The sequence below is a fragment of the Salvia miltiorrhiza genome, chromosome 5 (genome assembly GCF_028751815.1).
Source record: "Salvia miltiorrhiza cultivar Shanhuang (shh) chromosome 5, IMPLAD_Smil_shh, whole genome shotgun sequence".
NCBI lineage: Eukaryota > Viridiplantae > Streptophyta > Magnoliopsida > Lamiales > Lamiaceae > Salvia > Salvia miltiorrhiza.
Window position 1 is genome coordinate 5,244,011 of NC_080391.1, and position 127,968 is coordinate 5,371,978.

Sequence of the window (127,968 nt, forward strand, 5' to 3'; positions counted from 1 at the left end):
TAAAGGATCTAGCTTTCCACCAAATTTACCAGGATCGAGTTCTCGATTGCTCAAAAAATACTTTAAATAAACAGCGAAGTGAGTGAAGGCATGATGAAACGAACCAGAATGAGTAGAAAGCTGCGATGATCGCTTAGTGAGAATAACCCTAAACTCCCCATTATCCCCTTCGAAGAGGCAGATCAGAACCGCCGCCCTTTTCGGCCTGAACCGCTCAGCAGGCCGTACTTGCGCCACAGAAGTTGCGGATTCTGCGAAACCCACTTGCGCAACCACTTTCTCTGCACTCTCCTCCATCCTCTGCTCCTCCTCGTCGTCATCCGATGTCGGCGGCGGCTTGTACAGGCGCAATTGTTGGGCCAAAACCACGAGTCTCCCAGAATTGTGGGTTTCCATGATGATGAATTTAGAGAGAGAAATTGGGAGTGGAGACGAGGATGGAGGGGTTAGGGATGACAATATTGAGGGAAATAAGGAGGTTGAGGTTCTTCTGAGTAATGGGAGCATGTGTACTAGCTGCATAAATGGCCGTCGATAAATCGGCCATAAAATTATTTCATGTATCAATGCATCTAATTACACTACTCTACGGCCTATATGTATATCCCTCCACTTCTATTTAATGTAATTTTGTATATGAAATCAATAATTGGCTACCCACAAAACCCTCTTTTTGCTACTTCTGGTTCTACTTCTATCCCATTGCAAATTTTAAACTGAAATTTTGTGTAATTTATGACCCAATTATCATCAAATACTCTCTCCGTCCTAGAAATAAGTTCCTCTTTTTCCTTTGTGGGACGTTCCCAAAAATAAGTTTCTCTTTCTTTCTATTTTTGGACAACTACCCCACCACTAATAATACTTTATTTATTCTTACTTTTCACTTTTTCACCACTTTCAATAATAATTATACTCCCTCCGTCCCAATAAAAGTGGCCACTTTTTTTTGGGCACGGAGATTAAGAAGGAGATTGTTATGTTTTAATTGAGTGTGACCCACCAAAATTAGTGAGTAATTTTTAGAAAGTGGCCTACAATTGTTGACCAAATTAGTGAGTAATTTTGACATTTTTAGAAAGTGGCCTACAATTGTTGACCAAATTAGTGAGTAATTGTTGACTTAATTAAAGTAAATTTTTGCCATTTTTAGAAAGTAGCCACTTTTAATGGGACACCCAAAAAGGAAATGTGGCCACTTTTATTGGGACGGAGGGAGTAACACTTTTTCACCACTCCCAATACTAATTATAATTTATTTTTATCCACTATCAATACACTTTACCACTTTTCCTTAAAATTCGTGTCGTCCCCAAAGAGGAACTTATTTTGACGACGGAGGGAGTATAACTTATATATTTTCTTTCAAAAAAAAAAAATCAATTTAATTTACAACTTTTCCAGCTAACCGAGGATGGAGGGTGTTAACTAATTTTTCGTTTGACCCAACTTTTGGGCTATCCATATTGGGCCCCACCTGTTTGTGTACGAAGCCCAATCCTATGTGAGGGCCCAACAAGGTCATTTACTGTCTATTTTGGGTTGATGGTACTTGTCTTTCAAACCCAAACAACCTTTCCAGCCTGTGATTATTTTTACATTTTTTTTTACTCCCTCCGTCCCGCCCATATTCCTTTTCGGACCGTCCCAACGAAGATGCTACATTTTTATATTTGACAAAAATAAGAAATTTTAAACACTTAATTAACACTAATTAAATATTTCTTTATTACCTTATCTCTCCTATTTTATCACTTTATTACATTCTCTTTTTTACTTTACCACTTTATTAATTTCTCTCTCTTACTTTATCACTTTATTATTACATACTTAAAACATTAATCTACAACTCCTTAAATCCCGTGCCAAAAAGCAAATGTAGTGTCTTAGCCGGGACGGAGGGAGTATAAAGTAATAGTATTAAATAAAGAAATTTAAAGGTCACGCCACAAGAGACTCAAACCCAAAACCTTTGTTCTTGGGCATTAACCCCTTACCGTTTGATCAATACACGCACACTTTTACATTTTACTTTTAGGGTGCGTTTACTTTGATGAATGAATTTATTCATAGAAAATGATGTATAACAAAAATTTATGTCTTTAAATGTCTCTTTTTTTCCACATTTTAAACAAAAGAGAAGTTCACCATTTTTCCTTCTTTATTTTCACTTCAAGGATGAATAATATTATTACACCAAAAATGGAGGAATACTATTATTCATCCTTGAATTGAAAATAAGGAAGAAAAAATGGTAAACCTCTATTTTGTGTAAAATGTGGGGAAAAAATTGAGACATTTAAAGGCATAAATTTTTATTATCCATAATTTTCCTACATATATAACATGTTATTATCTCGTTTTGTTGTGTTATGGACAGAACAAGACTCTAATCAATTTTCTGGTATATAAGAATTAAGTGCTATGTTTGAGGCAGATAGATCCAGTGTCCCACAATTTTATGTGTGCCACAGTGTTCCATGTTTATATTTATTATTTTAAAAATATTTTTTATAAAAATAAAATTTATTATAATACTATGAATTATATTTAATTTTTATTTCAAAAAATTAAATTTTTTAAAAAGTATATACTATGACTTTGAATTTATCAACTTATTATTAGCTAATAAAAGTGAAATTAAATGATAAAAAATAATTATATACCCTAGATTGATGGAATAAACCCTAGTTAATAATCACAAAATTAAACTAAAACATATAAAGTTGAAATTGAAGAAAATATATATAAGAAATTACATAAAATTGAAAGTGGAACACAAAGTGGGACATAAAGTGTGGTACACTAAATCTCATTCCGTTTGAGGCAGATAGATTCATAAATTAAAACTTAATGTCATGCTTCTAAAACAATCTCCATGCAACAGAAGGCGCAGTTCCAACTAGGCAACTAGTCAGATTCGTCTATCACGGTCGATATTATTTTTCTAGCATCAATACTCTCAGATGTATATTTGTGTATGATGTTACAAAAAATGAAAATAAGAATCCTAAAATTAGGTCATCATATTCATGCCGACAATAGAGTTTGGGCTACTTCTATTGTAATTGTGCTGCTACTACTACTACTACCAAAAAAAAAAAAAAAAAAAACTATACGAATGTCATGAAAACGCGTAACTATTATACTTATTGTTAGTTGCTATTATCAATCACACTCATCATTGCAATATTAGCGTTTTGGTGATGTTGCAATAACGTCACATGCATAAGTTTGTTACATGACCAAAGCTCATGTTTTCATTTGTAATTTTATATTTTCGCATGTGAATATCGTACGCGTGGTAGTTCATGTGATATTTTCGTATAATTAGTGTGGTAGTTTATATAACGCTCCCGATAAATTAATTTTATGAGTGAATGTCGTTCAAGAAAATGTACATTTGATTGTTTATAAATTTGCACTAAACATGTCTACAGTGGAATGTTATTGTTTTGGCCTATTTTAATTTAATGTAATGTTGAACACATTATATAAATCTACTTTATGCACCTAATTAGTGCACAATGTATCTACTTTAGTTAAATCTTATTTGTGTTTAATAATAAATCTTAATAATAGATCATAATTTAAATTTAATAAAGAGTAATTAGGAATTAGTGAATTCAAATTGAACTCGATTGTTTATAAATGGTATAGATGGTGATTGACAAAGAAGTTATACTTAATTCTCACACCGACAAATTTTGATTCATTGTTTATAGACAATGTAGTCGAATTAACTTTGAATGTAAATGAAAATTGTACTATATAATCAATATATACTCTAGTGTGTAACTAAGTATCTGTATTGTTAAAAATCAGCGGTGGAAATGCGATCGACAAAATAAAATTCAGTGTACCACAATTTATGTCCTACTTTGTGTCTCACTTTCAATTTTATTTAATTTCTTATATATTTTTTCTTCAATTTCAATTTTGTATGCGTTAATTTAATTTTGTGATTATCAACTAGGGTTTATTCCATCAATCTAGGGTATATAATTATTTTTTACTACTCCCTTCGTCCCGCTAAAGTTGGCAACATTCGTTTCGGCACGAAGATTAAGAAATTGAGTGTTATATGTTTTAATAGAGTGTGGCCTACAATTGTTGACCAAATTAGTGAGTAATTGTTGACTTAATTAAAGTAATTTTGGTATTTTTAGAAAGTGGCCTACAATTGTTGACCAAATTAGTGAATAATTGTTGACTTAATTAAAGTAAATTTCTGCCATTTTTAGAAAGTGGCCAACTTTAGTGGGACACCCAAAATAGAAATGTTGTCAACTTTAATGGGACGGAGGGAGTATCATTTAATTTCACTTTTATTAGCTAATAATTGGTTGATAAATTCAAAGTCATTGTATATACTTTTTAAAAAAGTTAATTTTTTGAAATAAAAATTAAATACAATTCATAGTATTATAATAAATTTTATTTTTATAAAAAATATTTTTAAAATAATAGATATAAGCATGAGACACAGTGATACACATAAAATTGTGGGACACTGAATCTCATCCGAAAGCGTGGTGGATAGTACTATAGTAAATATAATCTGCAATATCCAATGAGATTTCGCTCTAATTAAGCATCATATCCATACACTCTACAGTAAGTTAGTAACAGTGGTAGTGTGCAGAAAAAGTCACATGGGGCGCATGCCTTGTTCCTGGAGTTGAGGATGAAAACCTTGTGTTTCACAACGAGACAACATGTATCCACGCTCCAAACAGTAGCCTCACAACTTTTTCCCAACAACGTACCAATAATTACTGCAATATTTCCCTTTCAACTCCACCAAATCATTAAGATGCATATTACGGCTACTGATGCGCTGTCGCAATTCCAACGCACCTACACACTGTAGCTTCTCCTCAGCCGTCTCCCAACACTTGCAAACAGTAGTGAGAAATGATCACAGTATTTACATGTACATGTACTATACTATATCCACCATTCCTCTCTCTATATATCCATTCAGATGAAATTAATGGAAGCTGCCACTGCCACTCTCTCTCTCTCTCTCTCTTTATGTCTTATTTTTGCATAAGTATAGGCTCCGCCTTTAGCTTGCACAAAATTACTATATGGATAAAATGGGAGACGTAACGGCGTCAGGTAACGGAAAAGTAGTCCAGCAGGCCAAGAGAGGCACCAGCGCTAGCGTTAACGTCGTGCGAGCTGCCGCCAGAAAGGATAGGCACAGTAAAGTGTGCACGGCGGGGGGCACGAGGGACCGCCGCGTGCGGCTGTCGCCCAAGACCGCCATCCTCTTCTACGATTTGCAGGATAGGCTCGGCTGCGACCGCCCCAGCAAGGCCATTGATTGGCTCATGGCGGAGGCCAAAGCCGCCATCGACGCGCTGGCCGACACTCCCGCCGCGGCTGATCCGCCGCCGCCGCCGCCGCCGCTGGAGGGACGAGAAGATTTGTCCGCGCCGGCTCCTGTGGAATTGTTTGATGCCAATTCTGAAATGGTTAGGTTGCAGAGAATTTTTTCCTGGAATTATGGAGAGGATTACTCCTCTGCGCCGCTCCATTATCCGGCCGAGAGGGAACCCCTTCAGTCCACAAGAATTAATGCCAATTATTATCCTCAATTTCAAGGCTTCGGATTTTCCGATCAGGAGCTGCCAAACTTTTGCAAAGACATTGAGATGCCAGTCTTCAGCAAGTCTTCTTCGTTCCTGGATTTTGAAGAATAGAGAGATACCGCATTCCGCATTCTACCTAGCTATAGGGTTTTAACATATCGCTGTAGCAATTGCGTTTCTTGCATTTTTTGTCAACGTTGCTGGTTTTTAATTAGTTACGATTATGTATTCAGGAATGAAAATGGAATGAAATGAAATAAAGAGGTGAAATGTTAACAATAATTATTACTTTTATTAAATATTTAGTTTAGCAATAAAAATAAGGGACTATGGCCAAAAAATACATGAACTTTGAAAAAAATTGCAATTTTCACCTGAACTTTCAATTAAGCCTCAAAATACATGAATTTATATTTTTGTTGCAATTTTCACCTAAGTTTGACTTTCAACGAAATTAGAGCTTAATTGACAGTCGAAAATTCACCTAATGTCGGTCTAACTTCTAATGATCATGAGTATTTAGAAGCTCGGAGGTCTAAGAAGACAAAAATTAATATATTTGACTTAATTTCGACTGTCAAATAAACTCTAATTTCGTTGAAAGTCAAACTTAGGTGAAAATTACAACAAAAATATAAATTCATGTATTTTGGGGCTTAATTGAAAGTTCAGGTTAAAATTGCAACTTTTTTCAAAGTTCATGTATTTTTTGGCCATAACCCCTAAAAATAAATCACTAATAAGGGATTTTTTTTTTTTTGAAAGATCAAGATAGAACTTTATTTAAATGAAAGAGTACAAGAGGTACTCATCCCTTACACAAAGCAAACACTGAAACATTACAAAATAGAAAAGAAGCAAGCTTTCGGGTAGAGACACTAATTTGAAACTTATAGTGCGTTTTCTTTGGTTGTAAATTTATTATGAGAAAAGAAGGACAAACAAAATTAATTAACCTTTTAAATCATTCATTTCTTTTTCCACATTTCATACTTGACCCTTACTCATTCCTCATTTACACTAATATTATCCCTCATTTGTAGTGTAAATGAGGAATGAGTAAAGGTTAAGTAGGAAATGTGGAAAGAAATGAAGGATTTAAAGGGTTAAATTTTGTTTATCCTTCATTTTCCCATGATAAATTTACAACCAAAGAGAACGCACCCTTAGTAGCAAAAGGAGTCCGAAAAGTTTGCACGAAGCCATCTCCAACAATTAATAAGAGATTCTCTTTCTTTTGTTTTCCTTTTATTTTTAAGGGTAACAAATTAGGTGATTGGATTACCCTTAAGTAAGAGTAATGGTTAACACATTGCCTAGACCAAATAACAAGTAACGAAATTAATAAATTTAATTAATCGAATCTATTCCCAACCTCCAAAAATACCCAATTGAACACGGGCTAAAATTCAATTACCATAATTTTAGAGAAATATTCTGAAACAAACTTCTTTTTTCTTTACCCGTAACACGCTGGATGGACTGAAACCCATATGTATGGCCGAGGCATTCAACTTTTGAATGATTCATTATCAATAATTTAAACAATTTTTCATTAAAACTCGTGTTGGAACGGCCATTCATGCATATTTATGACGGGACGAGACAAGTATATTAATATGGACAATATAATAACATAACTAAATCTTTTTTATTTTTAGAAAATAAATACTCCAGTATTTGTTTTTCTATTTAATTAATCTATAAATGACCACAGCAATATAACTATTTAGCATAAGTCTAGTCAAAGCTTATTATTGAGCATGCATGTAAAGAGAGAATCCCTTTAATTAGTTATGGCTGAAAAGTTGTCACTTTCTCGCATTCCATCAATCCATTGCGCAAAACTTTAGAGGTCTAAAAGGAATGTGAAAATAGAGTGCAATTAGGCATTGGCTCCCATGTGATAGGCTAAGCTGGCAAAATTATTAACAAGTGCAGCCAACTGATGCAATAATTTTGCTTCATTTACTAACAATTACTACTATTATGCACAACCATTTTATTCTTCCTAGGCGTTTTGCATCAATGATCAATCAATTATCCCATATATTTGACAGCTGAGTCTGCTATTTAAGTTCAAATTAAGGAGCTCATACTAATTCGGCTGTCAATTATATTGTCTAAAATTAGTTTGCAGGTGGGAAACTATATATGGATGGTAATAAATTGATATGAATTAAACCAGGTTAAAGAAGGAAACTTACTGCTTCAATTTCTTTTAGACACGAGAATTAAGATGTTGTAACTGTAAGTAATGGAGTTAAATTACGTGAACACGAAAATTAAAATGTTCTTATCCTCTAATTTTGCCCTTAAAACGAAAATAATAGAACAATCCAATAATAAAAAAAAAATGGGACAAGAACGATAGATATGACCACGAGGTGCATCTACTTTTATTTTATCATAGATCTTGCATAAAATGACTTTCAATATGTATGAAAATCAAAGATATACTCAATCCATTAGTCTTGGTAGTAGTTCATAATCATCAAAGTCCACTACAAAAAAACGCGCAAATAGCGACGAAAACTACCGACGGCGGCGCCGCCGCCGGCAATTACCGACGGCACGGCGGCGGCAAAAACGGCGACCCGCCTTTTGACTATTACCGGCGACTTACCGACGGCAAAACGGCCGCCGCTAATTAGCGGCGGTTACGCCGTCGCTAATTTAAATATATATTAATATACATATATATTATTTATTACCGACGGCATTTGCCGTCGGTAGTTACCGGCGGCAATCGGCCGCCCCTAATCGCCACCGCCGGTGACATCCGGCGATAGCACAACCGCCGTCCGGCCAACGTTACCGACGGCATTTTTCCGCCGCTAATTACCGACGGCAAATGCTAATTACCGACGGCATTTGCCGTCGGTAATTAATTTTATTTTTTTATTTATTTTTTATTTTTTTATTTTTTTTCATTTTTTTTTCATTTATCATCTAATAAATTGATCAAAGATAAAAATACAAAAACATTGAAATCAAATATATATTGAAATACAAGTGAAAATTTAAACATTGATTATTACTAATCTAAGATTATTACTAAGAATTCAAGATTCTTGGTAAGAATCTTATAATTATAACTTAAGAATGTTAATTTGATTAGTGATTCACTCATCAATCATCACTAATCCAAGATTATTACTAAGAATTCAAGATTCTTAGTAATAATCTTATAATTATAACTTAAGAATGTTAATTTGATTAGTGATTCACTCATCAATCATCATTAATCCAAGATTATTACTAAGAATTCAAGATTCTTAGTAAGAATCTTATAATTATAACTTAAGAATGTTAATTTGATTAGTGATTCACTCATCAATCATCACTAATCCAAAATTATTACTAAGAATTCAAGATTCTTAATTATTAAGAATCTTATAATTATAACTTAAGAATGTTAATTTGATTAGTGATTTACTCATCAATCATCACTAATCCAAGATTATTACTAAGAATTCAAGATTCTTAGTAAGAATCTTATAATTATAACTTAAGAATGTTAATTTGATTAGTGATTCACTCATCAATCATCATTAATCCAAGATTATTACTAAGAATTCAAGATTCTTAGTAAGAATCTTATAATTATAACTTAAGAATGTTAATTTGATTAGTGATTCACTCATCAATCATCACTAATCCAAAATTATTACTAAGAATTCAAGATTCTTAATTATTAAGAATCTTATAATTATAACTTAAGAATGTTAATTTGATTAGTGATTTACTCATCAATCATCACTAATCCAAGATTATTACTAAGAATTCAAGATTCTTAGTAAGAATCTTATAATTATAAGAAACTTATAATTATAACTTAAGAATGTTAATTTGATTAGTGATTCACTCATCAATCAACACTAAGGTTATGAATGGTGTATAAACTAGATTGATAAAAAAAAAAAATCGAAAATTAATAATAAATTAATTAATAAATATTTTTCCGACATAAAAATAAGAACGGAAACGAGCCCAATCCGTAATTAACAACATTTTTTGTATATCATCTCGACATATTCTAAGGTTATGAATATATATGATATTGTATATTGAAGTAGACTTTAAATGAATTAATAGATACTATATATATCAATAATACGAGTGTTCTGTACTGGTGACCATTCGAAAAGAACTTCAAGGTTAAGCGTGCTTGACTTAGAGCACAACTAAGATGGGTGACCGACTGGGAAGTTCGTCTAAATTATGCAATACTGTATAAATACCGAAATAAATTGTGGATATACAATAAAATAAATAAATAAATAAAAAATAAAAAAATAATAATAAATTAAAAAATATTACCGAGGGCAAATGCCGTCGGTAATGCCGTCGGTAATTACCGACGGCATTTTGCCCTCGGTAATATCGTGAACAACTCCGGCGTGTGCGCCACCACCGTCCGGTGGAAATTACCGACGGTGATCTCGCCGCCGCTAATTACCGACGGCAAACGCCGTCGGTAATTTTCCGGCAACTCTCCGCCGTTCAACGGCGGTATTTAACGGCGGAAATGCCGGCGGCTTCGCCGCCGTTAGTTGCCGGCGGCGGCCGATCGCTGTCGGTAATGGCGTTGCCGACGAACCGTTTAGCGACGGCGAGTTGCCGCTGGTAACGCCGCCGGTAACACTATTTACCGGCGGCCGTCTTTTGTTACCGACGGCATTTCGCCATCGGTAATCAACGATTTTTTTGTAGTGGTCAAACCGGGATCCTATTAGTGAACCAAATTTTTTAAAACAAAGATATTACTTCTTCCGTTTCCATTTTTTTTTTAAAACAAAGATATACTTCTTTTCGTTCTCAAAAAATTGTTTTAGAGCGGAACAACACGAGTTTTAATATAAGCGGTTGCGTGTATTGTAAGTAGAGAAAATTTATCATCTAAAAAAATAGTACTCCATCCGTCCATAAAAAACTTCCTAAGAGGGACGGGTTTAAAAAAAAGATTATTGAATATGTTGAGAGTGGAGAAAATGTTGTTGAGTGTATCGAAATTGTGAAAAGTGTTGTAATTATAGTTCAAAAGTATGTATGAAGTTTTTTTGTGAACGTCCTAAAAAGAAAAAGTGAAAAGTTATTTCATGGACCGATATAGTACAAATAATGATAATTAAGTGTATTATGGTGGAGAAAAGAGCTCATCAAATGATATATACATTGAGTGTAATATGGTGCACGGCAATGTTTACAAATGAAAAATAATTTTTTTTTGTGAACGTACCAAAATAACAAAAAATTAATATATTAAATTAAGGGTTAATTGCATATAAATTACTGATCTTTCAACAAATTCTCATTTTGCACATGAACTTTAAAATCTTTATTAAAATTACTCAACTATTAATCTTCTCATTTTACATATTTATCCATTTTCGGACCAAACTTTGGGCCTGAAATGACGTCGTTTTCATCCAATTATACATTACAATGTTAGTTCTATTTTTCCACACGGTCATATTTATTACGCAAGCATATTCATGTCAGACGAGTATATTTATGCTATGTCACCACAATGAAAAATGACAAATATGCAAAATGAGAAAAAATTAATAGTTGAGTAATTTTAATAAAAATTTTAAAGTTCGTATGCAAAATGAGAATTTGTTGAAAGTTCAGCAATTTATATGCAATTAAACCTTAAATTAATTATTTAATAGCATGCTTCATTTTTGTTGTACACAATAATTTTAATGACAAAGAAAACAGAAACCCTTTCATATAAACTAAATTTTTAGAGCAAGAGTACGTAACAGATTTTCATAACATAAACCATAACTGAGTTAGGAGTTTACAGTAGAAACAAAAACACTTCATTTTACAGAAGAAACCATCTCACCACAAAATCCTTTCATCGGTTTCCAAGTACAAAACCAGCAAATATATATACGTTTCAGATACAATACATAATTAACGATTAATTACATAAATATACGACAATAACTTAATAAAAAAATTAATAAAAAAATCACAGTAACGTAAGACAGAAAAGAGAGCATTTACTGTAAACAAGACTCGATTTTTCCGTTGATCATTTGAATCAACTGGAGTTAGAGCTTTCCTTTTCATTCTTAGTTTTCTTCTCTTCACTTTTCACGCTCTCTTTTTTAACGGCAGCTGCGTCGTAAGACAGTTTGCGCGCTTTTCTGGGAGCCTTTCCATTAGGACTAGGAGAGATCAGTTTGACCTTTCCTTGCGCCTTGCTCGCAGGGGAAATGGTTTTCTTAACTGCTTTTCCGTTAGGAGAGATCAGTTTTGGGTGTCGGGTCGTCTGTGGCCTTTTGGTGCTATCGAGCGCTGCAACTCGGCTTTCCCAAGGCCGAGCAGCAATCCAACGGTCCATCCAGCTCCACCCCCAGTTTGCTTTACTGAGGTCTTTATTGCTTGGTCCAAAACTTGGGATCATGTTGGCTTTCCACTGCACGTGTTTTTTTAATCTTTATTTCTTGGTTTGAGAAATGAAAAGGAAGACGGTAGATACTAGAACTCGACAAACCTGACGAGTAAAAGCATATGCCAGAGCTCGCTCCCTTCTCACCGCTGCTTCTTCTCTGTGATGTATTTTTGCAAGAGCTTCACTCACTGTTTCAGAACCACTATTCCACTCCACCTGTCCCACATTTCATTTATGGAAGAAATGTTCATGTTAACTGTGAAGTTTCAAGTGACAAAATGCTTAGGTAGGCAAACAAATTACTATTATTTATTGCTATTTCAAGAAGAGCCACTTTAAAATCAGAAATTGAGATTTATCAGAGGATATACAAGGCTTCCTATGCATAGGAGAGATTGACTGATCGGCCGATCCTACTACTAATGATACATGTAAAGAAACGGCATTGATGTATCTTTCGCTTTTCCTCTTCCTTTGTCACACACTGTCTTGCATCTTTTATCTTGGTTACTTTTTATCAACAAGGAAAAGGAAAGAACGACAATTTCATTTATGATTATTCCTCCAATGTAAAATTAGGCAATGTTTCCTCGATGTTTTGGTGCTGCATTTCATTCTTTTTAGTTTTCCCCATAATGTACAGACACTAAGGATAAATTTCGGAATACTTCCATATCTCTTCTTATCTGAATTAATGGTCTAAGTCGTGGTTGATTTAAGGCCTTCGACCAAGAAACTGGGTAAAAATCTCATCAACTACACCATAGAGAAAGTTGTTGTATTACCTCAAAGTCATGAAGCTTTGCTTCTAGCTTCAACTGATGTTCAAGCTTCTTCTGCTTAAGCTGACCTTCCATAACCATATTAGCACGACGTGCTCTAATCTGGGCCTGAGTCTTGGTCCATGAATGCAGGCGACTCAACGTAGCTGAGGCTTGATTCTTAACAGAATCACACTGCGCCAGTTTCTGTAACCTTATGGTTCCTCTCATTCGATGAAGACTTCGCCTTGCCTAAAGCAGGAGAGGAATAATACAGTCAAATCTAGAGTTTGAGAAAAGAAAACAAAAAAAATCATAAGATTGACAAATGACTTTAGTCAGGGTATCCATCCATCTATCATCTACTAAGGGCAGATAATTAGGCAGACAATTGTATTTCATTTTACTACCTACAATTATTGTGCACACAAGATGGTGATTATTATCAGAATGATCCTTCGGATTCAGTAGCCCAAGCACGGTTACTGGGTAAGACAAAATAAATAATGAACCGTGTAAACTAAAGCGATAGCGATTGATAGCAGGGAATGTAACATACAGCATGTGCACGGTATGCAGTCTGAATCTTTCTAGCAGCAACATATTCTACGGAGAGAACAACACTGCCCTGATTATCGAGACAAGCACCATTGGCTAGTGCTAGACACCCTTTGAGAGAGCAGAGATCCTCTGTGCAGCCAGTTATGTGTTGAAAAGACGAATATCTCTGCTCAACAATATGGAAAAAGATAACAATATCAGAAATCAAGGTGCCCTATCCCGTGTAAAATGCCATGGATTCAATCAGGGAACTTAAAACAACTGCACGAATCTTCAGATATCTTGAATAGTTACATAATAAAACAAAGAAAACCAAAGATTTGGATTAGAGCTTCAAACCTTCACTTTCCGTGATTTCTCTCCCTTCACTTTCTTTTTTCTGATTATATTCTTAAACCAAACTCCAGAACCCATACTCAATGCTCGATGCCTCAAACTGGTAATTGAAAGACCCTATAGAAATCATAGATCACATCAGTTACATGCAGTATATGAAACATCTACATTACACTTGCTCACTCTGTCACTCATCAATTATATATCGATGAAAATTTTCCTCTAGTAAACTCAAAAACCAGCAACCTGAAAGGATGAACAATAAAGAAGAAAGCTTATGTTCCACCTCAAGATGGCATATGTGAATAAAACAGTACCAGAATCGAAATTTAGAACGAAAAAATCTGATATTAATTTTTGTTCTGTCTCAGTTAATAACCAAAGAGAATTCTCAAATCCAGGCTAATCATCAACAAGCAGAACAGGGATCATCAAACCTCGCATAAAAGCAAAAGAGGGGAAAGAAAGAAGCTGATAGATAGTGGATCAAAACTGGAATTATGTGGCAATAGAAGGCACATCAAGTTCTCAAACTAATGAAACTGGGATTTCAAAGATCCATTCATAAAAGGGACTAAAATCAACAAAGTGTTAAATAAATTCCCTCAGGAAATCAGATTCAAACTAGTATGAAAGACTTGTCTGTTCCAATCTAACAGGCAAGTTTCCACAGAAAGTAAATGCAGTATAAGTCAAACTGATTCGGATCCTCTGAAGAAACACACAAAGCTGCCTGTTTTCTTTCAGTATTAGTTGAAAAAACACTAAAAATAAAAGGATACCGAACATTTTGTTCACTTGAAGGTATCACAGACACATCAAGAGACATTCTTGAAACTTGAAAGGAACAAACAACGTGGGCAATTCAAGAATCTCACATACCAAAGAAGTGGCCTCCACAGAGTAAAGACTCCTCCTTTTGGGCAAAAGGGTTTCTCTCTGAGCTGACAAAAAAACCAAGCAAAATAGAAGCTAAAAGTAGTGATGGAGATTGGAGTCGGATAGACAAGTATGAGTGAAACAGAAGAAATACAAAGGCAGAGGCTTATATGTACAGACTTGAAGTAGAAGGTAGAGAGGGAAAGAGAAAGCGCACAAAGTGGGTAGCTTTGCCGATATTTGCCATGGCCCAGCGGCTGCTCACCTCAAAACACAATAGTTACAATAATCAACCTAAAAACGTCTCAACAAATAAGAAATCCATGGCCTGTCGCTTTAGATTCCAATTATTTGAAGAAAATTAATGTATTTATTTTCCTCCATCAATGGGTTTAACCGACACCTCCAAAATCCAAATTTGCATGAAATTCGTAGTTTTATGCAAGTTAATTTATGGTTATAGCGACAGCGGAACCAACCCTGATCCCCTTCAATCATTATTCGCAATGGCTCCTCTCATTTTTATAATACTCTGTTTTGTCAAAATACAGCAACTCTCACCTCCACAATTTGTTGATTTAATTTGGCTTGCTAATTGAGTTGTAACTAATAATTTCATGGCTGCAAGATATGCAAAATACTACACCATGACTCATCTAGTATTTTGCGTGTAAGAAAGACACTTGGTAGGGACTCAATCAATAGTGATAAACTGATAATTGCAAAGCAAATCAATAAATCATTTTCATTTATGAAAAACAGATCACGTAGGCACCAATAGAGACTAAATTAAAAGGTTAAAATTGGAATTTAAGAAGAAATTTTTTTTATAAACACCATTCCTACAACACTGCCGATAGTTCATTTTTCTTATTTTTGTATACTTATATTTTAAATAAAATATGCATTATACATCTTAAATACATGAAAATGAATTTAGGTTGATACATGGTACGAAAAAAAATAAATCAAAATAAGTAAGTTAAAATTTCAACATGTTTATGTGAATAAATGCATATATTTTTATCATTTTAAAAATATAAATTGAACAAATGCTTTATTTGCATGTATTAAACAACTTCAAAAAATGGCATACATATTTAGTATTTAGCCTCAAGTCATAGTGGATGATTATTTTTGTGATAAATGAGAATAATGAATAAGTCAGTATATAATATTGAATAAGTTGTTTATAATTGATGAAATTTTTTCTCTCTCTAGTATTCGAACCCAAATTTGAATGATCATTCATACATTACCAACAACTTATTTAATATTATATACTGACTTATTCATATCAAAAAAATATTTGGTACCTCAGCTTTACCGCTTTAGTTAGGCCTCCTTGACTCATTTTCAAAAGAGTTAGTTATGCAAATTTCATAACAATTTAGAGGGCAATAGACAAGATTAAACTTATCTATTCACTTAAATCTTGGGTTCAGCCCCGTCTGCATGCAGTATAGTATTTTTTTCACATTTATGTGATAGTGGTTCTGTTTGTGTGTGGTGTAGTATAAGGTGTAGAGGTCTCGTCTCACAAAAACATGAACATTTTGTTATTTTTTATTGTCACACAAAAACATGAACATTTTGCTATTTTTAGTCGTCTCAAAAAAATATGAACATTTTTATTTTGTTCCCTACCACACCACAATCTTTTTACTTTTTATCTCTATTTTTCATAAAGTAAAACCCTTTTTCACTTATAATACATTTTTATATAATATTTTTTAAAACTCGTGTCACTTTCAAATATTCATATTTTTATGAGCAGAATGAGTATATCTTATATTATGTTGCTAGATGAAAATAAAAGTTGAAACATTTACAAACATTAAAAGTTAAATTTTAATGTTTTCAAATTAAACTTATAATCATAAAATATTTCATATATATTGTAGGATAAAATTTTAGTCCACGCGGGCGTTCATGTTTTCTTTTTGGTTCACGTGGACGTTTATGTCATCTAGGAGAAACTAGCTAGGGAAGTCCCAATTGCAAAAAAATAAATATAAAAATTGATATTATTCATAAAGATTAGAAAATGAAATAGAAATTATAAAATGAGTATAAGTTTATAATTTATTTTGCAAATACCGATTTAGCAATATGTCATTTCATATAGTGAGGTGTATTAAAAAGCAAAAGAATATTTTCTTTAAACAATCAAAATACCTTGAAAAAAGCGCGTTGGGATTTTTTTTTTGACTTTTGGGGGAGTTGGGGGTTTGAACCCGGGACCTCACTGTTCACACACAGGAGATCGCACCACTTGGTGTCCCATTGGGACAAAAACAAAAAACAAAAAAAAAGCTCATTGGAATTATATTTAATAAAGAGCATTCACCACACCAACCAATAAAATACAAGTATAAAAAAATCATTACTAGTTTGTCTAATATCAATACTTAAGAAATGAGAATATAGAACTCTTCAAAAAAAAAAAAACTCCAACATTCTGATTTAAAAATTATTTTAAACAAATTAACTAAAATGGGTGTCGCGAAGCAATGATTTATAGGTGAGAACGAAAACGCTTTACTTATGTTTACGTGTTTAGGCCGTCAGGTGGCAACTGGCATTATCATCGTATTAAATTGCCCACTTTTGAATAATTAACTCATTTTCTAGAGGAATGATTAAACTAATAGTAAGTATTTTGAAGAAAAAATGAAGAAGAAGAACTCATAAGTATAGTTTAAAATTTTAAATTAATTAGGTTAATGCGAATTGCATGTCACGTAGTTTTCTCTATAGCATCTGCCAGTTTTGGAACAGCTGGAACACCAATGTAATATGCTTATTTATTTTCGAGAGCTGTTTGTAGGGTCTGAATTTCTCAGTCTCCGAATTTCAATTAATGTGTGATAAAGCATCGCCCAAACGATCGAGACTTGCTTTTAGATATTCGATTTGGTTGGATATAACAGATTAATTATATCCTAATTCTTTATTTTCTAAATACTGATTATTGCTATGGGAATTAGAATTAGAAATATATATTATTTCACTGAATCACCGACGATGATTGATGAATATGTGTGCGAAGAATTTAAATTTTGACAATACATACCCATACCTTTCTAAAAAATCAGAAAATGACGATATTGCTAACGAGGTCTAGTTCAAGTGGTAAAACTAATAAAACTCTCTTTTATGAGAAATCTTGAATTTAATCCCGCAATGTAATGCCAAAAAAAAAGGCGACCTTCTAAAAACTCACGCTTTGATTATATTGTAATTGTTTGTTGTTTTTAAAATTTTTCCAATTTTCTTCATATTTTAATGATATATTATATCGATCTTAATTTTAATTTGTGGTGCATCATTTTCATGCTTCAGTATTTTTATAAATAATTATTAATCAGGTTAATTATTTCGCGATTAAGTATCACGTACCTTTCTTTGTTCACAAAATGAAAGCGTGCGTGGAAGAAAAAATAAACTCTTGTATACTAAGTTGGCATACCATTATTTCCAATTTCGTTATAAATCAATTTCATAATAAATTTGCTCTAATATTATTTAATTCTTAAGTTATGAGTACAGTCATTTAATTTGTATAACCTTTCAACGTCAAACTAATTAATTTATTAATTAGACCTTGTATGATGATTATAGGATGCAACGAATCTTTCATACATAAAAATCTTGAAGTTCAACTAAAATACAGTATGTTGAGGTGAAATCAAGAGCCAAAAATCATAAATAAAAAATATACAAACAAAATTGACTAAGAGGACGTCTACTTTAATTTGAAAATTAGCTTAAATTCCTTATTTATTTAAATGGATTGAAAATTTTGAAATATCCCAATATCTTTTGATTATTTCAATCATTTAAATTAATTTTGCTTGATTTATATCTCAATGAAAGAATGAAATTGAAAAAAATCCTAATTTTAATGATAAAAATATTCAATTATATATTTTATCAATCATGTAAAATAAATATATCGTCAAATAAGATAATTAAACCCATCTTTATTTAGGTTACGTCAATCAATAACGGTTGGTGATTGAGTACAAATTGTGGAAATTTGATAACATAAATTATGAAAGAAGGTTGAGGGTTTTGATGTGGAATATTTAGGTGCACCGTGCATTTTCGTCTTTATGGGAATAAAGTATCACAAATATCATTGGTCGATTACCAACAAACAAGGATTCCATAAGTCTAAATATATTCCCATTGTTCTATTTTTATTTTGTTATTTGCTTCTTTCTATAATTCTTAAAGACACTTCCTTTCCTACCTCTAGGTACCATACACCATACAACTTAGATAATCATGCACAACCAACCTATCAAGGGTGGATGCATTAAAAAATTTATCAGGGAAGCGGTATATAAGAGCATCCACAACAGGATTCGACCCCCCACCTCGACGAGCCCCGTCCCCGGGCTTGAACGCAGTTCGATTTCATGAGCCGGGCTCGATTTATATGAGGCACATGCAATTAAAAAAGAAGATTTTAAATTTTGATTTTTATCAATTTTTTTATTTTTTTCGATTTTAAAATTCTGATTTTTTTTTTCATTTTCTTTAAGTTACCTTCTATTTTAACATTGTAATTCTGAAATTTAAAAATTTATTGAAAATTTTAATTTTTTTGAAATGAATTTTTTTTATAGAATCCATGTTGTGGAGGGGGTGGTTCTGTAGAGAGATTGCTCTCCAAAAAGCTCATAAGAGACGCTTTGACGTGGATGTTCTAAGTATTTCTCATTCAGAAATTAAATTTTCCTATGATTTAATTTGACAATTTAGAGTGTTGTAAATTCGCCATTTAATGGGATTTTGTATTTTCAAGTTCGAAAAGTAATTTTTTTATATGATTCAGTCTGATGATGGAGAGTTTTATAAATAAAATAATCATTTAAGAGGTTGTGTATTTTGAGTTCAGTTTCTCCATAATTTTGTTTGACAATGATGATGACTTTTACAAAAATGGTCAGCACATTTTTAATATAAATCATCACCTAAAGACTAAATGATTTTAAATATTATATAAATCATCATCTATGTAAAGACTAAATGATTGTAACCATTACTATAAAAATCAAAAAAAAAAAAAAAAAAAGGTCATCAGATGAAAGGAGCTGTGTATTTTGTAACCCATTAACAAAATAAATTCAAAAAGTTGGTCCCGGCGGGGCTCGAACCCGCGACCTTCGGCTCATAAGACCAACGCTCTAACCAACTGAGCTACGGGACCGATGTTTATTTAAGTTACCTACATTTCATTTATCAATACTCGAAGGAGATTGACACGATTTCATTTCTTTTAATTTCTCTCCTAGTCTGCCGCGCTCGACACTTGCTAGTTACAAGTTGCGAAACATCAATATCCACCGCATATTGTGGAATGAGTAAGATTGTGGTAAAAAAATTATGAGTTCCAATTTTTGTGGTCGAGCCCATGTCTGTAGTTGCAATTTATCAATATTCTTGTGAATGATTTACCCCTTAACAAAATTTTCTTAGAACATGCAATTGCATATTTCACGTTATCACCCAAAAAGAAAAAAGAAAAAAAAAAGAGTCTAATGGTGTGGGCCTTTGGAGTCTCTTACACTGGCTATTACTATTAGCCACAAGAATACTTTAAATCACATATGACCAATGCTTGCTATTTACAGCTGAAAAGGAAGTAAAATTATACTACAAGAAAATACAGCAAGGAAACTGAATACTGGCAAATATTATTGTGTCTTCTATTTGCTACCAAATAGATAGACTAACATCAGCAGTTACTAGTATTGCTGCCATAGCACTACAAAAAATGAAAACACAGCAAAGATGAAGATTCCAACAAATTCTTACCAATCAACTTCATTCCACCAAATATATTCTTGGATTATAGCATCTAGAGTTCTTGTCTATCAACATCATGTAACTCAAAGTTTCATCAATACAATAGGTCATGATGCTCAACCACAAAATAGTTTGAGCTTTCTGTTTGTTTTGCAGCTCCAAAATTGAATAGTCGAGTACAAAAACCTTCATACCAAAGATAAACCTTGCACTGGAAAAAAAGATAAAAATTTACCTCCCTCAGGTAAAAACTTCGTAGAATTTCTCAATCACGAGTAAGCCCGAGTCGATTGACTCCAGAGGATCCTTTCTAAGTCGGTGTCTTAAGCAGTTGGGGATGACAGTTGCAATGTCCTCTGCTGTTACTTTATCTCTTCCTTTGAGAGCAGCCAATGCTTTTGCTGCCCTATTGGAAACTATATCACCTCTCAACCCATCCACATTGAGCTCAGCACAGACCTTGGAGATTTTTACTCGAAGATCATGATCTAATGTAACGGAGGGTAGGGCACTCCTGGCCGAGTCAATTTGTTGCTGGAGTTTCTCTTGCTCTGCTATGTAGGACTCCCGGAATTCTTTAGGATTCTTGTCAAATCGTGCTCTCTCCTCAACTATCTTCACCCTGAGCTCGGCATCCTTCACTGTTCCAACTTGGGCGTGCATTCCAAAACGATCAAGAAGCTGCGGCCTCAGTTCTCCCTCTTCTGGATTTCCAGATCCAATGAGTATGAACCTGGCTGGGTGTGAAATCGAGATTCCCTCTCTTTCCACAGTGTTCCAACCCGAGGCAGCAGAATCCAACAGAACATCTACTAAATGGTCATCTAAAAGATTAACCTCATCAACATACAGAATTCCTCTGTTAGCTTTTGCCAGGAGACCAGGCTCAAACGCCTTCACGCCTTCAGTAAGAGCTTTCTCAATGTCGATGGTACCACAAACTCTATCTTCCGTGGCACCCAAAGGCAAATCAACCATATTGATTTTGGTCGAAACAACAGGGAGTTGTTCGCCTTTCATGACTTTGTCACGTACTTCTGGCCCCTGCACCTCAGCATCCTCTGGATCCGAGTTAAATGGATCCCCATAGACAACTTTGATTTCAGGGAGTAAATCGACTAAAGATCTAACAGTCGTAGACTTTCCAGTCCCCCTATCGCCCATGATCATCACCCCTCCTATCTTGGGATCAATCACATTCAACAACAGGCACAGTTTCATCTCATCCTGCCCAACTATAGCTGCAAATGGATAAACTGGCCTCTGGTTCTCCTTTGAAGAAGCTAGCTTCTGAACCTGATCATAGCCATAATGTAAACCCAGAGTTTTTCACTTAAGTAGTAGATACTATCTATATCTGATAGAGAATGTAAGGAGATGTTGAACAGATCACTTGAGATTGTAGTGTATTATGAAATGAGTTATCCTTAATTACCAAAAATGAGATAAGATTAATTTCTTAACCAAACATTGCCGTTAAAACTCAATTAAACTCATATCTACAGCATGAGCGCATGCAAATTTAGGGCACACTAAAAAAATTAGGAATTATTTTACAAGTAACAAACACTATCCGAAACCAAAAAGGAAACAGACTATGGAATATGAAGAAATTAGTACCTCTTGTTGAGCAGGAGACGTGGCGACATTGGAAATTGAGACATGTAAATGAGAGCGCCCTTTCTTGAAGGGGACTGCAACTCCTCCGTAGAATTTCCTCCCTGAACTCAGCCCTACATCAATTAATAAATAAAGTTACTTCTATTTCTAGTCTCATTCAAATTTCAAGAAAAGTTGAAGCTTAATCGGACGCAAAACAGTAAACAAATTAACAGATGAATGCGACATTGTAAATTAAACACAAAATTGAAGAACAAGTCGGAAACGGAAAGGGTTTGTGGAGACGCAAATGTACCAGGAGATAGTTGGAGGGAGAAAGAGGGAGTTATTGATGAGTGAGAAGAAACGAGCCTCGAGGCAAAGATTGCAGCAGTGGAGGAAGTTCCGACTATCCCAGCCATGTTCAACTCAAGAGATAGTGTGTGTAGTGTGTGTAACTTGAATTTCAATCTGTTGGAATTGGAATGACCCACATCCAAATGGGAGGTATCCTCCGTGTGTTGTGTGTGGTGAAGATAAGAGGATCAGATTTCCTCCCGACCCACGTTACTTGTAATTTGAGTTCGGATTCTTATTTTTTAGCTACTTTCATTTTGCAATATCTAATTAAATAATTTTCATTCATAATATGTGTGATTTAAATTAGGGTTAAGTACCAAATACCCCCAACGTTGGGGCTCCTATCGCGTATAGGACCCTATAGTCAGGGTCCGCGCTGTTTACTACCTCAACGTGACTAAACCTAACCAAATCCCCCCCAACGTTGGGCCCCTATCGCGTATAGGACCCTATAGTCAGGTATTAAGTACCAAATACCCCCAACAGTGACTTAATGCAGGGGGTATTTGGTATTTGAGGGGGGGATTTGCTTAGGTTTAGCCACGTTGAGGTAGTAAACAGCGTGGACCCTGACTATAGGGTCCTATACGCGATAGGGGCCCCAACGTTGGGGGTATTTGGTACTTAACCCTTTAAATTAACATGTTTATGTCCAGGAAACACCAAACGGTGCGACCTGACCTCCTGTGTTTGAACAGTGATGTCCCAGGTTCAAACCCCACTGCTCCTCCTCCCCAACTCCCCCAAGTCAAAAAAATAAAAATAAAAATAAATAAATAAATTAACATGTTTATCGCAAAAAGGTGATTGGATTTAATCTCATAGAATAAAAAATGTCCAAAAATAAAATGCTAAAAAAACCAAAGTAAATTAAAAGAAATAAAAAGAGAATTCGAAATAAATTTATACAAATCGAATCCAAAAAAATAAAACAATCAACCTAATTAACAGTAATGAAGTAAAAATACTAAAATTAAAAAAGGGTAATTCTATTCATAGCCCCATTTTTACTCCTTATAGCCTTTTCTTAAAAAATAAAAAATAAAAAAAATAATGAATGTACTATTTTATCCTTAACTATTATTAAATTCCTAAAAATCCATAAAACCCTACAGGCTGTAGCCACCACCATATTTCCAGAAATACGAACCTCAAATGATCAAATTTGGGAGAAAAAAAAAACAAAGAAGAAGAAGAAGAAGTGAAAACTTGTTGAAATAAGAAGCGAAATAAGAAGATAATCGAACCCCGTGTTGAAATGGATTGATTTCATAATGTATAAATTGCAATTGTGAATTAGCATAATTTTATCGAAGTTCATTTCTTCATCCATCAATGGCGGGAAGTCGTGCAGCACTCTCTCTCTCTGTAAATTTTAGGAGCATTTAACTTCCCAATGTTCAAATCATAAGTCTTATCAATATGACAATCAGAACGGAAACGGCGAAATTTGACGTAAATCGCAGTTAAAAATGTCTGAATTTGATAATCTTTGAAGCGATGTTTCGACCAAAAAAAGAAATCAGAAATATTGTATTACCTTATTTTCCTGTTCTTGTTCGAATTGGACCATAAAATTCAAAGTTGTGTTAGTTGCTCTAGGTTCTCGAAGCCATGAAAATGGCAGTAGTTTTGCAGAAAGCCACGAGTTGTTTTGGGTTCTCAAAGTCATTGATAAATATTTTTTTCTTTTACAAAAGAAGTATTCATCTTTCTCTGTGCATTTAAGGAGCTCTATAACGTGTTTAATATTTTATCAAATTTTCGGGCTTCGTGTATTATAGAATTTGGGGGCTACGAAATTTGTAAGATGAAGAAACTGAATTTGGGAACAATGAGGTTAAAATAGTATTTAAATTATTATTTTTAATATATTTTAATTAAGGGGTTATAAAGAGTAAAAAGTAGGCTATGAATAGAATCACCCATTAAAAAATATTAAACATTTGCGTATTTTTAATTCGAGATAAATCTATCCAATGTCCATAAATCTAGTTATTGGTTTCGGTTTTTCGGCTACAACATATTGGGCTTGGGCCTATAGCAGTACATTAAGCGATTTATCGATGATGATTCTATTCACAGCCCCCATTTTACTCCTTATAGCCTCTTATATTAAATAATAATAAAAAATAATTATAAATTTATAATTTTATCCTATAATTTATATAGCCTTAATTATTTATATAATTCATTATAATCAAATTAAAATCTAAATTATGTATAGCCCCAAACTACATTTAATTCAAGCAAGTCACAAATTCTGCTATGTTCTGCAACAGAAAGAGAAGGAGAGTTTCTGGCAAGAACTTTCCAATCGAGCATTGTTGAAAATCACTCCAGTTTATGAACATCAAGAAAAGCAATGCTTTAACAGGAGCACATCTAACGCCAAGGTCGACATCGAAGTGGTAGTCGGCGACACTCCTTCGCACCACAAACAAAACCTTACGGGAAGAGTCCTTCGCTTACTTCTCAACGATGCCGCTTTTCCCATCTTGAAAGCCACGGTGAACCATAGCAATCTTCACATACCTTATTAATATAGCACTTGTATTTTTCATTTGGTGTATGAACTATAACTATATAGACAAAATCTTTATATCTTGCAAAAGTTGGCCCTTTGTTTTGGCAGCATCGGCGGCGGCTCTGCTCGTCGTTGTTACTATTTGGACCGTGAGAGGGTGAAGGCAGAGGCGGTCGCGAAATTGAGGAATGAGGCACGATGGCAGAGAACGAGAGGCGAAGAGGCTCTGGGCAACGTGCGACGACCCAAACGTGAATTAGAGAAAGAGAGGCGAAGAGGCTCTGGGCGACGGTGGCGGTCCTGCCGCTGCTGTTCATCGGAAATCTGAAGGGGGCGGGGGGTCACGGTGAATTTAGGAAGAGGGGCGGGCCAGTGTCTCTTTGTGTACGTGCGTCAACTGGGTCGCGGGAAAGAGATGGTTAGAGAAAGAAAAGAAGAGGGCCGATGGTGGTGGTCGAAGCGGCAATGATCTTCACCGGAATAGGAGACAGTTACAGTAGATTGGAGAAGATGAAAAGGGGTTAGATTGGGGGCTATACACACATGAATTTGATTAAGGAGATGAAGGGGGTTTCCTCTTAGATTGGGGCTATACAATACACACGAATTTGAATAATTTAGCTAAAATAATAATTATATTTAATTTAGAGATTATGATTTATTGTGTATAATAGTAAATTTTGTAATTATTTTTATTATTATTTAATATGAGAGGCTATATGGAGTAAAATAGAGGTTGATAATAGAATTACCCTTTATCGATTCTCATTAATAAACTACTCCCTCCGTCCCACGAATCTTGACACGTTTGATTTTGGCACGGGAATTAAGGAGTTGTAGATTAGTGTTTTAAGTGTGTAGTTAATAAAGTATAAAAGTGATAAAGTAGGAGAAAGAAGATAATAATTCATATTACCTTGTTTGAAAATGTGTCAAGATTTGTGAGACGGTCCAAAAAGAAAAACGTGTCAAAATTCGTGGGACGGATGGAGTAGCTTTTAAGCAATTTATCGGTTCTCAAAAAAAAATCTCATTAATAAACTAGCTTAGTATTCTTAGATCCGAGTCTATCGAACTTTGTCTTTCAAAGTATGATTCACCCATTTTGCGCGATTTGCCTAACAAGAATGAAATATATGTTCATCTCACTTTGTATTTGATCGAAGCCAAAATGGAGCACAATTATTTGTGAAAATTGTTGCTATCGCAAAATAGAGTATAATGGACTAATTATTTAGAAAATTATTGCTAAACAACTTATAAGCTGAGCCGAACACCCTCTCAGTTGCTCGATTGGGTTTAATTTGCCCAGGGTTGGCTACTTTTCTTCATTGTTGGCTCTTTTTTGGCCAGCTTAGGGTGACTTTATATATATACTCTCTCCGTCCTATTTCAATAGATTTATTTTTTTTTAGCATAGAGATTAAGAAAATTTATTTTTTAGTAGAAAAATGGTAGAAAAGTGGTATGGTCCACACCAATTAAGTACACCTTTTTTACTCAAAATGGAAAACGAGCCTATTAGAGTGGGACATCCCAAAAATGAAAACGAGCCTATTGAAGTGGGACGGATGGAGTACTATCTAACTTTTGTTTGATCAGATGTATATACTATCTAACTACCTTCGACTTTGATCACCTTCTCCATTTACGTCGATGTTCAATCCTCGTATCAGTTCTGTAATACTTTCTCCGTCCCACGAATCTTGACACGTTTGATTTCGGCATGAAAATTAAGGAGTTGTAGATTAGTGTTTTAAGTTTGTAGTTAATAAAGTATAAAAGTGATAAAGTAGGAGAGAGAATGTAATAATTATTACTCCCTCCGTCCGCCAAGATTATGTAAAATTGCTTGGACACAAGATTTAATAAAATTTGTGATTATTTTGATGTAATGGAGAAAAGGTCCCATCACTTTATGAGATGTGTGGTTGAGATTGAATTTGGGATGAGTTTTTTGTAAATAAAGAGGGTTAGTAAGGATAAAATATTAAAGAGGATGGTGGGACCATTGCCTTAAAAGAAAAGTGACATAATCTTGGCGGACGCCCGATATAGTAATTTTTACATAATCTTGGCGGACAGAGGGAGTACCTTATTTATAAATGTGTCAAGATTCGTAGGACGGCCCAAAAATGAATACGTGTCAAAATTCGTGGGACGGAGAGAGTATTAGAATAGACTCCTTGCAAGATATACTCATTCATGGATAATTTTATGAAATTTTCTATTACAATAATAAGACCATAATGTCATCCACATCATTCCGGTGGACATGTGGTTAAAAATGTCCAGCAGAATAAGAGCTAGAATTCTACTGCACAACGTTGTCAAATTTCCTATGAATATTTATGTATCCTAGTTTGTTAAAGCAGTCATTATATGGATATTGGGATAAATTTGATGTAAGCCTAGTTAATAAACTATGCTGCCTGTCCAATGAGTTCTTGTTCGGCATCACCATCTACTCAAACACTTGATGCATTGCTGTAATTTTGGGCTTTGTTCAACTCATCAACCATCAGCTCTTTGCTGAAAGGTGCTTTTGGATTGCATGTTTAGTTTAATGGCCACATCATGCGCATAAGCTACTGCTGATTTGTTTTTTTTTTTCAACTGCAAATGAGGCTGTTAAACAAAACTAGAGAGTGTGTTGATATGATATACACAAAAAATTCTGGCTTTTGAATCAGTTTCTCTCGCTTTAGAGGAGTCTAGATAGAGAAGGCATCTCACTCACAACAAAATAAAAGACTATATATATATATATAGGACTATAGGAGTATGTTAGTTGTCACCTTAATTATATATCTATACCAGACTTGCATTAGACACTAGAATATTGTTAAGAAGAAAAACCATCATGAAGTTTTCCATGTGGCTTATAAGTTTGGTGCTCGTGTCTTCATGTGCAGCGATTGTAGGTGGCCCCATCACCAAGCCTATAACGATTGCCAGACGCGAATTGGAGGCTGAGTTTAGGATGAGCCCAAGTCAGCATGAGTGGCCTCAGAGATCAAGCCCTGGAGGGCCTGATCAGCACCATCATCGCAGCCGCCTCTCATCTTCAAAACAAAGAAACCAGATTGATTAATGAGGCTTACAACGATCGTGCTTTGCGAGTTGTACTTTGCCCAGATTCTCAGCAGAGATTGGTGAATAATGTAGATTTTACTGGTTCAATCATAGATGTTGATGATTCTCTCCACATGATCTTGGAACATACTTTTCGAATATCTGTTATCTGTTGTATGTGTTTTTTACTTCAAGAACAAGAATGTGTTGCAGAAATCTCAACTAATTAAGCAGTAAGTATTAACAGATGCTAAAGATGGAAAAGGTTGTGCAAATTCTGACCCTACCGTGGCTTGGCTTCTAATGAGCCAAAATGGCCACATTAGTAGTTATTTGTTGATTTTTTAGAACATTTTTCTTTTTGGAAATTCAATCTATATATATTATGTGAACCATAAAGATTGCTGGGAATTTGATCTGATGTCATTTCTGTTAAAGAAAAATGCACATGTTAATTGGGATTGACACGTAATTATCGAACTTGAGATAGTCATTATAAAATCGCTTGAAAATTTAGTACTGTTTCACCTTTTAATGTTCTCCGTGTAATTTTTTTTTAGAATGAAAAAAAAAAATAGTTTGATTTTTGTAATAAATACTTATTTGGATTAAAAAAAAAATAAAAAAGTAATTTTTCGTTTTTTATAAAATTTCAATTTCTTGTGTTTTAGTTGGATTTTTGTAATAATACTTATTTCAAAAAGTTAAATTGATATAATAGTAATAGATAATAATTAATATCTGTAACTAAAAAATAAAATTTTAAAAAATTATGTACACTTCTTAATTATTATGAATTTATCAATTTTAATAATCAATTATCATCAACTAATAAAATTGAAACTAACTAAAAATGATAGCCTATTTGGGGTATGATAAATCTTAATTAATAAGTAGAAATGAAACTAAAGCAACATAAATTGCAATTAAAAAAATATATGTTTTTTTTTTTTTTTTCTGAAAGTCGTACACAATGGGACATTGGATCTCCAAGTGCTTTTGTCGACACTTATCTCAGTATGTATCTATATTATACGTCCATTAAAAAAAACATTTATTATATATATACGTACAAAACAAAATGAAAAAAATTCATAATTACTGTACAATTAAACCAATCGAGCCGCCACTTGAAAGATATATAGGGATAGGCCTCCATTTCCACTAACACCAGTCCACCACCTTCTATAATGGATAACCACTTTCGACGTCCATTCAAATACAAATTAAACATGCATATATCCTAAAAGCTCAATATACAAAGTGCACATTCTTTTTGGAAAGGACCCTACATCTACATTTAATATTTGCCCGTCGCGATTCGACTCCACTAATATAATCTACTATTTATTGGAGTGGGGATACAATTGTGGCTAATATATATAAATCTAAATCTCACTAATGCCTTATATGTCCAATTAGTTTGCGGAATGTTACACATGCAGCAGCAAAACTTTCGAATAAATATCATGCTTTCTCCGCCTACCAAATCGTGTTTTAATTTGTCATTTTGATCCGTTCATCAATTCATATCCTACTTATTTTAATAATTATTTTCTTCACAAATATTTTTTTTGTAAAAATCGTGCCCCTCTCTCCACACAATAAATAAACAATACTCGCTCCATCCCACACTATAAGTGGCTCAAAATTTTTCGACACGATAATTAAGGAGAAAATGTAAATGTGTTAAAAGTGGTAGAGTCCATATTTTTTTAAGGGTTAAACTTTGCTATTTGTGAAAATAGGCCACTTACAGTGGGACGGTCCAAAATGGAATACAAGCCATTTTTAATAGAGCGAAGGGAGTACATTTTTTCATAAAACATGTGTCCGGCCCCTTCTTCTACTAGGACACGAATTGGTGGATGGAGGGAATATCTTATTAGCTTACAAGGTGTTTGACTATAAGCTCTTCAAAATTAACTTATAAGTTAAGCCCCTTCAAAATATTTGGCAAAATAATTTCATAAACGACTTATAAATTGTAAAAATAAGTTTCTCAAAAAATAATTTCCTCAACTCCAATTTCTTTTTTTTTTATGAATTTATGTGCAACAATTATTTTACAAATATTATTCCACCAAAGTTTGTTATTTTCATCGCATATTTCAAAAAAATGAAACAAAAAAATAATTATATATACTCTAACTTGGAATTTATCAATTCTAATTGGATGGGATAAATCCTAGTTAATAATTACAAAAATAAATTAAAGCGTATAAAATTGAAGAAAAAAAAATGAGACATAAAATAGGATAATAAATGTGGTACACTGAATCTCAAGTGCGTTTATAAGTCGAGCTTCCACATAAGTTTGTCGGCGCTTGGAATTGCGACTCCTCGTCAGAGGATGAAAATAAAAATAAGAGATGAGTAGACAGCAACTAAGGAACCTAATCCTAAATTTAGGATTATGCAAGACAGATGATTATTGGAAGAGGTATGTTAATTATCACGTATAAAATATGTCCATTTGCAAGAACTCTTGGACTGTTATGAACTGCCGACATCAACAACATTTGAGCTGCATCTCTTCTGTCAACATGATCCAATCTTTTTCTCTCTTGAAATTTCTTTTATATATCCGACCCCATTCATTTTCGTCTACTCCTACTTCAAACCATTTTCTAGCTCCAGCTGCTTTCCCTGTTTCCTTTCAAGAGTAGTTTGCAAAAAAATTCAAAAGGATGGCAGTTTCAGCTTCCACATGCATCTCAATGCTGATCATAGTAGTGGTAATATTTTCAAGTGCAGATAGTATTGTAGCTTTGAGCTGTCGTCGGCTTCTAAGTATACGTAAAGGGTTAGATAGAAACCAAATTTTACATGAATTATTGGAGTCCAAAATCTCAAAGATAGAGCAAAATAGTAGGAAGGTGATGGTGGATACCCATAGAGTGGCACCAGAAGGGCCTGATCCTCAACATCACTAGAACTACATATTTGTATTTTTTGGTTTGTATCATCATGTTTTGCAGAAGACTTAAACATTTAGTTAGAAAAAGTTTCGTTGCGCCAAGAGCCGTTTCTTGTTTTGTTTAGATAAAGTTGTGTTCCGGTCCTATTAGCAACTGCCATGGAAGATTATATATTCAGTTTTTAGTAGTTTAATGAGTAAACACAAATTCTAGCTAGCAATTATTAATCCGAGTCAACACTATATTAATGTTTAATGGCCTAAATTCTTTGATATATTTCTTGAACAAGATATATGGGTTCACAGCAGGAATGTTCAAACTCTGATAATGACGACCGGTTATATACATACCATCAAAGTTTGCTAAATTGTGATAAAGGGATTATATTATACGTTGCCATAACATAACAATATTCAACAAACACAGAACTTATGTAGCAACTTATAATATCGATAGATTAAAGTCTACAAAAGGAAGAAGACAAGAACAACACATATAATAAGCTAGCTTTTATATCCAGGGTCTTGGTCTTGGTTTAGTTTGGTATATATAGAGCTATATTATTCCAATCGATCTACTGCATTTCCCACATATTGTGAGCAGAAATTAAAGCTTGAGCAAAAGGTCGTCCTCCTCCGTTTAGTTCGTGAACGACTTGAGTGGATCATTAGGGTCGATCTCAGATATGAGCGGGAAATCTGCTGGCAGCGTCTGGAGACTTACTTGTTCTTCAGCAAGTAGATTAATCACTTCCTCAAATACAAACTTATTGCCTTGCTGAGTGAGATGCAGGCCATCACTGCGCATTTGGAAAGGATGATTTCTCTTTTTAGGGTTGGAAAAGATTATATGGTGAGAGAGAAGAGAACTGAACCTCAAAAGAGCCTTTTTCCAGTCAGGAAGTTGCTGCATTTTTTGCCAGAGAGGGATAGCTGGAAGCCCACATTCAGCTGCTACGTCGAGGCACTGTTTGGCATATCGACCAGCAACCTCATTTGTCCTCTCCGGCAGCCCGGAAGGGTTGTTGGCAAAAGGATTTCTATACAAAAATAGATTAGCAGATTACATAAAAATTACAAAATGCTGTAGACATAACAAGGAATGTATTACAGGAGACGTGCATCTTCATCGATTGGAGGAGTCGTGATGAGGATGATGCGCGTGGACGGCCATTGCTTCTGCAGTCATCATCAGCATTAATCTATGATAAGCCTACATAGATAGAACAAGCACTACTACATTCTGTATTAGACAAGCAATGCAAGGTTCTTACATCAACTCATGTACTGATCAGTACTACAAATTCTCAATAACAGTTAAACCATGTTTCCTCAAGTAGCATGATGACAGGATTGGATTAATCAAGAAAAGGGCATAACAACACAACGGAAACCAATAATTATTAGTGAGTGTTAATAATTCACCAGCGGTTTTTCTAAGTATGACATACTAAGAAAAAAACAGAAGAATTTGCAATGGTCCACATTATTGAATAGTAGCATGCATGATCCAGAGTCTACCGATGAAGAAAAACATGAAACAAAATAATGATTAAGAAAACTCATGTGGGGTGCGATGCAACTATAATCCTAGGGGACTACAGTAATTAAAAGGGTAGTGAATTGAGCGGGGCAACTCCATGCATTAATTTGCCTATCTTGAGAGTAGCAAAAGATGTTATCAAGTGGCAAATAATGATAGCGATAACTGGGCCTTCTTGGGCATTTACTTACTGTATATATGCATCTTTTCTAAAGCCCATTCTTCCACGAGTTTGTTCAAAATAAGTAAAGATATTACACATATAAAAACAAAGTCTAATTAAGAATGCACTCTTTTATAACAGCTATAATTGCGCAAATACTTTCATATTCAAGATTTATTTATTTCTTTTTTTATAAATTATACAAGTATATAAAGAAATTTAAAGACCGGACACGATGGTGGACTTGAACCTAGGAGTTTGAGTTCTTGCACATTAATCACCTCCGATAAGTTAACACATCCAGACCAAGATTTATTTATTTCTACATTTATGATAGTTCATGAGTCATTGTCACATCATCAATCAATATGGGTAAACTGTCATTATCCAACATATGTGCAAAGTAATTACTACCGCTGTTTCCAATAGCCATATACTCCCTCCGTCCCATTGATCTTGTCCCGTATTCCTTTTTGTTTGTCCCACTGATCTTGTCTTATTTCTATAAATAGTAGTAACAATTAATTAAACAATAAGAATTCTTAATTACATTCTTCCTCTTACTTTATCACTTTATCACCTTAGTTTTCCTACTTTATCACCTTCGCTTTCCTACTTTATCCATTTATTACATTCTCTCTCCTACTCTCCTTAATAACCGTGCCGAAACCAAATGGGACAAGCCCAATGGGACCGAGGGAGTACTAAATTAATACTCCCTCCGTCCCAAACGAAATGTCTTATTTCTTTTCGGCACGGAGTTTAAAAAATGTGTATAAAGTAGATAAAGTGGGTTGGTGGAAATTATTTAAATATTAAATATAGAGAGAGAGTGTATTGCCAAAAAAGAAAACATGACATTTCGTTTGGAATAGCCCAAAAAGAAAAACATGATATTTCGTTTGGGACGGAGGGAGTACTAGTAACTTTAGAAGAGAGCAAAATCATCCATTGTCATATCAATGATGGCCGCATGCAATAATGAAACAAAACATAAGATTGGTATACTGTTTAAATTAAATGAAGGATCTCCCATATTCCGTGCCTTCTTTACTTTATTTGTTGGATAGGGGAGTGAATTTTTTTACGCATTTAGTTACTATTAGCAAAAAGAGCGTACGTTGTATACATAATTAATATTATTTTATTTAATAAAATAAAAAATGAAAATATAGTAATATTTATTATATTTAACTTTTTAATTAATAATTTGGTCTATTTAATTCTATTATCTCTTATAACAATTTCTCTAGAAAATCTATTACTTCATTATTTTTACTAAATACTCCCTCTCCGTCCCCAAAATAAGTTTACCTTTGGGGACGGCACGGGTTTTAAGGAAAAATGGTAAAGTGTATTGATAGTGAAGAAAAATATGTTATAATTAGTATTAGGAGTGGTGAAAAGGTGAAAAAGTGTTATATATAATTAGTATTGAGAGTGGTGAAAAAGTAAAAAGTAAGAATAAATAGAATATTATTAGTAGTGGGGTAGTTGTCCAAAAATGGAAAGAAAGAAAGATGAACTTATTTGGAGGACGTCCTAAAAAGGAAAAAGAGGAACTTATTTCAGGGACGGAGGGAGTATAATTTATTGAATAAATATATTTACTTATAAGCCTTATTAATAGCTATATACATATGTCACATAAATTTAGTGTAATAGCTAATGAATTAATATATTCTTATATTCCCTCCGTCCCGTAAAAGTGTATCGCATTTTTCATTTTCGTTTGTTCTATAAAAGTGTATCACTTTCATTTTAGGACATGGTCTCACTTTCTCTTTTTAACCACAAGGTCCACGACCACTCATTTTTACATAACCCCACAATCAATTCAACTACAACCACTCATTTTTACTCAACACATTAATTACCAACTTTTTTTTAAAACCCACGTCGTCTCATATGTGATACACTCTTTTGGAACGGAGGTACTCCCTCTGTCCCAATATTGTTGGCCACATTTCCGTTTTAGTTTGTCCCACTATTGTTGGCCACTTTCCTAAAATGGAAATATTTATCATATTCAATCTCTTACTTTATTACATTCTCTCTCCTACTTTATCATTCTCTCTCCTACTTTATCACATTCTCTCTCCTACTTTATCATTATCTCTCCTACTTTATCACATTCTCTCTCCTACTTTATCATTTTATACTATATTACCCACACACTTAAAATACTAATCTACAACTCCTTAATTCCCGTGCCGAAACCAAATGTGGCCAACAATATTGGGACGGAGGGAGTAATATTTAATAGGGATAAAATAGACAATCCACATTTTGTGCCTAAGGCTCTTTTTATATTAGTATAGATTAACATTCTCATAAACTAGCCTTATCTATTTATCCAATTTTTCTAGGTGTAGTAATCAACCACCCCCATTAGTTAGTTAACCAGAACTAATTTGTTGACGCGAGCAACTAGGGGTGGTAATCAGTCCGATTCAGTTTTAACTGAATCAATTTTTTGATTAACCGAAATCGAATTAAGGTAGGACGATTTCATTAAGCACTAACAGAACTGATTAGAGGTTCGATCGGTTAATCAATTAACCGCAAATAACCAATTTGTTTAATTTTTTTAAAAATGTGCTTCCATGCTACTCGAGGGATACGAACTTGTGGCATCAAAAAAAAAAAGTAAAGTCTTATCCACTCCACCAAATCATCATTTATGTTTACATAGAACATAAAATTACTTTATAGAAACTTGTAATTATTTTTTATTACTTTGTTTTAATTTTAATTTTTAAAATAAAATATAATATTATAATTATTAATTCGATTAATCAGTTTTAACTGATTGATTATCGATTAAACCAATTAACCGAATTTTAGAAAATTCGATAATCAAAAATTGAACCGAACAGGTGAAAATCGGTTATCAGTTAACCAAAAATTTGATTTGAATACGGTTACAACCGATAACTGAACCCATTTTACCACCCGTACGAGTAACCATCGCATAAATTTAGGTACTAAAATAAGAGAAAGACGTCTAAAAATTATTTTTAATTTTTTTTTTTAGTTTTTGTGGTCACCTAAAAAGGGGATAAAATTATTTGTAAAATGAAAATAAATTGATAACCACATTCGTGTTTCCATGACCCACCCCCACAGCGGGCACGCCCTTGCGGTGGATCGGGCACGTGCGGAGTGGTTGCAGAGTGCAGTTGATTTTATTTTTACCTTGAAAAAGGCAACAATGGCGAGAAGATTCTGCTTGTACTCATCAAGCGGCACGTGTAGAAACCCGCCGTATCTGTCCGGTAGCGCTGCGTCATTGGCCCCGAAGAACACCGTGACGGCGAGCGGAGCGTCGCCGCCCGCCGGAAAGACTTTGTGGATGACCTTGAGAGCCCATCTGGTGTTGTAACCGTCATAGCCTCTCAACACCACATCCGCCTTGACCCATCAAACCATAACATCGCATCAATAAAAGCCACACGCATACAAAATCAATAACACACACACACATATTACCTGGCGAGCAAAGTGATTTACGAGAGAAGCACCCCATCCGCCGTCGCCGAAGGACATCTCAGTGATTGAGTCGCCGAACAGATAAATTTTGGGCCTCATTTCTCCCACACTCTCTCTTGTTGTTAATCTTAATGAATCGTACACTAATACTAATATCTTCAAAGTGAACTAAGAAAAAATAAAAAGAAAAGCTAAATGAAGTAGAAGAAGAAGAAGAAGAACTTGAATACAAACTTGAAGGATAGAGACCACTATATATATATAGAGAATAGAGACCAAATCAGAGCCATTGATCTCACCAAAATCAATGAATCAGATTCTATCGAATTCTTCAAGTTTAGGAAATCCCGTAAATTCCTCATTTTTCAATTTTGGGAACCAACGAACATACTAATGTTTGTCGATGTGTTCGTATAAAAAATAAATGAACATACTAATGTTCGTCGAGTCTTACTCGAATTTTCGGGTAAGGCTCGTTTGCTTTTTTCTCCATGCGTGTAGTACACGCGCAGAAAATAAAAATAATAATAAAAAAAATCTGAACATTACGTGGGCTAAAAATATTTGGGCTTCCATTTTAAATTAGTTTTAATTTAAAATTTTAATTGGACTAAAAATATTTGGGCTTCTCTTTTAAACGAGTAGTAAAGAAAAATTGAAAATGTTTGGGCTTGTATTTTTTATTGTAATTTTTTAATTTTATAATTTTATATTTAAATTTTTGTAATTTTGATTTGAAATAATTGTGTTATTTAAATTTGTGCAATTAAATTTAAATGAAAAATACAAAATCAAAACTAAAAAGATCAAGTCATCCCACTGTGACCTCCTTTTGTGGTCCCCCTTCTATCAAGTAAGCTATCAAGTCATCCTATTGTGGATGCTCTAATATCCGTTATTTATAAAGATTTTTATATTCGTTGTATAATTTGTTATAGATAACGATTTTTTTATACTGTTCCAACTACAACTAGCACATTTAATATTTTTCCTCAATTTTTATGTCATTTATCTCAAGAAATAAATAAATAACTTTAAAACAACAAAATGATCAAATCAGCAATAACAATATATTATCCAAAATATTAATACATTATCATCCAAATGAACCAAGTATCAAATATATAAATATATCATCAGCATTGCATATTTCGATTCAAAATTAAAAATACCAACTATCTTATAATTAAAACAAACACGATGACAACAACCGTAATGGAGTTGCTGCTAGATTCCGGAATAGAAGGGTTCCGGACTGAGCCTGTTGGGTAACATCAAGCCCTTTGCATAACCTATATGAAGAAGAAAGGCAAAATGTTATAAACAACATTCAAGAACAAGCAATTGAGATTAAAACTTAATGGGTCCTGTAAATTTCAAACAAGACAGAAGCCATAGCAGCCATACCATATGTTGCATCTCAGCCAAGAAGATGGCAGAATATTCTTCAATCTCTGGCTATGACACAACATGATAACTAACTCATGATGGATATCTATACAAATATACATGCATATATATTGCACTGCACATCCACTTAACTATCAGCAACAATTTGTTCTACTACATGCATAGACCAACTAAACCCAATTCTGGTTTGTCTCTTAGCTATCTGCACCAATTTGTTATACTTCATAGACAAACTAAAAACACCAATTCTAAACATTGATGATTGCAGAAGCTATAAAGGCAATTAAACTGAGCATAGACCTAATGCGTAGAGCGATTTATCCATGAAATGCTTCCCAACATCTTTAAGTAAAGGTCCCACTCTTCTGCTGCTGAAACTAGCAGAGAGAATATGAAAGCCTAGTACTGCGCAGCATATGTATAGAATTAGCATTCCTCCAAGACTATACCTCAATTTTCAACAACTGGAAATGAACTGTCCAGGCATATGGAATGCATGTTTCATGCAAGCCAACAAGAATAATGCAAATATATTAAACATGTAAAATATATGATCCAAGCATAGGAAAGATAATACTAGTAATTTTAAAGGGTCAAGTGTACAAACCAGCATCAGCATGTCAAAACTCTGCAGAAAATAAATATCTACTAATGTCTATTTATCTGAATCAGAAGCACAAATTCAAGAAGATATAAGCCTACAGTCCTGAGACAACAAGATATGAACAGAATAATTTTCCCAACTGTCATAGCAAGTCACCATATTCAGAGGTAGACCTCTTTTTTCTAGATTGCCAATGCCCCAAGAAAACGAATGTCTTTGATATTCTTATCATCTATTCGAGTTGCCGGAGTCAGAAAATCAACACCTCTTTTCTCTTTTCCTCGTCTCGGGTTTCCAGTTTTCGTTAAGCAGAGTTGCAAGTCATGATTGGCGTAAAGGAATTAGCTTAGTACTGCAAAACTAATTACTTAGAGACTTCCATTCAAATCCCAACATAATTCTCATCATATTCTTCACCCATGATTGTCGTAGATTCAACAATACTAATACGAAAAACAAAGAGAAAACACCTGACCAAGGCTAGCAGCTGCCAAAGGTAGGCCCTCAAACTCCTTGAACAGCACGTGAACCGGAGTTCCCCGCACACTCACAACTGCAATTAAATTATGCATCTATATTGATGTTGAACTTTTGGCTTTGATCTTTTTTCTTTTAACGATAATTTTTATCTTTTCTTATCATTTGTTTTTGTTTAAGAGATAATTACATCAAAATATACAAATTTTTTGTTTTGCCAAAAATAAGAATGAGAGATTGCTGCAGTTTGTGGCGGTGGAAGGTTTTTGTTGGTGGCAAAAGTGATCGGAGGAGATGACTTTCTACATGCCGACAACATGAGAAGGATTTGCATCAGCAAACTGTAACTTATCATTATACATGCGGGAGGGATTTATCATTATTTTATGGGTTATTGTATTTATAGATTCATTAGCCTCATTTTATTTTGGAGGCTATAAGTCATAGAATATAATTGTAAATTTATAATTAATTTATATTTAAAAAGCTATAGTAAATAAAATGAGGATTATAAATAAAATTATGGAAGAGTTAATTAATGTTGAGGCCCAAAGGTGGAGATTTGGTACATTTTTTATTTCTTATTTTGGGAAAAGGTGCAGATCGGCCCTTGAAGTAGTAGCCCCTATAGCGTATAACCCATCTTACTCACTGTGTGTGCAAAACCCCCGAAGTCAAAAAAAACTGTGCAATTAGGCCCATTTGATTTAACGATGTTTAACTCCCTTTAGTCAACTCTCATCTCTCATCTCGCTCGCTCAGCTCTCTCTTTCTCTCGGCCACTCCACCGCCGCCGCCACCTTCCACCACCATCACCACCAGCTGCTCCCCCACGACGCAACCGCAGCAGCTGAACGGCAGCAACAATAGCAGCCGAACAGAAGCAGCAGCAGCCGCCGAGCGCAGCAACAACGCGTGAACTCGGCCGCGCCGCCCTCGTCGCGCCGCCGCCTCACCCTGCCACCGCCACGACCCTCCTACGCCACCACCCTCGCGAAACCAGCCAAGGAGGCCGTGGAATCGCAAGGGAGACGCCAGAAAAACCCCCTGCTCTCTCGCCTGAAACTTGAACAAGAGCTCAAGTGGGCTCTCTTCACATGTTTATTTCGTCGCCGATCGGCCACTGGGCCACGAACCGGCAACGCGTAGCCGTTCACCCATCTTCAAGAATCGAAAAGCTCAAAAAACTCTCTACATCTCCCGAACCAACAGCCGCAATACCCTTCGGCGAAGCGACGTCGGTGAACAATCTCTTGTTTGCAGTTCCCGAAGTTCGAATTCTATGATCCAAAGACTCCTTTCTACATGTCGCCCCAGTTCCTGCCACCAACCAAAATCGACAATTTCAAGGTAACTATGATGGTCTTCAGAAAACCACAAAGGAGAAGGTGGTGATGGTGGATTGCGGTGGTGCCGAGCGGCGGCTCCAGGGCGGCGGCGGACAGAGGTCGCGAGAGAGAGAAAGAGAAGCGAGAGGTGGTGGTGGTGTCGGAGCTAAGGCGTGGCTATGGCTAAGAGCTACTGCAACTGCGGTGGCTGCCGACGAAGGGCAGCGGTGTGGTTGAAAGGAGAGAGGCCGAGCGAGTATTTTGAGAGAGAGAGGGCGTTTGGGTGATTGAAGTGAGGGCCCCACACATTTGAATTTAAAAAAAAATAATAAAAAAAATCTTACTAACGGGAGTTAAACGGTGTTAAAGCAGAGGGGCCTAATTGCACGGTTTTTTTAACTTCGGGAGTACTATAAAACAATTATAAATCACGATGTAAAATAATATATGTCGAATTTCGACGGGTTCCACTCTAGTTCATCACATTCATTATAAGGCTATCTTCATCGCTACTTTAACGATGAAGCTAATTAAATAAGATGAACGATTCGTATTAGCTTTAACCATTATATGACTGTGACTAATAAAACTCACGTACTCAGGTAAGATTAAAATGAATATTTATATATTTTGGTTTGTATCATCATATTTTGCAGAAGAAATAATTACTTTTAAATATTTAGACTTCAGGTAAAGTAAAAGTTCAATAGAATTGTTGCGCCAAGAGCTGTTTCTGGTTTTGTTTGTAGATAAAGTTGTATTCCGGCCAGATTAGCAACTGCCATGCCGGATGGCCACAATTTAGTGTGTCTCGCCTTCTACGGTGTACCACTCTTAATCTTTCTATTTTATAATAGTTTAATGATTAAACAAAAATTCTAGCTAGCAATATTAATGTTTAATGGCCTAAAATCTTGATATATTTCTTGAACAAGATAGCTAGATATGGGTTCACAGCAGGAATATCCAAACTCTCTGATACTGACCAGTTATATATACCATCAAAGTTTGCTAAATTATGATCAAGGGATTATATTATAATGCAGCAACTTATACTACTGATAGATTACACACACCATCTTAAAGTCTACAAGAGGGAGAAGAGAAGAAGATCGAACACATATAAGCATGCTTTTCGATCCAGGTGGTGTTGGTTTAGTATGGTATAGAGCTATATTATTTCCAATCCGCTGCGCTTTCCACATATTGTGAACTGAAAGCTTGAGCAAAAGGTCGTCGTCCTCCTCCGTTTAGTTCGCAAACAGCTTGAGTGGATCGTTCGGGTCGATCTCAGAAAAGAGCGGGAAATCTGCTGGCAGCGTCTCCAGGCTTACTTGTTCTTCAGCAAGTAGATTAATCACTTCCTCAAATACAAACTTATTGCCTTTCTGAGTGAGATGCAGGCCATCACTGCATATCCAAAGGATAATTAATTTCTTTTTTTAGGGGTTGGAAAAGACTCGTAGTCATGTATGGTGAGAGAGAAGAGAAGAGAACCTCAAAAGAGCCTTTTTCCAGTCAGGACGTTGCTGCATTTTGTCGTAGAGAGGGATAGCTGGAAGCCCACATTCAGCTGCTACGTCGAGGCAGTGTTTGGCATATCGACCAGCTACCTCATTTGTCCTCTCGGGAAGCCCGGAAGGGTTGTTGGCATAAGGATTTCTACAAAAATTGGATTAATTAGCAGATTACATAAAAAAAAATGACTACAATATGCAGTAAAAATAGTTCAACAAGAAGTGTATTACAGGAGACGTGCATCTTCATCGATTGGAGGAGGTGTGATGAGGATGATGCGCGTGGATGGCCATTGCTTCTGCAGTCATCATCAGCATTAATCTACAATAAGCCTTTGAGACTAAAACACTACATAACTGATCAGTACTAAAATTCTCAATAACAGTTAAACCATGTTCCCCAAGTAGGATGATGACAGGATTAATCAAGAAAAGGGCATCACTTGGAGTAAGAGCACCTAATATTCCAAGTCACAAAACAGAGCGTTTTCGAGCAAGAATGCCTCCTTGCTCGAGAGGCCATCTTATTAGTGAGTGTTAATAATTCACCAGCGGCTTTTCTAAGTGACATACTAAAGAAAAAAAGAAAAGAAGAATTTGCAATGGTCTACATTATGCATGATCCAGAGTCTACCGATGAAGAAAAACATGAAACAAAATAATCATTAAGAAAACTCATGTGGGGTGCGATGCAACTATAATACTAGGGGACTAGAGTAATTAAAAGGGTAGTGAATTGAGCGGGGCAACTCCATGCATTTGCCTATCTTGAGAGTAGCAAAAGATGCTATCAAGTGGCAAACAATGATAGCGATAACTGGGCCTTCTTGGGCATTTACTTACTAAATTCATCTTTACTAAGGCCCATTCTTCCATGGGTTCTTCAAAATAAGTAAAAGATATTACACATGTAAAAACAAATTATAAGAATGCCCTCTTTTATAAATGCCACATGAGCAGCTACTTTCATGTTCAACATTAATGTTTTCTACATTTATATAACATCATATGAATCATTGTCACAGCAGCAATATGGATAAACTGTCATTATCCAACGCTATCACTGCTAGTAGCCAGTACTAGTAACTTTAGAAGAGAGCAAAATCATCCATTGGCATATCAATGATGGCCGCGTGCAATAATGAAACAAAACATAAGATTGGCATACTGTTTAATTTTGTTTCCGAAAGGGGCTTACTGTTTAAATTAAATGAAGGATCTCCCATATTCCTTGCCTTCTTTACTTTTATTTGTTGGAAAGGGGAGTGAATTTTTTTACACATCTAGATACTAATAACACTCCCACAAAATATACTATTAACATTTGTGCACGGAAAATGTTTTTATATTTATAAAAAATTGATGTCAACTAAATTATCATATTTATAAATATAATAAAAAAAATTAATTTTAACTGAATATATTTCAGCTGAATATTAAAAAAATAAAAATTAAAAATAATAAAAATAGATTTATTTTTTTAAAAAAAGTACTCCCTTCGTCCCGCCGAGCTTGAGGCGTTTCTTTTGAGCACGAGAATTAAGAAGTTGTAGATTAGTGTTTTAAGTGTGTAGTATATATAAAAGTGATAAAGTGGAAGATAGAAGATAATAAGGGTACAATTAATTTTGTAAATTAGTGCTTTAAATTACCTAATTTTTGCCAAAAAAAAAAAAATGACACAAGCTCGATGGGACAGCTCGAAAAAGAATACAACTCAAGTTCGATGGGACGGGAGAGTAGTATAAAAAAATAATGTTTTTTTTTTTCCAATTTTTGTGGTTACCTAAAAAAGGGTAGAGTATTATCTGTAAAATGAAAATAAATCCATAACCACCACATTCATGTTTCCGTGGCCCACCCCCACAGCGCGCACGCCCTTGCGGTTGGACCGGGGCGGGCATGTGCGGAGTGGTTGCAGAGTAGTGCAGTTGATTTTATTTTATATTACCTTGAAAAAGGCAACAATGGCGAGAAGATTCTGCTTGTACTCATCAAGCGGCACGTGCTGAAAACCGCCGTATCTGTCCGGTAGCGCTGCGTCATTGGCGCCGAAGAACACCGTGACCGCGAGCGGAGCTTCGCCGGTCGCCGGAAAGACTTTCTGGATGACCTTGAGAGCCCATCTGGTGTTGTAACCGCTATACCCTCTCAACACCACATCCGCCTTCAACCAAACCAAAACTTCGCATCAATAAAAAGCCACACGCTTACAACATCAATAACACACACACACATATTACCTGGCGCGCGAAGTGATTTGCGAGAGAAGCACCCCATCCGCCGTCGCCGAACGACATCTCAGTGATTGAGTCGCCGAACAGATAAAGTTTGGGCCTCATTTCTCCCACTCTCTACTGTTGTTAATTTCAATGAATCGTACACTAATACTAATATCTTCAAAGTAAACTTAGAAAGAAAAAACAAAAGCTAGATGAAGGAGCAGAAGAAGAAGAAAACGTTTTCGGCAGTTTCGGAAAGTTTATTAAGGTACAGAACAGCTGAACAGGTGGTGGTGATGCAAAAAGGCTGGATTTTGTGAAGACAAAGGTGTAAGAGTTAATTAATCGTTGATGGGCCAAAGACGGCAAATTTGGACTTTTTTTATTTTATAAAATGGAGAGGTTCGATTTTAGAGATCTGTTTGATGTGGTAGGTTTATTTAGACAGGGTGAATGCAACATTGGATGTGTCATGTGTGTTATGTGAAATACATACTAATTTTAATAAAATGGTTGACAAATGTGCTTCCTCCGTTGCAATAGAAATAATCACTTTTCTTTAAGCACGAAGAATAAAAAGTTGATTATTAAGCTTTAATTGAATATGGCCCACTAAAACTTAATGTTATTAAATGTAATTTTTTTATCTTAATTAATAAATTAATTAAGATATCATTCTTCAACCTATCGTCTTGTTCTTGAGCCTGTCCCATCTCTAAGCCATAGGCCCATAGTTTTGTGCAATATTCAAGAATTGCAATCAAGTTTCTTGAAAATCTAGCACCAAGTTACAAATTCTAAAGAAATTTTGACCTCATCACAATGAAAAATGATATTTAGTAAGCAGCAAGATTCACACCCCACATCATACTGACTCAATCAGCATCAGGATCGAAGAGAGAGAGAGAAAGAGACATCGAGAATAGTAGATTTTCATCGACGACACCAATGAGAGAGACATCGGATCACAAGGTCACTATAATCGACTGTAAAGCAATCACCTAAACAATTCGATCGGAGATCGCCGCCAAAGTCAACCGCCTCTTCGAAACGTACGACAAGCTCTCTCTCTTTCTCATTGGATTTGCTTAATTTGTAGCTTTGATTTTAGCAAGAATGCAAAATATTCTATTAATTGTAGGTTTTTAGAGTTTATTTTAGGTTCATGGTTTTAGTTGTTGTGATTGTGGGGCAAAAGAAGGATTCATAGAGGCTAGAGCTATGTGAATATGAAATGGAACGCTTGTGCAGAAGTTGGAATTAAGTCGCTTGATGTGGACCTACCAGAAAAGGTGGGTTTAGTGTCGAGGACGCCGAAGAGAGAAACGTCAGACCCTAAAGAATCGAGGGTCCACGACGGAGAATCGGAGCTTCTCTGTCTTTTCATGGTGCGGCGGACAAAGTGAGGCGAAAGTGTGGCTAGGGTTAAACTTGTGTGATAGAATAAGTTTTAATTAGGAACTCTAATTAAACTAATTAATTGAGTCATTTATAATGAGACAAACAAAAGTAGTACTTTTATGGGGACAAGCAGAGTTTTTTTTAGTGTAAAAAAGGTCCTATAAATATAATTATTTTTGTTCTTTTAATGGTATTGAGCCTATCAAAATAAAAAAATTAAAGAACAATATTTTTGTAAATATTAAGTGTGAATGAGATTTAAAATATAGGAGATAGTTTTTCATAAAAGAAATAATACAATTTTCGTCCAGAAGACGAAATTAATAATAAAACAACAATCTCTCTGGACGAAGATGACAATGGATATTAAACTCCATTTACCATAAATCCAGATCTCTATTTTGAGATTCAGAACTTTGACTTAAATCTCGATTAGGAATTTCGGATTTTAATTTGGATTCTAATTCTTCAGATCCACACTTGGTCCAAATCACTCGTTCTTTACAAATTACGTAATTTTATATAGAATTAATTAATATTTTATTTTTAATATATAAAAGTAAATAATTTCATATATTGATTCAATATTCAACCGCTCAAATGGTGGTTGGATAAGTAGAATTTGATACTCTATTTAACTAAAAAATAAATAAATCATTAAGTGGAATTAGAGATTTTGTTGGAAAGGAAATAAGGAATGAGTGAAACCTCAATCACCACTCCTGGTTTCTGAATCTGAGATTCAACTTGGACTAATCATCTCCTTCTTTGATATCTAAATGGGAAGAAAATGAGGCATGGCAGGTTTAGCAATATCAGTGCCCTAGTTCAACCCACAACGAATTGCCCACGAACAGAGCTCAACTCTGTACCAGTATTTTCTGTGGCATCGGAGCTGCAAAATTACATAAATTCCGATCACCCCTCTCAAGGCCAGAAGATCCATTCCCGCATTCTCAAAATCGGGTTCATACCCAATGTCAACATCTCCATCAAACTCCTCATCCTCTACATCAAGTCTTCCTGTTTATTGTACGCGCGCCAGGTGTTCGATGAAATGCCTCATCGAACTTTATCGGCCTACAATTACATGATAGCGGGCAACATAAGACATGGCTTTGTGGAAGATGCATTTGAATTGGTGAGAGAACTCTGTCTTTCAGATGAGAAGCCTGATGCTTATACATTTTCGATGATTTTAAAGGGTTCAACCAGCGGGTTATCTTCGCATGCTGTTGCGAGGGAAGTCCATGCCCAAATCGTGAAATCTTATATAGCTGGTGATGATGTGCTTTACACCGCGTTGGTCGACTCGTATGTGAAGACCGAGAGCATTGCTTACGCAAGGAGAGTGTTCGATTTAATGTTGGATCAGAATGTGATTTGTTCTACGTCGATGATCACCGGTTACATGAACCGAGGCCGTTGGGAGGAAGCAGAGGATGTGTTTGACAAGACTCACGAGAAAGATGTTGTGGTTTACAATGCCATGATTGAAGGATACAGCAAATCGGTTGAAATGGCGAAGAAGGCTTTAGAGATGTATATTGAGATGCAGCGTCTGGATTTTAGGCCTACCATATCTACGTATGCAAGCGTTATCGGCGCTTGTTCTCTCCTGTCCGCGTTTGAAGTCGGCCAGCAGATTCAAGGGCAGCTGATGAAGACTGAGTTTTTGCCTCACATAATGATAGGCAGTGCTCTGATAGACATGTACTCCAAATGTGGTCGGACCGAGGATGCAAGACGCGTTTTTGACTACATGCCTAAAAGGAATGTCTTCTCATGGACTTCAATGATTGATGGATATGGGAAGAATGGAAGCCCAGGAGAAGCTCTCGCACTCTTTAGTAGGATGATCAATGGCAGCCGCATCGTCCCAAATTATGTGACGTTTCTTGGTGCACTGTCTGCTTGTGCCCATGCAGGGCTGGTTGCTAAAGGGATGGAGATCTTTAAGAGCATGGAAGGAGTTTATTCGATGAGGCCAAGAATGGAGCATTATGCTTGTGTGGTTGATCTGTTAGGACGCGCAGGAAGGTTGAACGAGGCGCTTGAGTTTATAATGCAGATGCCCGAAAAGCCCAACTCCGATGTGTGGGCAGCGTTGCTGAGTTCTTGCAGATTGCACGGTGATGTAGAGCTCGCTAGAGCTGCTGCAAATGAGCTTTTCAGAGTGAAAGACAAGAGCAGGGCGGGGGCGTACGTCGCATTATCCAATACACTAGCTGATGCTGGAAGGTGGGAGGGAGTGAGCCAGTTGAGGGAGCTGATGAAGGCTAGAGGAGTATCTAAAGGCACAGGGTTCACTTGGATAGGGACAGATGCAGGTTTGGAAGCTTTCCATGCTGGGAGGTCCTAGTAAAGAGTTCAGCATATTTAACGATTACCATTATCTAAACTATTTATTTCGAGTATGTTTATGGATTACGAAAATCCTTTCCTTCTTGCACGTAGTTGGTGTTTGAAAAGTTCTCAACATCTCTTTGATGAATTGGAGATGAAGATGAGGTATAAATGCATAATATTAATAGAGATCAACAGTAGCGTATAATTTATGTTCCAATTGGATCGGCCCATCATGAAGTAAGCTGCCAAAATCTCCACTCTTGTGCCTAGTCCACTATTTAGTACTCTATATAAAGCCCATTGGGCCTGATTGATTATTCTATTTTTGGTACTCGGTCCTATTATTTTTAGCTTATATTGATTTGGTCCATTTTTATAAAAAATAACAATGACGTGAATTCTATTATTTTTAATTTATTTATATATATTTTTTATTTTCGTGTTTAAATTAAATATTTTTAGCCAAAAGTAATGGGAGGGGGGAAGTATACGAGAAATCCATAACCACCCGAAAAAGATTAGAGAGATGCTTGTATATAGAATGGTGACCGACGCGAGGCTTGTATTACTAATACATTATGCTTGTATTAGTAATATATTATGTTGACCGACACAATTGCATATGTAATGGTCAAGAAGATATTATTTAATAAATAGAATATCAGACATGATTCATTGATTCTTCAACTGGTCACAGTGCACCAATACATCTTTACCGATTCTGATATCTTGTTTTTTCTCATAGACTTTAGCGTTCTACTGATCAAACTTATTATATAAATAAAAAATATTATCGTTTTAACTTTTACTATTATTTTGATTCATCTATAATATTATTTTCACTTTTATTAAAAAATATTATCGTTTTAACTTTTATTATTTTGATTCATCTATAATATTATTTTCACTTTTATTTATAACAATATGATCTACAAACTCCACTCATAATAATAATAAGACTCAAACTCCACTCACAGCAATTGTGGAACGTTCCTTTTGGACACAAAATTTAAGAAGTTGGTGTTTAATGAAAAAGTGAAATGAAAGAGAGAGTTAATGAAAAAATAACTTTAATTTAATTCAAAAGAAAATGACTCAACTTCGTTGGGACGATCTAAAAAGAAATACGACTCAATTTCGTTGGGGCCGGAGGAAGTATTATCTATTATTTTCTTAAAAACTCGTGTCGTCCATAAAGTGGAAACGATATCGTGCACATGTGAAGTATTATATAATGAAGTTTAATTAATATTTTTTACTACAAATTGAAACTTAAAGAAATTATATGCTCTAAAGATTACTCAATTATAATAATCAATTATTAATTAAGCTATTATAATTTCTAACTAGACTAATTAAATTTGAGCACAAGAGGTTGCAATTGAAGAAAACAAATGGTTAAAACTTAATAATAATAATAATAATAATAATAATAATAATAATAATAATATACGAAATGAGACATAAAACAATGTAATAGATGAGGCCTTGTATTGGAATGAGCCGCCTTGATCATCAAACCACCTACGCTTATTTGAAACCAATAAGCACCGCCTCTGGTTTCCCCAGATGCTTGCTAAACCACCATTGTTTTCCACCTTTTTCTTTACTATTGCTCCACATTATTCACCCAAAAAGTCTAAACAAACATAAAATAATCACACAGTTGCCTCCTTTAGTCCTTTGCGACGAACAATACCGCTCCACAAATCAAACACTAAATTCTACACTGTCTTCTCCTCGTAAACTGCCCACAGTGTTCAGTTCCTTGAAAGCTAACAACAAATCTCAACCTCTCCTATAAATCCACCCCTCAACTCTGCCACCTTTCCACCTGCAAACGAATCAATATTCTCAAAAACTGATCGATAAATGGAAGCTAGTAACGTGATCCGCGCCGCCGCCGTTACCCCTGCTCCCGCCGCCGCCGCCACATCGTGTGGAACGCTGGGGCGCTACCTGGCACGGCGGCTGGTTCAGATAGGCGTGAGCGACGTGTTCGCAGTCCCCGGAGACTTCAACCTAGCCCTGCTCGACCACCTCATAGACGAGCCGGGGCTGAAGCTGGTCGGCTGCTGCAACGAGCTGAACGCGGGGTACGCCGCCGATGGGTACGCGCGCGCCAGGGGAGTCGGCGCCTGCGCCGTGACGTTCACGGTGGGCGGCCTCAGCGTGCTCAACGCCATCGCAGGGGCCTACAGTGAGAACCTTCCCGTCATCTGCATCGTCGGCGGCCCTAATTCCAACGATTATGGAACTAATCGGATCCTGCATCACACCATCGGCCTGCCGGATTTCAGCCAGGAGCTCCGCTGTTTCCAGACCATCACTTGTGCTCAGGTAAATCGGCTTTGATTTTATCAGCATTTAGTATTAATTTGGGGAAACAGAGGTATTAGCGATTTCAATAGTTTGTGTGATTACAGGCTGTAATCAATAACTTGGATGATGCGCATGAGTTGATAGATACGGCGATTTCGACTGCTTTGAAGGAAAGTAAGCCGGTGTATATAAGCATAAGCTGCAATTTGCCAGGAATTCCTCACCCCACTTTTGCAAGAGAACCTGTCCAATTTTCACTCGCACCAAAGTAATTTGATTGCTTTATTAATATCATTATCATCAAAGATTGCATGCTTGGTTAATTGTTATATTATAAAGAAGGTGGAACAGGGCATTAGTATGAAAATGTAGCTGTTAATTTGTGACAGGGTGAGCAATGAGCTTGGTCTTGAAGCAGCTGTGGAAGCAACAGCTGAGTTTCTGAACAAAGCTGTTAAGCCAGTGATCATAGGAGGTCCAAAGCTAAGGGTTTGCAAGTCGCAAGGGGCTTTAGTGGAACTTGCAGATGCTTGTGGCTATCCAATAGCCGTGATGCCCTCGGGGAAAGGGCTTTTCCCCGAGCAGCACCCGCACTTCATCGGGACTTACTGGGGCGCGGTCAGCACCAGCTTCTGTGGCGAGATTGTGGAATCTGCTGATGCATATGTCTTTGTTGGCCCTATCTTCAACGACTACAGCTCGGTTGGCTACTCGTTGTTGATAAAGAAGGAGAAATCTGTGATCGTGCAGCCAAACCGCGTCACAGTAGGCAACGGCCCTTCCTTTGGTTGGGTTTTCATGACAGATTTCCTCACTGCATTGACCAAAAGGCTCAAGAAAAACAGCACGGCCATGGAGAATTACCGGAGGATATATGTCCCTCCCGGCATTGCCTTAAGACGCGATAAAGATGAGCCCTTGAGAGTCAACATTCTCTTCAACCACATACAGGTAAACATTAATGATACTACTAGATTGAAGTGGCTAGAAAATCTCAAGTACTGGAATTCATTGCAGGAAATGCTGAGTGGCAATAGTGCAGTGATTTCAGAGACAGGAGACTCATGGTTCAATTGTCAAAAGCTTAGCCTCCCAGAAAATTGCGGGTACTTCATCTCCCTCAAAGTGTAATATTATATTGCTTGCAAGAATTTCAACCCCTTTAATACGAACTCGTTTCCAAATTCTGTACAGATATGAGTTTCAGATGCAGTATGGATCAATTGGGTGGTCAGTTGGAGCAACTCTTGGCTACGCTCAGGCTGCTAAAGATAAGCGCGTCATTGCCTGCATAGGCGATGGAAGTTTCCAGGTGAAGTGCAATTCACTCTAATTTAGAATAAAGTCGATCTCCATGAATGCATATCATGAAGCAGTAGTAGCTATTGTGACACAGGTGACAGCTCAAGATATTTCTACCATGATAAGATGTGGACAGAAGAGCATCATATTCCTCATTAACAATGGAGGATATACTATTGAAGTCGAGATTCATGATGGCCCCTACAATGTGATCAAGAACTGGGACTACACAGGCCTTGTGGATGCTATTCACAATGGACAAGGCAAATGCTGGACTGCCAAGGTAATTAGCGTACACATGATCATCTAATTAGTGGAAGTTGAGCAAGTCCTACTATATATACTTTCATCTTCTCTAGTTTGTAACATGTTATTCTTGGCAAGATCAGGTGAAAACGGAAGATGAGTTGGTGGAAGCCATAGCAATGGCGACAGGCACGCACAAGGAATCCCTGTGTTTCATTGAAATATTTGTTCACAAGGATGACACTAGCAAAGAATTGCTGGAATGGGGATCTCGTGTTTCTGCTGCTAATAGTCGACCTCCCAATCCGCAGTAGATCATGGGACTTCACTCTATCATATGCTCAAAACTAATTTATATTGCTTTTCTGTAATTAATTTCTCAACTGTGTCTCGTTTTTTTGCTTCTTCAGTTTTCAACTAGTGAAATAAAATAAGATAGTATTAGCATCTTGCACCAACTCTATTTACTTGCTAAACTAAAGAATAGAATGTACTCCAATAAGTACTCGTATCCAAGTTTGCAACATCATCTAGGTAGTATGGATAGTCACATTTCACTTCATTTTACAATCCAACTCAAGGGCATGCTGAGCTCAAACATGGGCAAAAAATGACTTTATTATTGAAGGTGTGAACAAGCAACCCTAATATTAATAATTAAGTAAAAGTTACAATTTAAATGCTAAGGTGTACTAATTATAAATTCTAACTGGATATAAAGGATCAACAGTAGCAAGCATTAAATTAAATTAAATCACAATAAACTGAAATTGAAGAAAAAATTAAGGAAAAAAAAATGTTACGCTATTTGGGGAATTCTTTTTTGGGTGAGGAAGATGAAGTTTGGTTTGGGTGAGGAAGGTCAAGTTTGGTTTTTAGTGATAGACGAACATGTATTGAGGAAATTGGGGTGAAAATTGGATTGAATGCTATCCAGATTTTGGTGTTATTTCACAGGGAGCAGTTTCTGCAACATGATTTTTGGTTTTTGATTTTTGGTTTTTGACTTTTTGTCCGATTTTTCGATTTGATAGAGGGGCGAGGGACGATCGCCGGCGTTGCCATCGCCGTCGCCGGCGCCGGCGGTCAGAAAATGGCTCAGATGCAGTGAGAAGAAGAATGTGGACTACACTTCATTAATTTTTTAATTTTGTTGGACCACACTTAATTAAAACATAACAATCCTTTTCTTAATCTCCGTACCGAAAAGAACGTGACCGCTTTTAACGGGACGGAGGGAGTAATAATTTATATTTTTATGATAATTTGTTATTAAATACTCCCCCGTCCTATTTGTAATGTCTCACTTTCCTTTTTGGGTCGTTTCATTAGTAATGTCTCATTCCTTTTATGTCACTATTCTCTTTCTCTATACCTAATATTTAAATAATTTTCATCAACCTTATCTTCGTATCCAAAAAAAATAAGACACTACTAATGGGACGTAGCGAGTACATATTAAAGAAAACAAAAATATTAGTGAGAAAGTGGAAAAAAGGAAGATGACACAACTCATCTCTGTCAATTTTTTTTCCAATAATCCACTATGGTGCTACCCCATAGTGGTGCCACATGTGTGCCACCTCAACAACTACCTCCTTTTCCAACTACCTCATATTTTTTTCATTGTGCCACTACCTCATATTTAACTATTCATGGACCCCACTATCATTATTATTATATTTACCACTATACACACACACACATATATATATATATACATATATATTATTTATGTATTTTAATTTTTGTATAATATTTTACTTAAATAAAATTTATGTAATTACACAAATAAATTAAATTTTTAAATGATTTTTCTAATAATAAAATATAATTTAAAAATTATAGTTATGCTAAAAAATGAAAAGAAAAATAAAACAGAACCTAAAATTGTAAAATAAAATAAACAAAAAAAAAGAGAAAAAAATTAAAATAATTAACTAGAAAAACAATAGAAACTCAGAAAAATAAATAACAAAAGGCAACTCAAAAGCAAAATATAAAAGGGGTTTAGAATTTTAAAACAAAGGTAAAAATAAAAAAGAAAAAAGAAAAAACAAACTAACGAAAGAAAAAACTAAAAACTGAAACAAAATAAATAAAGAGCCTGCACAAAAAGAAAGCAGCAAAAAAAGAAAGAAAAAATTAAAACAATAACATACCAAAATTATAAAAAATTAGCATGGGACTCATTTATGACACAAGAAACCGGGTAGCAACATTGCTACCTCAATTTTTTGCTACCCCATTTTTTAACCCCTCCACTATGGAACTATCCTCCAACTACCTCCTAACTTCCTACTTTCTAGCACAGTGGATGGCCTGACCGGTTGATGCAGGAATTTGTTGTGGGCAGAATCATGCGTACACGTGGACGTGGTAGTTAGCAGATGGAGTATATTATCATACGAGTGTTGCGAAGGCTCCTCCTCTCCACCTAACTCGTGCTCCCTAAAATGGTGGCCCTTGCTGCAACTATCTTGACTTTAATCGCCGTACTCTCCTCGTCGGCTAGCAGCGAATCGGCGGCCGGATGCTTCGAATCCATCATCAGTTTCGGCGATTCGCTCGCCGACACCGGCAACCAGGGGCGGAGCCAGGGGGGGGGGCAGTGGGGTCACTGGACCCCCCTGGGATTTTATGATTTTCGTAGGGGTATTATGGTAATTTCAAATATATATGAATAAAAAATAGAAAAATATGGTTTTGGGATTAATTTTCAGCTTGAATACCCTAGCCTCTGAAAGTTTCCACACTCTTGAACTTATGCGAATTTAATTAGCTTGAACTTGGCAGAGAACATTGTGCTGAATTCATTAGTAGCTTTAATCATCTGCAAATTCAAACATTGACAAAGAACATTGTGCTGAATTTAGCTTGAACATATGCGAATTTTTTAAAGTTTCAGATTTAATTCCTTTAAGTTGTATGTGGCCACCAGTTTATTGTATGCGAATTTTTTTAAGTTTCAGATTTAATTGTCATGTTGTATTTTCGAAAATACAATAATTAAACAATCTGGAAATATAAATAAAAAGTAAAGTTAAAGAAAAAAAAACATTTTCCTTGTTAAAATTAAGAACAATAAAAAAAAATCCTTAAATACACTATGTAGAACACACACCTTTATCTTAATTTTCGTGCAAAAAAAGCACGTATTATAAATAATGGGACGAATGGAATATTATTTATTTTTAATTTAATTTTTTATGTATTATTTGATTATTAATTTTATCAAAAAAATTTGGACCCCCCTAAGACAAAAGTCTGGCTCCGCCCCTGCCGGCAACTATCCTCTGCTCTACGGCGCCGACACCCCAATGCACTTTGTTCACCCGCCTTACGGCCGGACTTTCTTCCACCGTCCCACCGGAAGATGCTCCGACGGCCGTCTCGTCATTGACTTCATCGGTATGTTAAATATATAGATAATTTCTATATTTAAAGTAGTGGAATCCATCTCAACTCTCCGCGAATCGACTGTCCAGCTCAAAGTTTGAGGCTGCCGTTGGTGCAGCCGTACATTGCGGGAGGAGAAGGCGGCCGGAGCTTCAGCAAAGGGGTTAATTTTGCGGTTATTGGAGCTACAGCTCTTGATTTCCAATTTTACGAGAAGATTGGATTCCCCAATGCTTATACCAATGTATCTCTTGGAACTCAACTGGATTGGTTCAAACAATTTTTGGCCACAATTCCAGGTATAAACAAAAATGAAAGCTTCAATTGGGAATAAAGTTTCTACAAAACAATGAAAATTATTATCACTGACATGATCAGATGGGAGAAAGTTTCTCCAAAAGTCATTGGTTTTGATGGGAGAGATAGGCGGAAATGATTACAATCATCCAATAACACAAGGCTCAACTTTGGAGGCCATCCAACCCCTCGTTTCGCTAGTGATTGGCTACATTGGCTCCACAATTGAAGTAAGTAGACATCAAATTAATAGCAGATTTTACAGAATTGTACAATTAACTAGTGATTAGCTCCAATAATTAGGAATTGATCAAGCTTGGTGCTGAGACGTTGCTGGTCCCGGGAAATCTACCAATAGGCTGCCTTCCAATATATCTGACAGAATTCAAGGCAAGCAGCAGTGCCCAAGACTACGACCCCAAAACAGGATGCCTCAATTGGCTCAACGACTTCGCCATCTACCACAACCAGCTGCTCCAGAAGGAATTAAACCGCATTCGACAGCTTTATCCTCACACGCTCCTCATCTACGCAGATTATTACAACGCTGCATTGCGCTTCTATCTCTCACCATCTCAATTCGGTGCATTTCCCAAACCATTCTACATTTAGTTAGTTTCCGGTAAGATATTTGAATTAGCTTATAATTAATTAGTTGTGAGTGCAGGATTTTCGGAGGAATTAATTCTGAGCGCTTGCTGTGGATCGGGAGGGCCGTACAACTACAACGATACGGCGGTGTGCGGCATTCCTCCGGCGAGTTCCTGTGATGATCCGGCTTCATATGTTAGTTGGGATGGCTACTTTACAGAAGCAGCTTACAGACTCATAGCGCAAGGTTTGCTTCATGGACCCTACACCATTCCTCATATCACCACTGCTTGTCCTTCCCTAAACACGGATGCTCTACTTTATGAGTATTCCTAATGAATTTAAATGAGGCCTTTATTAATTTGTAAGAGATCATTGCAATTTAAATTCCAAAATTTGGACTTTATTCCCAATTGTACTCGTTCTATAACGCATCTTAGTAATGTCCAAATTTTAGTAAAAATGAATGCCATAAATATATTGGAAATCAACAAATTCAATTCGCAAGAGAATTTGAAAATTTATACTAAATGGAAATATAAAAATACGTTCATTAATAATATTCCCCTCGTCCCCGAAGATTGTACGGTAGAGTGAAGGACACCAATTATAATAAATTAATACTCCATCTGTCTCACCTATCTTGAGACATTTTTTTATTTAACAAAAGTTTTATCCTTCACTTTTCACCTATACAAAACATTATTTTCTTAATTTTCGTGCCCAAAAAAAAAATCTAAAGAAGTTGTGTATAAAGTGTGGAAGATGGTTATCAAAAACAAGTGGAGGAAGGGACCATCAAAGTTGATGTGTTAAATGGTTGAATATTTTATAAATATTGAGTGTGAACGATATTTAGAATATAATGGATAGTTTCCAAAAACAAAAAAGCGTATATTTTTTACACAAATACTCATGTGGTTGCATTGTGCATCTGGTTTCCAGAATGATACTACTTCATTCGGAAAATAATCATTCTCATTATTAATTAAAATAAATAAAATAAAAATACAATTTATAGTTAAATATAGGAGAGCAAGTATGTGGTAGTTCAAAAGGTGAAATTAAATGAATTTTGTTTTTGTATAGACAAAAAAAGTTGAATTCTTTTTCGTGGACAGATAAAGTAATAGAAAAATATTCTCTCTTCGTTCACGATAAGTGTGTTCTTTTTATTATTTTCGTCCGTCCATAATAAGTATGGTCTTCTATCTAGAACATACAAATTATTTAGTCACATGCAAATTATTTTGCCTTTATGGTACTTTATTTCAAGTCACATGCAAATTATTTATTTATTATCTAATAAATCAATTCGATGAGACTTTTAATTCATTTTGTACACATCTCTTATTTTCTTAAAACTCATGATATCACAACAACTGTGGATCAACGGAATAATATTCTATTCGTCCATGAAAAGTATGACACTTTTGTCATTTTGGGTGTCCACGAAAAGTATGACAGTTTCCATTTTAAGACATGACCTCATCACTTTTTCTTATCTTTAATCCTTACAAACACCTTTTTTTAATTAAATGACGATTTTATAAAAAAAGAAAAGAAAAAACCAAAAAAACCCTTGAAAGCACAGAAGGAGCAGACTAAGGGCCGAACCTCATTAAAACCTTTTCACTGAAAACCCAGTGGGGAAAACCGTGAAAAGGAAAAAGAGTACTCGTCTAAACACAAAACGAAAGTAGGGAAGAGCGGAAGGGAAAGTTTCCGGAACTCCGGCCTAACCATCGTCCCCAAACTATCCCGGCTCTCACCCCACGGGAAAAAAAAAAAAAAAAAAACTAAACGGGCGGTTAGAACCAAACAGCCACCCATCAGCCCCAACTACCGTTTCTGACGCAGATGGCTATGCGAAGCCATGTCAAGACGAACCGCAGCCCTAATCTCCTCAATCTCGTGCGGCCACCACCCTTCCGAACGTTGTTGGTTAGCCATTATATCGGCCGCCTTGTTTCCTTCTCTAAAGATGTGAGAAACCTGCAGCGAGAAAGCATCTAACATCTTTAATATTCGAACTCAGGACCATAATCCATACAACAGGATTACGAATCAACTGTAGATCTTGATGATCTAAGGGCTGAAAATGATTCTTATTTTATATCTTAATAAATACTCTTATTTTAGTCATTCCCTATATATATATATATATATATATATATATATATATATATATGGATATATATAGAGGGGCTACGGTAAAAACAACGCTTAAAATAAAAAAATACTAACCAACAAAAATGTATGAATTCGTCGTGTAAATATAAAATAAGAACTTTCAGCCCTTAGATCATCAAAATCTACGGTTGATTCATCACTTTATTGGATGAATTCATTATCCCAAGTTCGAATCACATTGGTAGCAAAAAATTTATTTTTCGCAATTCATACACTTACACAACGAATTTATGTGTTTTATTTAAAGTATCACCAAAAAAATAATCTCTCCTTTGTTTTTTCTCTCCTCCCTCATTTTCTCTCTCATTTACGGCTACCTCTCCTTTTTTTTCTCTCTCTCATCTTTATTCTGTCATTTTATAATAAAAACTGTATTTTCATTATTATATAGATATAGATTTGTATTTGTGTTATACTAAGAAGTTGAAATAATAAATAGTGTTTCCTCCATTCCACTATAAGTGGCTCAAAACTTTTGGGCACGAGAATTAAAGAGAATGTGTTAAAAGTGATAAGGGTCACACTTTTTAAAAGATTTGAAATCTCAAGTCTATACAATATAGCGCAGAAAATCTGACTCCGGATAGTGATCGTAGAAATTCTATACCTATCTCAAGTACGTACAGTTTTGAGATTTAATTAGTCTATAGTATTTTATTGATTTGCTAAAATATTTTATAACTAATTAATTAAGAAACATGTCTTGTAAAAATAATATCTTAATTATGAAACCATAGTTGCCGACAATTTGTATGATCTCAATTCATAGTTGATTTTTTGTTTTTAATGCAATGAAAGGAATGTTGCATGAAAAATATATGACCACTATAATAAGTAATACTCCTAATAATAAAAATAGATTGAGACCCGAATATCAAATGCCTGGCTAAAGGAATTTCATCTAATTTTGAGAGGATCGGGTCCCATTAATTAATGCCCTCCCCTAAGTCAAAAATAAATAAATATACATACGCTGCTCCACACTCTATATATTGGCAGTGATAACTCCACCACTGTCAGTGGATCTTTTTCCAAGAAGAGGATGAATTACCCATTCGTTATTATCCTGATTTTGGTATCACGAAGCAACCACGCTTCTTCTGCGTGCTTCAAATCCATCATAAGCTTCGGCGATTCACTAGCAGACACCGGCAACTCAATCCAATTCGCTCCGTCTCAAGCCGCCGCGGCGCCACCCTATGGAGAAACTTTCTTCCACCGTCCCACGGGGAGGTGGTCCGACGGCCGCCTCGTCATCGATTTTACCGGTTCGCATCCACACTCTCTCACTCGGCTTATTTTTCTTTCACCATAAATTTTTTCATCACTCATATGCACCTTCAAAATTTGCAGCTGAGGCTCTGGGGCTTCCATTTGTGCAGCCATTTTGGGGTCCGAGCAGCAGAGGATTCGACGGTGGTGTGAATTTCGCGGTGTCGGGTTGCACAGCGCTGCCGGACTCATTTTTTGCCGAGGAGGGGCTCCAGATTGAACTTGCAAATACATACCTAGCTGCTCAGTTGAGTTGGTTTAAGGAACTATTCTTGCCCAAGTTTTGCCACACACCTTCAGGTAATATTCTTCCCCAAATTTTCCTAGAATTTTTTGATGACATTGAAAATTAAAATCAGGATCAATTTCTATGCGTGTATTTACGCGCGCCGCCTGTGTGATTTTACGAATGATCAAGTTTCAAGTGTTTAATATAGATAAGCAGAATGTCCCCAATGGTTATGAATTCGATGTATAAATGTATGAATTGTGAATAATAAATTTTTTTTACTTTGGGATTCGAACTCAGGACCATAATCCATCCAACAGGATTACGAATCAACCGTAGATCTTGATGATCTAAGGGCTGAAAATGATTCTTATTTTATATCTTAAGAAATGCTCTTATTATATATATATATGGGGTGCGGTTATAGTGAGAACCACACTTATCGTGAGAACATAAGAACCATTAAAATCAATGCATCTACTATATAAATTAATGCATTCGCTATTAAATTTAATGCATCCGAAAATAATAAATTTTTTGCTCCCTTCAGGATTCGAACCCAGGATCTGCATTCATCCACCAAGATGATGCATCCACTGTAGATCTTGATGATCGAATGGTTTAAAATGGTTCTCTGTTCTAATTTTATTTAGTGGTTCTTATTTGAACCTCTCCATATATATATATATATATATATATATATATATATATATATATATATATATATATATATATATAGGGGGCCGCTCCAATGAGACCCCCTAATTTTAGTGAGATCTAGGGCACGATCTGGTGCGTTTATTTTATCAATCCTATGACTGATATTGTATCTGGAGGGTGATTTTTTTTCACAGGGTTCGAATCCTGGAGGGAGCATAATATTTTAAATTTTGTTATTCATCAGCATATAGTGCATTGTTCATCAGTATATACGGCCCTGTTCATCAGTATATATGTCTTATTCATTACGAATTTTTTAAATTTTATTTTTCATCAGTATATACATCTTGTTCATTAGATATACGTTTTGTTCATTAGTATTATATGTCTTATTCATTGTCCTAGTGTTTCACGAAACTTATGGGGTCTCACTGGAGCGCGCCCCTATATATATATATATATATATATATATATATATATATATATATATATATGAAGGGGCTACGGTAAAAATAGCTCTTAAAATAAAAAACGCTAACCAACAAAAATGTATGAATTCTATGTAGAACACGTATGAATTCGTTGTGTAAATATAAAATAAGAACTATTTTCAGCCTTTAGATCATCAAAATCTACGGTTGATTCATCACTTTATTGGATGAATTCATTGTCCCAAGTTCGAATCACATAGGTAGCAAAAAAATTATTTTTCGCAATTCATACATTTACACAACGAATTTATATGTGTTTTATTTATAGTATCACCAAAAAAATAATCTCTCATTTGTTTTTTCTCTCCTCCCTCATTTTCTCTCTCATTTTCGTCTACCTCTCCTTTTTTTCTCTCTCTCATCTTTATTCTGTCCTTTTATAATAAAAACTTTATTTTCATTATTATATAGATTTGTATTTGTGTTATACTAAGAAGTTGAAATAATAAATAGTACTTCCTTCATTCCACTATAAGTGGTTCAAAACTTTTTGGCACGAGAATTAAAGAGAATGTGTAAATGTGTTAAAAGTGATAAGGGTCCACACTTTTTTAAAAAGATTTTAAATCTCAAGTCTATACGATATAGCGTAGAAAATCTGTGGACTCCGGATAGTGATAGTAGAAATTCTATACCCATCTCAAGTACGTACAGTCTTGAGATTTAATTAGTCTACAGTATTTTATTGATTTGCTAAAATATTTTATAACTAATTAATTAAAAAACATGTCTTGTAAAAATAATGTCTTAATTATGAAACCATAGTTGCCGACAATTTGTATGATCTCAATTCATAGTTGATTTTTTGTTTTTAATGCAATGAAAAAGGAATGTTGCCGAAAATAATTTTTTTGCTCCCTTCAGGATTCGAACCCAGCACCTGCATCCATCCACCAAGATGATGCATCCACCGTAGATCTTGATGATCGAATGACTTAAAATGGTTCTCCGTTCTTATTTTATTTAGTGGTTCTTATTTGAACCTCTCCCTATATATATATATATATATATATATATATATATATATATATATATAGGGTGTGGTTATAGTGAGAACCACAATTATCGTGAGAACATAAGAACCAATAAAATTACTGCATCTGCTATACAAATTAATGCATCCGCTATTAAATTTAATGCATCCGAAAAAAATATTTTTTTTGCTCCCTTCAGGATTCGAACCCAGCATTTGCATCCATCCACCAAGATGATGCATCCACCGTAGATCTTGATGATCGAATGGCTTAAAATGGTTCTTCGTTCTTATTTTATTAGTGGTTCTTATTTGAACCTCTCCATATATATATATATATATATATATATATATATATACACGCAGAATCTGTCTCAAAATATATATATATATATATATATATATATACATACTCAGAATGATGAGACTTAATTGAGAAATATTCTTTGATTTCCACCAATGATTGACACCAAAAAGATAAGGTTTCTATCAAGACAATACAGTGTAGCATTTGCAACCGTACCTGCACGCACGCCACAAATATAATTGATACTAATTCAATTTACATAAAAAATTATAAATATAATAAAAAATATTGTATATATGAGTTTAATACATAAAAAAATAAAAAAGAATTCACAATAATACAAATTGACATTGTCAAAAAGAAGAGGGATTGATCTGCAATAATCAATTTAGGTAATCGTGCGACTCATATATGTATATACTCCCTCCGTCCACGAAATGAGTACCCATATTTCCTTTTTCGTCCGTCCACGAAATGAGTACCCATTTCCCTTTTTGGCAAGTATACCCCACACATCTCTTTAATTAATACACTCAAAAAGTGGGACCCTTAAACTATTCACACTACACTCCATATATTTCTTAAAACCCGTGCCGTCCACAAATGGGTACTCATTTCGTGGACGGAAGGAGTATATAAGAGTGTGTAGCTGAGTTCATAGCGTAGAATTCATGAGCACACACGATTACCTAAACTGATTGCTCTCAATAAAACATTACCACATAAATCAAAGTCTCATTTCTTATTTCTGCAAATATATATGCTTTTAAGAGTTGCATGGGATTAGGGTTTGTAGAATAAATGAGTGTTTAATTAGTTTGATCCTTGATCAAGTTTGCGATATCTTGCAATGTAAATACTAACACGATGTGCACACAAATACGTACTGTTTCATCAAGTTGATATCATAATTAAAGGTTATGTCGAAAATATTGATGCAGATTGCAAGAATTTCCTAGAAACCTCCTTGGTTTTGGTGGGAGAGATAGGAGGCAATGACTACAATCGTGCATTCCTCCAAGGGAAAAACGTGGAATCAGTACAATCAATGGTTCCTAAAGTTGTTAAAGCAATAAGCTTAACAATCAATGTAAGCAACAACCCTAATTGAGCAAACTTATCAAATTCGAATTGATGATAAATTGAAAATGTATCTTTGATGTAATGCAGGAACTGATCAAGCTTGGAGCTACGACATTAATGGTTCCCGGGAATGCTCCCATAGGATGTTTGGTAGTTTATCTTACTTACTTCAAAAGTTCAAATCAGACATATTACGACTCCAAAACAGGTTGCCTCAATTGGCTAAACAGGTTTAGTCGGCTCCATAACAAAGTGCTGCAGGCCGAACTAGAACGCATCCGACAACAGAATCCAAACATCAACATAGTCTATGCAGATTATTACAATGCCGCAATGCAATTTTATCGTTCCCCACAAAAATATGGTTGATTCAAACACTAATAATATAAATGGTTAATTGCTACAAGTTTTGGATGGAGTGACTGATAAATGAGATATATATATATATATATATATATATATATATATATATATATATATATTGCAGGATTCTCAGAAGGAGGTCTTGTAGCTTGTTGCGGCACTGATGATCATCCCTGCGGAACTGAAGGATCCAAGACGTGCGCGGATCCTTCGTTGTACGTGAATTGGGATGGTATCCATTTCACTGAGGCAGCTTACGGATTGATAGCAAATGGTTTGTTGCGAGGAACTTTTACCATTCCTCCGCTCAATACGTTTTGTGCTCCGACTTCAGATATATAATGCTGCCCAAATTATTACTGAGGCATCTATTTTATTTGCTTCTAGGAGTTGGTAATTTTTTATAAGACTTGGTGGGGATAGAGAATTTATTAATTATTACTGTGATTATTTATGTGATCTCTTGTTGGGATTGAATTAAACTGGTATTTTAATTTAATAGAATAATTGTACGTGTGGATTTAATTAACGTAATTGCATTTCCAATTATCAGTATTATTATTCTTGAATTTTTGTTATCTGATTTTATTTATTTACATTGCTTTAGTTCATCACTATTCCTTTGTTTCTTTGCCTGAATATTGAGTGAGTATTTGTTTTAAATTACTCATTGTGTTTTCATTATATCAGTCTCCGTAGATACAATATTCGATTTGCTATATATACTATGATTACGTTATATTAGTTGCAGTTTTTAATTGTTAATAAAATAGTGGTCAACTTTTTGATAGCTATTATAAATTTGAAAAAAGAAAAACACGCTGGAATACACGTCTGGATCCATCCAATAATTTTGTCTAATTACTACAATTTCGACGGATAAATCTAAAATATACCAATCAAATGTCAACCATCCAAGTCTGAAGCAGCAAATCGGCCAAAACAATAATCTAATTCAATGTAGAAACCAGCTGATTTGTCTAAAAACTACAGGATTCAACGGATAAATCTAAAATATACCAATCAAATGTCAAGCATCCAAGTCTGAAGCAGCACCAGCCAAAACAATAATCTAATCTAATTCAATGAAAAGTAGTACCATGAAACCATTACCAGGAGTATTTTAGAATCTATTTCGATCTTTTCTTAAAATCATCAATCAAAATAACAAATAAGTTGCAGATATTTTTAATAAAAGAAGAATATCAAATTTGGAAATAGAGGATATATGAGTAATTAAAGTAAGAAAGATCAATTGAAAACCCCAATTCGCATGGAACACACGACCCGCAACTCAAAGAACAAGGCAATAATTAATTTTTTTTTTTTTTTGAGGGATGGCAATAATTAATTTATGTACTTGACTTTTCTTGTTTTATAAACACATGCAACTGCAATTAAAATAAACATAGAAATGCTCGTGGCTCCATCTATCTTGCAAATTTGTGAGACACAAATCCAAGACAAAAGGGTTCAAGCTTTTCTCTAAACTTCAAAAAAATGCAAGCTTTTTGAGGGAAGAAGTTATTTTATTAATATTTTTAATTAAAGGTTATAAGAGTAAAATAATATTTCATCCGTCCACGAAAGAACTTTATAGAAGTGGGTGACACGAGTTTTATGAAAAATGTTGTTAAATGTATTGAGAATGGAGAAAAAATTGTTGAGTGTATCAAGAATAGTGAAAAAATGTTTTAATTAATATCGGAAATGATGAAAATGTGAAAAGTAAGGGTAAATAAGATATTTATAAGTGGTGTGGTATATTCTAAAAGTAGGTAGGAAATTATTTTGTAGACGTCCCAAAAAGAAAAAATAGAAAGTTCTTTCATGGATGGATGAAGTATAATTATTATTTTTTAAATTATAGTGGGTAAAATAAAGATAATAAACAAAATCATTTTTAAAAGTATTTGTCAAAGTTCTCCATTATGAACTTAAACAAGAACCTGTATTTATATGGTCCAACTAAATTATCGGTGATTTAATTTTCCTAACCCCAATCATTTAATTTCCCTAGACGACAATAAAATACTCCCTCCGTCCACTAATTGTTGGCCTAGAAGGCAAAACACGGATTTTAAGAAAAAGTGTAGTGAGTGGAGAAAGGGACCCACAAAATATATTGTTTATTAGTTGAGTGGAGAAAGGGACCCACAAAGTGTATTGTTTATTAGTTGAATGAAGAAAAAGTGTATTGTTTATTGGGACCCACCAATTAAAAAATTATAAAGACTTACTATAAATGGGTAGGACATAAATTGGTGGACGGACCAAAAAGGAAAGTAGGCCAACAATTAGTGGACGGATGGAGTAATTAATATTGATGTTACAATCGAAAAGTCTTAAAAGTCTAAATGAAAATATCGGAATTGAAAGTTGATCATGCAATTATTAATTTTAGCTCAAAGTTCGTAAATCATTATATACTTCATCCGTTCCACTATTATTGTTCCAAAATCTTTGGACACAATAATTAAGAAGAATGTGTAAATAAATTGATAAAAGGTGATAGCACCCACACTTTTTGAAGAATTATTTATTACTCCCTCCGTCCCAGTAATCTTGTCCCCTTTCTTTTGGGCACGAAAATTAAGGAGTGTTGAGTTAGTGTTGTAAATTGTAAGGTCCCACTTGTTTAAGAAAAAGTAAGTATGAGCTAATTATCTTTGTGTTTGACTTCATTAAAATATTGACTAACTTATTTTAAATTTAACAATTTACCTTATTTTTAAATTCAATTAAATTATAAATATAATTCAGTTTTTTTTTTTTACTGAATTCAATTAAACTCAATCTGAAACTCAATTAAATTATGCAATGCATGTCGGCTGTAATAAAAACAGGCGCCAATCTAAAACTGTTTAATGCCAAAAATATAAACTGCAATCCCAAAAATAAAAGAGAGGGAACATTTGGCTGAAAATTAAAATTTCATTCAAGGATCAAATTTTCGAAAGATTCAAAGTATTCCCACCAATAATAAGGAACAACCTCGTCCCAATTTTCCTCACAAAACAAGGAACCATCATCAAAATCAGAATTTTCAGGTTCAAATGAAGGGTAAATAACAGATATAGATGGATTTAAAGGCATGGGACGCCTAAACAAGGACCACCATGGTTTCGCCGGAGCAAGGGCTCCGGACGACTCACGCCCAGCTTCTGCCTCCTCCACCACTTCCGACTCCTCCTCTATCTCCGAGAAAGTCGCCGAGAACGGAAAATCCACCACCGGCGGGTCACCCCACAAAGTGTAGTCCTCATCTTCCGTGTCTGGAATGTAGGCGTCGCTCAGGTAGGCTTCCCAAAGGTTGCTCATCACTGCGGTTTACCGATCGAAGCCGGCTTGGCTAAGATCTGTGTCGATCTGAACTTACGGCGTTACCGAACAACAGCTACAAGGTGTCGCCGAGAAATGAAATTTTTTCCCGCGTTACCGATCTAATTAGTGGAAGTTGAGCAAGTCCTACTATATATACTTTCATCTTCTCTAGTTTGTAACATGTTATTCTTGGCAAGATCAGGTGAAAACGGAAGATGAGTTGGTGGAAGCCATAGCAATGGTGACAGGCACGCACAAGGAATCCCTGTGTTTCATTGAAGTATTTGTTCACAAGGATGACACTAGCAAAGAATTGCTGGAATGGGGATCTCGTGTTTCTGCTGCTAATAGTCGACCTCCCAATCCACAGTAGATCATGGGAATTCACTCTATCATATGCTCAAAACTAATTTCTATTGCTTTTCTGTAATTAATTTCTCAACTGTGTCTCGTTTTTTTGCTTCTTCAGTTTTCAACTAGTGAAATAAAATAAGATAGTATTAGCATCTTGCACCAACTCTTATTATTAAAATACGATTTTATAGAAAGAAAAAAAACTAAAAAAAACCCTTGAAAGCACAAGCGAAGCAGACTAAGGGCTGAGCCTCATTAAAACCTTTTTTACGGAAAACCCAATGGGAAAAACCGTAAAAAAAAGGCAAAAAGAGTACTCGTCTACTAGACGAAAGAACAAACCAGGTGGAGGGTCGGAAAGGTTACCAGCACTCCGGCCTAACCGTCGTCCTATAACCAACCCGGTCCCCTCATCCGAAAACAAAACCAACAAAAAGAGAAGGCGATAAAGAACTACAATGCTATTGCAGAAAACGTTTAGATTCATCCGTAAAATCGCAGACATTCCAAACGATCAAAGAAAACTACTTAGGCGTCATGGACTGGGCTTTCCCCATCTCCATTTCATCTCCCCAACGTTGATTCACCACGTTATCCATAGTTTGCAAACTATCCGTATGTCTGCGATCAATAACATAGTCCCGTGGCTTATGCCCCGCATCAACCGCCTTTCTCAGACGATTCTTAATGCTCTCCTCTTGTTGCAACAGAGCTTTGTTATGATTTCGTGTTTCCTGCTCCTGCTTAGTTGGCCTACCTCTTCGTCTTTTAGGCGAAGAAATAGAATCTTGAAAACGCTGCACTTTCATTTCGTTTTCAATCGCAATTCTACATTTTTCTTTTGTGCTATCGGCCGAAGGAAGGACCCTCTCATCCTGCTGTTGCTTCTCAACATCTTTGCTTTCCACCCCTCGCTCATTCTGCTGTTGCTCCACAGCCTGATGTTCTTCCATCCTATCGGCTCTCTGCAGATTCACCGACTCCATAGCCTCAGCCTGTTCGGCCATGTGCACCAGCGAGTGTTCACTCGTTTGCCCATTCGTGAAGCACACCTGCTCATTAGCACCAGCCGCCACCTGTTCGCTCAAATGCATCAAAGAATTTTTAGTAAAAAAATTCTCCCTGCCACCTGTACGCAGAAACCGCTCATCCTCCGCAGCCTGAGCCTCTTCCCTAACGTTAGAGCTCCTTTCATGAGGAGGCGAAGCCTCCTGTTCACAACTCTTATTCGCCTCCAACACCACGCCATCTAAGACCGCGAAACGATTGATGTTCTGAGATGCCGGACTGTAAGTCTTTGTAGTCGAGCTAATGTAGGCCTCAAGAAGATCTGGCCCTGAGAGCTCTTTGTTCTGCCCATCATCCACCGAATTGTGCCCATGGAGCTCATCCTCTGTGGCAGAAACCGAGGCTTCCCTGACATCCAAACGCTTATCCCTCAAGCTCTTCTCCTTTCCAACAACCTGCCATGCCGGTTCTTTAGGCTTCACCAATTCCACTGCGTCCTTGGTATTCTTCTTCCCGCTCCGACAATTGTCTACCGAATGACCGGTGATCCTACATTTCGTGCAATAGAGCGGTAGATATTCGTAACTGAATTCTATATCAAACGCATACTCACCGCCATCTATAGTCATAGTTTCTGGCAAGATTTGCGAAAGATCAATTTCCACCAGAATTCGAGCAAATTGGGCCACTTCATCATCAATGGAATTACCATCAACTTTTAGCGGTTGTCCCAACCAACGTCCAATGCCGGTTAAAACTTCAGGATGCCAGAACTCCACTGGCAAACAATAAATCCGGACCCACACTTGGGCCAAAGACGATGATTCCTTGTATGGGTTAAAGAATCTGACCCACTCGCGGAGCCTTAGAGAACCAGCCGAAAGCTCCCAGAACATATGAGATTTAGCGATAGCTTTATCTTCCTTATTATGAAATTTCAGCGTATAAAAACCCTTTTCCCATTGGCATTAAATGCCAGGTCGATTTAATGGTCCAAATCGACTGCAGCTCAGCCTTGATCTCATGAGTAGTTTTAGGTTTTTCTCCTTTATTCATCATGAAACGGCCAATAAGTGCGAACTGAAACTTTGAAGCTTGAGAAAGTTGAAGATCCATGGGGACTTTAAGAATACCATGATCAGCCTGTCGAAACGGATGGAGCGCCTGGAACTTATGCGCCGGAAGGTCCGGCTTTTTGACCTTTGGCGGCGCAGTAACTCTCGCATAAGAATTCACCGGGGAAGTGATCTTCGTGGCCGTGGTACCAGCAGTACCAGGAAGCATGGATCCATTCAGAGCAGGGGATTTATGGATCGCCGAAGTCATATTAGGGCTAGAATTGCGTGGCCCCCCTTCCTCAGCAGGAGAGTCCAAGTGATGTCGAAAGTTGTTCGACACCGTAGGGAGGTTCAGGCCGCTTCTATCAGCCGGTAGCCGTGGTTGTTCGCCGGAAGACATGAACGGAAGACGGAAAAAATTAACGTGCAAGGATTAGGGTTAGGGCTCGGTTGAGAGAAAAAACGTCATGCTCCATCAATTTTTTCGGTTCAATTCGCATCTTGCACCAACTCTATTTACTTGCTAAACTAAAGAATAGAATGTACTCCAATAAGTACTCATATCCAAGTTTGCAACATCATCTAGGTAGTATGGGTAGTCACATTTCACTTCATTTTACAATCTAACTCAAGGGCATGTTGAGCTCAAACATGGGCAAAAAATGACTTTATTATTGAAGGTGTGAACAAGCAACCCTAATATTAATAATTAAGTAAAAGTTATAATTTAAATGCTAAGGAGTACTAATTATAAATTCTAACTGGATATAACGGATCAACAGTAGCAAGCATTAAATTAAATTAAATCACAATAAACTGAAATTGAAGAAAAAATTAAGGGAAAAAAATGCTAATAATAATTTACGGATATGACATAAAATCCTGAATTTTGGAATCCCATTTGTGTGCCACTTTCATTTTTTTAGTTATTTTTTTCGATTATACTAGTACTCCCTCCGTCCCGGTAATCTTGTCCCGTTTCTTTTCGGCACGGGTATTAAGAAAAGTTGTATTAGGAAAAAAAGTTGTATGGCCACATATATTAATTAAGTTTAAGAATGGTTAACAGTCTCCTCTTCAATTTGTTGCTGCCGTCAGTGGCGGGCCGCCGGAGCCGCCGGAACAGTGAATTTCTGAGAGCCGCCGGAACAGTGAATTTCTAATTTCAACAGTAAGTTTAAGAATGGTTAACATTCTCCTCTTCATCCTCTTTAACAAATTTCTGCAAATTAATTTCAACAAGTTTCAGATTTCCAAATTTTCAAGTATTCTCAAAATTTCCAAGTATTCCCAGAATCAGAAACCATTTAATGAACAACAATTTTCTACACAAGATCTGCCCAATTTTTGAAACAAAATTTTCTACACAAATTGTCGTTCATCACCATTTATACTCCTTCATGCCCAGTTATTCAAGACGAGAGAAACGAAAATAGAAACAAAAATTAAAACAAAAATTGAAAGAAAAGAAACAAAAATCTAAACCCAGAGAGAGAGGCGGTCCAAAGGGGGCGGATGGCGGCTGGTGGATGGGGGTTCTTTGTGTGGAATCGAAGGGTTGTATTGTTGTATTCTGTGTCGGCGAAGGGCGGTGGTGGTGAGTTGCCACCGTCTGAGGGGAGAGAAAAACACAGGGAGGCTTGGGTGGCGCCTCTATGTGGCGAAGGCGGGAGGACGAAGGCGAAGAGGTGAGAGGGCGGCGGAGGCGAGCACTAATTTCTGAAGAAAAAAAAAGAAAACAAAGGAGAGGCGAAGAGGGCGGAGGCAGGAGGGCGGAGGTGAGAGGGCGGACAAGCTCAAAGGTGCCGGTACACAGAGGGGAGGCGGCGCCGGCGAAACAGAGGGAAAGGGTGGAGGCGGCGCCGGCGAAACAAAGGGGGGAGAGGGGAGGCGACGCAGGCGAAACAGAGAGGGAAGGGGGGAGGCGGCGCCGGCGCCAGTGCCGGCGGAACAGAGGGGGAAGGGGGAGGCCGATTTACAGAGGGGGGAGGTGGGGAAGGCAAGAGGACGGAGGGAGGGGGAGGGGGTCGAAGGGTAGAGAAGAGGGGGAGGCAAGAGAGTGTGGAGAGAGAGAGATAAATTAGGGTTTAGAGGGGGGAATTAATTAGGATAGTGTTTAATTAGTTCCTAAAACTTTCCTAAAAAGGAAATGAGACAAGATTATTGGGATAACCCAAAAAGGAAAGTGGGACAAGATTATTGGAACGGAGGGAGTACTATTTAATGGAATAATTAATTATTCCATAATCATGCTACATGGAGTAATTTTTGAAACTTATCAACTAGGGTCCATTATATTATATAATTTATATTTTTATGATAATTTGTTATTAAATACTCCCTCCGTCATATTTGTAATGTCTCACTTTCCTTTTTGAGCTGTTTCATTAGTAATGTCTCATTCATTTTATGACACTATTCCCTCTCTCTATACCTAATATTTAAATAATTTTCATCAACATAATCTTCGTATCCAAAAAAAATAAGACACTACTAATGGGACGTAGCGAGTACAAATTAAAGAAACCAAAAATATTAATTACGTAGTGAGAAAGTGGAAAAAAAGGAAGATGACACAACTCATCTCTGTCAATTTTTTTTCCTATAACCGGTTGATGCAGGAATTTGTTGTGGGCAGAATCATGCATGAGTACACGTGGACGTGGTAGTTAGCAGATGGAGTATATTATCATACGAGTGTTGCGAAGGCTCCTCCTCTCCAACTAACTCGTGCTCCCTAAAATGGTGGCCCTTGCTGCAACTATGTTGACTTTAATCGCCGTACTCTCCTCGTCGGCTAGCAGCGAATCGGCGGCCGGATGCTTCGAATCCATCATCAGTTTCGGCGATTCGCTCGCCGACACCGGCAACTATCCTCTGCTCTGCGGCGCCGACTGCTCATTGCACTTTGTTCTCCCGCCTTACGGCCGGACTTTCTTCCACCGTCTCACCGGAAGATGCTCCGACGGCCGTCTCGTCATTGACTTCATCGGTATGTTAAATATATAGATAATTTCTATATTTAAAGTAGTGGAATCCATCTCAACTCTCCGCGAATCGACTGTCCAGCTCAAAGTTTGGGGCTGCCGTTGGTGCAGCCGTACATTGCGGGAGGAGAATGTTGAAAATACTAATCAAAGTCAAGAAGCAACTACATCTAGAAGTATAGAAATATTTAGCAAAAGTCAAAAGATATATTGTGTGTGACTTTAGTGGGATTTTGCAGGACTTTGCTTCATTTTGTATTCTATAAATAGATATCAGTGTAATATGAAGAGAGATCAAGCAATACAACAACAATCATCTTGCTTCTCTTTATCTTGCTTCTCTTTATCTTTCTCTATGCATTATGATAATAACATGTTTTAACATGGTATCAAAGCAGGTTTAATCCTTGGAACTCAAAAAAAAAAAAGGGCAGCAATACCAAATTCAATTTCCGCAAGCTTCCTCTTCAGATTTCTTTTCAAATTCCACCCAAAATCAAAAACCTAAAAAAAAAACCTCACCAAAATATGGAGAGTGGCAGCGACGCCGCCGTTGTGGGTGAAAGCCGCAGAGAGCTGTTGGGCGACGATACCATAACATGGTATCAGTGTCGTCGGTGTCAGACGACTCCGGACTGGGCACTGGCTGCCGAAGCTGCTACTGTCCATGGTCGACGGCAGTGTTCCTTCAGTAAGGCTCCTTCTGTCGACGGCTGCGGCGGCTCTGAGCGAGGCGGCGCTGGCGAGATACTGCTGTCGGCGAGCCAGCGGTCGACAACGCTCCTCCAGCGAGCGGCTGAATCACCGATCTCAAGCAGTAGCAGCAGCAGCAGCAGTAGGCTGCGGCGGCCCTTCAGCCAGACGGCTGACCGTCGGCTCCGGGCGAAGCAGCAGCGGCTCCAGCCGGCGACTTCAATCGGAACGCGGCGGCGGAGTTGGACCTTCGCCGGAGCCAGAGGCGAAGCCGTGTGTGGGTGTGCTGTGTCGGTGGCCGGGAGAACAACGGCGGTGGCCGTGGACCGGTCGTCTCCGGCTGGGCAGAATGGAGGCAGCGGGCGTGAGGGGGAGGCGGCTGGTGTGGTTTGGGGAGAATTAAAAGCAGGTATAGGGTTTGGTGTTTTCACACCAAACCCTCCATCTTTTCCTTATTATCATAAAAGACCCCATGTTATGCAAAAAGACCCACCTACTCTTATTAAATATCAGAATAGCCCCCATTTGCAGCCTAGTCCCTCGAAATTTAGGGATTTATATAGTATACCCCATTTTATGCAAAACCAACCCCAAAAAATGCATAATCATGATATTGACCCTAAAAGGCCTTCAAACTTTTCCGCTGTGTACCAGATGTCAGGTAATAATAGGGATAGAGATAAAGGGTGGATTTTTGATTGTGGAGCCACTGATACAATGACTTTTGATAAAACTGATATTATTAAGTCATCAACATCACATCGTACGCATGTTCAGACTGCAAATGGTGATTTGACTCGTGTTAAAGGAGCCGGAACTATAGAAATTTCCCCTACTTTACGTCTCTCAAATTGTCTTTATGTCCCGTCTCTTTCACACAAACTCTTATCTATTAGCCATGTTACAAAAGAATTCAATTGTACCATGATAATGCATCCCCACTTCTGTTTGCTTCAGGATATCAGGACGGGGGAGATTATTGGGCGTGGCACTGAGCGGGATGGATTGTACTATGTGGATGAGATAGCTCAACAAGGCAAGGTGATGCTGGCTCACGGAACTGCTGACCGGGAAGCCTGGCTTTGGCACCGTCGGTTAGGGCATCCATCCATGGGGTATCTTAAGCTTTTGTTTCCTAAATTAATAAAAAATGATGAGAATTTATCTTGTGAAACTTGTGTTTTAGCTAAAAGCCACCGAAAATCTTTTAAGCCTAATGACACACAAGTAAACTCCATATTTTCTCTTGTTCATTCTGATGTTTGGGGTCCTTCACCCGTGGTAGGGGGACAAGGTTTTAAATATTTTCTGTTATTTATTGATGATTGCACTAGGATGACATGGGTATATTTTTTAAAACACAAATCTGAAGTTTTTGAAAAATTTACTCATTTCCATACTATGGTTCAAACTCAGTTTCAGAAAAATATCCAAACCCTTAGAACTGATAATGGGGGGGAATTTGTTAATAATTCCATGAAAATATTTTGTCAAACAAAAGGGATTATTCATCAAACTACTTGCCCCCACACTCCTGAACAAAACGGAGTTGCCGAAAGAAAAAACCGAATTTTACTTGAAATGACTCGTTCTATGATGATTGAGTCTCATGTTCCCTCCTCGTTTTGGCCCGAGGCCGTGAAAACCTCGGCTTACCTTATTAACCGTCTCCCTACTAGGACTCTTAAACTTCAAACACCATTACAGAAATTGTCTACTCTGGCCTCCATACCTCTTGCCCTTACACTTCAACCACGGGTCTTTGGGTGCTCTGTTTTCGTTCACATTCCTAAACATGAACGCACCAAACTCTCTCCTTGTGCAGTCAAGTGTGTGTTTGTAGGTTATGGAGTTAATCAAAAAGGATATAGGTGTTACAATTCCAAAACCCGTCAAATCATCACCACCATGAACTGTGATTTCCTTGAAACTGAGTATTTCTACGATAACCACCTTACCAGTCAGGGGGAGAGTGAGAGTGAGATCGACTTGTTAAGTTGGTTACCAATGCCAGTCTCGGAAGCAGATCCAACAGAAAAAGTTAGCCTTGCCACCGAGCATGTTTCATCCACTCCAGAACAATCTAGTCTGCTGCATGAGCCTATATCTTCTCCGCCGCTGATATCTGAGGTAAGATCTTCTGAACCTACTATTGTGGCTTCTGATTCTGCTGATAATATTTCTCAAGTCATTGAAGAAGAACAGGAGGATAATACAGTAGATGGAGATACTGGGAGATATGTGCTACCACCCAGGAGTAATCGGGGTGTACCTCCTAAACGGTATACCCCAGAGAAAATTGTGAGGAATTCGCGATACTCAATTGGGAATATCGCCAAGGGAAACTTGTCCAAAAATGTTAACATAGTGAGAGTGAGATCGACTTGTTAAGTTGGTTACCAATGCCAGTCTCGGAAGCAGATCCCACAGAAAAAGTTAGCCTTGCCACCGAGCATGTTTCATCCACTCCAGAACAATCTAGTCCGCTGCATGAGCCTATATCTTCTCCGCCGCTGATATCTGAGGTAAGATCTTCTGAACCTACTATTGTGGCTTCTGATTCTGCTGATAATATTTCTCAAGTCATTGAAGAAGAACAGGAGGATAATACAGTAGATGGAGATACTGGGAGATATGTGCTACCACCCAGGAGTAATCGGGGTGTACCTCCTAAACGGTATACCCCAGAGAAAATTGTGAGGAATTCGCGATACTCAATTGGGAATATCGCCAAGGGAAACTTGTCCAAAAATGTTAACATGGCATTTGTAACATCGAACTGATGAAGATCGCAGTCCTTATTAGCAGCAATTGAGAGAAGCACCCTGACAGTGTTCATCTTTGCCACAGGTGAGAAGGTCTCCTCATAGTCGATTCCATACATCTGTGTGTATCCTTTTGCGACCAATCGAGCTTTGTAACGCTCAATAGATCCATCTGGTCTTCTTTTGATTGTGAAAACCCATCTGCATCCCACAGTTTTCTTCCCTTTTGGCAACCGACACTTCTCCCATGTGTGATTCCGGTTTAGGGCTCCTATCTCTTTCTTCATAGCATTTCTCCAATGCTCGATCTTCAGGGCTTGCTCTGCTGTTTGTGGAATCTCCTCATCATATAAGGCTGCTTCATAGGCTGTGGACTTCAAAAGTTTTTCAGAAGTTCTCTCCAAGTTGAGTATCGGAAATCCCGTCACTCAACTTGAGGGGGAGTGTTGAAAATACTAATCAAAGTCAAGAAGCAACTACATCTAGAAGTATAGAAATATTTAGCAAAAGTCAAAAGATATATTGTGTGTGACTTTAGTGGGATTTTGCAGGACTTTGCTTCATTTTGTATTCTATAAATAGATATCAGTGTAATATGAAGAGAGATCAAGCAATACAACAACAATCATCTTGCTTCTCTTTATCTTGCTTCTCTTTATCTTTCTCTATGCATTATGATAATAACATGTTTTAACAGAGAAGGCGGCCGGAGCTTCAGCAAAGGGGTTAATTTTGCGGTTATTGCAGCTACAGCTCTTGATTTCCAATTTGACGAGAAGATTGGATTCACCAATGCTGCTACCAATGTGTCTCTTGGAACCCAACTGGATCGGTTCAAACAATTCTTAGCCACAATTCCAGGTACAAACAAAAATGAAGCTTCAATTGGGAATAAAGTTTCTCCAAAACAATGAAAATTATTATAACTGACATGATCAGATGGGAGAAAGTTTCTCCAAAAGTCATTGGTTTTGATGGGAGAGATAGGAGGAAATGATTACAATCATCCAATAATACAAGGCTCAACTTTGGAGGCCATCCAACCCCTCGTTTCGCTAGTGATTGGCTACATTGGCTCCACAATTGAAGTAAGTAGACATCAAATTAATAGCAGATCTTACAGAATTGTACAATTAACAAGTGATTAGCTCCAATAATTAGGAATTGATCAAGCTTGGTGCTGAGACGTTGCTGGTCCCGGGGAATCTACCAATAGGCTGCCTTCCAATATATCTGACAGAATTCAAGGCAAGCAGCAGTGCCCAAGACTACGACCCCAAAACAGGATGCCTCAATTGGCTCAACGACTTCGCCATCTACCACAACCAGCTGCTCCAGAACGAATTAAACCGCATTCGACAGCTTTATTCTCACACGCTCCTCATCTACGCAGATTATTACAACGCTGCATTGCGCTTCTATCTCTCACCATCTCAATTCGGTTCATTTCCCAAACCATTCTACATCCGGGAAGATATTTGAATTAGCTTATAATTAATTAGTTGTGAGTGCAGGATTTTCGGAGGAATTAATTCTGAGCGCTTGCTGTGGATCGGGAGGGCCGTACAACTACAACGATACGGCGCTGTGCGGCATTCCTCCGGCGAGTTCCTGTGACGATCCGGCTTCATATGCAGGTTGGGATGGCATACACTTTACAGAAGCAGCTTACAGACTCATAGCGCAAGGTTTGCTTCATGGACCCTACACCATTCCTCATATCACCACTGCTTGTCCTTCCCTAAACACGGATGCTCTACTTTATGAGTATTCCTAATGAATTTAAATGAGGCCTTTATTAATTTGTAAGAGATCATTGCAATTTAAATTCCAAAATTTGGACTTTCATTGCCAGTTGTACTCATTCTATAACGCATCTTAGTAATTGTATGGTGAAGTGAAGGACACCAATTTTAATAAATACTCCATCCGTCTCATCTATTTTGAGACACTTTCTTTTTTGAGCGTCTCACCTATCTTGAGACATTTTTTTATTTGACAAAAGTTTTATCCTTCACTTTTCACCTATACAAAACACTATTTTCTTAATTTTCGTGCAAAAAAAAAAAGATCTAAAGAAGTTGTGTATAAAGTGTGGAAGATGGTTATCAAAAACAAGTGGAGGAAGGGACCATCAAAGTTGATGTGTTAAATGGTTGAATATTTTATAAATATTGAGTGTGAACGATATTTAGAATATAATGGATAGTTTTCAAAAACAAAAAAGCGTATATTTTTTACACAAATACTCGTGTGGTTGCATCGTGCAACTGGTTTCCAGAATGATACTACTTCATTCAGAAAATGACACTACTTCAACATACAATGATAATAATAAATATACAATTTTTATGGACAAAAGGAGCAATATACAAAATAAAATTATCATGTCGTTTCAGTATGCTAAAAAATAATTTGTAATTTCCTAACAAAAATTTGTAATTTCTCAACTGTTTGTCAAATATAAACACAAAATCATGGGACTTGAGTAGGTAATTACGTGCACCACAAATTTGCTGCTAACCGACGAGGATAGTACGGCGATTAAAGTCAACATAGTTGCAACAAGAGCCACAACAAACCTGCACCGACCGGTTATAGGAAAAAAATTGAGAGATATGACTTGTGTCATCTTCCTCTTTTCCATTTTCTCATTAATATTTTTCGTGTCTTTAATTCGTATATTTAATAAAAAAAATTATCATAAAAATAAAAATCATTATAATATAATGGACCCCATTTGATAAGTTTTAAAAATTACTCCATATAGCATGATTATGGAATAATTAATTAACAAAAAAGATATGATTTAAATTAAATGTTAAAAGATTAACAATATATTCTAATTGAGTATCATCGATTCTAGTATATATAATCTAAAAAAATAACTAAGCAAATGAAAGTGGCACACAAATGGGATGCCAAAAATTAGGATTTTATGTCATATTCGTAAATCATTATTAACATTTTTTTTCTTTAAATTTTTCTTCAATTTCAGTTTATTGTGATTTAATTAAATTTAATGTTTGCTACCGTTGATTCGTTATACCCAATTAGAATTTACAATTAAGGATTAAGTTATCGTTATAGTGAGACTGATTTTTTTTTCGTGAAAAATAATAACAACTAATTATATGTCAGTATATAGTGTTGAATAAGTTGATTGTAATGCATGAATTGCCACAATTCAGTAATTTGATTAGTTTTCGCTCACTCTAAGATTCGAACCCAAAATTGAATGATTATATTTATACATTACCAACAACTTATTCAACATTGTATACAGATTTATTTATAATAATTTTCATTCTCACAATATATGATCATTCTCATTATTAATTAAAATAAATAAATAAATAAATATAGGAGAGCAAGTATGTGGTAGTTCAAAAGGTGAAATGAAATTTTTTTGGTATAGACAAAAAAATTGATAAGTAGAATTCTTTTTCGTGGACAGAGAGAGTAATTGAAAAATATTCTCCTTTCGTAAACGATAAGTGTGTTCTTTTTATTATTTTCGTCCGTCCACAGTAAGTGTGGTCTTCTATCTAGAACATACAAATTATTTAGTCACATGCAGTGACGTAGCCAGACTTTTCAGTCAAGGGGGGCCAAATAATCTCTTGGTTCCAACTAACTTCGTAAATATTTTTTTTTTACCGTCTCAATTAAGATGATCAATTTTCTTATATGGAATAAATATATATAAGCAAAAAAAATAATTAATCACTTATTTCACTTTATTACCAAAGACACTTAAAATACTAAGTTCTTAAATTTTCTGTTGAAAATAAGCTGATCAACTTAGTTGAGACGAAGAAAGTAATAATCATAATATTATAAAAGACTCCGAATATTAGCAATTTCAATAAAATCATATTGCTACATTAGTTGCATACAAAAATAAAAATAAATATTCTACCATCATAAAATTTCTCTTCTATTTAATTTTCATGTTTTGAAATCGCTACATAATCGTTTCATTAGTACATATTTACAAATTCATCATTTCTGATGTATGATATTAGACAATCATTCGATAACGTATCTCATATACGATTGAGTAGAGAGAAATTGGAATTATCACTAAAAATAATACTAATATTTAGGGGTTATTGCCGGAAAATACATATAGTTTGTCAATTTTCTGGTTTATAACATGACCTTATAATTTGACCATAAAATACATCGATTTTCAATTTAATCGTAATTATAACATGACTTTATAGTCTGACCAGAAAATACACCAAGTTTCAATTTATTCTCAATTATAACATGACTTTAATTATTTAGATTATTTTTCATCATAGATGTATTAATATGTATTGTATTCATATTAAATTGTTATGTATAAAATACTATTAATCGATTGATTAATTTTTATAAAAATTAAGTTAGATGATTAATTATTTTATAATAATTATTTCATTATATATATATATATATATATATATATATCAAGATATTATATTGATGGTTTAAATACACACACACACACACACACACACACATATATATATATATATATATATATATTCAACACACAAATTCATATATATATATATAAAAATTTGATTTTAATATTCTATTAATATATTACATAAATTACATATATAATAAATATTTATTTATTTAAATTATGAAATTATAAAATATTAGGACCAATAAATAATTTAGGTACATATATAATAGAAACTATGTTAAAAAGTAAATAATATTATATATTATTTACATATAGATGTATATTTATCAAATATATATGTATATGTATAGTATATTGTGAGATGAAAAGGTAATTTAAAATATTTAATATTAAACTTTTATTATAGTACTAAATTAATTACAAGGTCATCTTATAATTGAGAATAAATTGAAACTTGATGTATTTTATGGTCAGACTATGAAGTCATGTTATAATTGCGATTAAATTGAAAATTGATGTATTTTCTAGTCAAATTATAAGGTAATGTTATAAACCAGAAAATTGACAAACTATATGTATTTTCTGGCAATAACCCCTAATATTTATGTATTTATTTAATATTAAATATAAAATTACTAAAATACCCCTAATGTTTTTAAAATTTTCAGTGGGGCCCAGTGCCCCCACTGCCCCCCTCTAGCTACGTCACTGGTCACATGAAAATTATTTTGCCTTTATGGTACTTTATTTCAGTCACATGCAAATTATTTATTTATTATCTAATAAATCAATTCGATGAGACTTTTAATTCATTTTGTACACATCTCTTATTTTCTTAAAATTCATGTCATTCCATCTACATATATCACAACAAATAATCGTGGATCAACAGAATAGTACTCCCTTCGTCCATGAAAAATATGACACTTTTATCATTTTGGGTGTTCGCAAAAAGTATGACACTCTCCATTTTAAGACACATGACCCCGTCACTTTTTCTTATATTTTATCCTTACAAACTGTCACACCCCAATTCTTGAAACAATAACTATAATTGGGGTACGACTCATCATTTAAAATGAACAAGGGAAAACCCTTGTGAAATCCGAATGAAAGGGTTAACAATCGGGTTTAGCCCATTTGGATGAAGAAAGACAGGTATTCAAGTGATACGAATCAATCAACAAACATAATAACTTCAGGATCACAAGTTTAGTGTCATGCTTCAGATAACCAACATTCACTGATCGACATATACTTGAGAGTCAATAGTCTAGGCTCAACAAAAGATATTGTTTAGAGTCACAACATAATAGGCCTTAAGTTAAGGAACAAAAGACAGATACTGGCTAGTTCTACAGCGGAAGTCAAAATAAGGAGTTGAACTCTAGCATCAGCTCTGCCCGTCATCACCAGCCATTAACCTGAAAAACATTTGAAAGTATTTTTGGGCTAAGTACTAATGTACTTAGTGGGCTGCAACTTTTAAAATATTTCACAATCTATAAGAGCAGTTTATCCAATCTTACTGACATGACATAGAAGGTTTTAAAGAGAAATAACTTCTAAGCATGTTAAAATATTTCATATATATATATATATATATATATATATATATATATATATTTGATTGCGCGCAGTTGTCACACTCTATTCTGTTACTCGCTGTGATCCCGGACCTTTTAGCCACTGACGGATCTCTGTCTCCCGCTGACTTAAACTGAGGGCGTAACCCAGACAAGTTTACTTTGACCTTGGGATGCTACCTAGGCAGGCCTCATATTTCTCATGCTCCGGAACACATCCAGCCGAGCACCCTTATAACGCCTCTAGTTAGTGCCCGATGGAGATCAACCCACCGAGTCAGCTAACAAGTGTACACAATTCTCAAACAACGTATTAGGTCATAAGAGAACCTCAATTGATTAACTGTACGAGCCTTAAACATGGTAGAGTGCACAAAAATATTTATTGGATAAACAGTTTGTATATAATGAAACATTTAAGCTCATTAGCTCAATCATACATTTGGAAAATAAGCCCACATGTATAGGCAATGCCTGTCGTTTAACGTTATCTCTGAATCGGAATAGCAGTGCTAATCCTCCTGACGCTCAAAGCCTACAAGAAATCTATTCTCAATAGGTCTCCTTGAATCTAATCTTAAGTCATGGTGTAGTGCTTAATATTCTATGATTCACTTAGCCGGGTTTTCAAAATTTAATGAATAAATAATTGAAAACATTTCTCTTGAGTTAAGAACACCAACAATATTCTTACTCATCTTTCTTTTGTAATTGGAATTATAAAAAATCAATTAAATCATAAATACTCTTATTGCAAAATAAATGCAATTTCATGTCATGCTTAGCATATAATAAGTAATTACTTAAAAATTGCACATAATAATAATTTAATATTTATGAAAACTAGTCTTTGAATAAATTAATTAAACTAATTAATAGTTCAATTAATTAAAATAAGGCAGCCCAATTAATTGAATTAATCAAGACAGCTCAAAGTTTTTAAAATAAAACTGACCCAAAGGATATTTAAATAAGGGCCCAACTGAAAATAAACCAATCAGCCCAACTGATTTAATAAGGTAAAGGCCCAACTGAAAAATTAAACAAAAATCGGCCCAACACAAAAGCCGAACCCTAGCCCAACACCCAATTCCTATTTCCCTTCCTCTCCATCAGTCACGCACTCACTCAACTGCTCCTCACTCTCAACTGATCGTCTCTCTCTCTCGACTGCTCTTCCGCCGCGGACGCTCGCCGGAGCAAGCAACGACAGGCTCCACCTCCTTTTTCCCTTTTTCGGCGACTGCAACGACAGCCACCGCCGTCTCTTATCTCCCTCGAAACTTTCTCCGATCTCCCTCTCTATCGGTCTCTGGCTAACGCGCCTCCAGTCGATGAAGGATGCCGCCTTCATTTCTACCCAAACCCGGCTCAGAGCGGCGACAAGGCCCTTGCCTCGCCGTCTCTCCCTCAGATCTCCGGCCGACAGCAGCAGATGAAGCAGGCTGTCGTCGATTCTCCCTCGGCTCTCTCTCTCAAAATCGAAACCCACACCTCACTCCGTCCGAGTCGTCTTCCTCCTTGGAAACGGTGAGATCGCCGCTCCCTTCCTCTCTACTTTGCTCTCCCTCCGTCCGTGGCCGGACGACAGCAGCAGGGCCGCCGCGCCCAGTCCTCCCTCGGTGAAAACTCAACCACCGCCCCAACCCATCTCTCTCTCTCTCTCTCTGTGACAGTGGCGAACCACCACCACCACCACCAGACGGACAGCAGCGATGAGCCGTCGCCGCCTCCCTCGATTCTCTCTCATCCCCCCTCAGTCAGCCTCCACCCTTGACTCGACTCAACACAACAAGATTGAAGGCAGGGGACAAAATCAAAGCTTCAATTCTACCTTTTCTTTCTTTTCCTTTTACAGACATGCTCGAATGTAAAAATTATTTTACACCTATATGAACAGAGTGCAAATGTAATGTATGTATGCGTGTTTTCCGTTGTTAGGCAGTTGAAATTCTTCACTCATAACATGATCTGGGTTTCTTAGACGAATGTAAAGTGAGGCAAGTAGGGAGTTAAAAATGGCACCTTTAGGAAATTCGTATGAAATCTGGAGTGATTGGCTCTGCACTTGAATTCTTGCTGCGGAAGAGAAAGTCTGAAAATCTTGGATATTGAGAATGCCAACTGAAATTGGCTTGAACATGCTTAAGCAAGGGAATTTGACAGCCTGCCCTTAGGCATGGCTTGAAACTGAAATTGGGGCTAGTAGAGTGGCTGCAGCAGGGTAGGGTGGCTGATGGGAGAGATGAGTGTAAGTGAGTTGAGTGAGGATTTGACATATAAAATCCCTCAGGATAAAATTATCGAAATTTTAGAAATTCTCCAGGGTTTGCTAATTAAAAGCTCGTGAAAATGCTTGAATGCTGAATTAAATAAATATGCAATGCATATAAATTTAATAACTAAATTTACAAATGCTTTTGTAAATCACTTTTGTTGGAATTAAAATAAATTCTTTTTCTCAATCCGGCGTGAATCATCTTAAATCTAAGTTCAAAATTATTCTAAACTTTGCTCGAGGAAACGGGGTATTACATAAACACCCTTTATTTACAAAAAAATCATCTTTAATTTAATCTGAAACACTCATTTCAAATTATGGTGGGACCATTTCTCCACTACGTATATAAAAATCACCATTAATTTTCTTAAAATATGTGGCAATAAAAAGTGTCATACTTTTGATTTTTGGTGGACGGAGTAAGGAGTAATAAATTGCTGGGAAAAAAAATACCATAACGATCGATTTTGAGGAATCTCCCGTATAGCATTAAATAGTATAATGTCCATACGCTGCTCCACACTCTATATATTGGCAGCGATAACTCCGCCACTGTCAATGGATCTTTTTCCAAGAAGAGGATGAATTACCCATTCGTTATTATCCTGATTTTGGTATCACGAAGCAACCACGCTTCTTCTGCGTGCTTCAAATCCATCATAATTAAGCTTCGGCGATTCACTAGCAGACACCGGCAACTCAATCCAATTCGCTCCGTCTCAAGCCGCCGCGGCGCCACCCTATGGAGAAACTTTCTTCCACCGTCCCACGGGGAGGTGGTCCGACGGCCGCCTCGTCATCGATTTTACCGGTTCGCATCCACACTCTCTCACTCGGCTTATTTTTCTTTCACCATAAATTGTTTCATCACTCATATGCACCTTCAAAATTTGCAGCTGAGGCTCTGGGGCTTCCATTTGTGCAGCCATTTTGGGGTCCGAGCAGCAGAGGCTTCGACGGTGGTGTGAATTTCGCGGTGTCGGGTTGCACGGCGCTGCCGGACTCTTTTTTTGCCGAGGAGGGGCTCCAGATTGATCTTGCAAGTACATCCCAAGCTGCTCAATTGAGTTGGTTTAAGGAACTATTCTTGCCCAAGTTTTGCCACACACCCTCAGGTAATATTCTTCCCCAAATTTTCCTAGAATTTTTTTTTATGACATTGAAAATTAAAATCATGATCAATTTCTATGCGTGTGTTTACGCGCGCCGCGTGTGTGTGATTTTATGAATGATCTAGTTTCAAGTGTTTAATATACATACGCAGAATGTCCCCAAGGGGTATGAATTCGCTGTATAAATGTATGAATTGTGAAAAATAAATTTTTGTTACCTTTAATATTCGAACTCAGGACCATAATCCATCCAACAGGATTACGAATCAACTGTAGATCTTGATGATCTAAGGGCTGAAAATGATTATTATTTTATATCTTAATAAATACTCTTATTTTAGTCATTCCATATATATATATATATATATATATATATATGGAGGGGCTACGGTAAAAACAACTCTTAAAATAAAAAAATACTAACCAACAAAAATGTATGAATTCTATGTAGAACACGTATGAATTCGTTGTGTAAATATAAAATAAGAACTTTCAGCCCTTAGATCATCAAAATCTACGGTTGATTCATCACTTTATTGGATGAATTCATTATCCCAAGTTCGAATCACATAGGTAGCAAAAAATTATTTTTCGCAATTCATACACTTACACAACGAATTTATGTGTTTTATTTAAAGTATCACCAAAAAATAATCTCTCCTTTGTTTTTTCTCTCTCTCATCTTTATTCTGTCATTTTATAATAAAAACTGTATTTTCATTATTATATAGATATAGATTTGTATTTGTGTTATACTAAGAAGTTGAAATAATAAATAGTACTTCCTCCATTCCAATATAAGTGGCTCAAAACTTTTGGGCACGAGAATTAAAGAGAATGTGTTAAAAGTGATAAGGGTCACACTTTTTAAAAGATTTGAAATCTCAAGTCTATACAATATAGCGCAGAAAATCTGACTCCGGATAGTGATCGTAGAAATTCTATACCTATCTCAAGTACGTGCAGTCTTGAGATTTAATTAGTCTATAGTATTTTATTGATTTGCTAAAATATTTTATAACTAATTAATTAAGAAACATGTCTTGTAAAAATAATGTCTTAATTATGAAACCATAGTTGCCGACAATTTGTATGATCTCAATTCATAGTTGATTTTTTGTTTTTAATGCAATGAAAGGAATGTTGCATGAAAAATATATGACCACTATAATAAGTAATAATAATAAAAATAGATTGAGACCCGAATATCAAATGCCTAAGTCAAAAATAAATATACATACGCTGCTCCACACTCTATATATTGGCAGTGATAACTCCACCACTGTCAGTGGATCTTTTTCCAAGAAGAGGATGAATTACCCATTCGTTATTATCCTGATTTTGGTATCACGAAGCAACCACGCTTCTTCTGCGTGCTTCAAATCCATCATAGGCTTCGGCGCTTCACTAGCAGACACGGGCAACTCAATCCAATTCGCTCCGTCTCAAGCCGCCGCGGCGCCACCCTATGGAGAAACTTTCTTCCACCGTCCCACGGGGAGGTGGTCCGACGGCCGCCTCGTCATCGATTTTACCGGTTCGCATCCACACTCTCTCAGATCACTCGCCTTATTTTTCTTTCACCATAAATTGTTTCATCACTCATATGCACCTTCAAAATTTGCAGCTGAGGCTCTGGGGCTTCCATTTGTGCAGCCATTTTGGGGTCCGAGCAGCAGAGGTTTCGACGGTGGTGTGAATTTCGCGGTGTCGGGTTGCACGGCGCTGCCGGACTCTTTTTTTGCCAAGGAGGGGCTCCAGATTGAACTTGCAAATACATACCTAGCTGCTCAGTTGAGTTGGTTTAAGGAACTATTCTTGCCCAAGTTTTGCCACACACCTTCAGGTAATATTCTTCCCCAAATTTTCCTAGAATTTTTTGATGACATTGAAAATTAAAGTCAGGATCAATTTCTATGCGTGTATTTACGCGCGCCGCGTGTGTGTGATTTTATGAATGATCAAATTTCAAGTTTTTAATATACATACCCACAATCTGTCTCAAAAAAAATAATATATATATATATATATATATATATATATATATATATATATACATACTCAGAATGATGAGACTATTGATTGAGAAATATTCTTTGATTTCCACCAATGATTGACACCAAAAAGATAAGGTTTCTAATTTTCTATCAAGACAATACAGTGTAGCATTTGCAACCGTAAGTACGTGCAACTGCACGCACGCCACGAAGTAATATATACATATAATTGATACTAATTCAATTTACATAAAAAATTATAAATATAATAAAAAATATTGTATATATGAGTTTAATACATAAAAAATAAAAAAAATTCACAATAATACAAATTGACATTGTCAAAAAGAAGAGGGATTGATCTGCAATAATCAGTTTAGGTAATCGTGCGGCTCATATATGTATATATATATATAAGACTATAAGAGTGTGTAGCTGAGTTCATAGCGTAGAATGTTGGATTAAATTTTTAATTAATCCAATTAGTGGACAAATATATATATATATATATATATATATATATATATAATGTAAATAAATATTATCATATTATGTATATATTAAATATTACTAGTATTTATTATTTGTTGAGGGACCAAATAATAAATATGGATAACTTGAGAAGTTATATATATGGGGTCTGGTCCCCGGGAAACTGTATCGTTCTGTATTCTTTTTTCCCATAAAAAGAAATAGGCTAAAAGAAGATAATGTATTCCTGGAAGATCAAATCTTCATACAGAATTCGTAATGGTTTCAGGTTAGTGATTCCGGTTTAATTATTTTCAGTTTATCATCATAGATTCTGGTAATTACATGAATTACTTCAAACATAGAATTCATCAACACACACGATTACCTGAACTGATTGCTCTCAATAAAACATTACCACATAAATCAAAGTCTCATTTCTTATTTCTGCAAATATATATGCTTTTAAGAGTTGCATGAGATTAGGGTTTGTAGAATAAATGAGTGTTTAATTAGTTTGATCCTTGATCAAGTTTGCGATATCTTGCGACGTAAATACTAACACACTGTGCACACGAATACGTACTGTTTCATCAAGTTGATATCCTAATTAAAAGTTATGAATTGAAAATATTGATGCAGATTGCAAGAATTTCCTAGAAACCTCATTGGTTTTGGTGGGAGATATAGGAGGCAATGACTACAATTATGCATTCCTCCAAGGGAAAAACGTGGAATCAGTACAATCAATCGTTCCTAAAGTTGTTAAAGCAATAAGCTTAACAATCAATGTAAGCAACAACCCTAACTGAGCAAACTTATCAAAATTCGAATTGATGATAAATTGAAAATGTATCTTTGATGTAATGCAGGAACTGATCAAGCTTGGAGCTACGACATTAATGGTTCCCGGGAATGTTCCTATAGGATGTTTGGTAGTTTATCTTACTTACTTCAAAAGTTCAAATCAGACATATTACGACCCCAAAACAGGTTGCCTCAATTGGCTGAACAGGTTTAGTCGGCTCCATAACAAAGTGCTTCAGACCGAACTAGAACGCATCCGACAACAGAATCCAAACATCAACATAGTCTATGCAGATTATTACAATGCCGCAATGCAATTTTATCATTCCCCACAAAAATATGGTTGATTCAAACACTAATAATAGAAATGGTTAATTGCTACAAGTTTTGGATGGAGTGACTGATTAATGAGATATATATATATGTTGCAGGATTCCCAGAAGGAGGTCTTGTAGCTTGTTGCGGCACTGAAGATCATCTCTGCGGAACTGAAGGATCCAAGACGTGCGAGGATCCTTCGTTGTACGTGAGTTGGGATCGTCTCCATTTCACTGAGGCAGCTTACAGATTGATAGCAAATGGTTTGTTGCGAGGAACTTTTACCATTCCTCCGCTCAATACGTTTTGTGCTCCGACTTCAGATATATAATGTTGCCCAAATTATTACTAAGGCAGCTATTTTCTTTGCTTCTAGGAGTTAGTAATTTTTCATAAGAGTTAGCGGGGATAGAGAATTTATTAATTATTGCTGTGATTATTTATGTGATCTCTCGTTAGGATTGAATTAAACTGGTATTTTAATTTAGTAGAATAATTGTACGTGTGGATTTAATTAACGTAATTGCATTTCCAATTATCAGTATTATTATTCTTGAATTTTTGTTATCTGATTTTATTTATTTACATTGCTTTAGTTCATCACTATTCCTTTCTTTGCCTGAATATTAAGTGAGTATTTGTTTTAAATTACTCATTGTGTTTTTATTATATCAGTCTCCGTAGATACAATATTCGATTTGCTATATATATATATACTATGATTACGTTATATTAGTTGCAGTTTTTAATTGTTAATAAAATAGTTGTCAACTTTTTGATAGCTCTTATAATTTTAAAAAAAGAAAAACACGCTGGAATACTGCACGTCTGTATCCATCCAATAATTTTGTCTAATTACTACAATTTCGACGGATGAATCTAAAATATACCAATCAAATGTCAACCATCCAAGTCTGAAACAGCACCAGCCAAAACAATAATCTAATCTAATTCAATGAAAAGTAGTACCATGAAACCATTACCAGGAGCAGAACCGATCACCTACCCACCGTGGGCAAACATAACGTGCCCACCACTGATGTGGCAATGTTAATTAGGAAGGAGAATTAATAAATCTTACTCTAATTATAATTATCTTACTCTAATTACAATTGCCACATCAGTGGTGGGCACATTATGTTTGCCCACGGTGGGTAGGTGATCGGATCTGAGGAGCAGGAGTATTTTAGAATCTATTTCGATCTATTCTTAAAATCATCAATCAAAATAACAAATAAGATGCAGATATTTTTAATAAAAGAAGAATATCAAATTTGGAAATAGCTAGAGGATGAGTAACTAAAGTAAGAAAGATCAATTGAAAACCCCAATTCGCATGGAACACACGACCCGCAACTCAAAGAACAAGGCAATAATTAATTTATGTACTTGACTTTTCTTGTTTTATAAACACATGCAACTGCAATTAAAATAAACATAGAAATGCTCGTGGCTCCATGATCTATCTTGCGAATTTGTGAGACACAAATCCAAGACAAAAGGGTTCTCTAACGTGAAAAAATGAAGCTTTTTGAGGGAAGAAGTTATTTTATTAATATTTTTAATTAAAGGTTATAAGAGTAAAATAATATGTCATCCGTCCATGAAAGAACTTTATAGAAGTGAGTGACACGAGTTTAATTTATGAAAAATGTTGTTAAGTGTATTGAGAATGGAGAAAAAATTGTTGAGTGTATTAAGAATGGTGAAGAAAATGTTTTAATTAATATTGGGAATGATGAAAATGTGAAAAATAAGGGTAAATGAGATATTTATAAGTGGTGTGGTATATTTTAAAAGTAGGTAGGAAATTATTTTGTAGACGTCCCAAAAAGAAAAAATAGAAAGTTCTTTCGTGGACGGATGAAATATAATTATTATTATTTTTTTTAATTATAGTGGGTAAAATAAAGATAATAAACAAAATCATTTTTAAAAGTATTTGTCAAAGTGGTCCATTATGAACTTAAACAAGAACCGTAGGTGTATTTATATGGTCCAACGTGGTTTAATTTCCCTAACCCCAATCATTTAATTTCCCTAGACGACAATAAAATAATTAATATTGATGTTACAATCGAAAAGTCTTAAAAATCTAAATGAAAATATCGGAATTGAAAGTTTATCATGCAATTATTAATTTTAGCTCAAAGTTCCTAAATCATTATATACTTCATCCCTCCCACTATTATTGTTCCAAAATCTTTGGACACAGTAATTAAGAAGAATATGTAAATTGATTGATAAAAGATGATAGCACCCACACTTTTTGAAGAGTTTTTTTTTTTTTTTTGAGAAAACACTTTTTGAAGAGTTATTTATTAGTACTTGTTATGAAAATGAGACAACAATAGTGAGACAACCCACAATGGTAAGTGGGACAACAATAATGGAACAGATGGAGTAATATATTACGCACCCGATCACCCTAGCTATAACTTAAAAATAGAACAAACCTTTTTTTCGAGGAAAAGGGAAGTCAATTCATATATTCAAATCAAAACGAGCAATATTTAAAAATAAAGTTAAAAAAATTCAACATTCAGATCATTACATCATTAGAACTAATAGCTAATTTAGTTAGTTCATGTACCGCTTTATTAGCGTCTAGCTCGCCACACATGATAAAAATAAAAAACTACATATATTATGAATATGTTGAAAATTTTCCCAAAAATCATCACTCAGAGCTTTAGATCCCTTATATGTGTCATAGAGCACATGAATAGCCAAGATAGAGTCCATAAACATAATCACCGGTCAAGCGGTCCAAAATCTGCTTCAAAAACAGAATTTAAGCGGTCACACTTCTTGTTATGTAAATGTTGCACTTGCTTTAGACTTCGAACATGTTGTCGTTTTATTTTGATCTATTTTCTAACACAAACATCTATCACTGAGTGGTAAGAGTTTCAAAAATGTTTCCAACTTTAATGAGCAAATTGTAACAATAAGAACAATTGAGTAGAATAGTTTGCTCAAGAACTAGACTTTGCATTGCAAGAGTGGAATGTGTATGAGATCTCAAATAAGAAATAACTTGAAGAAAGGTTTAGAGATATTATGGATTTATAAAATTCCCTTCTTCAAAAGTTCACTGTTGAGTACTCCATCCGTCCCACGAATTTTGACACGTATTCTTTTTTAGGTCGTCCCACGAATCTTGACACATTTTCAAATAAGGTAGTAGTAATAATTATTACCTTCTCTCTCTCCTACTTTATCACTTTTATTAACTTCTCTCTCTTACTTTATCACTTTTATTACTTTCTCTCTCCTATTTATCACTTTTATACTTTATTAACTACACACTTAAAACACTAATCTACGACTCCTTAATTCCGGTGCCGAAACCAAATGTGTCAGAATTCGTGGGACGGAGGGAGTATAATATAAGATGTGACACTGGGGTATGCAACAAGGGCTAGGGGCACAACCGGACCACCGCCAACTACTTTTTTTCTTTCTTTCTTATTCTTATAAAATTGTTAAACTGTCGAAAATTTGGGGAAAACATTATATAAAAATCTTTATTACCAAATTGATTCGCATGAAAAATGACTTTTCAAATTTCGAACTCAATAATTAAAAAACAAAATATCAATTAAAGATTTTTTTTTTTTTTGCATCAGCCTCTAAGTGTATTATTGTTTGTAGCCTTATATTATTGGGTAAATTGCAAAATAAGTCACGTACTTTGACTCATTTTTTAATTTCAACATCACTTTTAAACATTTACAAATAAGTACAAATTCTTTAAGTTTTTGCAATTGGGGCATCTCGTCCCAATTTACAATCTCTTTTTCTCTTTTTTTTTTTCTTGCAAATAGTTGTGTTATTATTGTTATAATTTATTTATTAGTATATATCTCCACATACATTAGGTTCACTTGCTTCTCTGGTGTCGTCAATGTCGTAGTTCAAGAAGTGCAAAAATTTGGGGGAAACCTCAATTGTAAAAATTTAAAAAAATTGGTATTTATTTACAAAGGTTTAAAATTAATGTTGAAATTAAAAAATGACGCAAAATTTATGACTTCTTTTGCAATTTACCCTATATTATTTAAATATGATGAGTAGGTTAAAAAAGTTTATGGCGTCAAAGAGAAATCGAGAGGTTATAAGCGTCAAAGATTAATTAAAATATCTTTACTATTTCGACAATGTGCTTTATCTTCTTGAGATTACACCGCACGCATACTCGTTATTATTATTATATTTTTTATTATTTATTATCATTTATTATTTTACTATTAATATTATTTATTTATGTATTATTATTAAAATTATTTATTTATTATTATTATTACTTTTATTATATTATATTATTATTAAAATTGTTTTATTATTTTTACAATTATTATTATTTATTATATTAATAATATTAAATTATTTTACTATTATTTATTATTATTATTACTATTAATATTATGTATTTATTATTATTATTATTATTATTATTATTATTATTATTATTATTATTAATTATATTATATTATACTCCATCCGTCCCTGAAATAAGTTCATCTTTTTTCTTTTTGGGATGTCCCTCAAATAAGTTCATCTTTATTTCTTTTCATTTTTGGACAACTACCCCACCACTAATAATACTTTATTTATTCTTAATTTTCACTTTTTCACCACTCCCAATAATAATTTTAAACACTTTTTAATTTTCACATTCTCACCATTCTCAATACTAATTATAACATATTTTTCTCCACTATCAATACACTTTACCATTTTTCCTTAAAATTCGTGCCGTCCCCAAAGAGGAACTTATTTTAGGGACAGAGGAAGTATTATATTATTATTTTATTATTTTTGCAATTACTATTATTATTAATTATATTAATAATATTAAATTATTTTACTATTATTTAATTAAAAAAATAAACTTTTATTATATATAGAGTAATCTCATATCCGTGGAAATACATAATATCATGGGGAGGAAAGTAATGACTAATCTCATATACATAAGAATAAGCATTCCATCAAAAATGACGATTCCATTATAAAAACTGTAACAACCATAGTTCATAAAATTGAGAATGAACGCATGAATCACTATTTCATTCCTGCATACCAGTCAGTTCCTTTAAATATCTAAACAAAAATAAGACAACATGATTGTGTTATACGGAGAAATCATAAATATCAATTGTGTGGTTATTGATTAGGTGGGGGTGACCTTGGCCATAGCTTGTGGCATGGCATGTGCGGAATATTGGAAGATTTTAAGTTTTTTTCTTCTTTCTTTCTTTATGGTATAGCATGCATGATTAATGTAAGTTATACGTCTAGTTTAGTAAATTATATGTGTAGTGTATTCAATTGTTTAATTAAATTGATTAATTTAATATAGTGATAAATTAATCGTAGATTTTTACAATTTGGAGTAGGAAATAATTCTTAACTTTTATTTTATCTAATACGACTAGGTTAAAATAAAAACTGGTTTCAAATAAATTATAAAAATAAATTAATGAGCTATGCATATGCTTTACAATTATTAATTAAACTAATAAAAATAAAATTTGATACAGCTAATGTAATTTATACAATAATATAAAATAAATTGACTATGAATTCGATATGTAACATTATAAATTTATTGTGAAAAATGATGAATTACGAAAAAGTAATAGTAAATTTTTGCAGCCTATGACATTTGAATCCTCGACCAATAATTAGTTCAATAAAGCCATGAATTTACCTTATTTATCCCAGAACATATCTCAACACATATTTTGAAATTTTAATAAGCACATAATAATATTGAACTTCCTTTAATACTTCAATAGTATCTATCAAAGATAATTGTATGGATAAAAACATATTAATAGAAAATAAAAGAGTTGTCATTTTTAAAAATCAACAATAATTTTGAACAAATTCAATTATGAATTATTTTCTTTATCTCTTCTAACTTTTTATTCAATAAAAATTGGATTATTTAATATTGAATTGAATTTTCATTCATGTAATGATGAAATAAATATTTAAAATTAAAATTAAAATTAAAATTAATAAAATAATAATATCTAATAACATATTTTTTACATATTAATTAGAGGTCATTTCACGAGCTTTCATTCAAGAATCAAGATGTACATTAAATATTTTATCTAACACATACTTACTTGAATTAAAATGAAAAAATGGATTCTATCTATAAATAAGAAAAGAAAGAAATAAAAGATTTAAATAATATATTCCACAACAAATTAATTTGGTGGGTTTGTGTTCATAGTTAGTTTAGTTATAGACAGTTTTTATTTTTATTTGTAAGTGTAGTTAATATATCGAGTTTGTTTTAGTTGTCGGCAGTTTTTCATTTTTATTTGTAAGCGTAATTAATATATTGAATTTGTTTTGTAACTGCTCATTTTTTCCAATTCCAATTATATCCTTGCAATTGAATTTATTTACATTTACTTTGCTTTTTTATATATAAAGATATATATATATATATAATTTTATATAGGATAAAATAAGATAACATACCACACACCCACATTTTAGAATTAAAGTAAAATTTAAGATAAAATCTAACTTTATACGTAGGCTATGAAATTTTCAGGCAAAGATTTTCGTAGGATTTTTTTTTTTGTTTGCTTAATTCACTACAAATAAATGTACACCAGAAAATGTAAATATGCATACGTCATACGTGTATGCATTTATGCCGAATACTTTTTCCCAAAAGTAATTTGGTGGAAACACCTTGGGAGTTGGGACAACCAGCAATAATTTTAAAGAAAACGTCCACGTGTTCGAATTTGAGTGGGGAACCGTGCCACAGTCATACCCGCATATATTACCATCTCTCTTGCAGATTTGAGTGGGAAAAAGTCCAAGTCAAAAAGGTTCAAGCTTTTCCCTAAACCTGGGCTGGAACAATGCAAGCATTTTGAGGGAAGAGGTTATTTTATTAATATTTTTAATTAAAGGTTATAAGAGTAAAATAATATAATATAATTATTACTACTTTATTACTATTTTTTATTAAAAATTATAGTTAGTAAAGTAAAGCTTATAAGTAAAATCATTTTAAAAATTATTTGTCCAAGCGGTCCATTACGAACTTAAACACGAACCGTACGTGTATTTATAAGGTCCAACTAAATTATGGGTGTCATTTAATTTCCTTAGACCCACAATAATCTAATTTCCCTAGACCCACAATAAAATAATTAACATTGACGTTACAATCGAAAAGTCTTAAAAGTCTCTAAATGGAAATCGAAATTAAAAATTGATCATGCAATTTAATTAATTATAGCTCAAAGTTCATAAATCTCTATATAATTTATTACCCACCGGATCACCTATCATTTAAAAATAGAAAAAAAAAAATAGAGGGAAATGAAAGCTTATGTATTCAATTCGGAACAAGTAATATCTAAAAACTAAGTTAAAAAATTTGACATTAAGATTACATCATTAAAACTAATAGCCAACTAGTTAGCTCATGCATCGCGGTATTAACATCTTGCCGTATATGATAAAAATAAAAAACTACATGCTTATGAGCATGTTGGAAAGCTTCTCAAAGATCGTCAGATCACTCGGAGCTTTAGATCCCTTATTTGTGTCGTAGAGCATATGAATAGCCCCGAGAGAATCCGTGAACATCTGGTCCCCAATCGGATTCCCGAGCAAAGTCCTAGCAATTATATTGCCAGTCGACCTACTCCTAGCAATTATGATAGACAATTTATATCTAGTTTTTCTTATATTGTTCATCTAAAGGTGGACACCGAAGACGATTAATGTGCCCATTTTCTACTTTATTCTCTTTAATCTTTATAATATCAAATGTTAACCTTTTAAATCATAGGGATGAATTTAAATTCTTTTTTAACAACTATTTAAGCTTTTAAATTGTCACGCTTCCTGTTATGTAAATGTTGCACTCACTACAAAAAAAAAAAAAAAAAAATCGTTGATTACCGACGGCGAAATGCCGTCGGTAACAAAAGACGGCCGCCGGTAAATAGTGTTACCGGCGGCGTTACCCGGCGGCAACTCGCCGTCGCTAAACGGTTCGTCGACAACGCCATTACCGACGGCGATCGGCCGCCGCCGGCAATTAACGGCGGCGAAGCCGCCGGCATTTCCGCCGTTAAATACCGCCGTTGAACGGCGGAGACTTGTCGGAAAATTACCGACGGCATTTGCCGTCGGTAATTAGCGGCGGCGAGATCACCGTCGTTAATTTCCACCGGACGGTGGTGGCGCACACGCCGGGGTTGTTCACGATATTACCGAGGGCAAAATGCCGTCGGTAATTACCGACGGCATTACCGACGGCACTTGCCCTAGGTAATATTTTTTAATTTATTTTTTTAATTTTATTTTATTTATTTATTTTATTGTACATCCACAATTTATTTCGGTATTTATATAGTATTGCATAATTTAGACGAACTTCCCAGTCGGTCACCCATCTTAGTTGTGCTCTAAGTCAAGCACGCTTAACCTTGAAGTTCTTTCGAATGGTCACCAGTACAGAACACTCGTATTATTGATATATATAGTATCAATTAATTCATTTAAAGTCTATTTCAATATACAATATCATATATATTCATAACCTTAGAATATGTCGAGATGATATACAAAAAATGTTGTTAATTACGGATTGGGCTCGTTTCCGTTCTTATTTTTATGTCGGAAAAATATTTATTAATTAATTTATTATTAATTTTTGATTTTTTTTTTTTTATCAATCTAGTTTATACACCATTCATAACCTTAGTGTTGATTGATGAGTGAATCACTAATCAAATTAACATTCTTAAGTTATAATTATAAGTTACTTACTAAGAATCTTGAATTCTTAGTAATAATATTAGATTAGTGATGATTGATGAGTGAATCACTAATCAAATTAACATTCTTAAGTTATAATTATAAGATTCTTACTAAGAATCTTGAATTCTTAGTAATAATCATGGATTAGTGATGATTGATGAGTAAATCACTAATCAAATTAACATTCTTAAGTTATAATTATAAGATTCTTACTAAGAATCTTGAATTCTTAGTAATAATCTTGGATTAGTGATGATTGATGAGTGAATCACTAATCAAATTAACATTCTTAAGTTATAATTATAAGATTCTAATTAAGAATCTTGAATTCTTAGTAATAATCTTGGATTAGTGATGATTGATGAGTGAATCACTAATCAAATTATCATTCTTAAGTTATAATTATAAGATTCTTACTAAGAATCTTGAATTCTTAGTAATAATCTTGGATTAGTGATGATTGATGAGTGAATCACTAATCAAATTAACATTCTTAAGTTATAATTATAAGATTCTTACTAAGAATCTTGAATTCTTAGTAATAATCTTGGATTAGTGATGATTGATGAGTGAATCACTAATCAAATTAACATTTTAAGTTATAATTATAAGATTCTAATTAAGAATCTTGAATTCTTAGTAATAATCTTGGATTAGTGATGATTGATGAGTGAATCACTAATCAAATTATCATTCTTAAGTTATAATTATAAGATTCTTACTAAGAATCTTGAATTCTTAGCAATAATCTTGGATTAGTGATGATTGATGAGTGAATCACTAATCAAATTAACATTCTTAAGTTATAATTATAAGATTCTTACTAAGAATCTTGAATGCTTAGTAATAATATTGGATTAGTGATGATTGATGAGTGAATCACTAATCAAATTAACATTCTTAAGTTATAATTATAAGATTCTTACTAAGAATCTTGAATGCTTAGTAATAATATTGGATTAGTGATGATTGATGAGTGAATCACTAATCAAATTAACATTCTTAAGTTATAATTATAAGATTCTTACTAAGAATCTTGAATTCTTAGTAATAATATTAGATTAGTGTTGATTGATGAGTGAATCACTAATCAAATTAACATTCTTAAGTTATAATTATAAGATTTTTACCAAGAATCTTGAATTCTTAGTAATAATATTAGATTAGTGTTGATTGATGAGTGAATCACTAATCAAATTAACATTATTAAGTTATAATTATAAGTTTCTTACTAATAATCTTGAATGCTTAGTAATAATATTGGATTAGTGATGATTGATGAGTGAATCACTAATCAAATTAACATTCTTAAGTTATAATTATAAGATTCTTACTAAGAATCTTGAATGCTTAGTAATAATATTGGATTAGTGATGATTGATGAGTGAATCACTAATCAAATTAACATTCTTAAGTTATAATTATAAGATTCTCACTAAGAATCTTGAATTCTTAGTAATAATCTTGGATTAGTGATGATTGATGAGTGAATCACTAATCAATGTAACATTCTTAAGTTATAATTATAAGATTCTTACTAAGAATCTTGAATTCTTAGTAATAATCTTGGATTAATGATGATTGATGAGTGAATCACTAATCAAATTAACATTCTTAAGTTATAATTATAAGATTCTTACTAAGAAGCTTGAATTCTTAGTAATAATATTAGATTAGTGTTGATTGATGAGTGAATCACTAATAAAATTAACATTCTTAAGTTATAATTAATAAGATTTTTACCAAGAATCTTGAATTCTTAGTAATAATATTAGATTAGTGTTGATTGATGAGTGAATCACTAATCAAATTAACATTATTAAGTTATAATTATAAGTTTCTTACTAATAATCTTGAATGCTTAGTAATAATATTAGATTAGTGATGATTGATGAGTGAATCACTAATCAAATTAACATTCTTAAGTTATAATTATAAGATTCTTACTAAGAATCTTGAATGCTTAGTAATATATTGGATTAGTGATGATTGATGAGTGAATCACTAATCAAATTAACATTCTTAAGTTATAATTATAAGATTCTTACTAAGAATCTTGAATGCTTAGTAATAATATTGGATTAGTGATGATTGATGAGTGAATCACTAATCAAATTAACATTCTTAAGTTATAATTATAAGATTCTTACTAAGAATCTTGAATTCTTAGTAATAATATTAGATTAGTGTTGATTGATGAGTGAATCACTAATCAAATTAACATTCTTAAGGTTATAATTATAAGATTCTTACTAAGAATCTTGAATTCTTAGTAATAATATTAGATTAGTGTTGATTGATGAGTGAATCACTAATAAAATTAACATTCTTAAGTTATAATTATAAGATTTTTACCAAGAATCTTGAATTCTTAGTAATAATATTAGATTAGTGTTGATTGATGAGTGAATCACTAATCAAATTAACATTATTAAGTTATAATTATAAGTTTCTTACTAATAATCTTGAATGCTTAGTAATATATTAGATTAGTGATGATTGATGAGTGAATCACTAATCAAATTAACATTCTTAAGTTATAATTATAAGATTCTTACTAAGAATCTTGAATGCTTAGTAATAATATTGGATTAGTGATGATTGATGAGTGAATCACTAATCAAATTAACATTCTTAAGTTATAATTATAAGATTCTTACTAAGAATCTTGAATGCTTAGTAATAATATTGGATTAGTGATGATTGATGAGTGAATCACTAATCAAATGAACATTCTTAAGTTATAATTATAAGATTCTTACTAAGAATCTTGATTCTTAGTAATAATATTAGATTAGTGTTGATTGATGAGTGAATCACTAATCAAATTAACATTCTTAAGTTATAATTATAAGATTTTACCAAGAATCTTGAATTCTTAGTAATAATATTAGATTAGTGTTGATTGATGAGTGAATCACTAATCAAATTAAGCATTATTAAGTTATAATTATAAGTTCTTACTAATAATCTTGAATGCTTAGTAATAATATTGGATTAGTGATGATTGATGAGTGAATCATAATCAAAATTAACATTCTTAAGTTATAATTATAAGATTCTTACTAAGAATCTTGAATGCTTAGTAATAATATTGGATTAGTGATGATTGATGATGAATCACTAATCAAATTAACATTCTTAAGTTATAATTATAAGATTCTCACTAAGAATCTTGAATTCTTAGTAATAATCTTGGATTAGTGATGATTGATGAGTGAATCACTAATCAATGTAACATTCTTAAGTTATAATTATAAGATTCTTACTAAGAATCTTGAATTCTTAGTAATAATCTTGGATTAGTGATGATTGATGAGTGAATCACTAATCAAATTAACATTCTTAAGTTATAATTATAAGATTCTTACTAAGAATCTTGAATTCTTAGTAATAATATTAGATTAGTGTTGATTGATGAGTGAATCACTAATCAAATTAACATTCTTAAGTTATAATTATAAGATTTTTACTAAGAATCTTGAATTCTTAGTAATAATATTAGATTAGTGTGGATTGATGAGTGAATCACTAATCAAATTAACATTATTAAGTTATAATTATAAGTTCTTACTAATAATCTTGAATGCTTAGTAATATTGGATTAGTGATGATTGATGAGTGAATCACTAATCAAATTAACATTCTTAAGTTATAATTATAAGATTCTTACTAAGAATCTTGAATTCTTAGTAATAATATTGGATTAGTGATGATTGATGAGTGAATCACTAATCAAATTAACATTCTTAAGTTATAATTATAAGATTCTTACTAAGAATCTTGAATTCTTAGTAATAATCTTAGATTAGTAATAATCAATGTTTAAATTTTCACTTGTATTTCAATATATATTTGATTTCAATGTTTTTGTATTTTTATCTTTGATCAATTTATTAGATGATAAATGAAAAAAAAATTAAAAAAAAAATTAAAAAAAATTAAAAAAAAATTAAAAAAAAATTTAAAAAAAAAATTAAAAAAAATAAAATTAATTACCGACGGCAAATGCCGTCGGTAATTAGCATTTGCCGTCGGTAATTAGCGGCGGAAAAATGCCGTCGGTAACGTTGGCCGGACGGCGGTTGTGCTATCGCCGGATGTCACCGGCGGTGGCGATTAGCGGCGGCCGATTGCCGCCGGTAAATACCGACGGCAAATGCCGTCGGTAATAAATAATATATATGTATATTAATATATATTTAAATTAGCGACGGCGTAACCGCCGCTAATTAGCGGCGGCCGTTTTGCCGTCGGTAATTCGCCGGTAATAGTCAAAAGGCGGGTCGCCGTTTTTGCCGCCGCCGTGCCGTCGGTAATTGCCGGCGGCGGCGCCGCCGTCGGTAGTTTTCGTCGCTATTTGCGCGTTTTTTTGTAGTGACTTACTTTCAAACGACGAACACATTGTCGCTTTACTTTGATCTACTTTCTAACACAAACCTCCATTATAGTCTGAGTGGTTTCGATCGTGCAGAGTTTTTGGTAGTGATTGTGTTGAACAGTGAGTATATTTATAGAAGAAGCTCGAGAAAAAGTTGTTGGAGAGCTCGTTCAAAATGTCGGCGGTTATTGGGATGTAGCCATCGATTCTGCAATATCATACACAATCTTCGGAACATGTAGATTGTTTGGAGATTTTTGTTAGACAAATTATTGTTAAGTTGAGTACTTCAATGGCCTTGAATTTAAGTACTTCAGTTAGCTTGCTAGCTGACTTCTCGTTGGTCGACTAAACCTTTGGACTGACGGTAAACTTAAATTGACTAAGGACATGTTTGATATTGGCTAATACACTGTATTAGCTAATTTAGTACATATCAGTCTAGTGTTTGGTAGGAGTATTATTTAGTAATAATGCGGATGATCCGGTTTAATCCCATGACCCAATATTATTAATCTAGATTTCTTAGGATTAATAATACCACCTCCCCCCTAGGATTAACTTAAACCAGGATATTCTGTATTTAGCCATGATAGCAAACACCAACTCAATATTAATAATCTGTCATTATTCACGCTAAATATTCTGGTTACAAATTATCCTACATAATCCTTTACTGAAAACCAAACGAGCCATAAGTGTTTATCCATCCGTAGGGTTGATCAGTAGTCTTCATTCTTCATGCACTTCTGCTAGTACTAGGTCTTGAGTTCTCCCTTGACTTAGTACGTACCTGTAAAAAGAATTAAGCTTCCTTACAAGTAAGTTGTAGACTAATTACATAACTAATCATCATTTTAGGGGTTATGGTATATTAATCAAAATTTTAAAATTTTTCCAACGGTGCCGATCTTATTCATGAACATATGTTGATTTCTTCAAAATCATTCGACATTATAAGAGCCATAGCACAAGAGTGGGGCTTAATGATCTTAAAACATCACCAAGAAACATATCATCACTAAACGTCTCACCTAATTCAACCGTAAAGAATAATTAGTGAATTCATCATAAATCTTTGAAAAAAAATAGAAATTGAAAACTATATTAAACAAATTACTCTTTCATTGAATAAATAGAAAATTAAACTATATTAAGAATATTATGAGAATTTAAGATAAACAGAAATAAAGAATGGAGATAATGTCATGTAAGCACATGAATTAAGATGGTGTTTTGAATTTATTATTAAACTAAATACAATAAAAGATAAAATATATAAAAATATAATTTAATAATTATAAAATAGATAATAATTGCAAACAAAAGAAAATTAAGAGATTTTGAAATGGTAAGATTGATGGGACCACATAGCAAATCCATTTTTTTTTTAAGAATCACAAGAGATATCTATTATATAATCAAATAAGTTACCAGCATGCAGACAAGACCTCTACACTACATAAAGATAGGAAAATAACCTCATGCAGGCAGGACCACGGCCCCTATGAAAGTGAATTTTTTTTACTGCACACTAACGAAATTGAACCCAAAACTTCTCACAAAGGGGCACCACCGATCACCGCCAACTATTTTTTTTTTTTTTGTCTTATTCTTACAAAGTTGTTATTAAACTCTCGAAATTTTGTGGAAATCATTAATATAAAAATCTTCATCACCAAATTGATTCGCATGAAAAATGACTTCAAATTTCGAATGCAATATTTGAAAAGCAAAATAATACTACTATCAATTAAAGATTTTTTTTTTCTGAATCAGCCTCTAAGTGTATTATTGTTTGTAGCCTTATGTGATGCAGCCTCTAAATGTATTATTGTTTGAAGCCTTGTATTATTTAAATATGAAGAAAAAAGTTTACGGCGTCAAAGAAAAATTGAGAGGTACTTTATAGCGTCAAAGATTAATTAAAATATCTTTACTATTTTGACAATGTGCTTTATCTCCATGAGATTACACCGTACTCATGTACTCACGTATAGGGAGTATATATATGAATAAATAATGCATAATAATAAATAAGTCAGTATATATATATATATATATATATATATATATATATATATATGGAGATGTTTAAATGAAATCTCATAAATAGAATGAGAATTAAGAATTATTTTTAACCCTTCAATCACGAAGATTTATAATACTGTGTTAATGGATTAATACAACATATGAGTTCAAATCATAGAGAAAACGGAAATTCTATATTTTGAAATGTATTAAATTTAACAATATGAATTCATTAATTTAATAGGAAAATGCGTCATTCACAGAGAAAGTTTGGTGCAGACAAAACCACGTTTCCTGTTTGCTCGGTTATAATAATCATATGAAAATCATCCAAACTGGTGAAAAAGGAAACAGATATTCTTAATTTATTATTCATGGCTGAAATGAAAATATCTCCTTGTGAACAAGCAGAAGCCGGCGCCCTCCACCCCAAATTCATCAGAGATGAAGAAGAGAGGCCTAAGGTGGCCTACGACCAATTCAGCGACGAGATACCGGTGATCTCGTTCGCCGGAATTGAGGAGAGCGGGGAGAAGAGGGCGGAGGCGTGGCGGAGGATCGTGGCGGCGAGTGAGGATTGGGGTATTTTTCAGCTGGTTGATCATGGTGTGGATTTCACGGTGGTTGAAAGGATGAGTAGTTTAGCTCGAGACTTCTTTGCGTTGCCTTCCGAAGAGAAGCTGAGGTTCGATATGTCTGGTGGAAAGAAAGGTGGCTTCATCGTCTCTAGCCACCTCCAGGTACTTCTTCATTCTCCCTTAATCCCTTTTTGCATTTCTTGCCACCTCTTCAAATCTAGCAGAAATGGTCAATGGTAAAAATGATAATTAAATATATTGTGGTAAAAATGGCAAATAATAACTTGGGTGGGTGATTGTCTTAAAATGAGAAGAATTTAATTTTTGTAAACGTCCTAAAAAGATAAAAATTAACTGGAGTATTTTTTATAGAAAGATGGATTATTATTATTATTATTATTATTATTATTATTATTATTATTATTATTATTATTACAAGCTTCTTAAATTATCACGTTGTACTAAAAAAAATAATTATTTTTTACAATATTAATGCTACATATCAATAATAAAAAAAAAAAAACCCAATTTCCCCAACCGCCTCCTATCTCGATCTCTTCCTTCTCTCACCTGATGTTAAACCTTTCTGACGTTCTCGTCACCTTCTCCTCCTCAGGTAGAGGCGGATCCGGGCCCCCAATTTTTTTTTACTTTTTATATACTCCCTCCGTCCACGAAATGAGTACCCATTTGTGGATGGCACGGGTTTTAAGAAATATATGGAGTGTAGTGTGAATAGTTTAAGGGTCCCACTTTTTGAGTGTATTAATTAAAGAGATGTGTGGGGTACACTTGCCAAAAAGGGAAATGGGTACTCATTTTCGTGGACGGACGAAAAAGGAAATATGGGTACTCATTTCGTGGACGGAGGGAGTACAAATTATGTGCGTGTGTGTATATATATATATATATATATATAAAAGAAATAAGATTTGAGAGATATAACATAATACATTGTTTTAATAATCATAGTATCCACTAATTGCTTAACATTTTGCACTAATTTATTGTATTAATTTGTTAAATTTATATTTTATTGTTTAATTAATATTTAATGCTAAGTTTAAATTAATTATCTAGTTCAAATAGTAAGATTCTAAACAATTAATAATGAAAATTACTGCCATCGCCATCAACACAAAAAGCTATTTTTGGAGCTGTAATTAAACTAAATTTAATTCTATGAAATTTTGTTAACTCCTAAAGGATTGTAGATGGGAAATTCCTATACCTCAGGTTGCGGTAGTAATTAGGCAGACGCATTCTCTCTCTCTCTCTCTTCTGTGGGCGTTGTTGTTCCATTTCACGACCGTATTTGCGACCACCACTCCGATTACCCATAATCACATAACTCTCCGGACCTGTAATTTATCAAAATTTAGTGTTTTTTTTTTTTTTTTTTTTCATTTGATTTTTGTGAAACAATCATCATTCGTGAAGATATAAAGATTGCAAAGTCTTATGTGAGATTCAACTTTGATAAATAGGTTAAAACAAATAGTATTTAATATAATTCAAGATATAATTGATAAATTAAGCGGAAATAGCATGAGGTTTATAATATATTTACCTTAGTTAGTTTTTTATGTTTGTTTAGTGAGAGTTTGATATTAGATAATATAGATTGATAGATAGATATGAAAAGAGTGGGAAATCTGATGATGCATATATTGGATGAAGGGAGAGGTTGTACAGGACTGGCGAGAGATAGTAACTTATTTTTCGTATCCGGTGGCGGCGCGGGACTACTCGAGGTGGCCGGACAAGCCGGAGGGGTGGCGGGCGGCGACGGAGGAGTATAGCCGGCAGGTGATGGAATTGGGGTGCAAATTGCTGGAGATTTTATCACAAGCAATGGATCTTGAAAAGGATGCACTCTCGAAAGCGTGCGTTGATATGGATCAGAAAGTAGTGGTGAATTTCTACCCAAAATGCCCCCAGCCGGATCTCACTTTGGGTTTGAAGCGACATACGGATCCGGGTTTAATAACTCTTCTGCTCCAAGATCAAGTGGGTGGGCTTCAGGCAACCCCGGATGGTGGTAATACATGGATCACGATTCGACCCGTCCAGGGGGCTTTTGTGGTCAATCTTGGCGACTATGCTCATGTAAGTCCCCCTCTCTCTCTTATTATCAAGTTATCACAAAAACTCACGTTAAATCGATTTTTTTAACAAACTACATTCACAATGACATTACTTTAACATACAAATGATACTTTATCATTATAAAGTATCATTTGTATGTTGAAATAGTGTCATTGTGTAGGTGAATTTTTTTAAAAAATGGTTTCACATGAGACCACCTCACTGATTCGTATAGTGTGAATTTCATGGATTTATTTGTCGATTTCATAAGTTTAATTATTCATGTGTAATTCTCATTGAATCTTTTCTACGGTTATATACGATGAGTTAATAATAATTAATTAATTTTCATTATTTTGCCACCTAGCTAGAATTTGATTAGTTATATACTCCCTCCGTCCCGGCCAAGGCGCTACATTTGCTTTTCGGCACGGGATTTAAGGAGTTATAGATTAATGTTTTAAGTGTGTAATAATAAAGTGATAAAGTAGGAGAGAGAAAGTAATAAAGTGATAAAGTAAGAAAGAGAAGGTAATAAAGTGATAAAGTAGGAGAGAGAAGGTAATAAAGAAATACTTAATTAGTGTTAATTAAGTGTTTAAAATTCCTTATTTTTGCCAAATATAGAAATGTAGTATCTTCGTTGGGACGGCCCAAAAAGGAATATGTAGCATCTTGGGCGGGACGGAGGGAGTAGGTTGGAGTAGAAATGTCTTAATATCTATTTAAAATTACCATCTATTAAAATTAGGTATAATTGCACCTAAATACATAGATTTTTAGTATGTTGCGATCTTTCACACGATTGCTATTGTCCCAACTTATTGTCGAGGTGGATGCGTGAAATGTGTATATCACTCAAATGATCGATTTACTAAACGATATAGTTGGATGACTACGATACTTCTGTTAGTCATGGTGACATTAGGAAATCATAGTATTAATTCATCGAAAATTGACAATCATACAAAATATCAGAAGAATTGAAAGTTTATATATTTGAACAATTAAAGAATTTTTAGTTCACGTACAAAACCAGAATTGCGTGAATGTATTTGGGCTAAAATTATGGTTATAAAGTAGATGATGAGAGGCAGAAACGAAGTAACTAATTAAAGTGAATTATGCAGTATCTAAGCAATGGGAGGTTCAAGAATGCAGATCATCAAGCTGTAGTAAACTCAAAATGCAGCAGATTATCGATAGCGACGTTCCAGAACCCAGCCCCTGATGCCAAAGTTTACCCGCTGAAGATCAGGGAAGGCGAGGAGTCAATAATGAAAGAAGCCATCACGTTTTCGGAGATGTATAAGAGGAAGATGAGCAACGATATTGAGGTCGCCCGCCTCAAGAAGCTCGCCAACCAAAACAAACCTCTTTTCTAAATTAAGGTTGATTCCACCAAACCTCTTCAACAGATATGCTTGCTTCATTCCTCATCAGGAAAAACCGAAGGATTCTATTAAGTTCAACACCGGTGACTAATAAATACCGCAGCTTTTCTGTTTTAATGGCTATATATATCATGGCTTCAGTGCCTAATAAAATAAGTTTGTAAGTTTGAATTCTATACATTATTTAATTTAATTTGTATTTTGATTTCGTCTTCTAAGTTTAATTGCAAATGAATTGATGTGGCTAGATGGTGTGGTTAATTAGCGACCGTGGCTATCTCACCTTTTATTGGATGAACTTCTATCAACATTATATATATATATATATATATATATATATATATATATATATATATATATTATATATATATATATATATATATATAGGGTTAGCTTATATTGAGATTTTAAATATTTTGAGATTTTGAGATAAATGAACATATCATTAAATTCTTTGAACGTAATCAATATAACTGATGAACATATGAATCTATTTAATTTATTAAAAAATACGCCACTTGCAGGGATTGAACCCCAGACCAACGCACGTTCATAAAATTAATTGACAAGTTCATTAAAATGTACTTATATGTTTATTTTATCTCAAAATATCAAAATATATATAAATCTCAATTGAACCAATTCCTATATATATATATATATATCATTGTGTATTATACTAGGTGATGGGTTCTGTATTATTACATTTATGGTGGGCACGATCACCTAGTATATATCAATGTTACAATTGCCACATCATGGTGGGCACGTTATGCATGCCCACGGTGGGTAGGTGATCGGTTCTATATAGTAAGATATAGTACTAATGTTAAGTAGATATATATAAAAGTAAATCGTTTATTACTAAAATGTATTGATACTTGTTACCAGACACTACGTGCACTATAAAAAAGTTTTCACTAGATGAGGTTTGGTAGTTAATATGCGTGTCACAAAAATTAATAACATTTGAAAGTGTAACTATTAGTAATCAACTACACTATCAAATAAAAATAATTTTTATAACACATATAATAGCTATCAAACCTCATGTTACTAGTGGAAACTTTTTTTTGATATCAAGAAGAAAATTTAGCTATATAATTTTGATATAATGTAGAAATCCAACCAACAATTTTAGGCATATACATAAATACATATATAACGTTACACACATATATACATAGTACTATGCGACCCATCAGGTGATCAATGACGAGTAGGGATGGCAGTGGATCTTGGACCCGGTCCAGATCCGTGGATTCAGATCCGTTTTTACGGATCTGGATCTCAATTTTTTGGACCCGACGGATCTGGATCTCAATTTTGAAAACGGATCTGGATCTTGAAAATTTAGATCCGGATCCGGCCCAGATCCGACCCGTGGATCCGTTTTATTTTATATATATTTTTTATATTTTATATTTAGTTTACTAATAATATTAACTAAATTAAAAATAATAAATAAATTATATTAAAAAGAATAAAAACTAAAAGTAATTAGATAAAAGTATTTTGTGTTATATTTTTCATGATGGAAATTTGATGTTGTTGATTTTGTGAATTTTTTTTAATTTAATTTAAAAATAGTAGATCCATGGATCTGGACCCGTGGACCCGCGGATCTGACGAATCTGGATCTGGATCCAAAATTTTCAGATCCACGGATCTGGATCTGGTATTGACCAGACCCGGTCCAGATCCGGCCCGTTGCCATCCCTAATGACGAGAGATATCTGACATGTATATTTGTATGCAACGCTATGCAATATATGTACTTATGTTTATGTATATTTGTGTTCAATTATATATATAATTATGGCGGCGACCGTGCGAAAATATAAAAATGACAAAAATGTGTATATATTTTCTTTTCCCTAAAATTTATTCTTATTTTAGTCGTGCGTGTATTTTGCTTTGGAAGACCTTGACTACAACAAAAAAAAAAAAAAAAAAAAAAAAAAAAACTATTAGTGACATGAGGCTTGGTATCTAACATTTGTGTCATAAAAATTAGTGGCGTTTGAAAGTGTAACTATTAGTGATTAGCTACATCATCAAATGTCACTAATTTTTATGAAACACATAATAGCTACCAATCCTCGTGTCATTAGTGATTTTTTTTTTTTGTAGTGCTTTGAAAACATCTGCCACGTGTCGTGTGCTTAGTACGTCACATAGGCAACATGTGTGGTCCAGATTTGGTATTTATATATATATACTCATAGGGGAGGACTATGGTATAAACACTTCTTAACATATAAAATAAGAACTATCTAAAATGTATAAATTCTATGTAGAACACGTATGAATTCGCTGTGTAAATGTATGAATTGCGAAAAATATTTTTTTTGCTACATGTGTGATTCGAACTTGGGACCATGAATTCATTCAACAAGGTGCATGATGAATCAACCGTAGATCTTGATGATTTAAGGGCTGAAAATGGTTCATATTTTATATTCTAAAACGTGTTTTTATTTTAGCTCACCCCTATAATCATATATATATATATATATATATATAGGGGGCCGCTCCAATGAGACCCCATAATTTTAGTGAGATCTAGGGCACGATCTGATGCGTTTATTTTATCAATCCTATGGTTGATATTGTATCTGGAGAGTGATTTTTTTTTCACAGGGTTCGAATCCTGGAGGGAGCAGAATATTTTAAATTTTGTTATTCATCAGTATATACTGCATTGTTCATCAGTATATACCGCCATGTTCGTCAGTATATATGTCTTATTCATTACGAATTTTTTAAATTTTATTTTTCATCAGTATATACATCTTGTTCATTAGATATACGTTTTGTTTATTAGTATTATATGTCTTATTCATTGTACTCATGTTACACGAAAAATAGGGGGTCTCACTGGAGCGCGCCCCTATATATATATATATATATATATATATATATATATGATTGGGTTCCGGTAGTATCCAAGCTTATAATAGATCCGTAGATCCAAATCTAGATCACACATTTATGACATGTGGCGCATCAAGATGGTGACACGTGGCAAGACATTTCAAGGCAAAATCTGGAGAGGGGTAAAATTGGAATCTAATTTTTGAAATTAAAAAAAAAATAGATTTTCTCAAAATAGGTATATTTTAGATGCATAAAGTTTCATACGAGAATGCATGAACTTTCATATAAAAATGCATAAAGTTTCATATAAAAATGCATAAGATTTCACCCCACACCCCTGAACCCCACCCCACCCGTGAACCCCACCCCCACCCACCCGCCCCCCCAAATTTAAAAAAAAAAAAAATACTGATTTTCTGACCACTGACCCCCCCCCCCCCCCCCCCCCCCCCCCACCAATTTTTTTTTCTCAAAAACTGATTTTCTGACCACTGACCCCCTACCCACCCCACCCCCCCAAAAAAATTGAAAAATTGATTTTTACATGCATAAAAAATTACATATTTTACATGCATATACTTTCGCACATAAATGCATATACTTTCACACAAAAATGCATTACATTTTTTGAAAAAATATACTCCCTCCGTCCCGGCTTTTGGTATCCAGTTGAGAACGGCACGGGTTTTAATAAAGTTATTGATGTGTTGTGAGTGGAATAAGGGTCCCACATTTTATGTGAGAGTTAAAATAATTAAAGTGGAATAAGGGCCCCACCTACTTTTACTAAAAATAGAAATGGATACCAAAATGTGGGACGGCCAAAAAAGGAAAATTGGATACTAAAAGCTGGGACGGAGGGAGTAATTTTTTTGGGCTAGAGGGTGGGTGGGGGGTCAGCGGTCCGAAAATCAGTTTTTGATAAAAAAAAAATTGGGGGAGGGTGTTGGAATATAAACTTGATTTGAATAGATATTTGTAAAGAATATTCTAGAATTAGAAGAAAAGAAAGAAAAAAAAAGAAATTAGAAGAAATTTGTAGAAATATCTAGAATAGTTGAGAATGAAGAAAAATGTAGAATGGTTGAGAATGTATTAGAGAAAGAGGAATAATCTAGAATAGTTGAGAAAAAGTTAGGATGGAGAGAACTAGCTAGAACTAGAGAATTCTAGTATGTATAGAGAATTCTAGAGAAGTATTAGAAAAATAATAGTTGAGAATATTCTAGAGAATGTAGGAATCATCTACTCACCACTATAAATATGTAACCATGATTGGAATGTAATGAAAAAAAAGGGAAGAAAGAAAAGAAGTGAATTGAAGAAAGATTGTGTTAGCAAACTACAATCCTCCCACTCAAATTCCTAAGCACACACGTCCACAACCAATTTCTCCAAATTTCCTCCTACCAATTAAATAAATTCTCCATTATATATATACTTATATTCCAACAAAGTGGTATCAGAGCCACAAGATTCTACTTGTGGTATGGCGAATTTACAATCGTTTCAAGTCCCCATGCTCAACAAGAGCAACTTCGATAATTGGAGCATCAAGATGAAGGCGCTATTGGGAGCCCACGACGTTTGGGAGATCGTGGAGAACGGCTACGAGGAGCCGCAGGACGAGGCCGCACTATCCCAACAACAAAAGGATAGATTGCGAGACGCGAGAAAGAGAGACAAGAAGGCTCTCTATCTCATTTATCAAGCGCTAGGGGACGATGATTTCGAGAAAATCTCGAACGCGAGCACCGCCAAAGAAGCGTGGGAGAAGCTCCAGAACGCGTGCAAAGGAGCGGAGCAAGTAAAAAAGGTACGACTTCAAACTTTAAGAGGAGAGTTTGAGTCTTTGCATATGAAAGAGTCCGAGTCGATTTCAGATTATTTTTCAAGAGTCTTGGCGGTGTCTAATCAAATGAAAAGAAATGGTGAAAAATTGGAGGATGTTAGAATTATGGAGAAAATATTACGCTCACTAACTCCAAGATTTGAGCATATAGTAATCACAATTGAAGAAACTAAAAATTTGGAGGAGATGACGATCGATCTCTTGTTGGGGTCGCTGCAAGCATATGAGGAGAAGCAAAAGAAGAAGCAAGAAATTTCAGAGCAACTTTTAAAGTTGCAAGTAAGCTCAAAAGAAAAAGAAGAAGATCCGAGCAATGGCTATGGAAAGTCCGGGAGAGGACGTGGCCAAGGGCAAGATCGAGGCAGAGGCCGAGCACGTGGACGTGGTCGAGGACGAGGAGGCTTCGTCAACAGTGGTGAAAGAAAGGAGTTTACAAATGGTCGGGGGAGGAGCAACCCGCAGTCGAGGTACGATAAATCCTCAATAAAGTGTTATAATTGCCATAAGTTTGGGCACTATGCTTCCGAGTGCAGAAGTGAAAAAGTAAGGATTGAAGAAAAGGCCAATTATGCCGAGAACACGAGCGAAGCAAATGGTAGTGTGCTTCTGGCATATAAAGGAGAAGCTGGAAGAGATGACACGTGGTACCTCGACACCGGTGCAAGCAACCACATGTGTGGGAAGAGAAACATGTTCGTGGAGCTCGATGAGTCGGTAAGTGGCAACGTCTCCTTTGGTGATGAATCTAAAATTCCAGTTAAAGGAAAAGGGAAAATTTTAATTCGCTTGAAGAACGGAAATCATGAATTTATTTCGAACGTTTATTACGTGCCCAATATGAAAAATAATATCTTGAGTTTGGGACAACTCTTAGAGAAAGGTTATGATATTCACATGAGAGATTATAACCTTTCAATAAGAGATGGCAAAAATAATCTTATTGCCAAGGTGCCAATGTCTAAAAATAGAATGTTCTTATTGAATATTCGAAATGACGTGGCAAAATGCCTGAAAGCGTGTTACCAAGATAAGTCTTGGTTGTGGCATCTTCGGTTTGGGCACTTGAATTTTGGTGGTTTGGAGTTATTGTCCAAAAAAGAGATGGTAAGAGGTTTACCATCCATCAAGCATCCCGATCAACTCTGCGAAGGTTGTCTACTCGGGAAGCAGTTCAGAAAGCCATTCCCAAAGGAGTCAAGCTCAAGAGCTCAAAAGCCACTGGAGTTGATTCATGCTGACGTGTGTGGGCCAATAAATCCAAGCTCCCTCGGTAAAAATAATTATTTTCTGCTCTTCATTGATGATTTTTCTAGAAAAACGTGGGTATATTTCTTGAAGCAGAAGTCAGAAGTATTTGATGCATTCAAGAAGTTCAAAGCTGCCGTCGAGAAGGAGAGCGGACAACAAATCAAGGCCATGAGGTCCGATCGAGGCGGAGAATTCACATCAAGGGAGTTTCTAGAATTTTGCGAAGTAAATGGAATTCGGCGGCCCCTGACAGTTCCGAGATCCCCCCAACAAAATGGAGTGGCGGAAAGAAAAAATAGGACAATCATGGAGATGGCGAGGAGCATGCTAAAGACGAAGAATCTGCCTAAAGAGTTTTGGGCCGAAGCAGTGGCGTGCGCGGTGTACCTATCCAACCGATCGCCGACAAGGAGCGTGTGGGGAATGACTCCACAAGAAGCCTGGAGCGGGAGAAAGCCAGGAATTTCCCACCTAAAGGTATTTGGGAGCAAAGCCTACGTGCATGTACCGGATGAGAGAAGGAAGAAGCTCGACGATAAAAGAGAAGCATTCATCTTTATCGGGTACGACTCTAACTCTAAAGGCTATAAGTTATATAATCCAAATACCAAGAAAACAGTGATAAGCCGAGATGTGGAGTTCGACGAAGAAGGAGTGTGGGATTTTAATCCCAGTGGTGACTTCACCTTCATCCCACAATTCGATGATGAAAGGACAGTCGAGCAAGTTGGAGAAGTCCAACAAGAGGTAGTGACTCCGCCAGCTTCACCTATACAAGTTACTCAAGATTCACCACCATCTTTCTTAAATGAAAGAGCCACACCACGAGCAAGGAATTTGGATGAGATATATGAAGACACTGAAAGGTTAGAAGATCTCACCTTGTTTTGCCTATCTGCTGATTATGAACCTGAAGCAGCAAATAGTGAAAATTGGCGAGTTGCAATGGACGAAGAGATCAAAGCTATAAACAAGAATAATACGTGTGAGCTCGTGACACTACCGGAAAGGCACAAGGCCATTGGAGTCAAGTGGGTGCATAAGGATAAGAAGAATTTCAAATGTGAAGTTGAAAGATATAAAGCAAGGCACGTCGTCAAAGGATTTCGCCAACTTCAGAGTTTTGCTCAGAATGACAAATCAAGTTTAAGGGGGAGTGTTGGAATATAAACTTGATTTGAATAGATATTTGTAAAGAATATTCTAGAATTAGAAGAAAAGAAAGAAAAAAAAAGAAATTAGAAGAAATTTGTAGAAATATCTAGAATAGTTGAGAATGAAGAAAAATGTAGAATGGTTGAGAATGTATTAGAGAAAGAGGAATAATCTAGAATAGTTGAGAAAAAGTTAGGATGGAGAGAACTAGCTAGAACTAGAGAATTCTAGTATGTATAGAGAATTCTAGAGAAGTATTAGAAAAATAATAGTTGAGAATATTCTAGAGAATGTAGGAATCATCTACTCACCACTATAAATATGTAACCATGATTGGAATGTAATGAAAAAAAAGGGAAGAAAGAAAAGAAGTGAATTGAAGAAAGATTGTGTTAGCAAACTACAATCCTCCCACTCAAATTCCTAAGCACACACGTCCACAACCAATTTCTCCAAATTTCCTCCTACCAATTAAATAAATTCTCCATTATATATATACTTATATTCCAACAGAGGGTGGGTGGGTGGGTGGGGGGTGCGGGGGGGTGGGTGGGTCAGCGACTCAACAATCAGAAAATCAGTTTTGAAAAAAAAAATTGGGGGGGTTGGGGGTGGAAAAAATTGGGTGGGGGGTGGGGTGGGGGTGGGGGTGGGGCAGGGGTGGGGTGGCGAAAATACCAGATTTATTAAAATGAAATGCATTTTTTGTATAATTTAATGCATTTTTATGTAAAATCTTTATGCACTTTTGTTTGATTTTATATGCATGTGAAACATGACTATTTTGGGGGGTGGTAATGGGGAGGGTTGGGGGGTGGTGTGGGGTGGTGAAAATACCAAAACTGTAAAAATTAAATGCATTTTTCTGTTCAAAGTTATGCATTTCATGTGAAAACTTTATGCATCTTTGTGTGAAACTATATGCACCTAAAATATATCTATTTTAAGAAAATCTAAAAAAAAATATTTTTTTAATTATTAAATCCGAAATTTACATTCCAATTTTACCCCTCTCCAGATTTTGCCTTGAAATGCTTGGAAACTCCTTGCGACATGTCACCATCTTGATGCGCCACATGTCATAAATATGTGGTCTAGATTTGGATCTACGGATCTATTATAAGCATTGGATACTACATGATCTCACTCCTATATATATATATATATATATATATATACACACACACACACACACTATTTGTACTTGTGTTATACTAAGAAGTTCAAAAATTAAATAATTTTTTTATAAAATTTGATTAATTACAAAAAAACCTATCAGTATACGACTAAATTATACTATTAGACTATCTTTCTCAATAACCTACATCAATTTAATTTTTTAATAAAAAACATTTCTCTCTCTATGCAACATATACAACCTATAATTCAACCCAATAGTACAACTTATATATATTTTATCGATGACCTACTTCAATCTTAATATTATATACTACTCCCTCCGTCCACTAATTCAAGGCCTACTTTCCTTTTTGGTCTGTCCACCAACTCAATGCCTATCTATTTTTAGTAAGTTTTTATTCATATTTTAATTGGTGGGTCCCAATAAACAATACATTTTTTCTCCACTCAACTGATAAATAATATACTTTGTGAGTCCCTTTTTCCACTCAACCAATAAACAATACATTTTGTGGGTCCCTTTCTCCACCTAACTAATAAAAGTATATTTTTTTTAAAACCCGTGTTTTGCCTTCTAGGTCTTGAATTAGTGGACGGATGGAGTAATATTTAATTGTTATTTAAACAATTATATGACCAATAAAATGTTGACAAGTGTCAAAAGGCATGGATAATGGAATGGTTGTCATGGATGACAGGCATTAGCGGAGCCACGCTATGAGGTGGTGGGGCAATTGCCCCCTTCCCCCCAAATTTTTTTTTAGTATACTTGTTATATTAATATGTGTATAATTATTAAAAAAAAAAATGCCCCACCAAAATTTTGAGAAAAAAGGGGCATAATGTGGAGATTGAAAAAAAGTTACTTTGATAAATTACATTCTTTTTCTTTTGTCTAACATGGAGATCGGAAAGAAGATAAAGAAGTTAAATTTGCACCAATTAGGAAGTCTTGCAATGGATATGGTGAAGACAAAAAGAGATATTGTGTATTTAGTAGTGTATAATCTTATTAAACTTACACTTGTTTTACCTGTGACAACTACAACTGTGAAAAGAGCTTTTTCTGTGATGAAGATTGTCAAAAGTCAGCTTCGAAATCGAACGGGTGATCGTTGGACGAATGATTGTTTAGTTACTTATATTGTGAAAGAATTTTTTGAGACAGTTGGTATTACGTCGCTTTCAAAATATGAGTGATCGTAGGAAATTATTGTAAAAATATTTTATTATATAATTTTTATAGATATTATTTTTAAAAAAATTTATCATGTTTTGCCCCCCTTGTCTTTAGGGGCCTAGCTCCGCCCCTGATGACAGGCATATATCATAACCGGTTGAAGTAAAATATTAAATTTTTATTTTCTTTTCTCTTTAATTAGTTTGTTTTTTGGTTGGACCGATCGATTTGTACAAGTCACGAACAATCATAGTCTTAATAATAACTCATGTTTTAAATCGAAAAGAAATCTGAAGTCGTCCCTAGAAAATCGGTGGACTCCGGATAGTGATTTTAGACATTCAATTCAATCACTATCTCAAGAACGGACATTCAACAACCACATGCTATATTGTGTGGACTTGAGATTAGTTTAGTATATAGATATTTTATTGATTTGATAAAAATACGTTATAACTAATTAATTAAGAAACGTGTCTTGTAAAAATAATGTCTCAATTACGAAACCATATTTGATCTTTTAGTCGACAATTTGTATGATCTCAATTTATGGTTGATTTTTTGTTTTTTAATACAACGAGAAAGGAATCATGCATATATACGATTACTATAATAATAAATACAAAAGATGGATCGAGCCGAATATCAAATGCGTGAGTAAAGGAATTTAATCTCATTTTGAGAGGAGCGGGTCCCATTAATGCTTCATCATATAGTGTTTTTTTAACGAGTAAAAAAGAGTGAAGAATAGTTTTCGTATAGATAAATGCTTACAACTGTCTCATATATATGCATCATCACCACATTCCATTCCATATCGCATGTTCCATAATGGCTCCGTCATGTTTCTCTCCCAAAAACCGATCCATTTTCACACATTTCTTTCTTTTAATTTTATTTTCATCGCAAACCAAACTCGCTGCTTCTCTTCCTCCTTCTTCTTCTTGTTTCAAATCCATAATTGGCTTCGGCGATTCACTAACAGATACCGGAAACCTACTCCACTTGTATCCATCGGAACCTCCCTTGTTTTTCGCGGTGCCGCCGTACGGAGAAACTTTCTTCAATCGTCCCACCGGAAGATGCTCCGACGGCCGCCTCATCATCGACTTCATTGGTACCTTTACAAGTTTTTTTTTTTAATTTATTATTTCTTTAATTATATTTAATTAATGGCTGGTTTGCAGCTGAATATTTGGGGCTTCCTTTGGTGCCGCCGTTTTACGGTGGAAAGAATTTGAGCGGCGGAAATAGTGTGAATTTTGCGGCGGCGTCGGCAAATGCGCTGCCGGACTCCTTTTTTATGAATAAAGGAATCGAAGTTCGTCATGCAAATATTTCTTTGACAGATCAATTGCGATGGTTTAAGGAACTTTTTTTGCCAAAATTTTATCGCAAACCTTCAGGTCAGAAAGGATGCATTTTATTCTTTTTTCTCGTTCTTTTTTTAGTTTTTTGATTTGATCAAATTTCTTAGGTTAATATTAATTATAACTGCAAAATAGAAAATTAAATGTGAAAAATAGTTACAAAATGAGTTCTAAGTAGAATTTAAAAGAATTCAAACTAAAGCATCCGAAAAGCTTGAAATTACAAAATTGTGACTACAAATCTAATTAAAGAAAATGATAGAGGATTGTAAAGTTATCCGTAGCACTAGCACTTGTCGCAATCACATTTAGGGTGGTTACTTTGGGAATGCGATTCAGTGTACTATATTTTATGTGCCACTTTGTATTTTATTTTTAATTTTATTTAATTTCTTATATATATTTTCGTCAATTTCAACTTTATATGTTTTAGTTTAATTTTGTGATTATAAACTAGGGTTTATTCCATCAATTTAGGGTATATAATTATTTTTTATCATTTATTTTCATTTTTATTAGCTAATAATAAGTTGGTAAATTCAAAGTCATGGTATATACTTTCTAAAAAATTTAATCTTTTGAAATAAAAATTAAATATAATTCCTAGTATTATAATAAATTTTATTTTTATAAAAAATATTTTTAAAATAATAGATATAAGCATGGGACATAGTGACACACATGAGATTGTGGGACATCGGATCTCTTCCCGGTTACTTTGCATGATTGATTATACGTAGGATTGAGTATTTTTATCCTTAAGAGTAAAATATCTTCAATTCCACTATTTTCATGGGATAAGAATCAAGCAAAAATTAGCTTAAATGATAAAAATAATCAAGATTCAAGGGCCTTGGGATATCTCAAAGTTACAATCCATCAAAGAAAATACGAGATTAACCTATTACTTTTATCTATCAAGCCTAATCCTTCAAAGTAAACGCTCCCTTAAGATAGTAACTTTTTTTGTATAAGAAAAATATATAAACATAAAATTTTAGTAGATTATGAAACATGCAACTTTGCTACACTAAAAAAGCTAAATAAAGTGTGCGTTCAACTTTGCTACACTAAAAAAGCTAAATAAAGTGCGTGTTCATCTAACAGTAGAGTGATTAATGCTTAACATAAAAAAAATTAAATTCGAATTCATCATGACATAATCTTTAAATTTATTTATTTTAATTATTAATTTATCTATATCTAAAAAAAATATTAATTTATCCAAAAAAACCAAATGAAGAGAATCCGCTGATACCTAACTTCTTAACATCGAAAGAAAGAAAACACGAAAGAAGCATTGATCAAAATCTTTAACTCTAAAATCTCTTTCGTTCTAAATTTTATCACCTAACTAAGGGCGTGTTTACTTTGATGGAAAAAGAGAGAAAAAAAATATTTTTTTCACTCATTTTTCACTATTTTCATATGTTTATTATAATGAAAATTTTTTCCGAAGTAGGATGAAATATTTTCTCGGGCAGCTCATTTTCACTCATTTTTTCTCCAATATTGGATAATATTATCCTATGGTAATTAGAGTGTGAAAATATTTTCCAATATTTTTACATCTTTTCATTTATAGTAAACATAGGATAAAAAAAATTAATACTTTTTTTTATTTTCTCTTATCCATTTTTTTCCAATGAAAATTTTATCATCAAAGTTCACGCACCCTAAAAGTTCAAATATGCAAAAACATTTGTTTCAAAAGAAAAATAATACCAAACTAAAATAATTGGGCGGGAGCTTCACGTGAAATTTTTGGCAACATCTCTCACGCTTAATACCTACTTTAATCATTTGTCCCACTATTTTATGTGTACCATTTTTAATTTATCTATTTTATAATTATTTTTTATAGAAATAAAAAATATTATTATATTATGAACTCTAATTAATATTTATAACTAAAAATTAAAATTTTAAAAAATTATATACCCCAACTTTGAATTAATGAACCCAAATAATTAATTATTAATCCAAATAAATATAAAAAAATAATTATAAACCCTAATGTGATGAGTGAACCCTTGTTAATTATCTTTTTATAATATTAAAGCATAATAACTTAAAATTAAAGAAAATATAATTAAAAATTATAATAAATTAATAGTGGTACACGGTGGTACACACAAAATAGTGGGATAGAGGATCCCACGTGACTTTCGCTCCCCAGGTATAAACATAATCCCACGTGGTTTCAAAATTTGGAGAAAGATGTCGGCGTGGCAAACTACTCTACTCTCCATGAAGCAAAAGTGCTTCCCATCAATCACGCACTCTTCAATAATGCAGCACGCGTGATCCCACGCTTTGATCATCCCGGCCAGCCCTGGCGCGTGCAACACACGCGTGAAAGAGTGAGTGGAATTGCATCAATATTAAAAAGGTTAAAAGGCAGCCGATCCGATCTGATTCGATCCGAAAATTAATAATCTCAAATTTGGCTCGTTTAAATATTAAGGTTTTCAAGTTTAGCCTGACCTTGACTTATGCTTTTGTCTTGTTGATCGCGTTTGGTTTTTCATTCACTTATCGGGTTTGAGTTCGATTTTAACTTGAGCTCGGCTCGTGTGATATTCAATGATATCGAGTTTGAGTTTGAACTCAAGCTCAACTCGTTAGATGTTCTAATAAATGATGTTTGAGTTCGAACTCGTTAAAAACTCATAAAAGGTTTGAAAAATGTTTAAAATGTGCTCTTGATCTTTAAGCTTAACTCGATAAAATTATTGAGCTTAGAATTAGGCTCAAACTCGAAATCAAGCTTGAGCTTCCCTCTTTTGCTATCGAATTGAAATTGCTCTTCGATTGCAAGAATTGCTATATGGTTATTTGTTGCACAACAAGTATTATGACTATTGTATGCTTAATATCTATGGATCCAGATCCATGTTTAAGGATATGGGCAATCAAAATTTTGATTCGATGGATCCGAACATGATTTAGACCATTTCCTTAATTAGTCGTGCCCTCGCGCTATATGTGGATATGCATATTTAGCGTTATTTGTTATATAAATTTACAAATAATTTATATTTATACCCATGTACAGTTTTTATTTTTCTATATTTTTTTGATAAAATAAATATTAAATTAAAAAATAAATTTTGTCGTATACAAATTATAAAATAGAATAATGATTCAAAATTTGCATTATGCATTAATGTAGTGTTATTTAAAAAGGTCTGCATATATTCTTTATATATACACTCAATTTCTTTTATATTTTCAAGGTATAAATTTTATATTATAGTGAAAATTTTAAATTTTATCCTTAAGTTCAGATGTCTAATAATTATACAACAAAAATATAATATAAAAGTGCTACCTGTCTAAATACACATACGCCACAGACCGAGCTAGTACATATAGTAGTGCACCAACATCAAGTGTAACAAATAATGCAACAACCGAAAGACACCAGAATTGATAACCCACCCAGTTCGGTAATAGCATTGCATGTTAGTATGGTGCTACTTAGGCAACTTCAATTTCAACTATTAATCACTCAATTCCTTATAAAATTGATATAATAAGAACATTAAAAACCATAGAAAAGTGAGTATTATCAGTTACCATGTAACATAGGGGTGAATATTTTCTTGAGGGAAATATTCTAAACGAATTATTACTAAAAGAAGGCAAGAAGATCTGGCTAAACTGCTTCCCACGCCACATAAATGCATGATGATCTTCATCCTGGATTCGTACCATAAACATCTGCTTCGCATAAGGAAAGTATAAAACACAACAAAAGAAAACTATGAGGTATTGGTACTGTCACTCGGGCTAAAAGAGGTATTTTTGAGATGTTTCTACATAATGACAAATTATGTGTAAAAACACATGTGTTGGGTATCTTCGCCTAGCCGGTGGTTCACCACTTGTTTTCCGAACCGTCCTGCCGCCTCCATTAGTGCTCAAGCACTTTAGATCCTCGAACTTGTCATTCTTCTTCTTCAGGCCTATACCTGCAATACCAGAGAGAGAGTAAGTAAAAGAGAAAGAAAAAAAGGAAACAAAAGGAAGAAGAAAAGAGATAAGAGGTGGGAAAAAGGTGTCCTCGCGATCAGATTTTTCCCACGGTGGCGACACACTCCCGGCAGCTCAAAGACCAAGGCACAAAGGGACAGAAAAGATAGATCGGAGCTCAGATCCGACAGGTTTAGCCACCAAGAGTCAGGAATCCGGTGGTCAGGATTCCGGCGGCTCAGAGATCCTCTCTTTATCACCAAGCAGGAAACCTAAGGTCAAGAATCCGGTGATAAGGCTCACGACTGGAGGAAGCTCTCACCCTACGGCCATAACTCCGGAAATCAGTGACAAAGACCAGAGAAACAGAAGGAATAGCAGAGCCTTCAACGTAGAGATCGTATATACAGAACTTCCCTCAATCGATAGCTTTATACCCAAGATAGGGAATGGACGAGAAGGTGTAAAGGACTTTGGGAAGGAGGAGGAAGCCATTAATGAGGGTGGAGCTCGAGGGAGAGGAAGACCAGAGGTCAGGAGAACTTAGGGTTTGGGAGGTGATCTGAGATGGAGCGGCGAAGTGAGGAAAGGGGATTAAGGTTTGGCTGAAGGGGTTGGGGTATTTAAGGGAAGGGGTTTTGGGCTTAAGAGGTCTAGGCCCGAAAAGAAATAAAGAACATTGGGCCAACATTCCACAACATGTGCTTACAGAACCCAAGACCATTAAAGTGCAGATAGTTTATAGGTTATGTGCAGTTATTTTATAGGTTTAATGTAAGGGGTTTGTAGTTTGTATATTAATAAAAGTTTTTAATTGATTCAATCTCTCTCTCTCTCTCTCTCTCTATATATATATATATATATATATATATATATATATATACACACACACACACATATGTGTGATTGTTTCACTGCATGTACTTGAATTGGTATATTATATCGTTATCCAGATCGTAAGAGATTTCTTGAGGCGTCGTTGATGATAGTGGGAGAGATAGGAGGCAACGACTATAATCACGCATTGCTTAAAGGGAAAAGCATGGAATTGGTTCAAACATTCGTTCCTCAAGTTGTCAAAGCCACCACTTCAACAATCAGTGTAATTATTAAGCAATGTTAATTAAATCCTTAATTTATTTTAGTTAATTATACACGTGGACAGAAAATCAAATATAGTGACGATATATTTTGATGTGGATGTTTGATTAATACATGCAGGAACTGATTAAACTAGGAGCAGTGACACTAATGGTTCCAGGCAACTTCCCCATTGGATGTTTGGCCACTTATCTCACACAGTTCAGAAGCTCAAATCAAAATGATTACGACCCTAAAACCGGTTGTATTATTTGGCTAAATAAGTTTGCCATTTACCACAATAAGCTGCTTCAATCAGAAATCAGTCGCATTCAACACGAGAATCCTAACACCACAATAATCTACGCCGACTATTACAATGCTGCAATGCGCTTCTATCGTTCCCCACAAAAATACGGTATGTTAATGATCATGATCATGCACATATATAGAATATCGAGTCGATTATATTTTAATGAGAAATATATATATATTGGATGATAAATTTTGTGGCAGGATTTACAAAAGGAGGGCTCGCAGTTTGCTGCGGAGGGTGTGGGCCATATAACGTGGACCAGTCGCTCCATGGGAATCAAGTGTGTAAGAATTCGTCTGAATACGTCGGTTGGGATGGTCTGCATTTGACGGAAGCAGCTTACAGAGTTATAGCAAGGGCTTTAATGCAAGAATCCTACACTATTCCTAAACTCAACTCTCTTTGTGCTTTGTCTCCCAATATTGTCAGCATTTCCGACCACTAGTTATAATTCTTTTAAGGGTTACTAGCAAAAATAACGAGTGTTGCATGTTTAACTAATGTCATTTTATGTTATGGAAGATAAATATATACTATTATTATATAGTTTGAATATTGTATAACTAATGTAATTTTGTATGATGAAAATGAAATATATGAAATTATTATATAGTTTGAAATGATTTTATTAATTAAATTTAGGAAATTGACTTGCTTAATGTCTATTAAAATTTGAAACATGAATCAATAAAACTATTATTGAATAGTAACAAACTTATATTCATAATATACGTGTTCGCTATTTATTTTCACTACGCCACAAGTGCACGGATATTTGCAATATAAGAAAGCAAGGGCGTATCCCACAAGGAATAGTAGTTAAATTTTAGTGATTACTCCAATTCATTGAGTTAAGGTTATTTAGGCTATGTGGTAAAGTGAGTGGTTTGGTTATCTAGGTGATTACTTAACAAATTTAAAGAGAATTAAAACTCAAACAAGTAATATGGATTAATTAAGAGATAAAGGTGATTTCGGGACTAGACATCAATGGAGTAGTAATGGACTTCAACTAAATCAATATTTATTTTGATAAGGCCAGATCATGATTATCTATAGTGATCTCTCCACTAGCTCTAGCCCCCTTCCGGACGACTAAAAACAGTAGATTAAGAGTTGATAATTGCCGTCCCCGGTCAATTTCTAACCTTATAACTCCTAAAAGCAAAAAAGACCAACAAATTCTTACCCAACACTCAATCTCCCGGTTTATTGAGTCGATATGTTTCAAGCTCCTAATCTATTACAGTTATCATCTCATAATTTAAATCACAAATGAGAAATGCATAAAAAGTAGCCAACCATTCATACAAGAGTTCAAGATATTGAGCATAATTAATATATATATATATATATATATATATGTGTGTGTGTGTGTGTGTGTGTATATATATATATATTAATCCATTGCAATATCCATCTAGTCTAATCCCCAAATCAAAGGGGGTTTAGCCTAACATGCTTCAACTAAGTTACCTAAATCAAAAGAAACATAATCAAAAGAGAAAAGAAATAGAGAGGACAAATCCTATTCAATGATGCTTTCTTCAATTTTTTTCCTTCACGCTTCGTCAATGCCTTCAACTTAGGTAGTTGAATGTAGTAATGGAGGCTAGGGTTTGGTTTGGAAGATTTGAGGATGAATTGAATGTGTGTAGGTGGTGAATGATAATGAAAAAATGAAGGTGAATGGTGGGTTTTTTTAGCTAAAAATCCTGTCTAGGGCCCACTTTAGAGGAAATTCCACCTTTTTCCCGCGGTCACTTTAGTGGCCGCGGCTAGGGAACGTGGGTGAAGAGGGGGGAGCCCGCGACCGTGGCTCGGATCACGGGGACGTCCTGACTCAACTACATAGTTAGTCGTGGTCTCATCCGCGGGCGTGGGTGGTGACCTGACCCACGCATGCGAGTCTTTGTCTTCCCACGGCCGCTGGGCCGCGGTCATGGGCCTCTATAATATATTGAAAGACCAACTTTCAATTTGAAATCAATTTCATTGAGTGGTGAATTTATAATTACAATAAAATTAAAGGTTTATTTATAAATTATATATATATTTTTTCTTTATCTTCCTATTTTTTGTTTTATTTTTTAAAATTGTGAAGTTCGACAAATTATAAAATATTTAATATTCATATCACATTAAAGATCATGATAAAAGCTTTATCTTCCTCTCTCATTTTTTTGAAAAATTCTATTTTTGTAATTCCTTCTTATTTTTATTCAATTTTCTTATCTTATCTTTTTTCCTTTTCATAATATCGATTTTTATTATTGTGAGTTTTTTTTTTTTTTTCAATATTCAGCTTAAATATATTTAGTTAAAATTATATTTTTTTTATTATATTTATAAATATGCATAATTGAGTTAGTATCAATTTTATATAAGTATAAATATATAAAAACATTTTTCCGTCCATTGCATAGGGTGCAAATGCTAGTTATATATTAAAACGACTACTTTTAGTTTGAAATTAACTTTAAAATTGAATGGTAATTTTGTGATTATTATAAAATTGAGAGTTTATTTGTAGATTATATTTTTTTTCCCTTATCTTCTTGTTTTTTCTTTTATTTGTTTTCTAAAACTATAAAATTTGGCTAATTATAAAATATTTTATATGCATATCAAATTAAAGATCACGATAAGAACTTTAATTTGATATAAATTTTATATAAATATTGGATTAAAATATAAATATATATTTATTTAAATATTACTCCCTTCGTCCCACGAATCTTGACACGTTTGGTTTTGGCACGAAAATTAAGAAGTTGTAGATTAGTGTTTTAAGTGTGTAGTTAATAAAGTATAAAAGTGATAAAATAGGAGAGAGAATGTAATAAAAGTGATAAAGTAAGAGACAGAAGATAATAAAAGTGATAAAGTAGGAGAGAAAAGGTAATACTAATTATTACCTTATTTAGAAATGTATCAAAATTCGTGTGACGGAGGAAGTACAATTTAACAAAATTCTCTCTCATATCTCATCTTTTTTGAATAATCTATTTTTCAATGCACTTTTATTTTCATTTTTTTTCTTTAATTTTATAGTTTTTTTTTTTTGCTTTTCCATGATATCAATTTTTATTATTGTGAATTCTTATTCTTTATTTTTTAAAATTATGTTAAAAGTATATTTTTTTATTATATTTATGAATATGATAATTAAGTTTGTATTAAATTTATATATAAAGAAATATAAAAACTTTTTTCATGCATATTACACTGGTGCAAATGCTAGTATATATTTACATTTTTTTTAATAATTCAACATTAGTTTTCGGTGAAACATGTGTATCCAATTAATTGAACAACATAAATAAGTACATGTTATATTTGTAATAATTATAAATTTAAAATAAAAAGTGAATATGAATTCGAATGTTGAATTATTTTTTTTACTAATATTTGTTTTTCTAAATACATAGGTTTCATTTGATTGCATCAGACTCAGATGTTGACTACTTTTGATTGTTTTTCTGCCCCTCGGCAGTTTCTTGCTATGGTTAGGATGGATCAGCTTGGTGATCCTAACTTTAGATTCAGTTCTCATGTTAATAGCTAGTTTGTTTTGGCATGTTTTCTTTCTAATTTTGTTTCCTTTGTTCTCTGGATCTAGTTATTTTTGGGTTACATATATTTATGTCTTTTTTGTTTTTCCTTGTTATTTCTGATGGACGTTGTCACTTTTGGGGAGCGTCATATATGAAATACTGGTTGATGTTTTATCTATAGGTTGAGGGTCTGCTAACTCTCATTCCTAAATAAATAAACATAGGTTTTATTTGTACAACCTTATTGTCGATTCAAAGTTTATATTATCCAATTAACTTGAGAGGAATCAGTTTGAACCTTTTTTTTTCTTTCTTAAATGACTTTTACAATCTTGGTATACTACTATACCGTCGGGTCGATTTTAAAGTTTATATTATCCAATTAACTTAAGAGGAATCAATATTAACGTCTCGTCGATTTTAATCCGAATTGCTAACTGACCAATATTTTGTTATTTAATTTCATGATTCAAATCATTAAACCCGGTGATCATAGAACCTCTATAACTTAATTTGCGCATTCACTATCAATTGTAAAAAACAAAGAAATATTGTAGCGTTAAATTATTGGATTTGAAATCCTTGATTTCCGACGGTAATTAATTTTGATATGTAATTAGAAAATTAATTCACATCAAGAAAATTCGGC

General features: G+C 34.5%; 13 protein-coding genes, 3 long non-coding RNA genes and 1 other non-coding gene across 27 annotated transcripts in view; 9 read left to right on the forward strand and 8 right to left on the reverse strand.

The window, feature by feature from the left end:
- Positions 1 to 718, reverse strand: part of LOC130985405 (nudix hydrolase 15, mitochondrial-like) — a 3,125-nt gene extending 2,407 nt beyond the window's left edge. For 3 of the 5 annotated variants that reach the window (XR_009088961.1, XM_057908365.1, XM_057908364.1), the window contains exon 1: positions 105 to 706. Coding sequence is in view for 2 of the 5 variants with exons in the window: in XM_057908365.1 (XP_057764348.1) it covers positions 105 to 522 (418 nt within the window). In the remaining 3 variants the exon portion in view is untranslated. Of the gene's footprint in view, positions 1 to 104 lie in introns of all 5 variants that reach the window. The other 2 variants (XR_009088960.1, XR_009088959.1) reach the window with 2 other exon arrangements.
- Positions 719 to 4,824: 4,106 nt separating this feature from the next.
- On the forward strand, positions 4,825 to 5,897 carry LOC130985406 (uncharacterized). The gene has a single exon (XM_057908367.1). The coding sequence runs from the start codon at positions 5,094 to 5,096 to the stop codon at positions 5,709 to 5,711; it is 618 nt and encodes a 205-aa protein (XP_057764350.1). The 5' UTR covers positions 4,825 to 5,093; the 3' UTR covers positions 5,712 to 5,897.
- A 5,537-nt stretch (positions 5,898 to 11,434) lies between these two features.
- LOC130985407 (protein IQ-DOMAIN 9-like) lies at positions 11,435 to 15,096 on the reverse strand. 3 transcript variants are annotated; one of them, XM_057908368.1, is made up of 7 exons: positions 14,730 to 15,096; positions 14,553 to 14,614; positions 13,674 to 13,787; positions 13,333 to 13,500; positions 12,798 to 13,025; positions 12,115 to 12,228; positions 11,435 to 12,036 (listed from the first exon to the last, which is right to left on the reverse strand). In XM_057908368.1, exons 1-7 carry the CDS (start codon positions 14,794 to 14,796, stop codon positions 11,659 to 11,661), a joined length of 1,131 nt encoding a protein of 376 aa, XP_057764351.1. In that variant the 5' UTR covers positions 14,797 to 15,096; the 3' UTR covers positions 11,435 to 11,658. The 3 variants fall into 3 exon arrangements, with proteins under 3 accessions (XP_057764351.1, XP_057764353.1, XP_057764352.1); XM_057908370.1 differs by adding an exon at positions 13,854 to 13,916 and having other exon boundaries at positions 14,553 to 14,808; XM_057908369.1 differs by lacking the exon at positions 14,730 to 15,096 and having other exon boundaries at positions 14,458 to 14,561.
- A 4,600-nt stretch (positions 15,097 to 19,696) lies between these two features.
- TRNAI-UAU (transfer RNA isoleucine (anticodon UAU)) lies at positions 19,697 to 19,770 on the reverse strand. The gene has a single exon. It is a non-coding gene; the product is annotated as a tRNA-Ile (tRNA).
- A 591-nt stretch (positions 19,771 to 20,361) lies between these two features.
- On the reverse strand, positions 20,362 to 22,573 carry LOC130985408 (magnesium-chelatase subunit ChlI, chloroplastic-like). Of its 2 annotated transcripts, none has more exons than XM_057908371.1 (3): positions 22,285 to 22,573; positions 21,990 to 22,102; positions 20,362 to 21,665 (listed from the first exon to the last, which is right to left on the reverse strand). In XM_057908371.1, the coding sequence occupies exons 1-3, from the start codon at positions 22,388 to 22,390 to the stop codon at positions 20,610 to 20,612; spliced, it is 1,275 nt and encodes a 424-aa protein (XP_057764354.1). In that variant the 5' UTR covers positions 22,391 to 22,573; the 3' UTR covers positions 20,362 to 20,609. The 2 variants fall into 2 exon arrangements, with proteins under 2 accessions (XP_057764354.1, XP_057764355.1); XM_057908372.1 differs by having other exon boundaries at positions 21,990 to 22,090; positions 22,285 to 22,532.
- Positions 22,574 to 27,133: 4,560 nt separating this feature from the next.
- On the forward strand, positions 27,134 to 28,156 carry LOC130985409 (uncharacterized). The gene is made up of 2 exons (XR_009088962.1): positions 27,134 to 27,394; positions 27,771 to 28,156. It is a non-coding gene; the product is annotated as an uncharacterized LOC130985409 (long non-coding RNA).
- A 3,124-nt stretch (positions 28,157 to 31,280) lies between these two features.
- Positions 31,281 to 36,270, reverse strand: LOC130985410 (GDSL esterase/lipase At5g45920-like). Its single transcript, XM_057908374.1, has 5 exons — positions 36,049 to 36,270; positions 35,755 to 35,970; positions 31,962 to 32,029; positions 31,726 to 31,890; positions 31,281 to 31,650 (listed from the first exon to the last, which is right to left on the reverse strand). The coding sequence occupies exons 1-5, from the start codon at positions 36,145 to 36,147 to the stop codon at positions 31,491 to 31,493; spliced, it is 708 nt and encodes a 235-aa protein (XP_057764357.1). The 5' UTR covers positions 36,148 to 36,270; the 3' UTR covers positions 31,281 to 31,490.
- Positions 36,271 to 40,874: 4,604 nt separating this feature from the next.
- On the reverse strand, positions 40,875 to 44,139 carry LOC130985411 (GDSL esterase/lipase At5g45920-like). The gene is made up of 5 exons (XM_057908375.1): positions 43,628 to 44,139; positions 43,336 to 43,551; positions 41,616 to 41,683; positions 41,365 to 41,529; positions 40,875 to 41,277 (listed from the first exon to the last, which is right to left on the reverse strand). The coding sequence occupies exons 1-5, from the start codon at positions 43,724 to 43,726 to the stop codon at positions 41,118 to 41,120; spliced, it is 708 nt and encodes a 235-aa protein (XP_057764358.1). The 5' UTR covers positions 43,727 to 44,139; the 3' UTR covers positions 40,875 to 41,117.
- A 1,446-nt stretch (positions 44,140 to 45,585) lies between these two features.
- On the forward strand, positions 45,586 to 47,548 carry LOC130985412 (pentatricopeptide repeat-containing protein At1g28690, mitochondrial). The gene has a single exon (XM_057908376.1). It carries the CDS (start codon positions 45,798 to 45,800, stop codon positions 47,367 to 47,369), a length of 1,572 nt encoding a protein of 523 aa, XP_057764359.1. The 5' UTR covers positions 45,586 to 45,797; the 3' UTR covers positions 47,370 to 47,548.
- Positions 47,549 to 48,856: 1,308 nt separating this feature from the next.
- On the forward strand, positions 48,857 to 51,676 carry LOC130985413 (pyruvate decarboxylase 1). The gene is made up of 7 exons (XM_057908377.1): positions 48,857 to 49,696; positions 49,783 to 49,946; positions 50,068 to 50,629; positions 50,696 to 50,784; positions 50,873 to 50,990; positions 51,075 to 51,263; positions 51,370 to 51,676. Exons 1-7 carry the CDS (start codon positions 49,229 to 49,231, stop codon positions 51,538 to 51,540), a joined length of 1,761 nt encoding a protein of 586 aa, XP_057764360.1. The 5' UTR covers positions 48,857 to 49,228; the 3' UTR covers positions 51,541 to 51,676.
- A 1,348-nt stretch (positions 51,677 to 53,024) lies between these two features.
- On the forward strand, positions 53,025 to 77,232 carry LOC130985416 (GDSL esterase/lipase At1g28580-like). 3 transcript variants are annotated; one of them, XM_057908383.1, is made up of 6 exons: positions 53,025 to 53,803; positions 54,509 to 54,637; positions 54,715 to 54,924; positions 76,213 to 76,361; positions 76,435 to 76,714; positions 76,788 to 77,232. In XM_057908383.1, exons 1-6 carry the CDS (start codon positions 53,683 to 53,685, stop codon positions 77,048 to 77,050), a joined length of 1,152 nt encoding a protein of 383 aa, XP_057764366.1. In that variant the 5' UTR covers positions 53,025 to 53,682; the 3' UTR covers positions 77,051 to 77,232. The 3 variants fall into 3 exon arrangements, with proteins under 3 accessions (XP_057764366.1, XP_057764367.1, XP_057764365.1); XM_057908384.1 differs by lacking the exons at positions 76,213 to 76,361; positions 76,435 to 76,714; positions 76,788 to 77,232 and adding exons at positions 55,004 to 55,152; positions 55,226 to 55,505; positions 55,590 to 55,926 and having other exon boundaries at positions 53,029 to 53,803; XM_057908382.1 differs by lacking the exons at positions 53,025 to 53,803; positions 54,509 to 54,637; positions 54,715 to 54,924 and adding exons at positions 71,476 to 71,820; positions 71,898 to 71,948; positions 75,976 to 76,134.
- LOC130985417 (GDSL esterase/lipase At1g28590-like) lies at positions 58,592 to 63,613 on the forward strand. The gene is made up of 5 exons (XM_057908385.1): positions 58,592 to 58,974; positions 59,060 to 59,278; positions 62,580 to 62,728; positions 62,809 to 63,085; positions 63,209 to 63,613. The coding sequence occupies exons 1-5, from the start codon at positions 58,749 to 58,751 to the stop codon at positions 63,424 to 63,426; spliced, it is 1,089 nt and encodes a 362-aa protein (XP_057764368.1). The 5' UTR covers positions 58,592 to 58,748; the 3' UTR covers positions 63,427 to 63,613.
- A 3,631-nt stretch (positions 77,233 to 80,863) lies between the features above and the next one.
- Positions 80,864 to 84,017, reverse strand: LOC130985421 (uncharacterized). Its single transcript, XR_009088964.1, has 2 exons — positions 83,308 to 84,017; positions 80,864 to 81,120 (listed from the first exon to the last, which is right to left on the reverse strand). It is a non-coding gene; the product is annotated as an uncharacterized LOC130985421 (long non-coding RNA).
- A 219-nt stretch (positions 84,018 to 84,236) lies between these two features.
- On the forward strand, positions 84,237 to 88,826 carry LOC130985414 (GDSL esterase/lipase At1g28580-like). 2 transcript variants are annotated; one of them, XM_057908379.1, is made up of 7 exons: positions 84,237 to 84,374; positions 84,460 to 84,678; positions 85,944 to 86,212; positions 86,303 to 86,521; positions 87,786 to 87,934; positions 88,016 to 88,292; positions 88,382 to 88,826. In XM_057908379.1, the coding sequence occupies exons 3-7, from the start codon at positions 85,987 to 85,989 to the stop codon at positions 88,597 to 88,599; spliced, it is 1,089 nt and encodes a 362-aa protein (XP_057764362.1). In that variant the 5' UTR covers positions 84,237 to 84,374; positions 84,460 to 84,678; positions 85,944 to 85,986; the 3' UTR covers positions 88,600 to 88,826. The 2 variants fall into 2 exon arrangements, with proteins under 2 accessions (XP_057764362.1, XP_057764361.1); XM_057908378.1 differs by lacking the exons at positions 84,237 to 84,374; positions 84,460 to 84,678 and having other exon boundaries at positions 85,402 to 86,212.
- A 14,754-nt stretch (positions 88,827 to 103,580) lies between these two features.
- Positions 103,581 to 107,781, forward strand: LOC130985418 (flavanone 3-dioxygenase-like). The gene is made up of 3 exons (XM_057908386.1): positions 103,581 to 104,243; positions 105,762 to 106,190; positions 107,300 to 107,781. Exons 1-3 carry the CDS (start codon positions 103,878 to 103,880, stop codon positions 107,552 to 107,554), a joined length of 1,050 nt encoding a protein of 349 aa, XP_057764369.1. The 5' UTR covers positions 103,581 to 103,877; the 3' UTR covers positions 107,555 to 107,781.
- Positions 104,161 to 105,776, reverse strand: LOC130985420 (uncharacterized). The gene is made up of 3 exons (XR_009088963.1): positions 105,652 to 105,776; positions 105,313 to 105,442; positions 104,161 to 104,298 (listed from the first exon to the last, which is right to left on the reverse strand). It is a non-coding gene; the product is annotated as an uncharacterized LOC130985420 (long non-coding RNA).
- A 9,992-nt stretch (positions 107,782 to 117,773) lies between the features above and the next one.
- LOC130985415 (GDSL esterase/lipase At1g28570-like) lies at positions 117,774 to 124,374 on the forward strand. Its single transcript, XM_057908380.1, has 5 exons — positions 117,774 to 118,135; positions 118,206 to 118,424; positions 123,320 to 123,468; positions 123,588 to 123,864; positions 123,963 to 124,374. The coding sequence occupies exons 1-5, from the start codon at positions 117,808 to 117,810 to the stop codon at positions 124,205 to 124,207; spliced, it is 1,218 nt and encodes a 405-aa protein (XP_057764363.1). The 5' UTR covers positions 117,774 to 117,807; the 3' UTR covers positions 124,208 to 124,374.
- The last annotated feature ends 3,594 nt before the right edge of the window (positions 124,375 to 127,968 follow it).

Coding starts and splice junctions, on each gene's coding strand:
- LOC130985406 (XM_057908367.1), top strand. CDS start 5,094: ATGGATAAAATGGGAGACGTAACGGCGTCAGGTAACGGAAAAGTAGTC.
- LOC130985407 (XM_057908368.1), bottom strand. CDS start 14,796: ATGGCAAATATCGGCAAAGCTACCCACTTTGTGCGCTTTCTCTTTCCC. Junction 14,615..14,729: donor CTCTCTACCTTCTACTTCAA/GTCTGTACATAT, acceptor TTTTTTTGTCAG/CTCAGAGAGAAACCCTTTTG. Junction 13,026..13,332: donor CTGCATACCGTGCACATGCT/GTATGTTACATT, acceptor CTCCTGCTTTAG/GCAAGGCGAAGTCTTCATCG.
- LOC130985408 (XM_057908371.1), bottom strand. CDS start 22,390: ATGGCTGGGATAGTCGGAACTTCCTCCACTGCTGCAATCTTTGCCTCG. Junction 22,103..22,284: donor CTCCCTCCAACTATCTCCTG/GTACATTTGCGT, acceptor TAATTGATGTAG/GGCTGAGTTCAGGGAGGAAA. Junction 21,666..21,989: donor CGTCTCCTGCTCAACAAGAG/GTACTAATTTCT, acceptor GGCTATGATCAG/GTTCAGAAGCTAGCTTCTTC.
- LOC130985410 (XM_057908374.1), bottom strand. CDS start 36,147: ATGAGGCCCAAAATTTATCTGTTCGGCGACTCAATCACTGAGATGTCC. Junction 35,971..36,048: donor TAAATCACTTTGCTCGCCAG/GTAATATGTGTG, acceptor TGATGGGTCAAG/GCGGATGTGGTGTTGAGAGG. Junction 31,651..31,725: donor TGGAAAAAGGCTCTTTTGAG/GTTCAGTTCTCT, acceptor CCAAATGCGCAG/TGATGGCCTGCATCTCACTC.
- LOC130985411 (XM_057908375.1), bottom strand. CDS start 43,726: ATGAGGCCCAAACTTTATCTGTTCGGCGACTCAATCACTGAGATGTCG. Junction 41,530..41,615: donor GATGAAGATGCACGTCTCCT/GTAATACACTTC, acceptor CAATTTTTGTAG/AAATCCTTATGCCAACAACC. Junction 41,278..41,364: donor TGGAAAAAGGCTCTTTTGAG/GTTCTCTTCTCT, acceptor TTGGATATGCAG/TGATGGCCTGCATCTCACTC.
- LOC130985412 (XM_057908376.1), top strand. CDS start 45,798: ATGAGGCATGGCAGGTTTAGCAATATCAGTGCCCTAGTTCAACCCACA.
- LOC130985413 (XM_057908377.1), top strand. CDS start 49,229: ATGGAAGCTAGTAACGTGATCCGCGCCGCCGCCGTTACCCCTGCTCCC. Junction 49,697..49,782: donor AGACCATCACTTGTGCTCAG/GTAAATCGGCTT, acceptor GTGTGATTACAG/GCTGTAATCAATAACTTGGA. Junction 50,991..51,074: donor TAGGCGATGGAAGTTTCCAG/GTGAAGTGCAAT, acceptor ATTGTGACACAG/GTGACAGCTCAAGATATTTC.
- LOC130985416 (XM_057908383.1), top strand. CDS start 53,683: ATGGTGGCCCTTGCTGCAACTATCTTGACTTTAATCGCCGTACTCTCC. Junction 53,804..54,508: donor CGGCGATTCGCTCGCCGACA/CCGGCAACCAGG, acceptor GCTCCGCCCCTG/CCGGCAACTATCCTCTGCTC. Junction 54,638..54,714: donor TCTCGTCATTGACTTCATCG/GTATGTTAAATA, acceptor TCGACTGTCCAG/CTCAAAGTTTGAGGCTGCCG.
- LOC130985417 (XM_057908385.1), top strand. CDS start 58,749: ATGAATTACCCATTCGTTATTATCCTGATTTTGGTATCACGAAGCAAC. Junction 58,975..59,059: donor CCTCGTCATCGATTTTACCG/GTTCGCATCCAC, acceptor CAAAATTTGCAG/CTGAGGCTCTGGGGCTTCCA. Junction 63,086..63,208: donor TCGTTCCCCACAAAAATATG/GTTGATTCAAAC, acceptor TATATATTGCAG/GATTCTCAGAAGGAGGTCTT.
- LOC130985414 (XM_057908378.1), top strand. CDS start 85,807: ATGAAAGGAATGTTGCATGAAAAATATATGACCACTATAATAAGTAAT. Junction 86,213..86,302: donor CCTCGTCATCGATTTTACCG/GTTCGCATCCAC, acceptor CAAAATTTGCAG/CTGAGGCTCTGGGGCTTCCA. Junction 87,935..88,015: donor CAATAAGCTTAACAATCAAT/GTAAGCAACAAC, acceptor GATGTAATGCAG/GAACTGATCAAGCTTGGAGC.
- LOC130985418 (XM_057908386.1), top strand. CDS start 103,878: ATGGCTGAAATGAAAATATCTCCTTGTGAACAAGCAGAAGCCGGCGCC. Junction 104,244..105,761: donor TCGTCTCTAGCCACCTCCAG/GTACTTCTTCAT, acceptor TATTGGATGAAG/GGAGAGGTTGTACAGGACTG. Junction 106,191..107,299: donor ATCTTGGCGACTATGCTCAT/GTAAGTCCCCCT, acceptor TGAATTATGCAG/TATCTAAGCAATGGGAGGTT.
- LOC130985415 (XM_057908380.1), top strand. CDS start 117,808: ATGCATCATCACCACATTCCATTCCATATCGCATGTTCCATAATGGCT. Junction 118,425..123,319: donor ATTTTATCGCAAACCTTCAG/GTCAGAAAGGAT, acceptor ATCGTTATCCAG/ATCGTAAGAGATTTCTTGAG. Junction 123,469..123,587: donor CCACCACTTCAACAATCAGT/GTAATTATTAAG, acceptor TAATACATGCAG/GAACTGATTAAACTAGGAGC.